The sequence below is a fragment of the Orbicella franksi genome, chromosome 1 (assembly GCF_964199315.1).
Source record: "Orbicella franksi chromosome 1, jaOrbFran1.1, whole genome shotgun sequence".
Lineage (NCBI taxonomy): Eukaryota > Metazoa > Cnidaria > Anthozoa > Scleractinia > Merulinidae > Orbicella > Orbicella franksi.
In genome coordinates this window covers 28,104,903-28,217,229 of record NC_138145.1, presented here as the reverse complement: position 1 = coordinate 28,217,229, position 112,327 = coordinate 28,104,903, and the positions used below count along the sequence as shown (strand labels likewise).

Below are 112,327 nucleotides of genomic sequence, written 5' to 3'. Positions count from 1 at the left end.
TAACAGAAAGTGCAGCAACTCAAATTTAAGGATAATGCATCTTGAAAAAATTGGCCGTTTCTCGTATGACTCTCTCTCAGTTCTTTTTAATTCGCCTCAGTCGTAGCTGTCTTTGTTTACTTATTTCAGGGTTATTATTTGTTGGTGTTTTTGTTCTTTAGAAACCTGTGTTTTAGGTTTTCTTCATAGTTATTTCCTACATCAGAAATGTGACTTAAAATATCGTGACATAGTCTTAAATAATATGCACAGGCATATTAAACGTCACGACAGTTATATTGGTGTCCCCCCAAAAAAATGAAACGGCGGCCTTGTTGGTGTCCCAAACCAGTCCTGTGGGAGTTCAACTCTTTTCCTTTTGTTCCGATAAATTTTCATGGTTGCTGTTCCGATGTGAGTGACAACGATCTATCTCCACTGAGGCAGCTTCCTCACTACGCCAGAGGAATTTGAAAACGCGGCTTTATTTCTACGGTTAGGCCTACCGTCCACACTAATCCGGCACGAAAACGGAGCTTTTCGAAAACGCTCTTCAAACCGGAGGAATTTAAAAACGCCGGCTTTTTGTTTTCGTGTGGACGGAAAACATTTTGAAAAACGGAGCTTTTCGAAAACGATGGCGTCACGATAATCATGTGATTTGCCTGACCGAGTTTTCCTCGATGACAAGTGATTGTTACGTTTTCAAATTCCTCCAGCGTAGCGTGGACGGAAAACATTTGGTGCGTTTTCAGAGTGAAAACTCCGTTTTCAAATTCCTCCGGCGCAGTGTAGAGGTGCCTTATAGAAGAATTAATGAAACGATCAGATTTTTTGTTTGACAGCTTGCGTCAATTTTCTTACCTGGTCACCTAATACGTAAACAGCCCAAATAGACCTTTTATACACATGCATTTTAAGATAGGTTTTACCCAAACCCCGATTAAAGGGTTGAAAGCTAAAGGAAGCACGATTTCCGTTTTATTATCGTTCAAGCCAATGTTGAGTGTTACAAAGCGTGACGGAAGTCACCATATTTAACAAAATTTGTCACCTTGAAGAGCCAAGTTTACATTTTTCACTCCCCTTAAACTTTGAAGACCTATAAACTGAAAAAGAACGAAGCTTTCAAATCTTCGTTCTACAACTGAAAGAGCTGTTTCTGTTTCCTGTGTTTTTGCTAACTCCGACTCCAAACTTATAAACTGAGAAAAGCGTGGCACACCTTTTGAATGTTCAACACAATGAAATATTGAATTTGCTTATGAAGTGTGGAAAACGAAAAACTATTAATACTGATATTAACTAGGTAACTATATTTACTAAAACTAGATAACGTCTGCGTGAAATTGAGTGCTAATGAAAGGAATAGTGTGTAGAAAGGAGAACTGAATACAATAAAAACGTAGGCAATCTCTCGCGTGAACAGGTCATTGAGGGCGCCCAGTGAAAGATTGAGAATATTATTTAAAATTGTTCAACTAAAAGGGGTCCTAGAGATATTAAAATGTAGTTGAAGTTTGGGTCAAGGTCCAGTGTTCACGACTACGTTTTGCCAACTCTAGAAGCCCTTCGACCTCATCAACTAGCTTTACAATTGATGCCAAAAAAAAAAAAAGTGGTTTGCAGAGCACTATTGGAGAGGATTCTTGACTTGATGCCACCACGGCTACTTCGGCTGAATAACCATATCTCCCCCTTCCCCCCTCCGCCCCCTCAAAAGGGTTATCTTTTCTACCTTGCTATCGTTATCAACTTTGATTCGCGGTGTCGACAACTATGTGGGTCAGAAAATGATTTTCAACCACCGTGGTGATCTTTCAGTGTAGAGCTATTTCACTCAGTTCCTAGCTGAAGACGACGGCTAAACAGATGTATAGCATACGCGCAAGAACGCCCGGCAGTACCACCGGTTCCATAACTCTTTTTTTCGCCGACCTTCTTCTTACCTCGAGCATTGTGAAGGGGACATGAGAAGAATAAGACGAATTTGTAAGAAAGACAGCGCCTTTCTTTTCATCGTTTTTTATTTTCTTATTATAACAACTACCTATCCAAAATTTTACATAAATGATTCGATATCTTACAGATTCACTGACTTACATTCCAGCATACCTATCCTATTTAAAGCTAGTAGTTCAATGTTCAATATCAGCGTTCACTACATAGCCGAACACTTTGTTATCAGCGTTCACAAACAATACAAGAATACAATGCAAACTTATTTAACTTCGCTGTTTAGGTATGGAGATAAAAGCGACAATTTCGAATAAAAGATTATTACATCAATTGTATCCTTGCCCCTTGAGACTAACATGACGAACATTTTCTTCAAGTAAAGTGAGACGGCGGGGAATGGGGAAATATAACAAAGCATTATTAATACAAGCTTCTTTACTAATTCAATTAGTTGCTAAGATTGTGAAAAAGAGTTTGCACTTCTTCTGGTGTTTTGGCAAAAATTGACAAGTCGGACTCACAACCTTTGTCGGCATCGGCAACAGAAAGAACAATTATGATGCCCTCGCTTTTCTTGTTGATGGCATTTGCCTTCGCAACTAGCCTTCTAGCTGAAATGTTGTGCTTGTTGTAGCAAAAAATCGCTGAATGCTTCAAGCCGAAATCTAAAGCCATATAACGAGCGAGAAGTAGATGAGTCGTGTCGTCACCAATTCGCGGGTTCATGTCCACTAGGTACTTTGCATGGTCTGTGATTACAACCTCGAACGTAACCAGGCCAAAGTAACCGCGCTTTTGGAGGTAGTTTTTAATCGGTTTAGTGAAATCTTCTAGCACGAGCTTCTCGTAGTAGTCTTGCTTGTCCCAATCCACTAATCCATCGGTCCATTTAAATCCACTGAATCCCCCAGATGTCGTTCCCACCCAGAACAATTCGCCTGATTTGTGCAGGTAGAACTGAAAGCTGGGCACTTCTTTGACCTGAGGGAAAAATTCTTGGAACACAATTTTCCCAGTCCAGCCGCACACTTCTCTAATGTGTCTCAGTGTGGCGGACAGCTCGATTTCGTTCTTTACTAGTCTGTTTCCCCGGCCTCCACTGCTCATGTCAATTTTCACCATACATGGGTAGGAAATATCACTCTCCTGCATATGTCTTGGAGAAGGTGCCTTGATGTCGAGTATGGAGCTCTTGAGATGCAGCTCGTACAAGATGTCTGGGTGGACGAAGTGCTTGTCCTCGGGAATGCTTTGAAGCGCTGCTCTGGTCACGATCGGAAGATCGTCTTGTAGGCCCTCGTCTGGCGACTTGACCTCAGCGGAAGGGAAAGCCGGAAGCCACTGTTTCCAATGCTGCTTCAGGAACGATTCTGGTTTACGCTCCATTAGAACGGGGATTTCATCGCCAGCTGCGGGCAAATGATAAAATGGCGACATGAGCCTTCGGAAAGATGACGGGGTCGCCGGGTAGTCATATATTCGGTACTTCTTATCGTTGAAGAATCTGTATCCTTTTAAACACGAGGAAGGTTTCTGTGGAAGAAAATACGCCTCCTTCAGGTCTTTTTGGATCAGACTTCCAATGGTGATAGCGTTGATCGAAGAAGCCATCATGAACGATACTCGGCTGATGTTCAACGTAGAATGAATAAAAGCAACTCACGCCTGATGTCTTCAAGCAATACAGAAATGAAAGCATGTAGAGAGCGAGAGTATATTGCTCGCCAAATGACGTGTAATTCCATACTTAATTATAAGCACGATAATTACAATTTTCCAAGTCTTTTTCTATTCATGATTGCCTTTTGGGTATGAAAAATCGTAGTAAAGAAATTGTATGCATAATTAATTGGAAGATACTGTACGTGTATTGAAATACATCATTAAGATGGACATCTTCGTCTGTGTGTAAGTTAGTCACGTCAATAACTGGATGATTTCGAAGCTGAAATAGAATGTAACTTTTGGTAAAGTTTCGCTCAGTAAGAGATCGAATATAAGTTTGTTTCAGTCGCTCAAAGATGGTGCAAAACATAAATCAGTTGATGGTACAAATTACATAGTGACTGCATGAATTTAGAATCACTTCTTTGAGAAGTGAAATTTCGCCAGGCGAAGAACAAGGACAATACACTCTCTCTTGTTTATAAGAACATCGAGGAATTTGAATATTTTAAGAATAAACCCTGGGCTAAGATTTTGAAAAGAATATAATTTTGTGCGTAGAACATATGTAAATGCAATACGATTATATGCTTTTAACTAAACCGTATAAAATTCTTCCTTTCTCTTAACGCACAAAACCTGCCAAAAAACAACAAAAACAGTACAAGCTGTAATGTTCAATGCTCATAACATTTCTGCAACTGAGACGTTATGTGCGTCATCAGGCTTTCACGCCTGCAGGCTGGCTTTAAAATTATCTTCGAAAACAGAAGTGTCACACGCTATATTCTAAGAATATTCACAAGAATATATTCAGCCTCGCCCGGAAAAACAATATTCTTATAAAATAATATTGTTACTCTTATAGAGAGTGTATGGGCGCTGTGACGTCGGCCTATGAAAAAGTTCTCAAAGAATCGAAATGTTGGCTAAAACGGATATTTAAATGTTTCTATGTTGTGTGTGTGTGTTCGCATATTGTATTTGTCTTTTAAGTCGTTAAATTTATTATTATTATTATTATTATTATTATCGTTGTTGTTGTTGTTGTTATTATTACTATTATTCGTAGATTGTTTTCTTTATACTTTTCTTTTAAGTAGAATGCCCGAAGGTCCCGTTAGGGGAGGTGACGGTTGTCTCTGTATGAATTGTAAAGCTGGTTGTGTCTCAGTTTTGGAGTACAGTCGAACCCCTATTAAACGGCCACCCCTATTAGCTAATTAGACGGCCAGTAATCAAAGTCCCAGTGGTTGTCTAACTGTTGTTTTTACCTCTATTAAGCCGCCAGCCTAAGTTAAGCAGCCACTATCCATTTCTCCGAAGGTGGCCGTTTAATGAGGGTTGAACTGTAGTAGCCCGGATGTCGAGGGTCTAACAATGGGTTCGCGGGATGCGGGATGAGCCTTTTTTCGCTGCCGGGATGCGGGATAAAGGACATTCGAAGGAGGGATGCAGAATTGCAAGGGGTCAGCGGGAGGCGGGAAGCTGGATATTTTCAGGCCGAAAAAAAAAACAAAAAAAACGGGCGATTGTAACTTAAGACGGTCGAAATCAGAATTCAAATTCACGACTGAAATCTCAGTAACACAAACTACAATTTTGGACACGAAAGTGTACAAGGGTGACAGATTGTTCCACATGGGGTCTATTCTTGATGTTGGAACGTATTACAAATCAACAGAGACCTTCCAGTACACGAGTTCCTATTCGTGCCACCCACCAGGCTTCATGAAAGGCTTTATCAAACGAAAAGTGTCAAGGCTTCCAAGAACAAATTCCTCTCAATTTATTTTTGAGAAAAACATGAGAGGTTTCAGATCACACCTTCAGAATAGAGATAACCCAGCCACAGAATTGTAGAGAAACACCTCCCTATAGACGTCCTAGAAAAAGCTAAGACGTGAAGGCTTTAGAACCAATGCATCTGCGGACTGGAGGAGTCTTGCAAGCCCGTTAACACATTCTTTTATCGTGTAGAAATTAATTTTACTAGTTAATAACACGTTAGCTTGGGAAGGTTCGGTGTCTAATCAGGTAAAAACATCGTCTTGTCACGGTTAAAATACTTTGGAACGCTGCGGGATCGGGGTGACGCGTCCGAAGTAAGCTTAAGCGGGATGGCGAGATGGAGGAAATATTAGTGGCGGGAATTAAAAGAGGGATTTGCAATCCTTATTTTAGACCTTCGATGTCTGCGGTCGAAATTTTGTCTTTTCGTTCAACAACTGACATTCGCCAACTTACTGTAGGTGCACAGAGCATGAGTCTCTTGCAAACTGGAATAAACAGGTAAAATATGACGGGTGAACGGTTCTCAACTGCCCAAAAAACTCCAGAATTTTCACTTTGCTGCAACGAAGTTAAAAGTTGATCAATTGAACTTAACTTCTCAGGTACGCAGAGCTAAGGGCTGACATATGCTTAATGTCGAGCGTAATAGTAAGTGGGTCGAGCATAATGCCGACATAATAGCACCATTTTGCCAGAACATAGTGCCATTTTGTGAAAACGTTTTTAATAGCTATTTTAGCCACTAGCGTATATTTATTTGGTAAACATGATTCAATTGCAAGGCATTTTCAAATTCTAGGCAGTTTTCGTTACTGAGCACCTTTGACTTGTTACAAGTATAAAAGACCCAACTTTACTTGAATTGCTTTTTATCTTTAATTTTGGATTAAAGTAGCTAATTACAGAGTATCACTGATTTATTTTTGAGAGTGTTTGTCTCAATGTAATTGATTACTTTATTATTTTCTTGTACTTTTGTGTTACTAATCTATTATGAAAATTACGCTTTTTTGCAGGAGGGGGGGGGGGGGGGAGGTGGGAGAATTTTTTCAGCATAACAATGAGCATAATCGTGACCATAATGAGAAGCATAGTCAGAGACGTCCTTTTTAGGGTGAAGGGCAAATCCATAAAGCTCGATTTTAGGAGCAACCTCTACAAGAAGCAAGAGTATCTTTGGGTATTGATTCAATGACTAATTTTAGAAAGTCAGTTAAAAACTGGTCATAATTGCTAATGCGATTGAAAATGGCCTGAGTAACTTAGGAAAACAAAACAGGTATTTTTCTGGCATTGATTCATTGCACAGAACGTAACAGGTATTTCAGTCTGGTATTGATTGATTCACCGATTTTTCGAAAGAAGGGTTTTTCAATTTTTAATTCATCATACAATTTTTTTTCACAATCCGATACTAATTACTTCAGGTAGTTTGCATTACAATATTTTCAATTTCACTCCTCTAGGCCTTCTAACACTACACTAGATGTTTAAGAAGGTAGTTAAAACTCAGACTAACGCCCCGCCCACACTACGCCAGAGGAATTTCAAAACGCTGGCTTTGCGGTTTAGTGTGGACAGAAAACATTTTGAAAATGGCCCGGGCTTTTCGAGAACGATGACGTCACCATAATCACGTGATTTTCCTGCCCGAGTTTTCCTCAAACACAAATCCAAAATGACCGGTGATTGTTGCGTTTTCAAATTTTTCCGGCGTAGTGTGAACGGGCAACGAGTTTTCAAAGTAAAAAACTGAACGCGGTTATCAAAAACTGAACGCGGTTATCAAAAACTGAACGCGGTTATCAAATTTCTCCGGCGTGGTGTGTACGGGGCCAAACACAAGCCAGGAGCAACAATGCGAGACGGATCGACGTCCTCAAGACACTTTCCAAAATACACTTTAATAATAGTACTTTAGTAATAGTACCCGGTGACAAATCTACTTGTATTGATAAGTCGTGTTTCAATTTTCCGAATAGCTTAGTGGCTCCAAACATTATCGAGCAAAAACAGGTTTGGAAGAAGACGATTTCTGCGAAAGATCAAGCACTTTTTTTTCAGCAATTTGGTTAATGAACAATATTTGATCTCTAGTTCGTGACGTAGTTTCATTAGTTTGCAGCCAGTGTTTCGTACAATATAAACTGACACAATAAATAAACTTTTTATAAGGGGCTCAAATATTATTGCTGTGAATTTAAAAAATAATTATATAATAAACTATATTGACCTTGAAATGTTGTATTCGATTAAAACTAGTTGTCTATTTCAATAAGCTCAGCGTTGGTGGAAAGAAATCAGAAGAAGTTGACGGAAAACCCTGGAACAAAATGTTGTTCTCTTTGTTTTCTTTCATCAACCAGCTTCCAATCGGCCATTTTCGAGTTTGATTTGCGTGAAAATAAACCTGTAGTTGGAACAAATTTTCGTATGAATGGCTTGGCACGAAGACTCGTTTTGACAAAGATCTAGAGTAAAATGGCAACTCCGGAAATGGCCAGTTTGAAAGTGCGTTTTAAATATTGATATTAACGTTTGAAATACACATGACCACGAAAGAATTAACTTATTTTCAAAACTCAAGAAAAACGCTGCCAGGGTTTATGAAAATTCAACCGTACTCTTGTTTAAAAAGTTGTAAAAAAAAATCAAGAAAACCTGTCCAGTTACAGAAAATTCGTGTATTTCTACACTTCACTTCTCTAGTAACAAATATTGATGGCAGAATTTCTTTCATTTATTGGCGTAAAACCCAAATATTTGACGCATCCCATGGCATTAGAAGTTTGTATTGCTCCCTGACTTTGCCAAAATGACCATGAATACATTTATGGCTTGAGAGCTTATCGCCGTTAAATTTATGTTTTTAATCTTCCTTCACGAGCTAAGTTTATTCTAAGGATTTGTTATTTCTCAAGAGTACTAGAATGGGGAAATATAACATCAGTGAGCGTCACAAAGCTCAGGAAAAAGTCAGGGAAAGATGTCAAGGTCAGGCAAAAGTCAGGAAATCGACGAAGCAGGGGGTTGTGGGGTGAGAGACGGAACCACCCCATGCTTCGTCGATTTTTTTGCTCTCGCTCCAATTTGCGCGCGGCCAGAAAGCGGAAACAGCTCCTCATACGGGAACGCTAGATACGCAGACTATCAATATCTATGTATTTTACAAAACAGTCCTAAGAAAATACGCGCGCTGACTGCTTGAAAAATCGTGTTTCTATTTAACATTTAAATTAGGAGTTAGAGATTTCTATCGCGAGATAGTTGACGAGGGCGCAGCCCGAGTCAACTTTCACGCATAGAAATCGAGAGCGAATAATCTAATTGCTTTAGTATAAATGTACTAGTCGTTCAAAACGTTACCTAAATCCTCCTCAAAGACACTTCGAAAGCGCCAAGAAGCAGCCGTCATCTTGTTAAAAAGGGCACACTGTTACGCTACTCGCTATCTATCACAGATTAGTAGAATTCTACTAGTATACTAATGCAAATGCTGTAATCTGATTGGCTAAGCCATTGAACACTATCAGCCATTACTGTGCAATGGCTGGAGGTTGTCTAAGCAATGGCGACGTTTTTTTCGTTTTTCCAAAGTTTTGGAGAAAAATATTGAAGCAAATGGATAATTAAATTCCTAAGGTGTCTGAACGACGGACACTTTCGGTTTCTTGACTTTAAAAAAAGTTGAAATTATTGAGAAAATTGATGCGCGCACACACACAACAATTCAATCCGAGCATTCTTTTTCAGGCGCAAAGTTTATTAAGTGACTCCCTATAGTTTTACGATCGCACGCGCGCTGAGGACGAAAGTTCAAGTAATTTGCGCTAGCTCGAAGGGAAACGTCAGTGTTTTTGGATATTTTCTGACGTCAACATGAGCACAAAAAGAAACATAGGCACGCAAGGCGTGCAAGAGTTATTTTTTCGTGTAAAGTGTCGGAGATTGGTTTTCTTGGTTGCGATGTTACATCCATCATTGTAAGATATCTAAATGGTAAGCCATAAAATGTTTGACTGAACAAACTACAGTAATCTGACATGTCTCCAGATTAATGTAGATACCATCTTATTTTCTAACAGGCAATTTGATTCATTCTTTGATACAACCCGCACTGTGATTGGTGTGACACGCGCACATACATAACTCCCTCACTTACCGATCACATAACCCCTCCAACCCCCAAGAGGAATTTTTGCTCAAAAATACTCAAGTTAATTTAGAGACTTTTTCGCATTTTATACGAGTCGTAAGTTTACCTTATTACACAACACAACACAACACAACTTCACCGAAAATAGAAAGAAAGAGAAAAAAACCTCTGACACGTTGAAAGTCTGATTTAATTAAATTGCACTTTAACATGGTGGCGCGCAGTCTTCAAAGAACATTTGAACAGTTTTCATACTTTTTACCTTTAAAAATATCGGACTGAAATGAATGTCATCAAATAAAACTATTAAACTGCTACTACAGAGACGTAAAAACCGTCCAGAAATGAAAGCTTCTTTTTTGTTTAATATCCTGGAAACAATAACCGATAACTTGTCAGCTCTAATTGAATTTACTCCTGTATAAAAAACAAAAGTGTTAAGTTACCATTTATTACTAAAGATAGCAAACATCTCGTGGGAACAAGTGGTGACGATTCGTCCGCTCTAATTGAATTTACTCCCTTGTGAAAAACAAGAGTGTCAAATTACACTTTGTAACTAAAAAACATGTCTCGTTATATTTGCATGCAACAAGAACAAAACAATCGTTACCCGCTCTTACTATTGTAAACGTTAGAACTGCTTCAAATCTTAAGTCTCGTCTCCTCTAAAACATGTCCTAAGAACTAGAAGCGACCATTCGTGACCTCTAATTGAATTTACTCCTTGTGAAAAACAAAAGTATCAAGTTACCTTTGTAACTAAAAATAAAAATATCTCGTTGCATTTGCATACTACTAACTCACGAACTGTTTCAAATCTCAAGGTTCATCTCGTTCATTTAACTAAAATCCTCAGCCTAACCCACAAAAAATGTCGAAGTAAACCCAATATATGAATACTTCCTCCTCTTTTATAGAAGAATAAATATGGCCGTTCTGAACTCTATCGGGATCAAATCGTCTCACATACCATTTACCTTTACAACAAGAAATTTGATTGGCTGTTTATAGTAGATCCAATCTGATTGGTGTGACATACATACATCTCTCCCTCACTCACTCACCCACTCACTCACTCACTCATCCACTCATCCATTGACCCGTCCATGACATACCCGACGCGCCGACTAAGAGGTATTTTTTTTACAAAAAAATAACTCAAAAACTGACAGTGAATTTTCTCCCGTTTCCTTCGGTGAAATTCCGTAAAATTTGGCAGATTGGTAGTAAATACTTTACTTTAGTCGGAGCTCATTTTTCAGGGAAATCTATAAGACCAGATTTTTTGCAGCGGTAAAAGACATCAATTTGAAAAAATCGAAAAAACTGACTTTACAAACATTTACAAATAGATTTTATGAATACATTAATATTGTCACGTGACCTATTTCCTCTCACTGGACGAATTTTATGCAAAATGCGCAGAATTTAAAACATGTTGCAAGAAGATTAAGCAATCACAAATTGGAAAATTGCTCGTTTAACTTATTATCACTTGCTTTTCTTGCTCAAACTGGGCACAAAGTCTTTAGTTAATAACTAGTAACGTGACTTACCAATGGAGCAAAAACTTTATAGATGTTGTTCAACAATGTAAAAGTATTACGGGTACAACTTTTTAGGTTGAGCGATAAAATATTTATCACTTTATTAGTGAAATAAGCATTTCTCACCGTGTTCTGGCACTCTGCGTCTTTTCCCTGTTTTTCTTGCTAATGTGTTCATAAACAAATTGTACTGTTTTCTTCTCCAAATGAAGGAACAAATGCTTGCCTACCTTAATAGACGTTAATAACTTCTAGCGCCTTTTTCGTATCTAAGACAAACATTTTTTATTGCTACTTAGTGAAATCAACGTCCAGTATTACCTTTTCCTGTAACACGAGATTATAGTTCTTTCCCTTAACTGATATACTAGAACTAACCCTGACCCTAACCCTAGCCCGAAACACTAGCCCTAACCCTATCCCTACCTCTAAACACTAGCCTAACCCTAACCCTAAAACACTAGCCCTCATCCTAAACATACCTCTAAACACTAACCCTAACCCTAACCCAATCCTTAACCTTAACCCTAATGGTTAGAGTTTGGGCTTAGGGCTAGGGTTAGGGTTAGGTTTTAGGGTAACCCTAGCGTTTGGCCTTCCCTAATTTTCAACTCTCAAAGCTAGCCTTAACCCTAAAATGTAATAATTTTTACGTTTCCACCACATACTTTTCATCAAAATGTAAAAAAAAAAAAACTGGATTACATTGTGTGTTTTATTTACCTCACAAAGTCCTTGAGGATTTCCAGCAATGATATTCCTAAAAAAGAGCTAAATTCCCTTCATTTTATGATACATAGAGGAATTTTACATCTATTACACAATAACTCAGTGGGGGTAGTGTGGCAATCACGTGATAGTCATAGATCACGAGAGAGTTTTGTTTTACCTGACAACATGTGAGGTAAATTTGGCATTGCCTCTACCATTTGTTCTCTGATAGAGACTAGTTACCCAGGGGCCCTGTATTATAAACACTGAAAATTTCCACTTAAGGGGGTACGGCTATGGTACCCTAAGATATGGCGATGTTCATGAAAAATTCAATTTTTTGGAAATACCAGACTAAAGACCCTTGAGGACTTGTCAAAAACGTTCTGAAACGATCTTGCCATGAGTGTGAAATCTAAGGAAAGTACACAATGGAATAAGATTTTCACATAGCAACGGCCATAGCAACGACTGTTTACTATAAGAACGTGACCAAAAATATAGTTTAGTTTTAACATATATGAACAAAACTATTTAGAAAAAACTTTTAAGACATGCACAACTCGATTGGTATAATTAGTTGTGAAAAGCTTTGCCTCGAATTGCCATTACAGGCTCATTCATTTCCCTTATGAAAAGGACAACTGCGGTAACTTTTTACAAAATAGACCAACCATTGCACCCCCTCCCCCGAGATCCAATTTGCACCCCCCCTCGCTATCTGTGGCTTTTTAAATGCTTAATACTTCGTGTAAGAAACTTAAATTGCATTTTTCTCAAATGCTTACTTTTGTACCGATTAACTTCACGCCAACATATTTACTTTGCAAGGTTTTTAAGTAGAATTCCTGAAACTTGTGCTCATCAAAGACCAATAGTGTCGTGATGATAAAAACCAAGAAATCGTAACATTTTAACGTCTGTTATGTCACATGGGATGATTTGTCCACCGGGTGTGGTATAAAATAAGGTTATTTCCAAATAAAGCCTGTAGAAAGCATTGAAAATAAGAGTTAACTGTCAAAACTTAGGTTCATTCCACAGAACAAAACAGACACTTACACGATATGCTTATTTGACAGTCAAATCTTGTTTTGTAGAAGAGCAGGAAGTGTTGGTGTCAATACTGTAAAACACTACCTCAAAAGGCTGTAGCTGGTTTCCATAACAACCACTTTGAGTAAAACTCTCAAAATTTAATTTCTCTTCTTGAGTGCAGTTGGACACAATTAATCTTTCTTCACCCTATTTAAACAAACTTTTTGGTCCATTTTATTAGCTTGTACCCAATAGGCAAAGACCTGCAAAAATACTGATCTTAATTGGAAGGTCATTTCTATTTGGAAAAGATTTAATATTGATGTTTTTTCGTACAATATTCATTTTTTTCCTCATAAACTAACTTAGGTGAGCAAAAACCTTCAGAAAGAAAGGACATCAAAGCTGGCTGACTGTAAATTATAGCCATCTTGCCATGTCTTTTTTCATTTAAGCCGCTATTTATTAGCTTGTACCCAATAGGCAAAGAGCTGCTAAAATACTGGTCTTAATTGGGAGATCACTTTTCATTTGGGAAAGATTTATTAATGCATTTCAAAAAAAAAAAAAAAACTGTATAACTTAACTAAAGTCCTTCATACTTTTCATAGCACATTTCCCAATGCAAGATTAGCCTGTCAATAAAAACTACATTTCATGTGCATATAGGTAGCGTTAGATATGCTACCAATTCAAGGAGTCCTCCTTTAGCCCAGTGGTTACTTTTCCGAGCTTTGGTTCGGAAGGGCGTGGCGTTTAGCCCCCCGCAAAGAGACTCCAAATTTTTTTCTCTTTGTTTTTGTGTCTTAAACATTATTTTTGTATTGTTGTAAAATGATTAAATAATGGACTTAAAAAAACTCTATAACTGATTCAAAGTCTGTCATTTTTTTATAGCACATTTCCAAATGCGAGATACGCCTGTCAATAAAAACTACATTTCATGTTCACATAGGTGACGTAAAAATTGCTACCCAATTCAAGGAGTCCCCCTGTCGCCTAGTGGTTACTTTCCCGAGCTTCGGTTCGGAAGGGCATGTTCTTCAGCACCCCGCCCCGCAGAGGGACTCCAAAGTTTTTTTTTTCTCTTTGTTTTTGTGTCTTGAACATTATTTTTGTATTGTTTTGAAACGATTAAATAATGGACTTAAAAAAACTTTATAACAGATGCAAAGTTTGTCATGTTTTCATAGTACGTTTCGCAATGCAAGATTAACCTGTCAATAAAAGCTACATTTCATGTCCATATAGGTAACGTAAAATTTGCTAGCCAGTTCAAGGAGTTCCCCTGTAGCCCAGTGGTTACATTTCCGAGCTTGGGTTCGGAAGGGCATGGCGTTCATTCCCCTACAGGGGGACTCCAATTTTTTTTTCTCCTTGTTTTCTTGTTTCTAACGTTATTTTTGTATTGGTTTGAAAAGATTAAATAATGGACTTAAAAAATCTCTAAAACTGATGCAAGGTCTGTCATTTTTTTTCATAGCACATTTGCCAATGCAAGATTAGCCTGTCAATAAAAACCACATTTCATGCGATATGAAAGCAGGCTGCATGCAGGTCGCTCAGCTCAGAGGAAACATTGTTCGTCAGACTGTATACACTCTTAAGCTCTCTTAGTTTCTTTATCATTGCCTCTGCATTATAACAGTTACGGCAAAGTGAGGATTGTTCTCCGGTCGTAGAAGATCGAATAGTGCTAGATTCTTCATAACTTCGCAAAACGTACTCCGTTCTTACTGCAAAACTGCAACTGAACGTAGTTCTAAGTTCTTTTTTCCTAATGCTCCCTTATTAGTAATAATTAAGCATTATTTCTTTGGAATGACCTTTCCACCGCCAAAATGAACAAAAAACTAGTGTGAAGTTCAATGTTGTCAACTTCTTTGTCCATTTCTTTCTTTTCAAAATTTGTCTTGTAGTCCCCTCCCCCCTGCCCCTCGGGCCTTGCAAGGCTATCGGCGGGGTGCTGCTATCTGATTGGTGGTTCTGTTCTTAAAACTGATTGGTTGAATGTTTTACATGTGACTAAATATGCAAGAGAAGCTGATTCAGGAGGACCTATCCCTATTTTCACGCGAAAAAGAAAAGAATTCTTATTGCTGCTGTTTACATAATGAGAAGTTAGGAAATACACCTATATTTTGATAGATCCGCGCACAATGCAAGGCAGAAATATCTGCAGTGTTAACGTACCAGAACCTGTACAATGATCGCTTTTCTCAACATCCTATTCCTCGTCTCACAGCTTTTTTTCTAAGGTGGTAGAAATACAACAACAATCCTTTATTTACACACGATTTAGTTAAAGCAATAGGTTTGCTTAGACATGGCACAATGTCATAGATTAACGGACATTGTTTGCTAGAGTGGGTTATGTGTTGAAAGCTAACGAAGAAAACACTGCCTAATTGAAAACTGACAAAAAATTTATCTATTTCCTTGACTCACGATGCCAGTGAAAAAGGATGAACTTACTGCGCCTTTCAATAACATGCGGACTCTAAAATTCAAAGCTCAACCGAGAAATGCGTTTTTTGCAACAGTCAATCAAATGTTCGGCGGCTCCTCCCAGCTTCCGACCACTGCCGAGCACTGTTTCGTTGTCTGAACTGTGCTCAACGATTTGATTACCGCGCGCTCGGCAGTAGTCGGAAGCTGGGAGGAGCCGCCGTACATCTGATTGACGGCAGCGAAAACGCATTTGTCGGTTGAGCTTTGAATCTCAGAGTCCGCATGTCATTGAAAGGCGCAGTAAAACTGTTCGAAGGAAAGAGGGAGTTTGACCTCAAGCATTTCGGCAAGAACTCTCTTCTTTCTTGCAAGGGAGTCAAAGCTTCGGACATATTTACAAACTGAATTTATATTCAAACCAGTCCCTATCGGGAAGGGTTAAAACACATGTACAAATAATTGTATTTTAAACTCAAAACTTGCTTGTTTATGGCTTAATTTTGTATCAGAAATATACCTAACAAACAATCAACTGACAGCAAGTTGACTAAAATCAGAAAATGTACTGCGTACCATTTCATGTCCCCTGAAGCTTTAGCTTAAAATTTTCTCCATTTATTGCAAAATATTTCTCCTTTTACTGCTCGTATTTGAAGTGTTTTTTATCACATTTGTAGTACTGATGTAGCTTACATGTGTACGATTTTCCCCAGTGTTTAAGTAGTATGCTTTTGTTCACATTAGGTTACTCAATGAGGTCTGCACTAAAACTTACCGACTGATTTTGATATTCTGATCAGCAGGACGCCGTGATGGAAATCCTGTTTTAGTGGTTAAAAGTCAAAGTTGGTGTACTTTTTGTCAGAGACAGTTTGCCTTACCGTGCCCCTCTGTACCCCCCTTGAGCGGGTCACATGATTTTTGCGACCATGTGCTCCTAGCAGTTTGGTGTGCGTTGTTTTGTGTGTAGGCGGAAAGTTTGCTTTTACCTTCGCCTTTTACTTTCTCGATGTTGACATCTTGATTAGGCCTGAAGATGCCCAAAAATATGTAAGTGGCCGCTCATTTGCACTGTTTTTTTTTTTTGTAATTCAATGTTTGTTCGAGTCGCAAGCTTTACATTTGTTTCTTTCACCAGTACCAAACCGACGGAAGGAAGAGTAGCAGAATAAACATCTTAAGTGTACAATTTGTTTGTGGATTTCTTCAGCAGTTTTAAAACTGGCCATAAATAATAGAAACCACGCCGCGTGGCCATGGCACAAAACTAATCAGAATTGTGAACAACAATGGCGAGTTAAGGGTGGAATAACCAATGATTTCTTTCCTATGTTAACTAACTCTTTACTGGTGATTGCCTCCCAATCAACCAAAACAAGAGTTGATAACAAAGACAATACACCTTTTCAGCTTGGGCGGCTTGTTGTCCCTTTTCAGACCATGTGATATTACTCTTGAGAACTCTTGCTTTCAAATTTTCAAATAAAAGTCGCGTGTATATAAATGAATAATTTTTAGATGGATAAAAGAACAATTCTCTAGAGAATACCACGTGATCTGTAATGGGAAAACAAACCACCCAAGCTAAAAAGGTCTATTCAAAAAAACTAGAAATTATGTTCTCAAACTCATTAATAATTTATCGGGTTTAAACAGAGGAAGTCATGACCGTAACGGTGTTTGGATATCTGATCTTAAGAGTGAGTTTCGGTAAGAATCAGGAAAATTTAAAAAATGTGGCCACAAGGACCAAAAAAAACTAGTAGTGTCTGATTTTAAGAGAAAGTGGCGGTAAGAATCAGGAAAATTTAAAACATGTGGCCACACGGACCAAAAAACTAGTAGTGCCTGATTTTAAGAGTAAATGGCAGTAATTAAGAATAAGGAAAATTCAAAAAATGTGGCCACAAGGACCAAAAAACTAGTAGTGTCTGATTTTAAGGGTAAATGGCAGTAAGAATCAGGAAAATTTTAAAAATGTGGCCACAAGGACCAAAAAATCGGTGGTGTCTAAATGGCAGTCAGAATTGAAGAAAGTTTAAAAAATGTGGCCACCATGACCAAAAAAACCGGTGGTGTCTCAAATCGTCTGATATTTTGACAAAAGAGACTTCGAACACCGTCAGCTGTCCCGAGTTACGTTTTCAGTTTTGTGGGATCTTGTAAATCTTTGTCTATAAACGTCGAAGAAACTTGCACAAAAATACAACCTCCGCATTTTTGAAATGCACCCCATTTTTGCCTAGCTTCTCGTCTGCAACGGAGCGCTTATTGGGGAAATTGAATTTCTACAGCAAGTGAATGGAGCATTTGCTTTTTAAAAAACAACAACCTTTTCAGTCATCAACTTCAGTTAGAAATTTTTAAGAAGGATTTTCGGACTTCGTTCAAATCAACCGATTTTATGAAACTAGATCCCAGAAACCTAAAAACCAAAGACTGAACCATTTCTGGTGAACAAAGACGCACTACTGTTGAGCTTTTTAACCTGCTTAATTGGGCGTATTTCAGACTTCTAACGCAAAATTTGGAATGTGTAACTAATTATTCCGGCCTCAATTTGTCAATGATGAACTTCAGTTAATAACATATCTCGAATCAAGAAGGACCATTGTATGCAAATAAACCTGAGAATGATTGCGTATCGAGAAACCGAAAAGTGTAAAATGTCGCGTTCTCGCGAAGTGAAAACCAAGCATCCGGTACAATGACCGTTTTCCACGGATTTATACCTTTATATAGAACATTTCCAAAATCTAACCCAATATCGTTCAGATGACAAAGTTTAAGCAAAATTTAATTTTTGACCGTGGCCACAGTTTCATTGATTTTTACTGACTTTTTACTATTTTATTTCTCCCACGTTTTATATATGTTAGCTTCGATTGGGAAGATCTATCGAACACTCAAGAGAGTGTTTATCCACATTTCCAAACACCTCGAAGTTGGCCAAAAATGCTCCGCTACGCGTCGTATTTTCAACTGTCTTCTCGGTGTTTGGAAATGCGGTCAGACACGGTCTATTACATCAAAAAAGCAACCAGAAAGCGATCTATTTAAAGATTGATACTGAAACCTAATTACAGTCAAAGCAAGTGAAGCGTACCCGCCAAGATAACATTAATGAATAGACTACTTGAATATTGAACCCGTTAGCTGTATTCAGAATACGGTTAACGGGTTCAATATTCAAATAATCAGTTAGTTATGTAATATTGAGGGGTACACTTAGTTTCACTTGGTTTGACGGTAAACCGCGCGACCATGGGTCGAGCGCGGTTCTTGCTTCGCTCGCGGTTTTTTCTTTATGTCGGTGCCCAGAACCAGGCCCCCACTCGGCCGACTTCTCGAGAAAATTGCAAACCTCCAGCATTTGGTTTTCTTCTACAATAGAGCTATCGAACGTACATGGACAAGAACCAGGTCTTTTCGTGGTGACAGCCGCGAAGATTTGCAAAGGATTCTTTCTGCATGCGTGATGTAAACGTGAGGACATTTTTTACAACATGGAAATATTTAAACGCAGAAATGTGCGCTTGCTGACAGAGTGAAAATAAATGTTTTTGGTGTGATAGAGCCGGATAGAAGCGTTTTGAGCTGGAGTCACCGCGGAAATGAGATATTTCCCATTACTCGCGGTTCCAAGCGATATTTTCCTGTGGAAGATACCTTGTTGTTATGTTGTTGACAAGAACAGTAATAGTCTTCTGTATAAAGAAAAAGTTTATTTAGAACTGCAAAAATATAAATTTGTTTGGATAGACTATTCGAAGCTCTAAGTTACATTTACAATCGCGTGGACGCTTAATTAATGTCAACAAACCAGTGCTGAAGAAGTTTAAAATTAGGAAGTGATGGGAGTTAGGTATGATCTACTGATCGCTCGGTTAAAATTTTTTAGTCAGGCACATACAGTGGAACCTCAATTTAACGAACCTCTATATGACGACGTTCTCGGGATAACGAACGATTTTCCTGGCCCTAGTAATAGTAAAGAATAACGTAAGGTAAGGTAAGGAAACTTTATTTTAAGTCGTAAACGTAAGGAGTGGTTGCCCAATCTCCCGAGCCAAGGGCTCATGACAAAGACGCACGACTATCTACAATAACATTACTACTTAGAACTACTATATTCGCTAAGATAAATTCAGAATTAAGATATAAAATATTCCTAAGAGCAACCAGTCCGAGGCCGTAATATTAAAAATTTAAGTTAGAAAATACAGTTCATACACTGGCACCTTACAAACTCCACACCATTCAAACGAGAACGAAATGGAAAAGAGCCTCGTTACAACGAAACCTCGTTATAATGAACATACATTTGGCCATGCCGCTAGCCATGCTGAGCATGAAAAAAGGGTTACCTGGTTTTCTGTTGCTATGCATGCATGTGGTTCTGTTCCTATAGTTATGGAGCTCCGCTTGCCCGCCCTTCGAGCCGCCGGAGCTCCGCTGTTAAACGCATGGGATATCATCAACGAGCCAAAATGTAAGGGGTGGAGCTGGTGTTTTCTTTCGCCCGCTGCTTTGCGCTCGTACTAAAGGAAAAATGTCTCGCGCAAAAAGATAATAAAATGTCTGTGGACAGACTAACCCGTATAACAAACTGTGATCTGTCGCCCTCTCAGCCTTTCGTCTCATGTTAAGCTGACTAGTTGACAACTGTATAATTACTTAATGACAATAAAAAGGTGACAAAGTTCCATTCTCCAGCCTACTGGGAGTTTCATTTTTTAAAATTCAATGTCACATCGTCACCCACCAGAACGAATGGTGCCCACTGACTCACTTTTGAGTACCATTTACTTTCTCTCATCCACTTCATAGTATTCTGAAGTGACTCACTGGCACTCTCACCAAGAACGAGACGTTCATAGAATTGCTTCATGAACTGCAACGTAGCTCGGTCTTCAACAGCCCAGAGTGTCACCAACACTGAGCGTGCACCAGATCCTAAGAAAGCTCGAGCAATTCCAACGACTCCCTCAGCTTTAATTTGGCCGCTTCCACTGTGACAACAGCTGAGCACCACCAGCTTAGCACGTAGTTGCACGTTTGACACATCAGACATGGTCAACATGAAGTCTTCCTTTTCAGGGACTTTATTTCCATAGCAGATTGGTGAAAGACATATTTCTCCTCTTTCCGCATCCCCATGTGCCGCAATGTGGATCACACTCACTGAGTTTATTTCCTGCAGCACGGCCTGCTTGGTGGCTTGTCTTCCCGTCAAGACTCTTGAGGATTCAATTTGCAGCAATCGCCCAATCATCTCGGCTTCTTCTTTGGCAGATGATAGTCGAGAAACATATTCCTCCCTTCCGCGTAAACGGACTATTCCAACATCAGGGTCTCCCACAATCAGAGCACCAGTCTCACTGTAGTAATTGGCTGGACTTGCTTGGATTAGCTTTAGAGTTGTCAAAGATGGAATAACTCGGACCTTATATGTTTCAGAAAGATGTTTTCCACTGCTGTCTTCTAAGGCTGCAAGTGGTACTCTGTAGAGCAAGCCCTCGGGGACTATGATGAGTTCGGAGCCATCGAGGATGTCTTCAACAGGGGCGACTATCATTTTGTACCACATCCGCATAGTTGTCTCGCTCGCACTGTCAAGCAAAACCTCCGCGTCACCATCATCATGGTCATCCTCCTCTAAAAGGCGTGTTTGCGGGTTATCTTTGCGCTCATCTGTTTGGCCCGCTTGGAACATCAACAGTGATCTGTCTTCGCAGTCAATGTCTCGTCCAAACTTGTACAGCGCGTATGTCACATCTACCATGGATTCAAAAAGGGCCTCGACATTCACACCTTTGATACGTTGAGCAACCGCTTCCAAAGTATCCCTTGGTACTTTCCTAAATGTAATGTATCCATCTGGTTTCACCACCCAGAGGAAAAGCTCGTGTACGTGGTAGGAGAGAAAAATAACACTGCAGTCATTCTTCAGCGGCAGTGTTTCAATATCGGATATCTTCAATTCTTGTCCCTGGCCACCCTCCTGGATGAGGTATTGCTTTGACATCAAATCTGCTAGGCCTCTCGCACGCCCTAGCTCCGCAGTATACAAGGCTTTGTTTAAGTCTCCTTTCGACTGACACAAAAGACAAACTAGTAGCTTGTAAGGGAAAGCGTTTCTGTCGCTGAAAGAGACTTTGAAGTGATCACTATCGCCAAGAGGGCGTCTGACGCTTTCGTACAGGTCAATACTTTCCGACAGATAGTGCAACGCTTTGGAAATATCTCCATTCCAGGCCAGACAAAGACCTAACTTCGCACAAGCCATGCCTTGACCATTCTTGTCTTCTGTTTCCTTGGTAATATGAAGAGCTTTCTCGTGATTTTCTATTGCGAGTGTATAATCGCCAACAGATTCATACACGGATCCAAGGTTTTCGTAACAATCACTTTCCCCATATTTATCTCCAATTTCCAAATGGATCTCAAGTGCTTTCTTGCTGTGTTCTATCGATTTGGTGTATTCACCTTGGAGGCGAAATAAATCAGCAAGACTTCGGTATTGGGTGCCTTCTTCCTTCCTCATGTTCAGTTCCACAGCTGACTCTAGTGCCGTCTCGATATACATCAGAGCCTTGTCATAGTCACCCAGAACCTTATATTCTGCCCCAATATTCCCGTAAAGTATTGTCTCCGACGATCTGTCTTCGATCCTGACACTGATCTCAAGAGCCTCTTCGTAGCGCTTGAAAGCTTCCTTGTGTTCACCAAGGCAATGGTAAACATTTCCAAGGTTACCGTAGCTATTGGCCAAACCGGGCTGATCTCCAATTTCTCGTCTGATTTGCAGTGCTTTCTCGTGATACTCGAGGGCCTTGGAATAATCACTCAGCGATTGATAAGCTGCACCGATGTTGGTGTAGTCACCGCATTCGTTCTGTTTGTCCCCTAGTTGTTTCCTGATCTGAAGTGCCATGTTATGGTACTCTATGGCTTTTAAATATTCGCCTTGAGAGTGGAAGATCACGCCAAGATTTCCATAATTCACACCTTCTCCTTTTTTGTCCTTGAGGTCGCGATGGATTTGAAGGGCTTTCTCCTGATGCTCTGCAGCTTTGGCATATTGGCCAATGGCGTGGTAAGCTGTACCAAGATTTCCAAGGTGCGTGGCTTCTCCTTGTTTGTCTCCAATTCTTGTTCTTATTTCAAGGGCCTTCGTAAGGCATTCAAGAGCTTTCAAGAAGTCGCCAAGACGCGCATAAGCAGATCCTAAATTACCAAGGGACACAGCTTCTTGTTTCACATCTCCGAACTCCCTTGACATTTGAAGTGCGTTCTCGTGGCATTCTTTAGCTTTCGTGTATTCTCCAAGGGAATCGTACAGGACGCCAAGGTTACTTTCGTGTCTTCGTTGTTCGGTTCTGTCTCCACTTTCCCTGCTTATTTCAAGTGCTCTCAACTGATAAGGCTCAGCCTTTTTAAATTTACCAATAGACGAGCAAAACCCTGCAAGGCTATCAGCACTATGACATTCCCCGCGTCGGTCTCCTATGCGGCCTCTCAACAGAATTGCTTTTTCATAAAATTCAATGGCTTTCTCTGACTCACCAAGACTCTTGTGCACATCACCAATGTTGTTATAGTCTTGAGCCTCCCCTCCGAAGTCTCTAAGTTCTTTGTTAATTTCGAGCGATCTTTTGTGATATTCCAGAGATCTGGGATAATCACCGAGACATTGGTAGACGCTTCCCAGGTTGCCATTGTTGATGCTCTCCTCTCGTTTGTGCCCAATGGCTTGGCTGATCTCAAGCGCTTTAGCGGAACATTTAATCGCCTTTTCGTACTCTCCAGCTTTAAGATAGGTACTTCCAAGGTTGCCGTAACTGGTGCACTCTCCTTTTTTGTTTTTCATCTCTTTAGCGAGTGTCAGAACCTTGTTATAGTAGTCGCTGGCGTTTGTGAAGTCATTGATAAAGTAATACGCTGTTCCAAGCCTACTGTAAACTATCAATGTTAGTTGCTTTCGTACATCTAAAAGCGCTTGCATTGTTTTCATCCCATCACTGTTCAAAAGCACCAAGCACTCTTTAAACAAGCCAATGGCTTTGTCATATCTATGGGTGTTCAGAAGAAATATCGCAATAGAGATACCAATGGTTAAGGCTTCAAGGTACTCTTCGACACCTTCCATTCTTTTGTAGCTATCTGTTGAGGTAATTAAAATATGCCAATAAACTGAAAACTGGTTCTTTTCTTCAAATGGTAGTTTGTTCAGTTCATAGATTTTATTATAATTATTGTAAGGGTTTGCATCTCAAAATAAAGCAATGGTGGTTAAGGATCTCGTCCAGGACGTTAGAGAGCTTTAATCACCTCGATCTATACACAGTAAAGGTTACGTAAAGGTTATAAGTCTGTGCCATTAATCAAGCTAGGTGACCCTCTATAGATGGCATACCAGACTTGCTGGCTTAACGTTGGATTCCGTTGGTTAATAAAATGTAAGTAAAAGTATTGTTACTCGCTCTAGATGGTTGCTCCGTGTCAAACAACGCATTCGACAGTACGGAACCCTTACAATTAAGATCGAGAGGATGAAGATGTACGACAGTTAATCTACCACATAGACCTTATTCCAAAAGTAATCCCTCTTGAGTATATTCTTAATCCCTTCCGGTTTGGGAAATCCCCAGGGAGTTTAGAAATGGTCAATCTTGTGACACAGGTTTTACAAGTGGACAGCCCAAGCAGCTTTATGCACATTTTCATATAACATCCACGCAGGTGGTAACAACCCGCAGTAGAACTGGGTACTACGCCTAAAAACAACTTTGGGAATAAGGCTCATACGGGGGATTAACGTCCTCTCCTTATACGACACAATTTGGGTCAGAATCCTGAGAATTCGTCGTTTGGAAACAAGGCGACTCTGCAGTTTTCGGGAGAAGGAATGTTGCAAAGAGTTATGGGGTAACCATGGTGGCAAGCTGATGTAAAAACTCGGTTTTGCGAATAAGTAAAAAACAATGTCTTACTCATAACTAATAACATAAAGCCAATGATTTAAGACGTCCTTCTTTTTGGTTATAATTAAAAGGTATCGATACCCAACGTCTTTCGTTCTCGGCGTAGTGCTGCTTGGTTCGTAATCCATTTCCATTGCCATTATTACTCAGGGGAGCCGGGAAGGATGTAAAGGAGGAGAGGGGATATTGGGAAGAAGAGAAGTTAAAGTTGAGGAATAAAGGGAAGGTAGAGAGGAGATGGGAATGGACGGAGGGGACGAGCTTATTATGAACAATCCGTGACAGACCTTCTTTCCTTACGTGACTTGCCAAGTTGTCTTGCTAGTTAAAAACATTTTAGCACTGCAATTGCCGCTATTACCGAAATTCCAATCTCTACACCGTGTGCGTGGCTTAATTATCTTTTAGTGATGTTTATTACACCAAATATGAACAGACGACAGAAACCTGCATTATTTACTAGCATGAATATTTCAGGAACGTGACAACTGTCCGTTTTCTGTTCCACTTCCGGTTAGTTCCTGCTTTATTTCAAGTACGCACTCAGTCGAGATCGGTGAGGTTATTCATCTACCATACTTTAGGACTGATTTATTGCCCTCTTTTAGATGAATTGTAAGACTTTCAAAGCTAAATTTTACCGGTTTGATTCATTCTACGGCATCACCTTCCAAAGTACGTTGGAGGAAAAAGACAGAATTTTCGCTTTCTTCATCACTAATCCTCGCTTGCTAGAAATTATATGGGATAGAAAGAAATTAAAGTTTAGGGGTCCAAGATTTAACTTTGAGATAACGTTCCCTGAGCTGCATAAAGACGCCAACTAAATTATCGAAGTGAATTAAATATCTCACAACACCATAGCTTTCACTGACCGGAACGAGGCTTAGCAATTGGCATCAAGTAAACTGGCAGGTAAGGCAATTCTAAATCGAAAAAATATAGTATGAAGAATCATTTACCAATCAAATTCCTCGATTTCTTTGTTAATTTCTGCGTTTTCCGACACACTGAAGAAGTACAGGCAGCTTTCGCTTCAAATTCACCCAAAACGTACACAGTCCCCTACATAACGTGGAAGTCTGGGGCTTGAAAAAACGTTCTCGCTCTAATCACGGATAATAGAAGAGACTGTCATAAGTGAAATTAATCTCGCAGTTTGATTGGTTCTTACTTGTGATCAATTTGACGGCAGTTGTCTAGATGAAATGTTTATTTTGTTTCTCATAATATAAAACAGATAGATTCCATAACACAAATTTGACAAGAAAAAGTTGCTTCTATTTTAGAAAATCTGATCGTGATTCATCACGTATGTCACGAGTTTGTCATGGGGCCTTTATTACGGACACAACCGCCACGAGTTTTCTAATGTTGACTGTCACGAGGTTTAGCAAATTCCGAACTACTGACCCAGTTCGTTTCCGATTTTTGCCGATAAGTACCGAAGTGAACCGAAGTGAACCGAAGTGCAACTACAGTGTACTTTAGTTCCAGTCTTCCGATTCACCGCGTTCTAATTAGGATTGGGTCAAAGTTTTCTTTGAGGATTGCATTGTCGCTCCAATTTCCTTCATTTCAAAAGTCTGAAACTACGTTTTTCTGTGGCCTTCATGGAGGATTTGTTGACGTAGTTCAGCTCAAACTAAAGAAGGCGAAATCAGGCTGCTTCATTCACTTCACCATTCATCACAAAAATACTTTATAGCGTGTCTGGACTTTACAGCGTGTGAATCAACATGGCCGCGGTTTCGAGCGCCATCACTCAGTCTCAGGAATACATTAGCTTTCGTAGTACTGTGCCATTGAGGCGGGTAGGTGTGAGAAACGCTGTAACTAATTAATGAGCCTCCTCGGTAAACAACATGTTAAAAACCAGTGAAAATCTAATGATCGAAAATACGGAAGCTGAATTGACAAAAACTACTCGCTTGCTAACACAGCTGTGCATGCATGATCGGTTCAACTTAGTCAAACTTAGACACACATGTGTTTCAGTTTAAAACGTTTGTCATATAAAAGCGAGTATCTTACTGGAACGTAGTCCCGATTTCGTTTTACTATAATCTTATTTAGATCAGTATTCTTGTTTATCACTGCTAAATACAGCTTTAAAATACTCAATGCAGTGGATTTCACAAGCTGAGCATACTTTGTCGAGGAAAAGGTTGTTGTTATTCATCGTGGTAGATGCAATAATAAAGTGTATTATCGTTTGTCTCACGATGTAGTCACTTGAGATGTAGATCGCGACGTTTCGACTGCTTACTGCTAGTCTTCTTCAGGCGATAAGGTCGACTGATTGCACGGTATCATTTATATCACAAAGGTCGGTTGTGATTGGTGCATTTCGATCCTCCTATTGTTCCATTGTTCTGGTGAGTAGCTTTTCCCTCAGTGGTCCGCTGTTGTACCGTTCTCCTGGCTGACCGCACGACACTTACACCAGTTCAAATCGCGGACCTCTTGAATTTCGTATTAAGATCTACGTACTTCCAGTACAACGGATCGATTTACGAACAACGAGACGGCACAGCCATGGGGAGCCCTGTATCCGCTGTGATTGCTAATCTCTACATGGAGATATTTGAAGAACAAGCAATAGAGTCCGCACCTTACAAGCCTAAGATCTGGAAACGCTACGTAGATGATACTTTCACCATCCTGGATCGGGATAGAGTTGACGTCTTCCTGCAACACCTGAACAGTCAACAACCATCAATCCGTTTCACCATGGAGATCGAGAACAACAACAAGATCGCCTTTCTCGACACGTCAGTTTACAGAGAACCTGGTGGCCGCCTTACCACCAGTGTCTACAGGAAACCAACACATACTGATCAGTACCTAGCGTATGATTCACACCACCCTCAGTCAGTAAAGCGCGGTATTGTGAAGTGTCTGTACGACCGGGCTAAATGTCTCGTCACCAAACCATCAGTAATCGCTGGAGAGAAGAAACATCTGTCATCTGTACTTGTTTCTAACGGATGTCCCTCCTCTTTTGTACAGAAGATCACAAAGGCACGAACAACCCCAAGAAGAGAGCCTGTCGCTGAATTTAAATCCACCACCGTTTTACCTTATGTCCAAGGAGTTTCGGAGTCTCTCCGCCGCTGCCTAGAACAACAAGGCATTTGCACCGTCTTTAAGTCCGACACGACACTTCGGTCACACTTAGTGCGACCAAAGGACACCGTCAACCGGGCTAAACAAGATGGTGTTGTCTACAGGATTCCCTGTGAGTGCGGCAAAGTCTACATCGGGGAAACAGGGAGATCTATGCAGGAGAGGATCAAAGAACACGACAGGGATATACGACTCGCCCGTACCCAGACCTCCGCCGTTTCTCAACACACCCACGAGACCGGCCACTATCCTATCTGGAATGAGGTCAAGTTTATTGATCGAGATCCTCACTGGTACACACGTAGGGTCAAGGAAGCTATTCACATAAGACTTCACCCTAACAACATCAACAGGGATAGTGGAATTGAAATTCCTGAAGCATGGATACCCACGATCAAGAAACACAACAACAGGAGAACGGTACAACAGCGGACCACTGAGGGAACAGCTACTCGCCGGAACAATGGAACAATAGGAGGATCGAAATGCACCAATCACAGCCTACCTTTGTGATATAAATGATACCGTGCAATCAGTCGACCTTATCACCTGAAGAAGACTAGCAGTAAGCAGTCGAAACGTCGCGATCTACATCTCAAGTGACTACATCGCGAGACAAACGATAATACACTTTATTATTGAGCATACTTTATACGTTAGCAATTATTATCCATGAATATCCTCCCTTTGATGCTTGCACGCATGTTGCAAAAGCAGAAAGAGGAAGATACTGATACACTTGATTTGAAGGATTGTTTTGAATACTCTACACAGCAACATGCAGGGGTGTCACAGAGTGTTCGATTACAGCCCGGGATGGGGGGGGGGGGGTTCTTTGGGAATTTCTGGGTGGAGATGTGCTGCTGGGACCCCTGAACCCTTAGCCTATACCAGAGCTAGTTCAGCTGAATTTTGCTACCCTATACTAGAGTAAACTCCCCAAATCCCCCCATCTATTGACATTATTGAGGCTGATTTGCGTAAATTTAAACTTGCCGATTTGATTTTTGTATATTTTTGAGTGGCAATTCCTCGTTTCCTTAGTCTAGATAAAATCTTCAACCAACTAGTCAGTTTTTGGAAAATGATACCCTATTCTAGACCCAAACGCTCTGATTTATATACCCTATCCTAGAGTAAACTGCTTGAAAACCATACCCTTCACAGTGGCACATACCTATATAGCCCATATATGACAGTACCCCTCCCCCCCCCCCCCCCCCCGGGGATTACAGAGCTTTCTTTGTTGGAGTAGGCAGCTGATCTGATTTTGCAATCTGAGTAGGCAGCTTAGATCATAAAGTAGATTGATTTAGATCATTAAGTGATTTTTGTTGGCAGCAGCTACTATACTTTTGACAACCCTGAACACACAGTTGTCTGTGGCACCCTATAACCAATGTACAAAATAATTTCAAGTTGAACATGTACACTGCTGGTCAAAAGTTTAGAACCATTCAGCAAATTATAATGATAATCTTTGTCTTCACCTCCCCCTCCCTGTGGAGAGCTCTTTTTTGGGGGGTGGGTAGGGGATACCCTACTTATACTTATACTTCTACTCCCTGTAAATGTCTTTGTGGTGGTATGATTTGTGTTACGTATGCTGTGGAGTTTTGCACTAGTTTTGCCCCAGTGAGTGACTGGAGTAATATAGGAGATTCCAGATTGAAAAAGTACTGGAAATGAAAACTGCACTTGGGACTCACTTTTTTTTCACTGAAAAACAAAAGTGAGCCCCTTCCCTACAATTTAATTGTTACTGAAGTACTGTGTGCAGGGAAATTTAGTTACATTTGTCTATTTTTCACCTTTTCTAGATTGTTGTTGATAGCTCAGATGAAAAGGAGTGGCTGATATACGATGCTGGACCCCGTAATGTCCGCTGTCCTCTGGTGTGTTTGCCTCCAGCCAGCGGCACTGCTGATGTGTTTTTCAAACAAATTCTCACACTTTCAAGTCTTGGATACAGAGTAATGTCGGTGAGTTTAATTTCTTGATCAGTAAATAATGTAAAACAGGAAGTAGCTTTAGTAAGAGGACTTTTTATGAGGAGGGCTAGAGATACATATTGGAAGACTACATATAGTGGTTGGTATAGCATTTGGTTGCTTGACAATTAAAATTTCTCTGCTGCAACCTTGATTCTTGCAGCTCTTTATAGTTACCAAGAAAGGTACTACCATATTGCTTTCATGTAACATAACAAACATGAAAGACTGTTTGGTTTGAGCAAAGTTCTCTTAAATTGCAGCTTTTCAAAAGTGTATTACAGCTTTGTGTTTGAACCAAAAACACTGACATTTGGTAAACATACCAACTTTTAGATCCTCTTTTAATCAATTTTAAATATTCGTACCCAGTCTCTTGCTCATTTAGAACATGGCTAATTGGGTGTTTTAATGTTACAGTCAGAGGTTCGTTACCTCAGAATATTCTGTTCCATTTTACTGGAACTTGGGCTGGACTAAAGTAAATTGTGCATTGTATACTGCACTGGGGACATTATAATTATTACCTGTCAAAAGGGTTTGCTATAATTATCTTTAGGTTCTACAGTAGCATGTTGTTTCTCTTCACCCAACACAAAGCTTTTCAACCATGTGTTTATATATTTTCCCTTACATATCAATGGTTTTAGGTGGAATATCCTGTATACTGGACATATAATGAATGGACTGAGGGTTTCATACGACTGCTGGATTATCTGAAGCTTGATGAGGTTGGTGCAACTGTATATTTGACGTAAAACATTTGGTGGAAATCTTAACCAGTACCAAGGATACATGTAAAGAGGATGCCTTAAGGAAACCGAGGAAGAAATTAATAAAACTAACAAAAACAAAATTTGCTTTGACTTGTAGCTTTCAAAAGGTGATTCACATGCTCGTGTTAGGAATAGCTCTTCCCCTAGACAGAAGTTGAACCCATGACTTTGTTCACATACTTATCAGAATGTGTTCAGAATTTTTTTTGTGACAAACTGAATATTCAGCCTAGTATTATATTATAACACTAAGCTTTAAATTTGTCATCTTTGTATTCATGACATGAAAATAGTGGCTAAGTGTTTGGTTCCTACTCTGTTTTTCTAGTTATCAGAGGCAGTTGTTGAAAACTCATTATTTGGAGAAATCAGTACAGTACTGTAGATGCACTTAAATTGTACATGTGCCCATCAACACTTCACTTCCAATTTTATTTACAGTTGATTTCTTTTTCTTTTGCAGGTCCATCTTTTTGGTGCCTCTCTTGGTGGCTTCCTTGCACAGAAGTTTGCAGAAATGACCTACAAAAGTCCTAGAGTTCACTCTTTGATATTATGTAATGCTTTTGCTGATACATCAGTCTTTCAACAAACAGCAACTGCAACCACGTAAGTTGATGGGCCATAAATACATGTACTTGTCCTGCACATCAAATACATTGTGTCCAACCAGTGAATTTATCTCTTATTTTATTTCATAAGCATAATTTGTGAGTACATGTATATCTGATCAGGGAATAGTGAGAAGTTAAATAATTTTGTGATTACAGTGCAGAGAGTACCAAGGATTTTGATCTGCATGCTACTAATCTAGAGACCTGTCTCATCCACGAAGTTTGTGTCAGTGTTATATGCGCAGTGACACAGTATTCAATTATTTGTAAATTAGAAATTAGATGGTACTGTACATAATAGACCATTTTACAGTTGTCTGCTCAGTGACCTGGCCTTTGAATGGCAGCAAGGCTGGAAGTGACCTTGCTTTGATACAGACTTCTCTGCTTTTGTCATGTAAATGAAGCTAGTTAGCATAAGAACAACTTGTTTTACACAACAAAAGCAGTGAGGTCTTTATCAAATCAAGGTCATCTCCAGCCTCGCTGCTGTTCAGAGGCCAGGTCACGGAGTAGTCAACTATAAAATGGTCTCTTACACTAGTGACTAAAACAGCTGCTTCAGTCAGGAAGAGCGTATTGTGGCACACTTTTTTGTTGAGAGCCATTCAGGAATTCGTTGATGCTCAATGTGCATCCATCAAGTCATATTTAATAATATATACATGTATGCACTGGAGTTTGGAGAGTACAAAAGAAGGATATGAGTTGTTCAAGACCTTCTTTGCTACAGCAACCCTAGTTTCTTTCGAATCAGTGCTCTTCAAGTTCCCTAGCGCATGCAAATTTTGATACATCTGTATACAGCCAAAAGCATGGATTAAATCAGTGACGATAGCAAAAGAGTTCTGGAAATCACAACCTTCACGTTCCAACAGTTCATCCCATTATCTTCTGTGGCTGTAAACCTCTTATTTGTGTTTTCTTTTTAAAACAGGTTCTGGGTGATGCCTGCCTTTGTTTTAAAGAAAATGATAATGAATAATTTCACTACTGAAGAGGTTGATGAAGACATTGCTGATTCAATTGATTTCATGGTGGAGAGAGTGAGTAAAATGCACATCACCTAATAAGCTTTCAAGTTACATTGAACTGTACAAGAGATTTGTCATGTTACTCATTTGGTGCTGGTAACACAAGCTTCTCTACTTACAATCTTATATTTAAAGTATTGCTTTAGATCACTTTGTATGGAACACTTTGCTGGTCCATGACAATAGATCAATAATTACAATAATTTGTGCATAATTTGTGCATTTCATTTCTGGTGTCATAAAAGATCATGCACTTATACAACTGTAACTTCTGTGTAGAGAATTCTGATTTTTTCCCCAAATGGGTTTCAATAAGAAATTGCAAATGGTGTATAGTTTTGGTCTCACCAGATTGTCAGAAGTTTTATTAACTACTTATCAAGTGAGAGGGAAGTCTTTACGGGAAAATTTCAAACCGAGACCTTGCTGTATTGACTGAGCCATAGTGAGGTCAATACGACAAGGCCTAGGTTTAAGATTCTCCCGTAAAGCCCGAACATTTGAGGTTACATGTAATAAGTTGTTTATTACATGGCTTTTTACTTTGGTTTTGCCGGCCCGTAATTGGCCCATGGGCATTACAGGAGAATACTGCCCTGCAATTGGCCAATCAGAGCATGCATTATATTGGCTACAAACACAAGTCATATAATAATAATAATAATCAATAATATGATTAATAATAATAATTATTAATTTGTTGGTTCATGTGGCCAAATCTGTCACGTTCTGCTTACCTGGAAATTTTATACTGTGGTTGGAGATCCATGTAAGCTTAACCTGAACTTGTTTTAATCTACATGTAACTGTACAAAATGCTTTTAACAGCTTGAAAGTTTGGGAAGAAGTGAACTGGCGTCAAGATTGACCCTAAACTGTTTGGATTCCTACGTTGAGCCCCAGAAACTGCACGGAATTCCCACAACTATTATTGATGTAAGTCATTGTAACACTAATGTTTAGTCTGTATGTGTGTACATGAACGTAACTTTGTACACTATGACAATGAAAGTGAAGCAGATTTGATCTCCCAAAATATTCATCACTTTGAGTAAACTTATTTACACTGTAGTGCTCTGTCAACCAAATTTGCTGTCCGTACAGATGACATGTAGAATGCTTTCAGTGGTGCCCTGGTACATCACTCATCAGAGAGTAATGAGGGAAACAAATTCCCCAAGAGGGCTAATTATTTTTTTTGTAAACACTGCTAACATTATAGTGAAGACATGGTGGTATCATGGTTAGTGCACCCGCCTCCTGATCGAGTGTTCTGGGTTTGATTCCTGGCCAGGAACAGTATGTTTTGTTCTTGGGCCAGACACTCACAGTACCTCTCTCCACCCAAATATATACATGGGTACTGGCAAATTTAATGCGATGGACTATATGTAGCATCTCATCCAAGGAGGAGTAGAAATACTCCGAGTCACGTCATGCTAAGACTGAAGATAAGTACTGGGCTGATGGGCCACTTGCTTTGTATGCAGACTTTAACTTTGCCAGTAACATTAATAGTTGGTGATTTGCAACAGAATGCCCACCAGGGCTCAGTAGCAGGTGCTGGCTCTCATAGAGAGCACTGCATGTTAGTGTCTGCATGTAGCCAGGGACACAACTTACTGTCAGCATACTGTCTGGAATGGTGTCCACCTTTAGGAAGTGTCTGGTAGTGAAGGTTTAACTGCAGCAATCTAATTTATCTTATAGGTCTTTGATGATTGTGCCCTCTCACAGCCTGTCAAGGATGAGCTTTACAAATGTTATCCAAATGCCAAGAGAGCTCATCTAAAGAAGGGAGGTAACTTCCCATATCTCTGTCGGAGTGCTGATGTCAATCTTTACCTGCAGGTGTGTGTTACAATGATACAGGTGTGTGTTACAATGATAGCAGTAAGCAGTCGAAACGTCGTGATCTACATCTCAGTGACTACATCGTGAGACAAACGATAATACACTTTATTATTGTATCTACCATGATGAATAACAGCAACCTTTTCCTCGACAATGATACAGTTGTATGTAGTGCATGTATTAATCCATCATTTGCATTCTTGTCAACACCTGTCAGAGAATGGTCCCCAGCTGAGTGAACTAAAATTTCTTAGATCCTTATTCAGCACGACATATACTAATAAAAATAATGTAAAGCACCCAGAGGGCTTTTTCCATTTTTAATACCCGATATATACCACAGTGTGAGATAATTTACGAAAAGTTTGTGTGAAAAAATGCATGCCAAAGGACTAAAGCTATTTGGACAATAGTTAAGAGAATTCTCAAGAGAATTCTAGTGTCCTCATTGTTTGAAATTTATGGTCAATGATAGTACTGTAGAAATCACCAACATTATTTAACTTGCTAGTCAAAGCAAGAAAACTTTCCGAGACCTTTAGTTAATATATTTTTGTGACTTTTTCAATAAACTCATCAGCTTTAAGCAGGTTTTAGCCATATGGGTGTCCAGGCGTCCCATGAACGGCCACTTTCTATAGAAAATTGTTTTATTTTTCGTATGCTGCCTTATAAATTGCTCATTTGAGCAGGCCCTATAACACATTTTGGACGGCTACTTTCAAATTCTGGCTAAAAACCTGGTTTTAAGCAGGAAAATGTCAACTTATTGCATGTGCACACACATCCAAAAGGATTCTTATACACAACCTTGTTTAAATTGAGATGCACTACTGACTGTGAGCTCATATTTACACTCCTGTAATAAGGGCCAGGAGCAAATAACATTCTGTCTAGTCAGTTATGGCCTTGTAAGTCTTAAACTTTTGGGAAAAGACTGAGAAGATGGCATGAATAACATATCTGTAGGCTACCTGCCTTAGCATGAGTGGTCAAACAGGATAAGACATTGGTGGTCAGGACAAATGTAAAAGTGTAAGAAATAATCAAGAAAAAACAGCCAAGGGATGGCAGCGTGAACATTGATCAGCACTCCAACTAGGACATTAGATACCTTTCAGAGAAGCTACAGAAGGAAGGGAAACAAAAATGATACTGGGGAGGGTATGTGAAAAATGCACCAAAAATACCAACTAGAGTGCTGAAATTATAAGATCTTAGATGTGCACTTCAGACTGTTGCATTAAATTTTTAAACACCTCAAATTTTGTCAAAACTACAATGCTGTGCAGAATTATCAGTTGAAACAAATGTCAATTTATTATGATAGATACATCTTCGACAGTTCATGGGGAAGCGGTTCAGTGCAATGGATCCCAAGTTTATGACAGAAGAAGACATGTTATCATGTGGGTTGATGTCATCTGCTGAACCACCCTCTGTGGTGTCAACAGATGATGAAGCAGATGAATAGATATTATATGTTGTTAAAATGAATACAGTGGAGCCATGTTGTGCAACTATCAGCAGGACAAGAAAACTCTGAGTCCCCCTCTTGGTCTGGTGATTTTTGCCGGTGTCATAGAATGTTCTTTGTACTTCTCAGATTCACCTTTAGTTATAAAACCAGTTAAGAAAGCCCGTCAAGAGCTTGAAAATGTGATTTCTTTGAAAACTGAAGTGAGCAACCTGCTAAAGTGAAGCTTTATTACCACATAGTTTTTTTGCCAAGTTTGAAGGAAAACAGGTACAAACCCGATTCAATAAGGCATTGGAAAATGCAACATTGGCAGGTGTTCGTATAGCTGAGTAGGAATGAAGTACCTTTACTTCCTTCACATATCATATTGATCACTGTTACGAAATACAAGTTAGTCTTGTTCCAAGATCTCTGGGGGATGAAGAATCTGGGAACAAGATTAATCACAGTTGCTAACGATCTAGCTAGATTGCATCTGTGACCCACTTTAATTGTCAATTAATCTATATATTTTCACGAAATTATGAAAGAATGTCAACATAAATAAAGTTACCTGTAGCATGAAATTGGCCAACTGAGCTTTTGGTTGAACCAATGAAAAGTGAGCAAGACAATGGATGGCCATATAAGGATTGTTGCACAGTGTGGTTTTACTGTATTACTAATAAATTATTTGCAAATGTTTTTCAATGAAAGCAGGCCATGCATGATAAGCAATATTTTGTAGTGCTGCCAGTCAAAAGTCATCTACATGTCGCCAATCCTTCATTTGAAATTTGGCAGTATCAAAAAAAAAAAAACCCAATGATTTGTTTTAGATGAATGCCTAAAAGTAAGTTAGTTTTTTCATTGGGCCTACTACAGAGACTGAGCGTAGAATTTGGAAACTTCCACATTGATAGCGATCTAGTTGTACCTGGCTGCAGAAAAGCAAAAGAAATATAATATACCAAAATAAGATTAGGAATTAGGGAAGATAGAGGTCAAGTATGCATGCCTTTTGAATGACCATTTTATTGTGTAATGTAGCATTGCTAATGCTCAAGAATTTTGAATTGTTTGTAAATTATTAGGTTATAGAAAACACCTTCAAAGTTGAAGATAGTTCGTGTGACAAAAAGAAGATATATGAAAATGGTCTCTCTTTTGCTGATAGAGAAGTCATCAACTTACATGTAAGATTTATGAAGCAGTCAATTGAGGCTCTGTTGTTTACAGTTCTGTAGCCAGTATGAGGCAAACTGAGGCACTTACTTCAGTCATTTTTTCGTTTTTGTTTTTGCTTTTGTTGAAGGGGAAAAGTAAAATACTGCTATTACTTAGGAAGAGAATTAAACCAAGGACGTTGCCTCAGTCATAATATTTTTTTGGCTATGGCCCTGCTTTCAGCCTGTGGCATTCTTTTCCAAGTTACCTGTGATGTTGACATTTTCAGCTTGTGTAGAACTATTAGTGAACAACACGACTTTAAACCTGGTTGCCTCTCAGGCTGTATTTTCATCGCGTCTTCATTGTTTAAGTTGTCCGGGGCTCATTTTATGCCATTTTTTGTAGAAATTTATGGACATACTGTAGTAATCTTCTCATTTTTTTAATTGGTAAAATATAATTTCCAGTTTGTGTCCTTCTATTAAGACTTTTCATCAGCAGTATTTGGGTAGCTGAGCGGAGAGAAAGCCAAAACGATTGTGAGGTCTAAGCTACTGGGAGTTGCCGTTACCTTTTGATGATGATTATCATCATTATATTTAGATTACTGGCAGTCTGTTTTCTCTCAGAATCAGGGAGGGGTTATGAGGCAAGACTCTTCTGACTAGAAGGGATTGGGGCGAGACATTGGTGAGACACTTCCGCGTTCACACATAAACACTCGTCCAACCCTAAGAGAAAAGACCGGCTGCCAGCGGTGTTCAGATATAACAGATCTGCCATGTGATAACGAGCAAAGCTTTATCCTGTAGTTCGATCTTGTGCTCATTTATTCAATTAACCAAAAATTAAAAAAAAAAAGAGGATTCGACAACTAGCACCAATCTTGGTATGAACCCCGTAATTCTCAGAACTGACATTAAAAGAATGTTTGGTCATCTATAAGGAGAATTCACATTATCAGCTTGGTGCTGAACACCAGTTGGTGCACAACTTTATTTTGTTTGATAGAGATATTTTTTAGAGTAATTTTCAACAGATGTTATTAAAAGTAAAGTAATCACCATGGTCATGCAGTGTGGCTGAAAGTGTCAACTAAAATATAGATTGTTTAAAAAGAGAATTGTCCCATGACTTCTTTGTGTATACTTTACATAGACACATCTTATCAACATCGGGCAAAAACCTGATCATTTGTTACTTTTCTCGTGGTGGAGAATGCGACCTTTAGTCGTCGCATTTAATGATTCAATATTTACTAGTGTGAACAGCAGGTTGCGGGTTCCCCTGGTTTCCATCACCACGTTCCCCGGATTAAACGACGCAAAGCACTCTGGTATAATTTTCATCGCAACCTGGTTTCAAAGCCACTCGCTCATAGTTCAACGAGTGTCGCCAGGTAGGACATTTTAAATCCGGAATTCTCAAGTTAACTTGTAGAAGGGGCCAAAGCAACTTTAGCATTGTCTTTGTTTTTGTTAGCTGCGAAGAAAAAGGTTATTCTCGTGTCGTTTCGGTAGGACAGCTCAGTTTTGACTGCCGCTCTACTGCGGGCGCAGCCGCCGTATGTAAGGCCATATATGGTACGGTAGCGATCGCTGGTCTCCCAACGATGGGTGTCGCAACGATCGCTAAAGAGGTGTTTCCATGTGATCGCAACCATCGCTAAAACGTTTTATCGGTGTTTCGAATACTTGGAAATCGATCTTCTTATTATTTTCAGTTATATGATTGGTGAGAATGTTTATTAGGTTCACATTTTTCGTGATTCTAGTGTAGAAATACTACGCGCAAATACGAAGAAAAATGTGAATTAAAGTATTCCTTGTCTGGTCGTTTGTGTTTTAGTCACTGTTCAGTCGCTGTCACGAGTGTGCAAGCTCAAAACGAAATACAAACTGTATGCATTGAGAATACATCAGTGTAAGTAGAGTCGATAAAATGTTGCAAGAATGACTGCCATGAAAGCATCTCTCGGGCGAATAAAATGCACATTTTCAAACTGATGTTTAGTTGTGTTTTTTTTTTAACTACCCGGAACTTGATGTAATATTTGTTTTATTTTTATAATGCTTGCTACAATTACAGATGGAAATTGAAATGTTCACCCAATGTCAGGATTCTCCGGCGACAGGATTCTGAAACGCTCGGTGGTAAAAAGCTATCTGAAGCAGGTCGATCAGATTGTTCGTTAAATATTTCGTACGTAGATTCTGGTTTCTTTATTAGAAATAAAAACCGTGAATAGCTTTTACGAAGCTCAAGTTATTGACGTCGCTGTCATTTACGAAAATACAAATCTTAAACATTCTGTCTTTGGCGACAAGACGGGACCCGCAAAAGTTTCCCGCGTCCACTGCCGCTCCCGTCCTGGGGCCCGTTTCTCGAAAGCCCCGTGAAACTTTTCGGGTCCGTGAAGCCATTTTTAATTTCTCTGTATCTAAAAAAGTGAAAGGTATACACGCCTGAAACTTCTTGTATGAAAAAACCTCTGTTTATATTTAGAATACATGAATAAAACAACTCTGTAATCATAAGGTTTGAGATTTTCTTACGGCTTTCCGGGTGCGAAAACTTTCCGAAACCTTCGAGAAATGGACCCCAGCGGGCCTTCCCGTCCTCGTAATAAGGAAATGAATACAAATCGTGACTGGCCTGCAATTATCAAATCACCCAGCTGTTAATTGACGTCACTAAGGACACCCAAACAATTCCCTTTATAAATTAAAAACCATCGGTTCTCGAGCGCAGTTTCGTTCTCGAGCGCTGTCTCGTTTCGTTTCGTTTACTTTAGCTCGAGGAGAGCCGCTTTGAGACTGTCTCCAACGTTTTATGAGTTCCAGTGTGACGAATTCGAAATGATCTGCGTACAGATTGTGAGATTGAAAGCCAACCTGAAGAATTTCTAGGAGTGATACACAAACTTTCGTTTTATTACATAAGTTTGACAGTATTTAACTCAATTTGAGATAAATACATACCTCCTGAAGGCCCGTATTCAAGGCATTGGAAGGCATTCGGGACTCTCTTTGTCCGCTATCTTGAATTTCTTGGTTTGTTCTGAAATACAACACTCCAAGCAAAACACGCATTCTCATTGGTTGAAACGCGAGTTTCGTGACATCACAGATGTCCTAATTTAATCGGGATATTCCGGACTGATATATGTGTTTCACTTGCGTTTTCGACGGAATCAACTGTAAGAGACAAGAAGTATAATTATCTATAAATCGTTTTAAAAGGAGCTTAAAGGGGTTGACGGGACAGCAAACGCACCTGTCGGCGATCTATAAACTATACACCTCGTCAGGTGAGATTACCTTGTTCAGGACGCGTCAGGTTGTGCGAGCAGTGCGACGTATAACACCAGCAGTCGGAGAATTGGTGAAGTGTTATAACATCTCCATTTTGGCAAAATAATGGCCGCTTATCTGCATACAACGGAAGAAAAGAATCAAGAATATCAAGCAGGTTTAGAATTGGAATCTGAAGTGTTGACACATGCAGACAGCAACACGCCCGAGAAAGATCATATTGAACGGCTTGTAGAGAAGGTCGAAGATGATGTAGCCTACAAGCCTTCGATCACTTCCGTGATAGAAGATGGAAAATTTCAACTGAAGCTAACGCCCTCGTCGTCAAGACCCTACGAAATAAAAATCAACGTGAACGGGGAGAAAACTGCCACCAGTAATTCCGTTGTTCGAGTGAAAGAGCGGCAGTTTGAAGTTGTTGGCGAACTGGATGTTCAAGGAGAAAAGCTTAAAGGACCCAGTGGGATAGCTGTGAACAGCAAAGGCGAAATAGCAGTCACAGACTTCGATGGCCATTTTGTCGCAATATTTGACGAGGATGGAAAGCGTTCTAAAACAGTTGGTCATTATGAAGACAACACTGGAGAATTAAGATTTCCTGTTGACGTCACTTACGTCAACGATGACGTCATCCTAGTGGCGGACGAGTGGAATCACAGGGTACAGCAGTTTCGTATCCGAACTGGTGAGGTTATCAAAAGCTTTGAAAGATTCGGTGCGAGAGATGGAGAGTTCGCCAGTCCTGTTAGTGTCTGTTTGGATGATAACGGACATGTTTTCGTAGCACAGTTAAACAACAATAGAATACAAGTTTTGACACAAAACGGTCAAGCACTGTACAAAGTGGGCGACACCTTTGATCACCCGCTGAGCTGTATCACCCACAAAAACTTGCTTATTGTGTCTGACAGTCGAAATAATTGCATCAAAGTGTTTGATGTTTCAGGAAAGTTCTTGTACAAGTTTGGAGAAGGTGGGGAGAGAGATGGGCAGTTTAAAGGCCCTTTTGGTTTGTGCGCTGACAGAGAGGGGAAGCTTCTTGTATGTGACCAGTTTAATGGGCGCTTTCAACAGTTCACTCTGGAAGGTCGCTTTCCCGGTAAGTGCGCTATTGGTGCGCTGCGAACACCTTGGGGTATAACAACTACGGAAGATGGCCGTATTCTGGTGACCGACTACATGGCGAGGAAAATACACATTTTAAAATGAGTGCTTTTAAGCTCTGTTTGACGCTCGTTTAAGTTCACTTCGCGTTCTTGCAAATATTTTGTCTGTGATTCGCGCAAAGACTAAAGCTAGATTTAACCCAGACTCTGCCAAGTTTATAAATGATCCATCAGGCAATACTGTCTGTACCAAAAATAATCGGTTGTTTTTGTGCACTACTAAAAAAACAAAAAATTAAATAACTCTGTAAGGACAATTAACATTCGGGGTTTGAGATTTACGGAGCGTAAATGTATTTAGCATAATAAATAACACGATAATAATTATTTATCAACAATATGACAATTATTTATGTCAAGTAATGAATGTTAGTAAAATGCTTGTAAATAGTGTTCATGGTAGTGTTTGTAATTACTGTAATTGACAGTGCTAGTAGCTGTTTCTATTGTTATCAATATAGTTTTTATTATTTGTGAGAAATACAGAATGTATTTAGCAAAGGAGATCCCTTCCACTGCCGGCTTTAGCAATTGAGAAAGTAAGTGACACATGAGTTGTTTTTAAATTCCGTTTATATAGATTCAATGTATTTCCTTTTTAAATGTTTATAGACTGAAATTCAGCCGCTCCCTCTGACTCGTAAAACCCCCAGCACAGATGTCTGAATTAGTGAAGGCTACTAACGTAAAATTAATGAACTATGTAGTGAGTCTCTGGAGAATTTGAACAACGGAGAAGACCAAATGCTGAATTTCGAGAAAGTTAGCAGTCAAGTTTCATTCTATTTACAAGTAAAACATCAGCATTGATGCGACAAATTGTTTAAAGTTGACTTAGTATGGTTCATCATTTAAGTACAGTAGGGTCATAGGCTCCTGGTACATGAATTGGACAGGGCTATTTAAATAACTTATACTCTTATAAGCTCTTATAAGTTTAAAATTAACGAATATCCAGCGTAATAATTTAAACAGTCATTTATATAATAAGTTAAAACGAATAGTAATATCTACAACTCGTCGACAGAAACGCACAACGCGCTACCCAGGCTATTCACTATCCCCTCCACCCACAGTAACACCATAATGGGCCTTAAGGGCATTCACAAGCTCTCTCTCGCTGTCCTCTAAAGAAGCCCCTTCTTGCATTTCACTCCTATTGAAGACCAGGCGCTTGACTGCGTCTGCAGACGTTAACAGGTTACTCTTAAGTAACCTACTCCAGTCGAAAGGAAAGGAGGCAATCTTGTCCTGGTAAAACGCACATTCACCAATCATTGCGAACTGCCGGAGTGGGTTAAACCCCCTGCTGTGCTCGCTTCCAGGAATGGAGCGAGACGGTTGAGGGGGGAGGATGTGGCCTGGGACGAGAACCAGGTTCATCAGCCAGTCCTGGGTAAGACAGCAGATCATAATTACTTGTCATACAAGCCATAACACGACTAATTATAGCAAAGTGCAAGGTATGTCTTCAAGTCTAGATGCTTAACAAGTCAGCACTTACTGAGCTTTCTGATCTCCATAGCCTCAAGCGGCTGGGAGCATTGCTACCTCCCCTTCCCTGGATGGGGTGCTGGGTCATCACAAGTACCCCCAGTAGACGAACCAAGAAATAGAAGCATTTTACTACATTTCATACCTTGTTTGCTTGAATGAAGTTATACGCGTGCCTCAGAGACGCCGCACCTAGAGACGGAATAAATATAAATTAAAAAAGTAAAGGAAGAAAACTTAACATGTATGGATTATTACGGAAAATTTAATTTTCGACCACGTAACGTAAAGTGATGGTATACCTGATAAAGGTGCATGTGCTACTAAATTGCACTTAAAGCACCATCCACACCCAACATACTCAGTGTCCAATGCAGTTTCCCGTATAATCATACGTGCATAATTATGCAAGCATAATTATATACTAACTGCTTTTCCAGTTTTCTAGTTATTCGTCTTTTCCAGAATGCGCACTTGACGCGATTCTCACCTCTTGTGTCTGAAATCAGTGCAGACGCCATATGAGTGAACTGAAGATCAGCTACTGATTCATACACTGTCTCAACTTGATATTCTTCATACGCCCTGCACAACACAAATAGCATCAAATCAATAGTGGCATATTATGAAAAACACATCTCCGTACTGAGTGCTAAGTCAGAAGCGAAACGTACTATTATAATTTTACAGAAGTTCTGTTCTCTGCTTTCAAAGGAAAACAAGGTATTTGGAGTCAACAGATACTCAGACGTGATAGTCAATTTTGTTCCGCAACACAGCAGTCAGGTAATCAACCCAGATGTCAGTTTGACACTCCAAAAAGTACACACCAGCTGCCCCATTTTTGTTCCAATTCCTCTCAGGATTGTGGCAAATGGATTCGGCACACTTGCTTTTCACCGATACGAAAGGTCTCACTAGCACAAAAATCGACAGGTTTATCCAATTTAAGGTCAGGCTAAACTTTATTGTAACACAACGTGACAAGTTGTCACGACATCCACACTACATACTTACTGGTTAGCAATGTGGGTCTTGACTTGTCCAACCTTTTGATTCAACCAGTCTCTCTTGGAAATCAGCAATGCATCGACGTCTGACGGAAGATTAGGATTCGTTACACCTCCTACGTGAACAACAACACAAGGTAAACCTTTCATTATATCAGTTATTATTTGGCAAACTTGTTTACGATGAAATGGACAATTCTGACTGATTGGTTCCCATCGTTGAGCGAAGTTGCAATAAACAACAACAATAACAATAATAAGATCGCTCACGAATTAGTCTCCACGAACGGGTTTTTGAAAATCACTATACAAAATAAAATGGTCCGTAGTTAGGTAGAAATTATCTTTCCTTCAGGTCTAACGTACAGTTTCGGTTAAACTTCCACGGAAGTGACCTTATTAACAACTTTATCGTGCGTTTACTAAGAACGGAAGCGTTAACTCATCAGGAGTTTTAAAAGAGCCACTATAATAAAACTCAGGGGCGTATCCAGGATTTTTACTTAGGAGGGGGTGCACCACTAAGAAATGGCGTAACTGACTGGTGAGGTAAACAAATTTTAAAAGCCAATATGTCATCTCTGCGCACTCCCTGCACCCTCCCCCTGGATCCGCCCTGAAACTCTCGAACTATTTTTTTCGATCCATCTTATTAGTGAATACTGGTTTTGCGTTTTAGGGACATTAGCGCCCATTATACCCGGTACGTTAACTTCACCTGCAGTTTACTCTCTTAAATGGTCGGCGACCACCTTGTTTCTTTTTTAAAAAGATTTGAACATGGGAACATTTTGTGCGCGAATGTCATTGAGGAAGTTATTTCAACAAAGCAACAACTCCCCAACGTTTTCCCAATAACGACTTCACAATAGTTCCATAGCATCTATAAAATTTAACATGTACATACTCTTCTAACTTGACTGTTCCAAATTCCGAGACCTGAAAACAGGAGCACTCTGTGATCTCACTAACCTTCAGTCCTTCCAAGATTGACCAGGACATGCCACACTATTTCAGCAAACATGGCAATGCTTCTCTGAGATTCTGAGCTTAGCTTTGCCTCACAAACGGAACACACTCTGTCGGTATCCATCAGCCATCGATAGAGCAAGCTGGCAAGAACCTGCAACGAGCAAAATCAGTTCATAAGGAAAACCTGCACTTTAGAGGCTGAAACTTCGGTGAGTAGCTAAACTTAATGCAAGGTTTTTATTAGCGTTGACAAAAAATATACGTTTTATGGAGAGACCTCCTTTAACAAAATGACCTGTTTTAGCCTCAAATTTAAAACAGGTTCTTATTTTTTACAATTACTATTAGTTTCAATTTCAAACTTAGAATTCATAAAATCAAATAAAACAAGCTCCAATGGACAATGAAAATGAGCTAAGTCCCTTGCAAGGTTTTCTATAATTGGACTGCAGTCATTTAGACGTGATAATATGCATATTTTATTTCAAAAAATAATAGACAATACCAATGATCTTCCAACAAGAGAAAGATTTGTTTTTCAACGCCAATTATGAAAGACGATTGGGGGCTGACTTGGAAAAATGCAGGTTCATTTTTGTATTTTTTTTTTACTGTACGTCACTATCAACAAAGAAACCTTCAGCTTAATAAGAATGACACTGTATACTGTCTTACCCTAATGCCAGCAGTCTCACTAGATAAATCGATCGACTTCTGATGAACCGACTCTGAAACGTAAGAAATCCAGTTGACACAAATTGCTGCCATTTCTCTTAGAGTACTAGTCTACATAAAACCACAGAATCATACATAGCCTGAAATGTCAGTCATGTCCCGTCCCCAGCGTAATGCCCAGGCAAGACTCTCTTTCACCTTTCACCCGGGATTAGGCTGAAGGCGGGAGATGACTGACATTTCAGGCTAAATCATACAGCGAATACTGTAACAAATCAATGAAGACTTGACGTGAAAATAATGATCTGTAAAAAGCGCGGGAAAAGCCACGTGAGGATAGGGTTACGGTTTGATACAACGTCTTACTTGTGATTTGTTAGACCATGTTACAGGCAGCTTTATTTAACATGTCAGCAGTTGTTTACCTGCTGTTTAAAAATATCGCTTTTCCTTCGTTTTGTTTAGACCACTATGCGTAGACCCTGACTGAGCTTTGTGATTGATTAACAGAATGTGAAACAAACTTTAGGCAAACACTTTCAAGTAATAAGAAGCAAAATCAATACCTGAATTACAATCATGCTTCAAGGTTTCACTGATAACGTAACTTACGTATATTCGTTGTGACGCGAGAGATGTAGTAACTTTAGCGAGGAAGTCAATTTAAGGACATACCTTGGAGCTTGTTCAAAAACTGACACATGATCCTAGGAATGGCACAAAAATGCTGAGTCAGCTGATTTAAGAGATTCTGAAGTGCAGTGTACAGAACCTCAGTCTGATCTACAATGAAACACAAAATTGGTTAATGTGGATGAAATCGTACCAAGGTTACACCTTCGGCCACTCCCACACAACGGGCCACAAAACTCTGGCAGTATTAACGGAGTGATCGTATTAAAGGAGTTCTTTGCGGAATAAGAACTGTCTGAGCTTTTGTTCGGGTCAGAATAAAGTGGCCGTAATAAGGAGCGGCCGTATTAACGTGGTGCCCGTAAGGTGGGGTCCCACAGATCAAACGACTTTCAGAGCGTGTTTTTTCTTTTGCGCGTAAACAAAATCAGTTTTTGCGAACTACTAAACAATGAGAGGCGCAACAACTTACTCTTGGTATCTCTTGTCTTGGGTGACTTCTTGCGCTCGCATCCACACGGGAGCGCACTCATGGACGTAAAGTTATACGACTTTGTCACCTTCTTGTCTTGCTCGCACAACAGCAACAATGATGAATACAAGAACCTGGTCAATTGAAATCACATGCACCTTTAGCAAGTGGCAGAGGTGCCTATCACTCCACGTGCGTTACGTTTAATTAAGCTTAAGATACACTTTGCTTTGATTGTTTAGTACTTCCCCTGGTTTACTCAAGCCATGCAGAACCACACCATTCAGAGATTCGTCTCATTTGTTCCTTCGCAAACGGCAAAAACTCCCACCTTTGCCCATCTGCCGTTCGTCGTTTTACATGAAAGTGAGTAGTCCCGCGTTTGCCGAGATAATTAAGAATACTTTTCTACTCTTTTTGATGCATTTATTCAATAATTGGAGGAAAAAAAATTGATTCAGTGGAAAGCTAAAAATTGCCATTTGCCATTCAACCAAGTGAATAAGCTGCTCGCCAAACATAATTAAGACGCGCTCAAGACAGATGTCGTCAACTTCTTGAAGCCTACAGCCCATAAGAAAACAAAATGGACCACTTTAAGTATGAATATCTCCTGTTTTCCCTTGACCCGGTTTCCGTTGACTCAGTGAGCGAGAAGCGTGAAAAAACGCGAAAAAAGAAAAAGATCCAAGTCCACCGGCCCCCGTCTTTTTCTCGTCTCTCGTTTGAAAGCAATGGGAACTAAACCACTCTACCAAAATGTCCCAGCAACAGCCTCACCTGACAATGTATGGGTCAAACGTTCGGTAGACACAATCAAGCCAAACAGGGCTCTACGCAAACAACAACAACAACAACAAAGTTAACGTAATCAAAATTCAAAATTCTACTGGATGAATTGCAATGAGGTATCTCAACTGAGGACACTATTTGAAAGTCACTGAAGGATGTTTTTGAGCTTTTCGAAGACACCTTGAAAAAGCAAATGCATACGGCAACGGATCAGACAATGCTCATAGCTTTGAAATCAACAGTACCTCAGAAGCATCTGAAATCTTCAATCCTGATGAGCCAGCATCAAAATGCTTCCAGCTATCCTCCCTAAAAGAAGGTCATCATTGCTTTCATTAAGGCATAAGCGTATTAGCGTAAGAACAAGTAACATACGCAGACCAAGTAAGATGATGATAATTAGCGCCGTTCTTTTGGGAACATTTCCTGGCGAAAGGGGCTTATTAATTGACCTAGAGATGATCTGCCTACACAAACAGTATCGCTTCCTACAGAGATGTTGATGCATGACTACCACCCAAGGACGTAGCTAGGGAGCTCCTGGGGTGCCCGTGACACTCCCTTTTGTAAGCCTTTTTAAGCAAACATCCTACAACAGGTGGCGAAAACGCCATGACAATCTGGTGAGTACCCTCACCTTGACACTGTGTGACCCTCCCTTTGAAACATCCTGGCTACGCCTCTGCCACCAGTTTATGACTACTCCTGTGACTATGTACAAGGTGAAAGGCGAGTATAGGAGAGAAACCCACGGCCTATATACTAACCACTCATAGCAACCCCATTTGAGAACACCTCCAGTATAGCTTCACGATTCCCCAGCGATTCCCATTAAGCAATACATAAAGCAAGAGGAAATCAAGGGACTAGACTCTTCGTCTTGGCAACACACTTCATTGTACTTACGGCTTCCTTACCCTTTCAAAATGCTCTAACTGCCTCAAAATGTTATCAGAAATATGCGATTTATCGTACCTACTGACTATTGCCATGAGGTAATTCACCAGTCCTGGTGATTCATTTGAACACTGGAAGAGGATGCGGTACAAGGAACACACCACGCCCTCATTGAACTTGTTTGCATTCTGCAATGATGATGTTGTTTCCGGTTCAAACCACGTGGACGCCACAGGCTGAGAAGGTTTTGAACTTGAAGAATTTACTGGAGTCCTAAGACTGCAAAGGTCTGCAAGGAATTTGCAATGATCACGTTTCCAACAAGACATCTGGTGAAATTTATAAGTTTAGCTAAAGAATATTATACATGTGTTAAGGTGATTAAATACAGCGGACAACAATTTGTCACTAACAGGTTGAAGCTCACTCACTTGATAACTTGATCACTCAGCGACCGATCCAACTAACCCTCCACCCACCCACCCACCCACCCACCCACTCACTCACCCACCCACCCACCCACCCACCCACCTGTTCAACCTCTCAGTTAAGGTTGGCACACACTAGGGGACATGTTGCAACGACAGTTTTCCTCGTGTGACATGTTAATCATGGTCTAAGTCATGTACAAACAGTAATAGTATATTTTTAATCTATCAAAAATAATGTCACAATATAATGATGCAAGCGGTCTTTCCAGTCAGCCTCTTCTCTTCCACCGAACCCTCTATATCACCTCCTCAAATCGATTCACCCCATGTTTAATTTATGAACCTACATGTAGTAACGTTAAGAAGAGGAAGGTAGCTATAATTACTATTATACCATCACAAGTGAAAAGTTCTTGTAGCACCATAACTAAGAATTATTCAGGGGCCAGTTGTTAAAAGGGTGAACAACGTTATGCGTTGGATAAATCTATATTCAGTGGATACGTGTTGACAAAACAAACCACACTATCTATCCGCCCTTTGAACAACTGGGTCCTGCTTGATAGAGTGGTTTTTACTTGAGTGTCAAAAGCAATTCGCAGTTGATCTGGTATTGCATTCTTAGGCTTAATGATTGGTTGAGAGACTCGCGCCACCCGATCGTCACTTGCTCACACACATTTTCCCGCGCACCCGACGGCTAAATCTATTTGCCTCGCATTTTGATTGGTTTGCTGGATTGGCTGTGTCCTTTGTGATTGATCAGAGTGATAACCTTGGTTTTGGTTTTCTGATACTCGACTGAAAACCCTTCCACTGTCTCATTTCTTTATGCTTACGATTATGTCATTACCTCCATACTTCACAATAGTAACAGGAAGTCTTGCATTTCTACTCACAAGAGCCTAGAAAATAGCGTCAAAATATTGAGCATCATTAAGGATGTACAGCTAATAGGGAAAGCTTTCAGGTCTGTAACATTAAAATATCAGCTTAAACTTACCCGTAAGAACAGTGACCACTGAGGAGATGGTTGATTGACGATAAGCTTAAAAAGCAAAAACGTTGCTTGTCGGTCCGGTATAGCAGCCAAACTAGTAAAGAGAAACAACAAACTTATTGTAAACAGACCGTACTCAGTGACATGTTCTGTGCAAGCTTGCAGGTACATCCCGAGGGTCGTATAACTACGGATTAATACCGATGTCCTGGCTCTTCAAGAGATGGGAGGTGCGGTGGCCTCATGGTTAGTGCGCTCGTCTCCGGATCAAGCGGTCCGGGTTTGAGCCCTGGCCGGGAACATTGTGTTGTGTTCTTGGGCAAGACACTTTACTCTCACAGTGCCTCTCTCCACCCAGGTGTGTAAATGGGTACCGGTGAACTTAATGCTGGGGGTAACCCTGCGATGGACTAGCATCCCATCCAAGGGGGAGTAGAAATACTCCTAGTCGCTTCATGCTACAGAAACCGGGATAAGCTCTGGCCTGATGGGCCACTTGGCTCGTATGCAGACTTTACCTTTTTTACCTACCTGGCTCTTCAAGAGGGGTCATTATATAATAAAAAGCCTGTTAATACACTCAAGTGTCATTGCTCGTGAATTATCGAGATTTACCTTAACTCGTTCACTAACAATGAACTCGAAATTTTCAATACCGCACTCGGCAAAGCCTCGTGGGGTTTTGAAATTTCTCGTTCGTTGTTAGTGAACTCGTGCAGCTAAATCCTGATAATTCACTCGCTGAGTGCGTTAACCTGTAAACAACCCTCACCTTCCTTCATGACTTTTAAAGACTTCAGGATGTAACCATGACAACCAAGCAGTTTTGGAGTTAGCTTCTTCCCAGCTGTTTGATACCTCAGCCATGACATGAGAGCACAGGGACTCCAACGGGCAGCTGACCACGGTCTGGACAAGAAGTCAAGAAGTCAACATCGGGAATGTTAGTAAGCATAAGGACAGTGCTTTCCAATGACATTGATATTGATTTATTGCAACCATACTTAGTATAGTAGGAGGTGTGATGGCCTAACGGTTAGCGCACTGTACTCTGTATCGAGCAGGTTCGAGCCCTGGCTGGTGTCACTGCATTGTGTTGTTAGGTATGACACCTTAGTTTACTCTCAGTGCTTCTCTCCCTCCAGTTGCATATTAAATGGGTACTGGTGAATATAATGCTTGGGGTAACCCTGCGACAGACTCGCATCCCATCCAGGAAGGAGTAGAGATACTCCTAGTGGCTTCATGATATTCACGCTATGGGATACTGGCCTGACCTGATGCAGAACTTCTTATACCTGAATACCTCTTTCCATGGTTAGCACAGTTGGAGAACTTAAATTGCATGACAGTACCGAGGTGATGTCACTGTTTTTTATTGGCATGATTTATAAATAAACCTTATGGAATACTCCTCTCACCAGTGTTGTCAATAAACAGCAGCACAGACTGTGAATTGTTGGAAATGGTGCCATGGATGATTGTGGATCTAACAAGCTTTGTACACATTTACAACACGACCACAAAAATGACAAAGTAGATAGCAGTATGGCTGTGATATCTGATCTGAAACAAATCATTAAAGAAACTTTGTTACTAAAACAGGGTGTCCTCAATGAAAACCACTCAGGATATACAATCATCAGGGAATGATATGTTTGTTCATTTTCACCAAAAAGAGGTGAAAACAATGTAAATCGCGAGTTAGGCTAAATTTCCAGTAACTTATGTCCGGTCTACATTCCACAGTGACTGGTAATCAGGTAATCAAGTTTATTTTATTTTGGACTCATGCTTTTACTTGTGGTTGCATTCAAAGCTCAATAAAATTATCAATCTCTGATTAACAGTAATAAAAAACAAAGCCTCATTACTCCCATGAAGTTTTTTTCCAAAGATCTCTATTTCAGTTAGATGGAGCAACCCACCTTTGTACATCTTTTAGCCACCCAAAAGAAATGAAACCTCTTAGAAAAGTTGCAAACTTCCAATAGTAGAACAAGAAAAGACTGTTAGGTTGTTATTATTGGGACTTTATAGCTTGCTATTGGCAGCACCTGAATTGTTTGACACGCTTGGTTGATGGATTCACTCGACTATATCTTGTTGCCAAGGTAACTAAAGAACTGTGAAGGACAGAAGTAAACATTTCCTGGGCTTTTTCAGGGGGGCAATTATCCCACAGGTCATGGCGTAGCCCTTGAAGATGATAGTTCCACATCTGGACAGAAAAAGAGCACCTTTCATCCTGCAAAGAAAATCCAAAAAGTTTCTAAATTATTATAGAAAGGTAATTAACTCATCATTGGCATTTATATGTGCTCTAAATTCCTCAGTTGCAGCTATGTATGTTTTCTGGATTTTTTTGTATATTTACAGACTACAGTGATTATGTCATACTTCAATTAATTAAGTACACAATGAACAAAAACTAGTGAGACAAACTGCCAGCAAAGTAAATTTATCACGGAAACGATTTCTGCAAATTTTAACCAGTCCAGCTTTACATACTGTATGTCAGATGGCAAGTTTATCTTTCTATAAAATTTTTCAGCACGGCTTAAACAGTAGTGTGATAATGATTAAAATTCCCTGGCCTTGATGTGACTACAGTACCTCCAGAAAATAAAAGGGCAAAACAAACAAAAAAAAACCAGGATTTCATTCCTGGCTTAGATGCATATAGATTCTGACACATCAACCATACATTGATCATGACCCTTCTATTTCGATACTCTATAATCAGAGGATTGATCAACTTTTTCAGCAGGAGGGCAACTGGCTTTCAGAGGTGGGCAAAACGCTTTGGAATGAACTTCCTTATAAGAAAAACATTCTTCTAGATGGTCAAATCATCCTCACAGCTGGTCAGTTTGTCCAGTCAGCAGTGCCTGGCCCTTAATGAAATCTGTAGTATTATTTTGAACAAGACACAGCACTACTATCACACCATGTACAAGTATACCTCATAGAAAGGTCTGTGATCAGCCCAGTTGTGACTGTGAGCATCTTGTAAAATGACAGTGGAAATCACATTGTCATGGTAACTGGTGATCTGATCAATTACACTGTCGACAAGATCACTGAACTGACGATGCAAAATAGGAAAGGGGCGTCTGGAATGTAGAGAGAAGAATACCTCAGATTTACTATTCACCCTTAGTTTACATCAACAAATGGTATTGTTGCAGCTACAGAATGTTAAATATTCAGTCACCTGCAGACCAACAAAATCTGGCCATATAATGTATCATTAATTTTGCTGGGGCCAGCTAATGTTATATTAATAGGACTTAAATAAGACAGTGTCAATGCATTATTTTTTGCCCAAGACAAAAGATAGTGGATGTAATATATCAAACATGAGAGACAGTGTTTCATCAGGATATCCAAACACCAAGAAGAGGGTAGAAAATACGATGTGCAGCGGAGTATTTTTGATGACATTCAAGGTGTTTGGATAGCCAATGAAACACTGTCTTGAGTGTTTTATATATATCTTCTCAATCGAAACAAAAACTAAGGAGTAAACAGAGAAGTAAAATCGTCAAAATCTATGCCAATTAAGACCGGGTATCCAAATCTCCTTCACGGTTGTGATTTTCTTTGTTTTAACTTGATGAATTATTAATGAGTTTGAGAAGCAATAATGAAAGCTGGCCATTTGAAAGACCACCAAAGTAAAAGATGAGAAATTTTCGTGACTTTCTGTCAATAGTGCACCAAAGGATCTCTATAAGAATTTATTAATAAGTTTGAGAAGCAGTAATGAAAGCTGGCCATTTGAAAGATGGCTTAAGTAAAAGATGAGAAATTTTCTTGACTTTCTGTCAATAGTGCACCAACGATCTCTATGAGAATTTGTCAGGCTACCATTTCTGTCACCTAGACTGTACACCTACCTGGGTTCAGAACCTAACACCTCTTCATAATGCACCAGCTGGTTTCTGACAAATACAGCACTGCTAAGAACAGTATAGAGACATTCCACACTGCATTGGGTGGGAAACTCAGAGAGCACCTGAAATAACACAGTCATACATGTACATGTATATGTGCTAAAGAAATAACAAAAAAAAATTTTCTGTCTCTCTCTTAAGTTAGCCTTAGAGAAATAAAAGTGGGAGTTTGGGAGAATGAGAAATGCTGTGGGTTAGGGTTAGGGTGGGGAGGGGTCATATGGGATCCTGGAGAGGTAGGACTGAGGGGGCAGGGGGGGGGGTTTGTGTGCATGTTATTCTTTTTAAGAACCCCTCAAAAGATGAAAAACAAAATAGCCTGGTTTGAAGATCAAAATGCCTACATGTTTATACATGCTAAAGGGAAGAAAATGTTCTCTCAAAATCATGTACATGTGTAACTACTAGAGCAACATAATTATGTAAAAATGGCCTGCAAGCATTTGGTTAATCTGTACCTGAGTTAATCTGGAATGGTAAGACTTCAGACAAGCTTCCAGTGAGTCAACAAATGATGACCTGACAACATGGAAGAGTTTTCCACCATGACTGCTGGCCAGTGGGAGAACATCATCAGCCTTTTCCATAATTATGGCACAGCACTGTGTTTAAACAAAAGCAAAACAAAGATTGTTAGCAGCTTGATGTTCACAGGGAACCCAATAGCAAACTTATAACTAACTTACAGACCAGTCTTACATGTAAGTACCAGTTAAAATATGTTAATTGAGAGTCTCAACTCGAAACTCAATTCTCCATCCTCAGTATTGGTGAGCATCAAGATTCAAGGCTCAAGCTTCAAGTTTCAAAACACTAAAAGAATTTTTTTTGAGAATGTTGACAAGAAAGGATTTGCCAATTTATCATGCAAAACAACCAGTGAAGAAGAATGAGGATCAGTAAATGATGAAATGTTTCACAACATTTTAACAAACATTACTCTCAACTGTTGTCAACGCTTCAATTACAAGAAGCAAAAGATGACTCAAATTCATAAGATTTATGTCAAAAATGGTCCTCATGCTTCTGATCAGCAACTTCAATTCCTCTGTCAATACCTTTGCAATTCTCCTGGGATAATCTTGCTTACCACCAACAACATCATCTGGAAGTACACGATTGTAATTAACATAGGACATTGCATTTAGTTGTGGCATTGACCAAAAAATAATATATAGATTTAGCCAAGCCTAAAAGCAGAGCTCCTGGGCCGAGTTGTTCAAAGCCTGATTAAGCTAACCCAGGATAAGTGAGAATTTTGATTTAAGTTTTGAACTTTGCAGTGATGTTTTCTGTTTATATCGTTTGGCCTTCTTTTTGGTGTTTGAATAATCTCAAACTACGCACAACAAAAACAGTAAAAAACATTTGTATACAAGAAAAATTCACACTTCAGTTAATTTTAATCCTGGTTAGCGTTAAGCGGTTTCTGAACAACCCAGCCCTGATTACAATAAGTTACCCTGACATGAGCCCACAATCCAATCAAAAACCAGACCTTAGTCAGTGGTCAACTTTAAAAAAGCATGTGATCTTGATGAGCTCTAAACTTGTGTCAACAATATGGTCAGGTGATATTGGTCAGTGGATACCTTGTTTTGACAGGTGTCTGAATTGACCATAACAAAATCAAGAAAGTACGCTATTAGCTAAGGTTGCATATCTCTGTCAACCTATTAGGCAGAGTATGGCCGCCACCTTGCACGACTCTGCTGTTGTCGTCATGGTAAGATCGCAACCCCTTGAAATGGTGTTATTTATGCATCCTGTTTTTTAGCAAGTACATTTTGTATTGTATTGTATAATGTGTTGGAATATGGTGCTAGCATCTTCGGGTAATTAATTCAAATACGTTTTGGGCAGTGTATTTTTAAGTTTTCGCAGTGTGGATCGCAGCTTAGTATATCCAAAATCCAAGCATCTAGTGCAGTTTGTCGCCGCATCTCAGCCATTTGTAAGCAGTCCCAGCATCATGTTACAAATATCTCTATTATCATCAAGTCTCTGTTATTATCATGGGTTTAAGTTTGCTCCGTTTTTGCTTTGTTTAGGTTTGCTATGTTCGTGTTGTTTCAGTTTTAACCGCATTGAATCACATACATACATACATACATACATACATACACGCATACATACACGCATACATACATACATACATACATGCATGCATGCATGCATGCATGCATGCATACATACATACATTACATTACATTACATACATACATACATAACTTATTTCCATTCAGATTTCAGTGTATTATGGGACTGATAATATCTCCAACAAAGAAACAATGAAATACAACATAAAAATACTCTATTGCTATCAATAAGTCTAGGTTAATAACTACATAACAATGAAATAAGTTGGATAAAGTGTGCGTTTTAATTGTCATTGCTCACTGGAGATGGTTTTACATCTTATTGATAGCTTCAGACGTCATCGTCATCATGCATACGCGCACCCACGAGTAATACTGCTAGCCATGATAACCATGAGAAAATCAATTCATGGATTTCCTTTTCTTTACTATATGAGTATGCATGGGGCTCCACTCGGTGGCCCAGAGCTCCTCTATGAAACAATTTGAAGGTTTCAAAATTTGTGAGACATGTACATGTAGTCAAAAAGGCAATAGCCTTTCAAACCTTTTAGCTTAACTGTAGGTATTCTCTCTGAAGACTTGTATAACTGCATCTCCTCATCAAGAGCCTTCTCACATGTCTGTTTGATACTCTCACTGAGAGCCATTGATATCTTTGATATGTGGCTCTTAAATTCATCTCTCCAAGGCCACAGTTGGGCATCCTGATTTGAAGATGATCCACTGCCGAGAGTTTGAGAATCAAGTCTACCACCACCAGAACCTGAATAAGTGAAGGTCAAATATGATCAGTAACAAGTAAAGAATGCCAAAAACTAGGTCTTGCTAGTATTTTTATTAGGATGGTGGAGATGTCAAAGCATTCAGTACCCCTTCCACTTACCAAAAGGCAAAGGCAAATTTCCTTCTGCTACATAAAATGGCATATCGGCACTCTTTTTGGAGCTTTGACGACTGGGATTCCTGTGTCCCAGGACTGGACTGGAAGGGGACCTTGCGACATTCTGCAGACCACCAACCCTACTCCCTAAGCACACAAATCAGATAGTTTAATTAGCCATGATTGAAAGTAATTATATTAAAAATTCACACCAAACAAACATTTCATGTTTCCTATAACTGCATCCTCCACCAATTCTTGGATAGTTCTTTTAGCAAATCTTGGGGTTTGAATTTACTGTCAGACAGAGTACATGTAGCTCCATGCTCTAGAGGTGCCCGGGTGCCACAGGTGACTTTTGCCTTTAGGTGACTGGAAGAACTTACTTTTTTCGTGTAAGCTTAGTGCTGGGCACCCATGATCTTATAGTTAGGAGCCTTTGGCCTTCTGGCAATTTTTCTAAAGACCACAGCCTTGAGCTCTGCACAGGATATATATTTTTTACTTTTACAGGCTGACGTTTCTGTAATATAGATGAAGATAATTTCTGGACTCTAGTTTCTCTGGGACCATATGAACTGTCTGTAGAGCACAGCCAGTGGTGACCATACTATGAAAACTGGTAGGAGGCTGACCGGTTGGCTCTTTTTTTGTGATTCAAGACCACCAAAACACAAATCCATCTAGTGACAGGATGAAGGATTAAAACCCAGGATATCTGGATTACAAATCCAGCATCCAAACCACTAGGCCATGGATCCTCCTCAATCATAAGAAAAAACCAGCTGCTGCTTACCTTTTTAGTTACCTCCACTACTTCAAAAAATATTGAACGGGCTGGATACATAATGTACATGTACATTGCAGAACCCACATTACATACATTGTACACTATACGTACCTGTTCCTTCATTTTCTGATCTATGACTTGTAACTCTGTCCACAAGCCTCTCCAAATTAACCATTGCCTCAAAGCAATGTTTATGAGCTATCAGGTTGTCTTTTGAATCAGTCTGTTTAACATGTGATACATTAGAACCTCTTCTGCTTCCTGGTGCTTGCACCATTTCACTCAAGAATCCTTGGTCATCCTTCTTGTTAACATCAAAGGTCTGACATACAGACTGTAACTCTTGTGTTATCTTCCCTAAGTACGACTCATGGATGAACTCAAAGCTTGGTACCATTGTAGGGAAAATCCCCTCTTGCAAAATCATTGCATCTTCATATATCATCACTTCAACTGCGCGACATAACTTAACAAATGACACAACATTACTTGGAACTTCAGACGAAACAGCAATATCTGTTTCTATCCTTTGTAACAAAACTCTATTAGAAATGTACTGATCCATCAATTGTCTGCGATAATTCTTGTATCCTTTCCAGATTTCATCTGGTGGGTAAAGAAAACACAAGTCATGCAACAGCTTGATTTTAGTTTGCTCATCACAAGGTTGGTCACTGTGTTGATCAGACAGAGGTAAGTTTGCAAGAAGTGTCCAGATTCCTTTACGAATCTTACTCCTGATTGCCTCCCACAACACATCAGTGGCTTGCTCATCCTCTATGACAATGGTGTTCAATGGTACCTCTGCCAGTTGTTCGCCATCCTCTCTTTTATCTGGCTGACCAAACGGCATAAGGATGCCTTGTTGAGATGCAAACTGGACCAGGTCTTCAAAGATGGACTCTTCTTTACCAGGATTTCGCTCTAGGGCCTGAATCTACACGTTACATGCACAGAAAGATTGTTTATCACCACAACCAAAGGTACATGTACATATACAAGCACGAATTAAACAACTTTGTTACATATTAAAACCATACCATGTTGTGAGCCTGAACAGCAGATACATGTGTACATTTATACATGTATATGTTTAAGGTTTTTGAAATACTCTAGTAGTCCACCACCAAAAACAGATTTGGTAATTCCATGAACAATGAGAATTCTCGAGTTTATGATACTCCGAAGAAGAGAAATTTACCTTTCATTTCCTAACACAACAAAATTCTTTGTTTCATTCAAGCTGTGAAACATTCATGAAAGTTTGGGAAGTCAACACCTCACAATGGTTGTGACTCTGTTTCTTTTTCCCCCAAACTTCCACTACAACTTGTTACTATTAATAACTCTGTAGAAACAAGACAAATGTTTTCAGCAACTTACCACATTGTTTAAGAAGCAGTTGAGTGCTATAGGTTCATAAGAGCAAGCACTGGTCTGTGTAACATTGGAAGATGTCAAAAAATCAACTGCATCTTTAGAGTTCAGCCATTCTGATGAATCCTGAGTTTTGTCTTTTGAAATGGTGTTGCAGACATCAACAAACTGTCCCCAACTTTCTTGCAAGCTGTTGAAAAGGAAGTTCATCAACACTTTCTCACTCAAATTCCTAGATATACACGTACATGAAACAGTATCAACCAGCAACTGTACACTGGTTAATAATAAATCAAATTTTCACTCTGCATGATGGTGACACAAACAAAAGAAGTTGATCAGAATATAATATGTTACTGAACTAGTGGGAGGTCCTTATTGGTGAAATATCAGTCAAGTTATATTTTGCAGGTTTATGGACTGAGCCACAGGTTACATGTATAGTACCAGTCAAAGGGACTGCAGCATTACACGCACGTAAAGCGTGTGTACTACACGCACATTACACGCAGCGTCCATGCACCTTACATGCAAATGCACGAAAATGCGCATAATTACATGCGTGTAACTACATGCAGTTCATGTGATATTGTGTGTACCAGCGGCACCAGCAACTGGCAGGCGTGCTAGGATTCACTGAGATAGTGGAACATGAACATATAATGTTGCTTTCCGTTTTAGTTAACAGCAATCAGTGTACTTAAAATCAATCCAAAGATTCATTAAAAATATTTCGTACTCCGAAAAGTTTGGAGTTTACCAGTGTTCAAAAGCTTTTCCGGACGTGTTTTTTCCTTTTCCTGAGAAACAACAAGGGTGCCAGGGACTGACAAACTGAGGCTTGATAGACATGAAATAACAGCAAAACACAATATTTCGCTTGAGATTTTCTGTTAATTTTTAAACATCAGTTATCCTTCCTTAAGTTTAAAAAGCATTTGAAGATTCGTCATTGATAGTGCTCAGAAGCGAATGTTCTCTGCCTGAAAACATATTGTTTTGATCTCATAAAAATGAAATTCGATCTGTTTCTTGAATAGCATTGCCTAGCATGTGACCAAAATCTACCCAGGCGAAAATCCTGTGCAGTGTGAAAGATGTTTGTTGTTACTACCTCATTTTATTCCATACGCGTACACATATACAGACACGCAACGATCTGTCAACCGGACTTAACCCACGGATGAAAATCTGAATGTTTTCTCGAAGCTAGCTTATCGGTATTCAAATGCATGGTAAGTTAAGCTGAATAATCAAACGCACTGGGTGTAAACATTGCGGGTTGTGGTCAGAAGGTTACATAAGAACCTGATGACTTGAAAATTAACGAATGCTTAGATTTTGATCAGAAAAAGCTTTGATTCTTCGCCGTTTAAGATTAAGAGAGAGTCCATGAGTTTCTGTTTGAATCCCTATTTCATTGTTATCGAAAGAACAGGAGTTGAAATGACACTTTGTGTGTGGGTAAACATTACGTTGCGACGTACATCGTACGTGTTCCAACGTAAATGAAAGCTCAGAGATCTTTAAGAATTTAGAAGTTTTGATGTTAAGTAGAAGTGTGGGCTGCTACGGAATAAGAAAGAGTATTTGTTTGATAGGTGCTCGAGCTAGTCCACTTATTTAGCAATGCTTGTTGGCTTTTAAATTTACCTTTTGTTGTGAACACTGAGAGGAGTGACAGTCGTGTGTATCGAATACAAGTTAGTAGTGGCTTTTTGTTTTGCAATATACACGCAAATGCGTGTATGAATAACAAAGGTTTCTTCTACCAATTAAAATACACGCATATAGGTGAAATTACACCCCAATGCGTGGAACTACCGGATCAGTAAATTTTACACGCACCTTACCCGCAGTGTCCACAAATACTACACGCAGACTACACGCATTTTACACACATGTAGGTGCTGCAATCCCTTTGACCGGTACCGTCACTCCACAAAATTGCACAAAAAGAAGGAGATCAATATTTCCCCAATAAGGCCTGAACAAGCTAGTTCAAAAAAAGCATTTAATTTAATGGCTCTTTTAAAATTCTGCTGAGTTAATGCATCAATTCTCAGTGAGTATGTACACCAAAGTTAAGTATATAATTATTTACATTTTATAGGCTGCTCTCATTATTATTTAATTTAACTGACATCAAAGAAAAATGTATTCAAAAGAAGAAACTGTTTATTTTTGTGCAATGTTCTGGAGTTAGACAATTTCCAAAAACAATTTCTGACAGATCTATCTTCAGGGGTTTCAAAATGTTTTGAGGTAGGCGTCTGGAGCTGGAAGAGTAGGCCTCTGTGACAAGTTAAGGGTCGCAAGGCCCCTGATCCTGGGAGGTCTGGTAAAATCAAAGAGAAGAGACACCATCCATAGGCATACATGATGTTCTCAATGCTCACCGGTTTGCTACACATTATAGGGGAAGTTAAACATGGTCAGCCATTTGGTAGTTTTCGACATGGACTTATTTGTCATATACAGTCAAACCTCCGGTTTCAATCACCTCTCATAAGCAACCACCTCTCCAAGCGACCAGTTTTCTAACATAATAAAATTTTCCCAGTCAAGACACTATATTTGGAACCTCTTACATGTAGAAGCGACCACCTCTTGTAAGCAACTGTGACCACTTTTAAAGCTAAATGCTTGAAATTTTCTTTTGTTCTTAACCTCCTGTAAACGACCACTCAACAAATTATAGAGTGGAAATTGGATAATAACATGCTGTCAAATTTAAAGCTAGCAATCCTATCCTTTTTAGTTCATGTTCAGTCCCCCTAACGTTAACACAACATTAAAGATTCAATTTGTAACTATCATGAGACTTGTTCCATTCGCCTTTTTAGGCAGTTTAATATCAGAAGTGAACTATGTTAAATATTCTACATAAATACTCTAGAAAGCTTTAAAAATATTTTTGTGGCTAATAAAAGTTATTACATGGGTTTAGATGGGCACTGATGCAAGGGTTAAGTCTCTGCAATACTGCATGCTAATGAAGCAAAATTTTGACCCAAAGTGGTCTTAACTCTTGCAAGCGACCACCACCTAAGGTTGACATTTTGGGTGGTCGCTTACGAGAGGTTCGACTGTAATAAGTTCTGATAATGACCACCAACATGGTGGTAATGAAGTCACATGAAAACCAAAAATGCACCACCCAACATAATTATCACACATATTTTTCTAGAATAAATCCAGCCATCATTTGTGTTAGTTTTGTCTGTTCATTTGCTGATTATCATTTACACTGTGTCTGCTATGTATGCAACTACGTTTACGTTCAAGCAATGATGCAATGCAATCCTGTCGTGACTGTCAAGCCAAGGCCACAAATTTAAGGTTACTTTTAAAAGATTCAGGCAAGCTTACATCCAGCTGAACTTAAACTTACATGTTTCTTAACTCTGTGTGAATTGCGAAAAGAGAAAATGGTTTGTGAATCATATCTGTATTACTTGAAAGTTCAGTCGCGCTTTGAGTAGTATTACATTACCTTGCTGTATTTTCTTCTAAACGAGCATCAAGTTTCCGAATGGCGTCTTTGATAGAACCGACATCCAGCGACGAAAAACTGAGCCCGTTCACCAACAACGACAGTTCCCCAACTTCATGTTTGTTCGACTTCGACCGATCGCTTCTCGACATCTTGGGTACGTCGTCAGCTCGCGCATCGAGTACAAGAAATATCCAACTTGACAAAGCAACTCGTCGTTAGCGCTCTTTGTTCAAATTCCAGCTGTTTTGATGAGTTCAACTTATATTGACTCGGTGATTTTTGCATGTTTTGTAATGTTTACACGAAGAGCTTTTCTGCCGGGCGCAGATGGCCGTAGGGGAGATTCCATATAAGGTTACCATTGCCATATTTAGCTATATGGAGTCGAGTACCTCGCGGTCGGAAATGCGCGGGAATTTCTTTCCCTTGGAAAATCATGTCAGTCATGTGTGGAAGCAACAGATTGTGTGTAGTTGGGTGTAGTTGTACATGTAGGACCTGTAATATCCAAGCTTTCGCCAACAGCCTGAATGGTGTAATGATTTCATCGCCATGCAAGCAAGATGAGGAGGTACGGTGGAAAGGCTATGAAGACCTATGAAACTCTGTAAGATATGACTTGGAAGTGTCTCGCTCAAAATATTAAGCTTATATACACAGTTGTGGCCAAAATGAAACTTATCAGGAACTCATATGTTATGCTTATAACCTCTTGCAGGTGGCCATTGCAGACAGGTCAGCACACTCCTGTCCTAATCACATAGGTCCTAAAGCAAGCTAAGGTAAAGTTTGTCTCCAAACCTAGATTCATTTGCCAGGCTGAGCTAATTTCTATTTTGACAAGGGAAGGGGGTACGTCATAGGGGTGACTCCCAGAGTCCAGGTTTATGAGGCCTGAGTTATTTCACATCCTGAAGAATAGATAAGAAAAGACCTTGAGGGAAAACTGACACATAAATAAGAAAAAGCCAAAAACAACTAACATCTATTAGAGCTAAATAAAGAAACTACTCTCTTGATTATTACAATGTAGTAATATGTAACTCCTTTTTCCCCATCTCTTAGCTGCCATAGGTATCCAAGAGGATAAGGGGTACCATATTGTTTTGAACATTGCAAATTTATATACTTTTTCTCTGATAATGGTAGAATCGGGCTAAATGTGCAGGGTTCACTGGATGTTTGAAAGGAAGTACATGTAGCTTTATTGTTAAAGACGGACAGGAGTAGGCAGCTGATTTTGTGATCTGTTTCTAATGAATTAGACAAATATCCCAGCAGAGTAGCGGGCTGACATCATGAAGTAGGTGGTTACATTTGCTGGGAGCTTTTGACTACCGTCAATGAGTGAACCTTCTTTTCTTTTGTTGGTTCAGGTTTACACTTTTTTGAAACCTTGTCATATAAGGCTGTTACATTTCAAATCAGTCAGCTAGGCCCAAGAAATCTGTCTGTAATCACGAGATCAAAATTTTCAACCTCTAGGTGAGAGACTCGTGCCTATGGACCGTGTACATGTAAGAGTTGGCAAGTATAACTTGATATAGATTGACAGATCAAAATTTAATATGAGAACTCCTTCTAGCCCAATCTAGTGACAGCTGCCTCAAAACCATCCAACACTGCTCAAAACAGACCCTGACAGTTTCCAGAGAGGTTGGACTTCGACTTGGTTTGTTTTCAAGGAAGCATTTGTTTCAGGTATAAAATAGTATAAATTGTCGATGTTTCAAAATTATTAGCTCACCATCACTTTGTTCTCTACAAATGTTTTGATTGATCATTTTTCTTCTTGGTGGTGAAACACAAATACGAACTGTCACATTGTAATATTCTTACTACAGCTTGACAATGAAAGGTACAAAAGAGAAATATTGTGTCTACAGGAAGTCATATAGACTATAGCAAAGTGTCTCTCCTTCTTTCTGGGTCAATCAATGTTAACTGAGCCATAAGCAATATTCTTCAGTTATTGCTCTTACCATTAACATGTGTAAAAAGAAATATTTAAAGCTTGGATAAATAAAATATGTACACACAAACAGTCAAACTACTCTTAAGATCACATGAAGGGGTGCATGGAAAAAGACCCTACGTAACATCTGATAGACTACAAGATTCTCCAAGCAAATTGCTTTTAGCTTCCTTCTGTGAAAGAAAGGAGAATTTGACATGAGGTCAAGAGTCACTTAAAGCTTTTTTCCATGCACCCCTTCATATGAAAACCATGACTGTTTCACACAAACAAAGATATTTGCGTATGCAATGTACGCTTTACACTAATACATCAATCTGATGAATACGCCTGTACAGCAAGCAAGAATGACAGTTGAAATGAGTCTTGAAACAAAAACTGGGTAAAGCTTCCTTCAACTCCCACCAACAATCATTTTTTATTATTATAGCACACAGTGAAACATGCCATGAGCAAGTGAGAGCAGTGATCAGTTACTCATTAAACAAACGAAAACTATCCATTGTAACTAACATAAGCAAATCAGAATGGTTGAGAGTTGGCAGTGGAATGGGTGCTGACGTGGATTCTTGCTTAGCTGGTTTTAAGGTGGCTCCCTATAGTTTTACGACTGCACGCGTGCTGAGGATGACAGCTCAAGTAATCTGCGTGCACTCAAAGGAAAATGTCAGTGTTTTTCACTATTTTACGCCATCAACATGAGCCGAAAAAGCAAAACTGACAGTGAATTTTCTCGCATTTCCTTAAGTAAAATTTCGTAAAATTTGGCAGACTGGTGGTAACTATTTTAGTTTAGTCGGAGCTCGTTTTTCAGGGAAATCTATAAGACCAGTTTTTTCGCAAACAAGGTAAAAGACATAAATGTGCAAAAATAGAAAAAAACTGCCTAAACAAACCCTATTTTTTTTGTGTTTAAAACTTGTATTCCGAAGGATGCGATGTGCTGTGAAAATTTTGGAAGATTTCACAGATGGAAATTCAAGAAAATCACAAATAAAACCATAAAAAAGTGAAAGACGCATTTCTTTGAGCACTTATAATTCAAGGCTTCAACCCAAAATTTTAACAGAGATGACAGTTAAACGCTATTTAATCATTGCTTATGACATGTAGTAAGTTTGAGAGGACTGGGTGTAAAAATGAATGCAAAAACAGAATTCAAAACGTAACACTTGCGTGCACAACGTCATGATGATTACCCTGAGCCATCTTAAATCCTTTTTATCACCTCCCACCGCAGGACTGTACTAATCAGCTGACTTGCCATTCCATATACAGTGTACATCAGCTGAAGCAGTCCCAAAATTTGACGAGAACGTCACAATTCTGAATGGGTATGTTTATGTTTTAATAAAAATAAAATATCATTTATTTGCTGTTTTTAATACCAGGAATCACTATCAAAATATTTTAATAAAACTTGCACATGCAAAAGCATATTAATCAGCAGGAATTTTCAACCATACAAAAAAACTGTAATTAGATTTATGGATTGAAAATTCATATTTTTCCAAATGTTGTAAAAATCTACTGTTTAGAGCTGGTTCCTGAATTTATTTCCTGGGAACTACTAAAATAATGCTAAAAGAAATTAAATGTAACTGAAAACTTAATTTTAAAAAAATTTAATATTAATTTAGTTTGAAAAACCAGTGGAGATCACAGTCATTAATTTAATCCAGTAGGTCAAAATATGCCATCTCAGAAAATTACTTTTTAATAGATCACTTTCAGCTTATTTCTACATCTAGGCAGAGTATGTGAATACATACAAACATAGTCACTATAAATTAAAAGGCTTTGTACAGTACACATCTAACTAAATTATTCAACCTTGTGGAATCATTAAAGTTATTCTGTAACATTCTCTCTTTGAAGAGATTAGGAATAAAAAGTGAAAATAATTTGCAAAGTTTTTGTCCAATCAATGTTCTAGTGTTAAAGATGAAAACAAAGGGATCTTGGATTGATTTTTTTGTCTATTTTATCATAAAACGACACAATTAAGCATAAGACTTACGTTCTATGTAATCTGAACTCGTGATCTAAAAATTCCCTTGGCATAACTACCAGTATATATACTGCTGAACACATCTTTGGAAGGATGAATTAAATGGTTACAACAGAAGAACCTCCTGTGTGTGTGTAGTTGCAATTTAAGATTCCATGTAAAATCAATTATACAAATAAAAAAAATTATTCAAAATTAGAGGACGTTTTGAACGGAAGCAGTCTGAATTAAGACAGTAAATCACACCAAAATGTTCGGTTTAATCTTACTCCGAGACTAGAAGATCGGCCGGTGATAAGGATTAAAACTTCGCAATATTGAAAATGCAAGTAATGAATTTTTTCAAACAATTGTGATAAAAAAGGAAAATTTATACGGCCTAGGATCTTCGTAATACCTTTCATTTATGATATATTTCAATATTTAGAAATTAAAGAAACAGCAGCCCAGAAAACGGCCATCGCCTCTTTAAAACAGTTTTCTTTTAAATGGAACGAAGAGGCATCAATATTTTCTTTATAAATAGTGATTATTTCAATCACAGACAATTTTCAGGCTGTTGAAATCTGTGAAGAAATTTAAGAAATCAAATTTATTCGACAGGAAGGTCGAGCACCTGGAATTTCGAGTAAACATTTCAGACTACGAAATGCCTGAAAATAACACAAAAATTCTCCACGAATCATTATATTCTTACGCTGTAACTTTCACTGTTTCTAAAAATTTCGACACTTAAAGGTCTAATATAAGTTACGGGTAAATAAATATCATAACAATAAAGACTGTGTATGTTTAATACACGCCTCGCATATTTTGAAAAAGATATATGCAACCACACGATGACGAATCGAAGGTCACAGTAAATGTACAGTTAGATAACCGAAAGTCCCATTGAGTTTGCCATATCCCGTACACAGGAATCCTATAGATTGCCTTCCTCCATTAGTTTGTTCAGATTGGCTACGATATTTTTGAGAATAACGCCGAAAGGTCCGTCGCGTTTCTCTTGAAATACTCTCTCTAACATATCGCCATTTGCATAGTAGTTGAAAACGTGATCAACCCGTCCATGCGATTTCGCCGTCAGGTGGCGCTCGATGATTTCATGGAGTAGGCTTCGGCAGTCCTCCAAATTCTTGGTTAAAAACTTCTTATCGAAAGAGAAATCAACCTCATAGAAACTGATAAATGTCATGGCTGCAGACCGAAAGTTTCTCCTAAACTTCTCCGCTGTTTGAATTTCCTCCCGACTCAGCTGGTCGTTGCGAAACAAAATGCTGATCTTAACCACAATTTTGACAAGGTTCTTCACGAGTTTTTCCGCTTCTTTCTTGCTGCCTGTCTCCAGCTTGGCTAGCCTGTACAGCTGATCTAGTAGATCTCCTGTAGTGTCGTCTACAAAAGCTTTCGCCATATTTTTCGAAGCCATTTTCCCCAAGATCTTCTTCTGCGCTCGAAGAGCAACACTCTTCGAGTTGAACCCGCTACCAGGCTCTGCAGCTTCGGCCATTTTGTCCCTGAATAATAGATAGTATACGTAACAAGAAGGGATTAATTTCTGCACTTACACGCAATACCCGTGGAAAAATCTTACGGCAAACAAAAAGCGAAGCGGCACGCTGCTCAAGTGAGCTCATATCCGCCGAAGCCATTTGCATGCCGAACACTTGCTCCAAAAATGTTAAATACCTGAACTTCGAAGGGTTTCGCCCCTGTTATGTTTCCATGCAACGGCCTTCGCAAGGTTTCAACACCAAATTTACTACAGTACAGTTTCCTTTACGCCTGCAGCAACGGAGCAATGCACGCTCACAATACTAAAGAAAAAGAAATGAAATCCAGCGAATTTACTAAAGCTCAAGTGATTGACAAGGCCGAGACACGTGATTCGGTTATATGTAAACTCAAGGATTAATAACTTGAATATCGCTGTAATGATGCGTCGCCTCCTGAGGGAATTAGCTGTAAAATATACCCTCTGTGCAGACGTTGCGGATAGATACTGATCGTTCTTTTATTCTGTTGCATGTACGTGTCATTTGTTGAATTTACAAACAAAAGACAGTTCTTCAATGTCGGAAGATTAGAAAACGGCTGGTGCTCTCCCTTTCTTGCGATTTGTTTACATTCGCTAATTGTTTTATGACCAAAACCGCATATATTTTCCAAACCTGTCAGTATTGTCGCGCTGTGTCAATGAAGCAGATAAAAGTGTTGTTCTTTTTTGCTTGCCAAATGAGTTCATTATGGAAGCTTTTTCTCAAGCGCCTGTCATTGAAACAATTAGCTAAGGCGGTCGGGCTGCGAGAAATTCGGCGGTAATTGATCGCGCACCTGAAACAGCTTCAATGCCACAATTTACATCTGTACATAATGAAGTAAAGATATAATCAAATGTTTTTTCAGAAGCGACAACTGAACCGGAGGTTGGTCATCTGCCTCAACAATTACGGTACTCCTGCGCTGCGGTTTGTCCGATTACATTAGAAGGGGTAAGAGGGGGTACCTCGCCACGTCCAATTATTTTCCAATGCTGTGGTCATAACGATTTTGATAAGGCATAAATTGGGTAATATCCTAATTAAACTAAGACCCCCTTATCTCGCCAGTTGGGCTACGGTCCTTTTAAAAAGAATGAGAGATTCCAAGTGTCTGCGCCCACAGATGGTGGTAGATAGTATCAGTGGAATTTGACTGTTGAAGCGTGTACTATACTGTGAGCGCAAGATATCCACGCGCCGTTGGCCATAATTTAGAAAAATCAGAAAAGGCCTCTCTTTTCAACAGATGTTAACGTGACTGTCCATAAACAGGTCTAAACATAAAAGCAATCAACTTAAAAAACATGTGTATATATGTATTTATTACACGATTACGTTAGTTCCCAGGGCCAATAACTAAATGGACCAAACAGATTCCTCCATTGCCGGTCCAATATTCTCTCGATATTGTACCGGACATTGTCCCGAATGATCCCTGATGACCTTTCTTGAAGATTTTTTGGTTGTTTTATGGCTTACGGCTCTAAAAGAACCTGATTATCTTAAACATAAAACATTCTTTTTCTTCCAACTCTCTTTCCCTTCTGTGGTTCAATTTTTAACATCACACGTGAGTATACGCCTTGTCGGCTTCCAATCAGAATACCGCGCTTTTTTCCAGTCCATGATCGTGGCATTATTCTCTAAACATCAGTCGTGTAATAATTTTTTTAATTAACCAAGCTTGCTCGGGACCGTACTGAGAGATATCGGAATTGTACGGACTTCGCTGCGCTCTATCCGTACTGTCAAGACATCGCGTTCCGGCCGATAATTTTTTCGCGCCCGATAATATCTTCATACTGGCATCCCTTCGGCTAAATTTTTCATTTTTAAGCCCTTGAAATGCTGAAGACTAAGCTTCTGGAACATTTTCTCGAGATATTTTGAAGGGCACTCACATACCTGAATGACAGTTTTCCCCCTCACTTTTGTACAGTTGAACTAGTACAATCCATGCCCCATCCTTTTGTATACCTGCATCCCGAAAGAGGTGCCCCTTTTGGCCCTTTCTGATGGGTTCAGTCCCACTCCACAGTTGAATCTGGAAGATTTCTTCAGCGATATCAGTGAATAGATGAACCTATTTCTTCGACTATCAGTAAATTCTTCAGATTTCGGATCTCAGCCAACAGTTAAAAAATTTGACACAAGTAAAGGTTCGATGCAATTCTCAGCTTTCAGTGAAACTCCGTCCAGACCGTCTTCTTGTTTCCAAAAGTGTTCAAACTTTCGTCACAGTTAAATCTATCAGTTATACAGAATGTGATGAATCGGTATTTGAACTAATTAGAACACTCTTGTTCGTTTCCTCAGTGAAATCACACAGATCCAACCATGTTTTACAACAATTGGTCACGTGACCAACTGTTAAGAAAGAATGTTCAGTGTTGACTTTTTCCTTTTCATTCTATCTCTCTATCTTTTTATCAGAGATTAAACCTATCTTTGGGCGAACTTCAAAAAAGGTCGCTAAAGCCATTAGTATCTTGTACTGCAAGGGAACTACAGGGCATGAATGTTCGCGGCCCTTCTAAAGCTGATTAACGCAAATATAATCCGGGATTTAGGTTTAAAAGAGTTTTTCACTGACTCATTGTAAGTCAACAGTTTTGAAGAAATGGTATCAACTTAAACCGAGTCAATCCGGCACAAGCCACTCACTGACTCAAATAAATTCTGGGTTCTTCCAACCATTGCCGAAGACTTGTACATCCCTTATCAGTGAAAGGGCCACAGAGAACAAGTGGTCATGCGTCATCACATGCCCGAGTGTCTGCCGAACGGGCGTGTGACCCAAACGTGAGCCTGCCTGCAGGGTTTATCTCATAAGTAGCTTTCCCCATGTTATTTGTTCTTCTTTAAGTAAACAAGCCGGCGGGGAAACGTCTGTGTTCAGGTGATGGCAGTTGATGATAATGCCAGTTTCCAAGGCAAACCGGTAACGTCGTCCTATCCATTGAGCCCGGAATTGAACTGTCACCGCTGAAGTTCCGTTACCGCTTTTTGGAGGCGCTTATTCGGGAGAGTCCCTTTTACGAGTAATAAAAGGCAAGTGCGAAGAGCCGACGAGAGAAAGTCGCGAGCGAGACGAATTCATTCACCCTACTTTATTTGTTTTTTTGGACGACTCCATAATAAGCTTCTGAGCTTTATAAAGGTTGTGTCTGTCTGTCTGTCTATCCACAGTAACTGCCATTAACAGACATGTCACGCAAGTGACGTGACTCGTAAAAACGGACCTTTCTACTGATGTCACGCAATTTCAACAATTCTTCGTATCTTTAATATAAACGTAAAACTACCTGGATAGATAAATTCATCCTGGTGAATTTAATAAATATGCGAAGTTTCATAAGATTCCGTTGCAAACTCGTGAAAATATCGGACCCAACATAACCAATTTTTACAAAGAATTGTATGCCAGGCGTGAAAGCGTGACATCTGTAAAAAGGTCCATTTTACCTGCCTTCCTTCTTTTGTCGCTTTGCATTATGGGATGACATTTCAATGAAGTTTTAATTCAGTTCCAGCCCTCTCTCTGTCATAACGTTTTTAACGTTGCTTACCAAAGAACCAAATGCCTGGTAGAGGCCAATGCATACATGTATGTTTATCGCAGTATGTCTATTGATGGCGAATACATGTAACAGGTACATTTTATTATTTTCTAGGAATATCTTACATGTGTCAGTTATTTCCTAATCTAAATAACATGGGTTATCCTGACAAGACAGCATTCGTTATACAGGAGATACATATATATGTAACTGGGCAAAGTATCAGATACAGTTGTGCTCAAAAGGCCACTGAATGATAGGTGACTTCTTGCTTAACAGAAGGGCAGATTCACGCCCCTTCAGAGGACGATTTTTGGTTTGCATCTGATCAGTAACACATACAATGCATAATAAAGAAAATATAATACACCTCTTTAGGTAGAATAAACACGACATGTATAATACATTTAAAAGAGTCTATATTCTAGAGAAAGGAAATACTTGCAAACAAAATAACCAAGCTATTAAAATGTGTTCAGATTTTAGTTTCTTGTGTGCAATTCACATTTTGTGTGTAACTGATTAGATGCAAACCAAAAACCTTTATAGCTAACTGCATTAGCTGTAATTACTGTAGATTAAATTTCTACTCATAATATCAAAACATAGATGCACAAAAAGGAAATAATCACCAAAGGAAACCTCATTTTACAATCCCCCAATATATTTCTTCATCTAAAAATATCTGAAAATTCACTATCCAATTATGCATTTCATGCTAAGTTTCACAATACATGATTTGAAAAGTAATGTTTATTTTTTAGGTGGTATTTAACATGGAATTCATGATCCTTTAATACATTGTATTTGGACATTAGTGAATTTTATCAAACAAAAATCAATGTACAATGTAATTTCATCCCTAACTGCTGTTTCACTGCTGCATGGTCTAGCAAACAGCATATAAAATTCTTCACCAAACCAGAATTGCAACAGGGCTGTCATTAAAGACTGTAAACCATGACACCTGTTACGGCTGAGTATGCTTGATTTTCCCTTGATGCTTTGGGTTAAATTGCCTGTTGTTGAAAGAATTCACCCACAAAGACACAAGTTTGCTATGGGTGTGGAGAACAAGGCTACAGGTAACTCAAAACTTAATGACAGCCCTGTGCACTGCATCAATAAATCATTAAAACTAGTACAAACTCTATTGTGAAGTTTATATGAAATAATTCATATATGAACTGCGGTTGTAGGTGAAAGTGAAGAATATTTCACTCCTCACGGGAAGATATGAACTCAACTAATTGACCTTGCTCCCAATGTGTGGCTTCATAGCTCAGTTGGTAGAGCATCGCACCGGTATCGCGGAGGTCACGGGTTCGAATCCCGTTGAAGCCCTGATTTTTTCAGGCTTCTTCTTTCCAATTGCTTAAATTGGAAAATTAACTGCGATGATCATTCTTCACCTTTAGTACAAACTCTGTTTAATTCATTTTTACATTTGCAAACAAACTTTCAGCATCAAGAGTAAGTCAGCATCTCTATGTTCTTTTTGTCATCATCAATTTCAAAACAAACCAGCAGATTCTTGTAATTCTTTGTGAATGCTAGCTGTAATGGAATGTGTTCAGTTCGGAAACAATGCAGTAGACGCCCATCTTGACTGTAAATCTGTATTGTGGAATTTCCACGGTCACTCACAGCAAGGCTTCCATTAGTATAATCAGCTGCAATACTACACGGATGCTCCAGGCGACCCTTTCCAATTTCTTCAAGAAAATCTCCACTTTTATCAAAAACCATAATGCATTCACCACCATGATCCACCACAAAGAATTTGCCATTCAGAAACACTGCCTTTTCTGGAGACGATAGTCTGTCATCTCCAAATGACAACGTTAGTTTCCCTGAGGGATTGTAGACAAGAATGTGGGGCATGGTGTCCTCTTGCGTTTCCGCATAGCATGGGCTGGATGAGATGATAAAACGTCCATGAATATCAACAGATAAAGATGTAAACTTGACATTTTCTTTAGGAGCAGTCACAAATTTTTTCCTGAAGTTTCCATTCATGTCATAATGTAAAACACGGTTGCTTTCTCGATTTAAAACGACTATCTCGTCGTCATTTGAAACTCCAATGTCCCACAGATCACCATACATGATGCGGAATTTCTTCAAGGGTTCTCCCTCCTCATTAAAGATGTGAACATGTTTCATTTCCTCATCTAGTGCCACAAAATGACCAGAACTTCTGGACACTGCCACAGAAAAGGGGGTAAAATTTGCTACACCAAGAGAAGAGCTGTCCACAGTTTGAATCAATGATCCACACATTGAGTAGTCTATGCTTTTCTGAATAATGGGTGTGCCTATACACAAACCCGAGAAAGCAGAAGCTGTAGGGATGTCTTCAGGTACTGATGCAGAGTCTGTATTTATGGTAAGGTTACCTAACAAACACTTCTCCTGAATGAACTTGTCAACAGATTCTGTGTTTGCCAGTGAAACATCAAATGGATTGGTAAATTCACAGTTTGCCCAAAAAATCCGTGATTCCAAAGACTCGGAGAATTCGTTTAACTCCTCGATCAAGGCTTCTTTGAGATCTTTAAGATCACTGACTACACCATTTTGCAGAATGTCTTCTACAGTTTGGATACAACTGGAGGCATTTTCACATAACCCTGAGGTGTTGGATTTATGCATTTCAAACGTTCCTTCGTTGCGATTCTGACTCAGTTTCTGATCTATCTCACAGAGCATCTGTGTTTCTTGTTCTCGCACCATGGTGACAACATTTTCTGCCATCGATTTTATATTCTGCTTGATCTGTTCAGCTTGGCTTCTGGAAGTCTCGTAACGATCTTCCATTTCTTTCAGAGCGGTTTCAGCGCCTTCTAATTTACCTTTACAGTTTTTCAGGGCTTCTTTGATAGCTTCTTTTTCCTTTCGTCCAGGCGTGCGCTCTATCAAACGAACCAGCAGATGATTCTTTGGGAAAGCAGCGACTCCGCCATTCGGAATCACAGACTCAATTCGACACACTGGGCACTCGATCGAACTCTGCCTCTTCTTCACCATCCCCTCAAGACAATGTTGACACACGTTATGAGCACAGTTTGGAAGACATTTAGGCTCTTCAAAATCGTCCAAACAGACGGGACAACTGATTTCATGTTCGACTGCTGCTACCACATCATTCTGTATCGAAGCCGCCATTTTCAGTTTGCTTTGTCTGATTATCCGAGAACACGCCACACGTGATCAGGATTCCAGAGGCCGCGATCCTTTTGGCCAGCACCTTGAGATTATAGAGCGCTTTTGGTAAGGGGAGAGGTGGGGAGAATTACAAGGAGACCAGGAGTTCTCGAACATTTGGAAATGGCTCCTTCGGCCTCGACGCAGGCTGCAGTCTTAAAAGAAACTTGACAAAAAAGAGGAAATGAACGTTGAAACTAACCTTGGAACATAACACGTGTTTCAAAGGAACTGTAAAAAATCGACTATTTAATCTAGATCCCCGGTTCTAGATCATCATCGTCTCATGTTCTAAGAAAGCTTACGAATTTTGCAGTGTTCCAATTGTTCACATATGAGAAAAGATTGCAGAAGCTTTATTGTGCTGTTGTAAATGCATCGATATCTCCAAAAGCGTACGTGGATCCATTCATTGAATATAGCGAATATTACCATATATTGTCGAGTGTCGAGAAGTACGGCCGAAACTTTATAGACTCTTTATAACGATGGCAAGCAAACCTAGAACTAAATAGTCTTCATGTTACTCCAGGAACAGAGAGTGGAGGAAAAGCGGGAAATCGAAAGCGAAATACGATCATGAGGAATCTGGGGCGACTAACAATTTCATTCCCCCACCCTCCCCTTGCCAAGTGTTGTACCTGGATTCCCACCCCTCCCTCACTTTTGCGCTCTCAAACCGCAAGAATTTATTACCAATGAAATCTGCTGTCTCCTTGGCTTTAGCTAGCGATGTACAGCCTGTTTCAAGTGGTTACCGAACTGAAGAAGAATGTCATGTCCGATTTCTCATTTCAGGACTGACTCATGAACTTGATATAGAGAACGACATTACGAAACAACTTCCGTCTTCGGCTTCCATTTTGGAACACAGCGCAGGTAAGAATTGTAAAATGCGTCATGGTCTGTATTAGTTATATTATCTGTTACAGTGTATTGGTATACAGCATTACTAATGAAACGCGGATACTTCAGCGAACAGTCAATCTAGGCTCGAAAAAGATTAATGCAATACTGCCTTTATATATGGTTGCCTTTAAAGCTTCCGATTTACCGTCGCAACCGTCATTAAACAAACAGAACGTGAAAGATAGTGTCTTGGTGAATTGCTTATCAGTCAAAATGTCGGTAATATATTTGTCTGTAAGCTGCCAAGCACATCTAGATATCGAAGATATCATATTCATATTTGCAAAATCAACAGACTAACGAATAGCATTTTCTACAGCAATTTTATATAGATTATTACTTTATTTGGTGTTTTCTAGTCCATCGACAGTTCCATCAGTGAAATCTGTTGTTAGTTTACATACTTTGAGTATTTCAAGACTCATTTTGACCAACCCTGTTTACCCTTATTCAGAAATGAGGGCCACAGTTACCATCAGAAATATTTCGGTCGTCACCAGCTGGCGTCACTGTAAGTGACGCCAGAGCGATAGGCTATCCATCGGACTTTTAAGCTCTGGATATATTTTTATTGGCTGCTTCAACGGTCTAATGACCCGCTGTGATCACCAAAGAAAAATCGGTCCTTGCTTTAAAACGTTGCCTTGTCTGGGTTATGGCAACGTTCTATGCACTAATGCAGTTTCGTTTGTCGTTTTGAGAATATCGGCACTAACTCGCAAAGCGGAAACGGTCTGTTAGGAAGCTTATTGATACAGTTGAGTACCTCTCGAAATATGCAAATTTGGAAAGTGCTAAGGTGTAATTGGAATTCACGCAAGAATACGTAACCGGAGATAGTTGTCTGTTTAAGAATATATGCAATTTGAAGAGTGTCTTATGTCGCTCAGTTCCGTGTGGACGAAAAGTGAGTGTAAACGAATAAGAAATATGCGTACACGGAGGTACCGTCCATGTGTGAACATACAGTCTTAGATTTGCTAGCTTAAACGTCGCCAGTGATTCTGGTCTGTGGCCTTATCCTGATTGTCCACTTTGTGCCACAGTGCACATAGGGCCGTAACATCTCTGCACGTCAGTCTGTCCCTAGCTCTGTGTTCTGCCGCAATCCATGAGTTGCAACCCTGCTTGACTTTTTCTGTTGTCGCAGTTATTCGCGACGTTTCACGAAGTCGTCCTCTTAGGCCTAATATGTCACTTGCATACTTCCTCATTTCAGAGGTAACTTGAGCTGTTTTACCAACTTGATTTAGGGTACGGACATTTCATGTTGCGATCTTGACTTGCACTTTTGGGGTAGCAAGTGACCATCTCGGATGCAAGGCTCCCTTTCGGCTTTGACCCCGTCTCGTCATGATATGACGATCTGAGTTTTCTCAACCAAAGTATGGGTCCTCATGAGCGTGTGGCTTAATAGGGTCTCATCAAATATATTGTTAATTTCTTTTTATTTATTGCTTTGTTAAGTGTATTGATTGCGTTTACTCGGGCCTCGTCAACATTACGCCGGAGGAATTTGAAAACGGTGGTTTCACTTTGAAAACGCATCAAATGTTTTCCGTCCACACTACACTGGAGGAACTTGAAAACACAACAATCACTCGTCATTTTGGATTCGTGTTTAAGGAAAACTCGGTCAGGGAAATCACACGATTAACGTGATGCCATCGTTTTTTTTTTTCTTCTTCTTTTTCTTTAAAAGTGCTTTTCGTCCACACCACAAAAACGAAACGCCGGCGTTTTTAAATTCTTCTGGTTTCAAGAGCGTTTTCGAAAAGTTCTGTTTTCATGACATAATAGTGTGGATGCCTGAATGGTAGGCCTAATTTCTCCGGCGTAATGTGGACGGGCTTCGTCAGTACTGTGCCGAAACTCGACTTCGTCACCTATGTCGGATTTCGAATCTATAGTCGATTTCAAAGAAGAATCTCACAATCGCTTTTATATCGTGTGTTTGTTTGAATTCGTACCTAGTTACCGTTATCGACGTTCATTTAGAAATGAATGAAAGGTGAAGAATACTGCGGAAATTGACGTGAAATATTTTTCTTTTCAGCGCCCTTCAATGTAATTTTGATGAATGTATTATTTATGGTTTCCTCTTCCCTCCTGCTGAGACAACATGAACTACTCAGAACAAGAAACGTTGAACTGCCATTATCCATAGCACCTTTGGAAATTGTCGCATGCCTACATGTAGTTCTCGAACAAGCTGTAGACAGGAGGACCTAGGGGGAAAGATTTGACTACTGAAACTGCTTTCATAGCGCTTTGGTAAGGGGAGGGGTGGGGAGAGTTACGAGGGTGAAGTCTTAAAAGAAACTGTTGACCAAACAGAGGAAATGAACGTTGAAACTAACCTTGGAACGTAATACATGTTTCAAAAGAATTGTAAACAATCGACTATAATCTGGATTCCCGGGTCTAGATCATCATCTTCTCATGTTCTAAATAAGCTCAAGAATTTTGCAGTGTTCCAGTTGTTCACATACGTGAAAAGATTGCAGAAGCTTTATTGTGCTGTTGTAAATTCATTGATATCTCCAAAAGCGTACGTGGATCCATTCATTGAGTATAGCGAATATTACCATATATTGTCGAGTGGCGAGAAATACGGCCGAAGCTTTATAGACTCTTTATAACGATGGCAAGCAAACCTAGAACTAAATAGTCTTCATGTTACTCCAGGAACAGAGAGTGGAGGAAAAGTGGGAAATCGAAAGCGAAATACGATCATGAGAAATCTGGGGCGACTAACAATTTCATTCCCCCATCCTCCCCTTGCCAAGTGTTGTACCTGGATTCCCACCCCTCCCTCACTTTTGCGCTCTCAAACCGCAAGAATTTATTACCAGTGAAATCTGCTGTCTCCTTGGCTTTAGCTAGCGATGTATAGCCTGTTTCAAGTGGTTACCGAACTGAAGAAGAATGTCATGTCCGATTTCTCATTTCAGGACTGACTTACATGAACTTGATGTAAAGAACGACATTACGAAACAACTTCCGTCTTCGGCTTCCATTTTGGAACACAGCGCAGGTAAGAACTGTAAAATGCGTCATGGTCTGTATTAGTTATGTTTCATGTTACAGTGTATTGGTATACAGCATTACTAATGAAACGTGGATACTTCAGCGAACAGTCAATCTAGGTTTGAAAAAGATTAATGCAATACTGCCTTTGTATATGGTTGCCTTTAAAGCTTCCGATATACTGTCGCAACCGTCATTAAACAAACAAAACGTGAAAGTTAGTGTCTTAGTGAATTGCTTATCAGTCAGAATGTCGGTAATTGTACCCATATTTATATATATTTGGTTGTAAGCTGCCAAGCACATCTAGATATCGACGATATCACATTCATATTTGCGAAATCACTGAACAGACTAACGAGTAGCGATTTTATATAGATTATTAATTTAGTTGGTTTTTTTTCATCAGTGGATCGCATTTTAGCATAATTTTGTATCTGGATTCATTTCAGGAGTTTTTTTCTCATTCAGCTCTAGAGCTGCGATTTTAAAGTTTCAATAAGCTATCTACAGTGGCGGATCCAGACTGCCCTAGATCCGCCACTGATTCTTTCTATCTAGTCCAACGACAGCTCCATCAGTGAAATCTGTTGTTAGTTTACATACTTTGAGTATTTCAAGACTCATTTTGACCAACCCTGTTTACCCTTATTCAGAAATGAGGGTCGTTAACATCAGAAATATTTCGGTTATGACCAGCTGGCGTCACTTCGTGTAAGTTCTATTAAAAGAGGCCTCTGCATGCTGCTTGTAAATCAAAATAACTTCAAAACATGCGCACTCTGATCTAGTCGCAACTAAAGCAAAGAATGCATAAATTAAACTGAATGAAAAATGTTTGTGATATTTGCTGGCATCATTTGTTCAGGAGAGAAAATGATTGGTGTGTCAGGAGTGTTGAGTTAGGCTATCCATCGGACTTTCAAGCTCTGGATTTATTTTTTATTGGCTGCTTTAACGGTCTTATAACCCGCCGAAGAAAAATCGGTCCTTGTTTTAAAACGTTGCCTTGTCTGGGTTATGGCAACGCTCTATGTCATACAGTTTCGTTTGTCGTTTTGCGTTAACTGAATTACACTGAGCAATGTCTGTTGAAAACACAATTGTATTGCGCTTGAGAATATTGACGGTGTAACTCATAAAGCGGAAACTGTCTGTAAGGTAGCTTGTGATAAGTTGAGTTACTCGAAATATGCAAATTTCCAAAGTGCTTATGTGCCGATCAATTCGAAGCTTCAACTCCACCACCCCCCCCCCCCCCCCCCGCAAGAGTAACCCACAGGCATTTGACGCAAGAGGCCTTCCCGGAGGTGGGGTATATGAACCTTGCCTGGGTAGGGTGGGCAATTTGAGCCGGAAGTGTCAAGTCTTTCCAGTGGAATACGCGTGGTTGGAAAGGAAATCATTTTTGAAGGTATGTTTAAAAGCTAGAATGTATTTGAGTTGTGTGATTTTTAGGTTTTAAAGCTTGAATCACAAATCAATTGCTGGTCAGTGTGTAGAAAGTCACGGTCGCTGATCTTGCCTTGATAAAATTATTGTTCTCCGCAGAACATGAACTGGTATTGAATAGTGAATGAACAAACGCTGTAAAATGTACGACAACCTCTCTCAAACATTATTATATATAACTCATTCGAAGGTATCGCATTCAGTTGCAAAACGCGTCTAGAATCATAAAATTTTTCACACCGTGGAATGACGTTTGCAAGTGAAAAACCCAACAGTGGCGTCAAAAACTAATACGCGGCTTTGCTAAATTTTACAGCATTCGTTGATCACACAAGGAATCCTTCAATTAAAAATTGTTCAAAAGTAAATCTGCAATCAAAATCCGGCACTTGGGTAGGGCATTTGAACGCAATCTTGGCTCATGGGGGAGGGGGGGGGGGAATTTAAACGAACCAATCTTCAAGAGTTCAAATGCCCGCGGGGTTCTCCGGGGGATGTTGAAGCTTGAAATTGATCGACGCATAAGGTATTGGAATTCACGCAAGAATACATAACCGGAGATAGTTCTCACAATAGGAATTTGTGCACTTTGAAGAGTGTCTTTTATGTCGTTTGTGTGCGGACAAAAAATGCATATAAATTTATAGAAAATATGCGAATAAAGGAAGTACCGTTTATGTGTGAAAATAGTCTTAGATTTGCTAGCTTACAGGTCACCAGTAGCCTGCAGTGCAGGCGTCTTATTGGGGCGAGTTAGCGTTACAACCTTGCGACCGCCTTTTCAGACCGCCATGTTAGACCGCCATGTTAGACGGTGGGGGATGGGGGAGGGGAAAAATGAGAAGACGCCTGCCCGAAAAGCCCGTTAAAATGCGAAACACCTCCTGATTAGTTGCGCTTCACTGCATTTCCGGAAATGAGCGGGTAACCAATCAAAATGAGGTTTTCTCGACACCGGAAGTCTCACAAGGGTACACACCACGAGAAGTTTGTGCCAAGCCGCAGGATGTCTTGCATTCTCACAGAGGTACGTGTTGCGCTAGCGACTTCAGACGTACAGAGTATTTTAGAAATACCGGCAACTGATGAGATCCACATGGAGGATCGAAACCATGTTTTTGCCTGAACTAAGCCGAACAGTGGCATATAAAACACGCAAAACAGTTAACAGGACTTGCGCGTAAACAGCTACATTTGAATCATGTGGTGCCAGAACAGCCAAAGGAGGAATAAACCTATACATCGAGCAAGAGAAACATAAGCTCGATCAGATAGCTGCAAGAAACATAAGAATGTCTCTAGACAAACGTATAGCTTTCTCAAAGTAAAGCTACAGCGTCTCCGAAGGAAATCGCACGAGAACAAATATGATATCCGTGATAAGGATCTACCTACTGTGCTTGTAAACAGTTCTAGTCACAGCCGGGCCCGGTGTCACAATATAGAATGCAAGTAAGCAACATGTTCACGGTAAATTTCATATTTTGTCCCTCAAAAGCAAATTCATGGAGACTTAAAAGCATATCTTGCAATAGAAATGAGCCTAAACAATGCATAAACACATGGCAAATTACAGAGGTGTCAAACTCAACGAGTCGACATGCAGATAACAGCGCAAACCATGCAGACCTATGACTTATAAAAATTTGCCATAGCACGATCTAACGGCTCAACTCCGCTTAAAATTCCTCCTTATTGCACAACATGAAGTGCCCTTCATGAACACGAGTGAATCGACAAGAAAGGTCGAGTGACCGAACAGAGAACGGCAAATGTGCAAATGTCACGAACCGTAGAAGTCGTGTAGGCTAGTCAACCCCATTTTACGTAAATATTAAGCTTTTCCCAAAGCCAGTGGGTAGCACTGCCAACAGATCTTTTCCGGATACCAGCGTGGAAATTGCGTCTTTTTGCTCCGTTCGTAATTCGCGAGACATTCCAAGTTCACATAAACGCTTGAGAGATTCCTCGAGAGCGGAATCGAAACTAACAATATCACTTTCGACAGAGTTTTCTTACCCGCACGAACGAAACGAAACTGACTGACAGACAATTGACAGGCAGGGTCAAGCCGCACCAATCAGAAACTCCGTTCGTGGACGAACGGAGTTTCCTAAAAGAACAATGACCTCGGGCAGGCGAGATTTTCTTCGCTCCACCCTTCCCCTATCCTTCCTCTTGCCTATCATTCACCCCCTTGGTAAAACTTTCTTTCTCTCCCCAGTCTTCCACTGCATGAAAAATTCAAGATGGCGGCTAAACTTTTTACGATGTGAGCGCTCGCTCGAAAAAATCTCGCCTGCTCTGCAGGCTAGGTCACCAGTGATTCTGGTCTGTGGCCTTATACTAACTGTCCCCTTCGTGCCACGAGACACATAGGGCCGCAACGTGTTCTCTCCACCTCAACCTTTCCCCATTCTCAGAGACCCAGGAACTGCTAGTCGGTACGATGCGATATTTTCGGTATGCGGGATTTGCTTTTTTTCGTGGAGTGGGAAGCGGGAATTTCAATTACGAGCAAGGGCGGGATTTCATGTTTTTATGGGGTTGGGATGCAAAATGAGCGGGATACGGCAATTCAGTTCTTACGTGACCTCATAAATTGACCAGCGCAAAAACCGCAAGCTGGCAGAAACGAATCTTTTGTACGTATAGCTGTGTCAGGTTTCAAGTAATGAATAGCAACGGCTCTGTACTCTGTCAGGTTCTATCAAACGTATCCATTATAGCTTGACTACGCTAGTATCATCAAACTGAATGAGGTCTTTGAGTCGTGATGATTTCTGTTGGCCTCTAACATCAATGACATCTGTCCTTTTCCCACATTTCCGACGCTTGCATCTGTAATCTTGACCCCTCGATCCTTTTTAGTTTTTCTAGTCTTTCGACCTTTTCCCGAGTGCTTGGCTTGGTTTGGCCAGTATGGCCACACCGAATGGCGATGATAGTGACTTGCCGAACGAAGTATGCAACATTATAAATCATTGAGTCGCCATATATTACGAAAAGGTTGCGTGCGGGAATGCCTTCCTTCAGAAAGAAAAGTTCCGAGGCCAGATTTCGAGGAAAGTGAAGACGTTGAAAGCTTTGAAAAAAACTGGCCTTGAATATGAGAGTGAACAATCTTTTTCTTTTAATGGTAGGTGGACAAAAAAAAAAAAAAAAACAGTAAACCGTTTACAGAAAGAAACGTTACAATCATTTGTGCTTACTAATTTTATCTGCTACCCATTGAATAAAGGTAAGCCTTTAGACCTTTTATGATCATTTGCGCCATATCTATTTTTAAAAAGTTTCTGTGTTAATTATTGACTTATTAATTAAAAAATTAATAATTATCGCAGAAACGGCTTTGAAAAGTGGGCTGGATTAACTGAGAAAATAGGCGGGAAAGCGGGATCTGAGAACCCTATTGTGGACTCTCCGTTAATACGGCCAGCCGCTTCATTCTGAAGTCCTAACCTGTATTATCCTTTATAATTTTACCCCGTTCATTCGGCCACTTAAAACAGTTATGTTCGTCTTTCGATTGTTAGTATTGTACGTACTGATCGAAGTTTCAATTTTTTAAAATTATATCTGCATTCCCGGTGCTTATTAAAGAACAGTTGTTTAGAAGTGCGATTGTGATATATCACTCAGTTTTTACCATTCATGAAATTTGACCCTACCCCGTTATTAGCTAGTACAGGGCTACCCCGTTAAAACGACCACAATTTCACGGCCCGTCGGTGACCGTATTAACGGGCATTCATTTCATTTTAAACCAGACGGGGGATTATATCCAATAGGGGAGTGGGGGCTTAGTGCTTATAATCGGAAGTAGTATTTTGTTTACCGGCAATTGGGTCTATAACCCAGGGGACTTACAAGCGGCAGTTTACGGACGGTATTCTGCTTAAAACAAGCCGGCTCTCAATAGGATTGAAGTTGTTTATCGAACGTCCCATAATGTTCACACCTGACTAAAAGGAGTTGATAATGATTAAAGATTGTTTATGAAACTAGCACTGGGAGGAAGTAGTTATTTTTATCGCTCAGAAAATTATAGCACTAATGTTTGCGATGAAGCCCGTCGCGCACGTCATCGCGAGTGTCTTAACTTGTAATGTATTCAAACTTTCACATCAAAATATTCATGAGGGACGAAAAGAACAGCTATGAAAACTTGGTCTGAGATAAAAACCGAGCCCTTCTACACGGATCAAGTGGTTGCTCTCACAAGGTCACGTGAATGACTCGATAATCTTTAAAAGAACAATAGACCTAGCAACAGAAACAATGCCCCTAGCCTCTCGTTCAAACGTCCAGACGCTGCAATTCCCCCTTTTAAAAACGAAGAACATACAGTTCACCTCCTGCTAACAAGGGGCACCAAACTTTGCAAAAAGTTAATGGTTTTAGACCTACGTTAACAATGATTTGCTTTAATGTTACATTTAAGGTTAGGCTGTCAGACTGACATTTGCAATTCTAATGGCTGACGTAGACGAGATTCTTCAAGTTCTCTTTGTCGGTATTGCGGTGGCATCGATTTTGCTTCAGACACGTCGATTCATGAAGGCCATTGAGCTGCTCAGTGAGTGTTTGGTTCTTCTAAAGAAGCATTCTTTGAAATTAAAAAAAGACAAACTGAACGAACTTTTCGCGCTGGTCTATGACCGGCAATTTAATCTTTACTGTCTTGTTGGTGACTACAAAAATGCAATCCAGAGTGGTGAGGAAGCACTTTGTCTATTTCGCGAAAATGGCGACTATGGAGGTGAAGCCGTGTTGCTCAACAAAATGGGAGATGTATACCTATCGATCGGCGAGAACGGAAAAGCCAAAGAAAGTTTCGAGAAAGCACGGACCTACTACCTTAACGAGGTGTCAAGGCTTCAGCAAGGAGAACATTTGAAAAGAACGTTTGCAACACTTCTTTGCAACCTAGGAGAGTATTCAATACCCTTATACGAATTTACCAGTGCCAAGGACTATTTTGAACAAGCTCTGGCAATCTGGGAAGAAATTGGTGATAGACAGGGAAAAGAAAGAGCACTAAGCTTTTTATCTGAGCTTAACTACCTGGTCAGCGACAGCAAAAAAGCCGCCCAAAACGAGGAACAAGCAATTCCAGTATACCAAACTGGTGGTAGCGAAAGCGGAGCTGGATTGCTGATTGGCAAAATTGACGATGTGTGTCAGTCGACTGGCGAACAGGTGGAAGTCAAAGAAAGCTACGAGGAGGCAGTCTCGTATATCTTTAATGAAATGATGAATGTTTATGAAGTTCTATTTCTTGATCAAAGAGAAAATTTTGAAAGATTACTATCGGAAGCAAACACTCAAGGGAAAGAAACGATAGCAGGATTTCTTTATCGATCAGGTACTGTATCTTTGTCACGTTTCGAATACCCAAAAGCTAAGGACTATTTAGAAAGAGCTCGTGAAGTCTTCAGAGAAACTGGAAATAGAAAGAACGAACCACAAGTACTCATCGCTCTCGGCAATCTGTACAAGGAAAATGAAGAATACGAACAGGCAAAAATACATTATGAAGAGGCGATGGTGATCGCAGAAGACGTCGGCGAGACGTTTGACAAAGGAGTGGCATACGGCAAGCTCGGGACATTATGTGACATCAGGGGTGAATATGCCAAAGCCAAAGAATTGCACATGAAGGCTCTCGAAATTAGTGTGGAACTCGGAGACAAAAAAGGGGAAATCACGGATTACCTAAATTTTGCTAAGGTCCACATTAATTTGAGTGAACGCGATCAAGCTCGGGAATGCTATCGCAAGGCACTGAAGATAAGCAAAGAAATTGGCAGCCAAGAAGCAGAGGCCTCGACATACTTCGATTTGGGAGTTTTTTCATGCAGTCTGAGTGACTATGAAAATGCAGAATTCAACTTGAAAAAGGCACTTGAAATGTACAGGAAAATTGGTGACACAGAGAATGAAGGGTCTTCAATTTGTCAACTTGGATACCTTTACATTTTTGTTGGCAGATACCACGAGGCAATTAAGTGTTACGAAAGAAAGCTTGATATTAGTAAAATCATTGGTGATAAAATAGGTGAAGGGACCGCATACTGTAACCTTGGAACTGCCTATCAAGCCCTTGGAGACTATGGCAAAGCAAAGAAGTGCCATCAACAAGCACTCGATATTACTACGAAAACAAATCACGTACGAGGGCAGGCAATAGACTACGGCAATCTTGGAACTGTCTACCAGCATCTTGGCAATTATGAGGCGGCATACAAGCACCACGAAAAGGCGCTGGAGATTAAGACTCGAATTGATCACAAGGAAGGGCTATCTGCAGAATATCTTAACCTGGGAGTTGTTTGTCAGTATTTTGGGGAATTTGTGAAAGCCAATGAATGTTGCCAAAAAGCCCTTGCCATCGCCAAAAAAATTGGCGACAGAAGAGTTGAAGCAAACATATTATGCAGATTGGGATCTATAGAGCAAACTATTGGCGAACACGAAAGAGCGACAGAGCACTACAAAGAGGCGCTCCAAATCAGCAAAGAAGTCAAAGACATCAGGCAAGAAGGGGAAATAAATTGCAATCTTGGATCTGTTTATCAATCTCTTGGTGACTTAACTACGGCCAAGAGGTATTTGGAAAAGTCATTGGCAATCACCAAGCAAATTGGAAGCAAAGATTCAGAAGGCGCTGTTCTCAATAACCTTGGTGGTTTACATCATTCACTGGGTGCACACGCTGAGGCAAGGGAATGTTACGAGATGTCACTTGCACTCTCAATAGAAACTCGTGACCAAGAGCTAGAAATGACAACGAACAACAACCTCGGGTCGTTGCACTTGTCCGAAAATGAATTCCATAAAGGGTCCGAATGTTTCAAAAGGGCAGTTCGGATCTCTGAACAGATGGGAGACGTGAAAGGGAAAATTAGAAGCTATTGCAATTTAGCAGTGGTTTATATGGTATCAGCTCAAGATATGCCAAAAGCTTTAAAATATCTCTCAGCAAGCATTAAGGCCCTTGAGGAAATGCGAGTATTAGTGGGGGAGAGTGAGTACTACAAGATAGGGCTGGCTGACGAAAATGCTGCTCCTTATCGACTTATGGTTACAGTCTTGTTGAAACTGGAATGCATTGAAATGGCTTTGAACGTATCAGAACTGGAACGTGCCAGATCACTGGCAGAGTCGATGGCAACTAAATATTCCATCGAACAGTTACCCGGTTTTAATCCCAATCGATGGGTAGAGTTCGGGAATTTCATACAAAGGAAATCCTGCACAGGCCTATCATTTTATTTTGTACATGAAAATCTTTTGTGCTGGGTTTTAAAGACTGGCAAGGTAGAAGTTGTGACAAATAAAGGGCTTACGACAGACATCAGACCCCAGGGCGAGTCCATTCAACGCTGGCTGGAGACATTGGCACATCAGACCTACAGAGACTTTTTGCTCTTGCAAGGAGAACGATGTGAAGATCGTTCCTTGTTTCTCTGGGATGACGATGCTGAGGCAAGATCTCCAACACAAGTAAAAGAAACTCCCACCACTTCTCGGGGTAAAGAGCATGAGGAAGAAGGTCAGAAGGATCCGCCAGCCCTTAAAGAGTTGTATAACATGATTATTGCTCCTGTGCGTGAATTTGTGGAGGGATCTGAGATGATCATCGTTCCAGACCGTTCTTTGCACAGAATTCCATTCGCAGCATTAAAGGACGAGAGTGGTGAATATCTCTCTGAAAAGTTTAGAATTCGTATCATTCCTTCTTTGACGACTCTCAAGCTGATCCAAGACAGTCCAGCAACCTATCACAGTCAGAAAGGTGTCCTTATCGTGGGAGATCCTGAAGTAGGCCTAGAAGAATTACCTCCTCTTCCATTTGCCAGAAAGGAAGTAGAAATGATTGGGCAGTTGTTGAATGTTCGTCCCCTGGTTGGAAAACAGGCCACCAAGCGAGCTGTCTTGCAGAAGATACACTCAGTGAGTCTTATTCATGTCGCTGCGCACGGTAATGCAGACAAAGGAGATATCGCCTTAGCCCCTGCCCAGAATATTAAAGGAATACTGAAGAAGGAAGACTTCGTGCTGACAATGTCCGATATCTCAAAAGTTCAGTTACGAGCCAAGCTGGTGGTGCTCAGCTGTTGTCACAGCGGACGCGGCCAAATCAAAGCTGAAGGCGTTGTTGGAATCGCTCGCGCTTTCTTAGGATCTGGTGCACGCTCAGTATTGGTGTCTCTGTGGGATGTGGACGACGAAGCTACGATGGAGTTCATGAAGCAATTCTATGGAAACTTGGTTCGTGGGAAGAGTGCCAGTGAATCTCTTCACGAGACAATGAAATGGATGAGAGAGCACCCACCATTCTGTGAAGTGAGAAAGTGGGCACCATTTATGCTGATTGGAGATGATGTGTCATTTGATTTTGCAGACTCAAAGTAAGTGTGTTGACTAGAGCCTGCGATGCACGGTGATCGAGTTATAGAAACAAGAGTTATATGTGGTGTTAGAGTACGTGAATATCTCTGGAACGAAAAGAGATACTTGAAAATAGTAAACAGCATTTTTCTTCTCGCACAGACTACTTGTTTATGTTTGAAAATGGCGTAGGTAGGAAAGATGCGAATTTCATCATGGTGTTACACACACTGTAATACATATAGTCCGTGTACGGAATTGATAGGATATCTGTTATGCTGTCTATCTACGTTCTAAGAGACTATTGAACAACTATGTGTAGCAGATAGGCTATATTGAAAATAAGGAAAAGATCTATTGAAATCCAATTTAGACGCATCATTAAGCTAAACAACGTAGAATCAGTTACAAAAGCGTTTTTGTGAAATGAAAATGACTAAAGGAAAATGCAAATCTCACAAGAGAGACTGATTGATCCTTTTTCTGAAGGACGGATTTCAAAGAGAAGCAAAAGTTAAGCTTATAATTGTCTTGTACATAGTCCTTGCTTTATCTGGCTTGAAAGAACTTTCCAAGGCTTAGTTACCATTTCCAAGACTGTAATTGTGGACACTCCGAGGTGTCAATACAGCTTATCGTTTTTTAGCGTTTTCGTATCCTTTGTTCTAAAACGCTAGAAAGTTCTGAAAGGATTGACAACCTAGGATTTCACATCTTGTTAAAGTACGTACCGTCACGATTGTCCATGTACTTGTCTCTTCACGTAATGAATCTCGCAGCCTGCGTAGCTCACGAGATTTCACCCAAGAGGTTTATTTTAAAACTTTATTTAAGGTTACCGTATACCTTTAGAGGTGTCTCACGTCCAAGCGATGTAGCGCGTTTGGTTTAAACTGTAGATACCTACACCACTATATGAAATTAAAGCTTATAGAGCTGGCTATCAAATTGTACCAAGAATTTTGGAAATTTTTTATGACCTTTAAATGCGAGCGTCCGATTCACCTTTTGATATCTACAGATCAAAGGGAATTTTGGTTTTCGCTTCATTTAATTTGTCCCTCAGTTTCCGGACCCAAAGCGCCAAAATAACGTGTCTGCTATTTGCCATACTCAATTTCAGTGAAAAGCTACAGAACCATTTTCGAAGTAGGATAAACAAAAATATGGAGTAATCGTAGAAAAATCACTCTCCGAGAAAAATTATTTAGAAATAAAAAAATTCGCAGACAGATTATTGTTGTTTATATGTTAACCTAGCTGCTGTCTAAATTTTTGAGGGCAGACGAACAGATTGCAGGGGAAATGGGAGACACGGTGGCCTCATGATTAGTGCGCTGGTCTCCGGATCGAGCGGTCCGGTTTCGAGCCCTGGCCGGGCACATTGCGTTGTGTTGTTGGGTAAGACACTTTATTTTTTAAAAAGACAAAAATAAATAAATGAACAAAGTGCAAGACATGCTGAAAAAAACTTTAAATTGATGCTTAGTTAAGAAGAGGCATAACATTTTCCCATTTTTTGTAGTGCTTATGGAGCCTGTCATTTCTTTTGGCAATTTTTCTATGTCATAAACTAATTTGATCTATTCAAATAAAACTCTTAACGTTGGTTTAGTTTTGTTCAATTTACATTTATAAATAAAATATTTAGCAATGAGTATTACGTGATTCAAAATAGCAAAATCTTCATTGTCATCAAATACGCCAAACAGAATATTAATTAGTGTTAACGTTTCCATGGATATGTTTTGTTTACTAATCCAAGATGAGAATGCAAGCCAAAAGTTTTTTGTTATATTACGGTGAAAGAGTAAATGCTCGAGGGATTCATCTTCTTTCTGACAAAACGTGCACAAAGGTGATTCTATCATTTTAAAACGGAACAACTTATCATTGGTGTATACGTTATCGTTCAGTATTTTATATTGGAACTCTGATGTTTGTTTCTACTGTGACGGTAAACGGTAAATAATAGATTTTTTTCCAATCAACCACAAGATGGGGATATTTGTTTTTCATCTTTTTTTTTGGCACAGGGAGGAGTTTGCTGTCGTGAAAATTTTCTACTGTTTTGTTTTTAATTCTTTTCTGTTGGATCGCACATCCGGGACAGTGTACATTTGACCATTTGATTGACATTTATCACGTGATTTTGTATATGTATGATTCATTTTTTTCGATAGACATTTCAGAGTAAGAATGAATTCGAAGGCAAACTATATTTGCGATGTTTTATTCACGATATTTACTTTTTAGTTTTAAATTTGTTACACAGTAACTTTGATGTTACTTTGGACAAATCGATTTCAGTTTCATCCAATTCAATATATATTTTATCTCCAAGGAATGATGGATAGAAATGCTGAATTGTTTGTGACTTTTTTATAATAAGTCTCCACGCAATGGGTATAGCATCCACAACGCTTATTAGCTTAAAATATTGAGTTGGGGATAAATTTGCTGCCAATACCTTCGAACTAACGATTGTTATCGGAAATTATTTTTGTCCTTTTAACAAGTTACACTGACAAAATGATTGACAAAAATTGCCTGTAATGGGTTTTTTTTTAGTCGTTTTATTTTCATAGCCTGGGTATCAAGAGATGGTCACATGATAGACATTCATAAGGAAATAGTTTATTGTACTAAAGTTTGTATTAGGTGTTGTTTGTCTTAGCTGTTGACAGTTGACATGTTTCGGGTGTAATTTCCGGAGTACATGTAGGCATCTATGCAGCCATATCTTCAATAGGGGCATTTAGCACCAGGGATTTCATGTTAACGTCAAACGGTCCGCATACGGCAGTTTTTAATAACTGAGGCGTTGGACGTTTGTGATCTCTATGGGCCTGGCTACGAAAACGTGAAAGAATTATTTCATTTTAAGAGGCCGCCATATTGAATTTCGAGACAACAGTAGTGTTTGATTTTCAAATGGCAACAAAAAGTCTTATTTTCACTCAGTGGCTAAAGATTAAATCTAAACTTGTTTTTAAAAGACTGGTTTACATAACTTCAGTTCTTATTCTTGGTTTTCATGTGACGTAGTCATATTCCAAAATTAGAAATTATCCTTCCTTCTGAGGTTTTAGTTTCATCAGATAAAAGGCCCTGTAGGAACGTGACGTTTGGCAATGTTTTAGCTCGACAGAGTTCTTCTTTTTGTAACAGAGCACTCCAAGCTTTTGCGTTGCGTGACATGAAAATGGCGGCCAGAAAAGACTGTCGCGTAGGTCAAAAGACGAGTTATCGCTTTAGTTTTTGTTAAATAAACGGTGCTTGCACTAGAAGAAGCATTTATTTCAATGTGTCGGAGCACTAGAGTAAAAATGTTCGTTTCAATAGCAAAACTCAAGGACGGATGTTTTTGTTATTTTACGGTCGCCATGTTTGTGCCCCTCCGAAGGGCACAAACATGGCGTCTCCATACAAAGCTCTATAAATTTGGATGACACGCTTCTGCGAATAACGGGCGAATGAACAACAGCAGAAACCTGATTCTTGGCGAGGTTGTTTATATAGCAATCATCTATCATATCCTAGATTCTTGAATTTATTTATTGAATGGTTACGATTTTTAGTTTTGATCACATGACTGGTGAAAACCAAGAATTGGTACGAGTAATACACAGAAATTCAGACTAAAAAACAACCAGGTAAAGCCACTTACGGACCTTACATGAAAACCTACTTTTCAGCGTTAAAAACCCGTGTTGAGAACTCCAAACGTTTCCGCAGCACTTAATCACGTGACATCTAGCGGTTTGCCGTTTGAGGTTTCCGCTGAAAACCAGTCGCCACGCGACTACACTGAACACTGAGCGATCCTCACTATTTTTCGGGTTTCTCGGAAACTCTCTCACTCTCTCTCTCTCCCTCTCTCTGTAACTGGGGACAAAGTGACCGCGATCGATAGATACGTGAAGTTCGGATTTGGATTCGGACGCTTTCTACCACAGCTACATCCCTCAAGTTTGGTCAATGCAAACCTTCGGCTGTTCATAAATTCTTCAGAATTCGATGTTTAATAACTAGCAAACTTTTTTTATTATTATTATGTTTGAAATTTACCTGGGAGACTCACAAACGGACTGGAAATCATCTTTAAGACCGTTAACCTTGAACGACAAATTATAAGAGCGACGAATGTCTGCAAATTCTGTTGGCTAAACCTACATGTCAAAATACGTTTGCATGGCAACATCAAAATATACAGACAATATTTCACATCAAAATATTCGCGGCGGATAAAAAGATCAGCTATGAAAGCTTGAGAAACCTAGATTGTTCAGTTTCAGGCCTCAATATTTCGCAGCAGCCAATACTTTCGGATCACGAGGCTTTAGCATAAAACCGAGACATTATACTCAGTAGGTCACCAAAATTAAATAACCTTGCAGACCTGGGATTAAGTTGTATAGGAAGTAGACAACATAACATAGTGAAACCTCTTTACATAGTCCTTTGAAGAATTGGCCTCTCTTCCCTCGTACACCCACACGTTTAAATTGGTGTGTGGAAAACATGGAATCCTGGAAACGGAAACGGAACTGGGACCGGAATCAGACAAATAAAAACTGGAGATGTCTTAAATAATTGCTGTAGCATTTCTGGTTCTGTTTCCGTTTCCGTTTCCGTTTCCGGATTCCATGTTTTCCACACGCTCTTTAAATTCCCCATTATGATGGAAGTTCGTGGTGTTTTCAGCGAGGTGGAAAGAGAAATTGTGAATGTGGATGCATGAACGCAGTTATGGTTCCTAGTTCCATCCTGCCGAGACACCTTGTACTACTCGGAACAAGAAACGGTGAACTACCATTACCCATCGCACCTTTGGAAATGAAATTGTCGCGTAGCTCGTGGTAGGACAGCCCTTCTATAAAACAATAAAACTTCTTACTGAAATTACAAAGCTATCGCCTGGCGGTTACCACCAATTTCATTGATACGCGACCCCCGAATCAAAACTCTCGCGAGCATTTGACGATTCGCTTCCATCAATCATACGCTCCTTAAATGGTGTAATAGGAGTGCCGCTCTTGTTTTCAAAAATATGGCGGCCAGTGTGTAGACCGTTCCTTCAATATGGTTACTTGCTATTCTTCAAGTTTACTTTGGCGAGTGGTGTTTTTGCTCGTGCAGGGGTTTAGCGTGAGCGTTATAGCAAGATTTCTGCGCGTAGGATGGACATTTGTGAAGAACATTAGGAAAATCTACAGAAATACCTCTACGGTTGATTAGCCAGCCAGGACCGGAAAAGCTAGTCAAATGGACGGTAGGTGAAAAAAAGAAAAAGGTGAAAAAGAATCACATAAATCGGCATAAATAAACGAACATGCAGGAGAGTCACTGAAAAATAACAATTCCCCAAAGTGTAAGAAGATAAAATACAGAAATGTCTTCAGTTCACAAGAAGGAAGGGCTTCCATCAATCGATGCATTATTGAAGAACATGGGCTATTATTTACGGACTATTATTCAGTTTTATTTAAGTGATCAGCGATCAGTGTCATCTTATCTACGTACCAGAGCCACGTGGATAATCGGTACAAGCGCAGTTTAATTACCACCATATTAGATCGAGCTTACCGCTTATCTTCCAACTGGTCGTACTTCTCACAAGAATGCGATCGACTTGAGACCCTATTCTTAAAGTTTAAGTACCCGAGGCACTTATTCAATTTGACTGTCAAGCAATTCGTAGATTCCAAGGTAACAGACCAGCAGCACTTTCCATCAACCGAAACGACTACACCCACCATCCGAGTTGTCATACCATTTAAAGATCAGGCCTCTTCTAATGTAGTGAAGAAACGTCTCACAGACCTCAGCTCAAAAATCAAGACCACAGTTCAGCCCGTGTTCATCGGCAGAAAACTCAACAAAGACCTTTAAGTTCGAGAAGTCAAGCCAGCCACTGTTAACCAACAATGCCTGGTTGATAAATTTCAATGTAACCTGTGTGATGCAGGATATGTTGGTTACACTCGCGGCCACCTCCACGAACTTGTTGATGGACACAAACAAAAATCGTCGTCAATTTGTAAACAGTAGTATTTGAGCGAACATAACTCGAACGTACCTCATAGTCTTTCAGAACAATTTCACGTTCTTACTAAGTGTTTTAGCAAATTTGATTGCCAAATTCAGGAGATGCTTTTTATAAGAAAACTTAAACCATCCTTGAACGTGCAAGCGGACTCGATTCGCGCAAAGGTATTCACTTGAAGAACTTGTGATCCCTTGTTATTATGCTAATTTGTAGAGACTGTATAGAAATCAAATCTTCGCATTATTTTTTCACTTTGCCTTGAGATTGATGTCAGGATGACGCCGAAACGTCGGCTTTTAACGTTAATATTCGCCTGCTTATGTTTTAAGAAATCATTATTGATCAAGAATGTGGAGATATTTGTAAATAAAATCTGTTTCTGGAAAGAAAAGTAGGGGTCACCGAACGTCCAAGATCGTTAAATCCGGGCAAAGCTATAGCAATGGCCATGATCTGCCCTATCATTGTTCATTTTTTTACTTAGCTTACGCTCTCATGCATGACGTGGCGTGTGAATTTGCGTGCGCAGTAAGGATGCGCAGAAACAAATAGCGCGAACGTCCTTAAAATACTTGCCTTTGCAATCTCATAATCTCCCGCTGACCAACGTAGGAAGAAAGGCAAATTGCCTGTTTTAATTCGTGAATGGATGTAGCCTGATTTTTTTAATTCTAATTTTCTTATCGTAATCTATGATAGGTTACCAGGCTTACAGTTTTAACGGCTATGGACACCGTCGACGAGATTCTTGAAGCCCTCTTTATTGGCATTGCAGTAGCATCGTTTCTGCTTCAAACATGTCGTTACACTAAAGCCATTGAACTGTTCAGTGAATGCTTGGTTGTTCTGCAAAAGAATTCTTCAAAGTTAAAGAAGAACAGATTGGACAACTTCAACGCTCTGATCTACCGCAATCTGTTTAAAATTTTCTTTCTAGTTGGCGACTACGAGAATGCCATCCACAACGGCGAGAAGGCATTTCCTCTATACGAACAGATTGGTGATTTTGAAGGTGCAGCCGGTTTGCTCGAGAAAATCGGTGACGTGTATAGGCTTACTGGCGAGCATGTTGAAGCCAAAGAAAGATACGAGAAAGCATTCACATTCCACTCGAGAGTGATGCTCCTCTCTAGCTTTTTTGACGTGTTGGCTATCAACCGAGGAGAACATCTAAACAAAATGCTGGTATTGACAACCAAAACTGGTAACAAGGAAATGGAAGGAGCGCTTCTTACCCAACTTGGTGATTTGTTGTTATCTCGTTTCGAATACGCTAAAGCTAAGGACTGTTTTCAAAGGGCGCTCGCAACCTGGAAAGAAAAAGGTAAAAGAAAGGAAGAAGGAAGAGCACTTTGCTGTCTCGGTAAACTCTACAAGAAAACCGAAGAATACCAACAGGCAAAACAACATTATGAAGAAGCAATGGCAATCTTTGAAGAGGCCGGTGAAATAAAAGACCTTGGAGAGGCCTGTGGCGAGCTTGGAAAAGTGTACAACAGTCTTCGTGAATTTCAAAAGGCAAAGACATTGCAACAGAGGGCACTCAAAGAAAGTGTGAGAAACGGGAACAAACGGGGAGAAAGCATAGATTACGGAAACCTCGCTGATGCTCATATTTCGCTAGGGGAATTTCGAGAGGCAAAAGAATGTTACCAAAAGGCACTCACTATTAGTAAAGAACAAGGTGATAGAAAAGGAGAAGCGTTTGTATACAGTGATCTAGGGTGTTTTTATCGCGCTCAGAACGACTTGAAACAGGCTGAAAAAGTTTGCAAAAAGGCGTGCGAAATCTACAGAGAAATAGGTGCCATAAAACACGAAGGATCCGAAAATAGCGAACTTGGTGACCTTTATTGTCTTCTTGGCAAGTACAACGAAGCGAGAAAATGTTATGAACGGGCACTTGCTATCAAAAAAGAAACTGGCGATAGACAAGGGGAAGGGGCAGCATATTGTAACCTTGGTACTTTGTATCAATCTCTCGGTGACTATGGTAAAGCAAAAGAATGTCATCAACAAGCACTTGCTATCTCCTTAGAAACAAATCACCTAAGAGGGCAAGGAGTAGATTATGGCAATCTCGGAATTGTTTTTCAACATCTTGGAGATTATGACAAGGGATTCGAGCACCACAAGAAAGCACTGGAGATTAGGATTCGAACTGGTCACAAAGAAGGATTGCCTACAGCATACAGTCACCTGGGAGTTGTTTGTGTGCATCATGGGGAATATGCGAAGGCCAATAAATTTTTCAAAAAAGCTTTCACTGTCACTAAAGAAATTGGCGACAGAAGGGTTGAAGCAAATGTCCTGGGCAATTTGGCATCTTTATAACAAACTATTGGCGAACATGAAAAAGCGATAGAGCACTACAGAGAGGCGCTCCACATCAGCAAAGAAGTCAAAGATATAAGGTTAGAAGGAGAAATGAATGGCAACCTTGGAACTGTGTATCAATCTCGTGGTGACTTGACTACGGCCAAGAAGTATTTCGAGGAGTCATTGGCAATCGCAAAGCTAATTGGGAACAAAGATGGAGAAGGCACTGCTATCGGTAACCTCGGAGCTGTGCAAACTTCACTGGGTGAAAATACTAAGGCGAGGAAATTTTACGACCAGGCGTTTGAAATCTCAAGAGAAATTTTTGACAAAAAAGGTGAAATGACCATGAATCAAAACTTAGGAATGTTGCACTTGTCCCATAATTAATTTCAGGAAGCATTAAATTGTTTCCAAAGCGCACTTGAGATCTGTGAACAAATGGGAGACGTGAGAGCGAAAAGTATGAGCTATTGTAACATAGCAGTGACATATTTTCGTTATCAAGATATACCAAAAGCTCTGTCATATCTCTCAAAAAGCATCAAGTGCCTTGAAGAGATGCGAATATCAGTTGGAGAGAGCGAATATTACAAGATAGGGTTTGCTGACGAAAATACTGGTCCTTATCGATTAATGGTTTTAGTCTTGTTGAAACTGGAATGCGTTACAATGGCTTTGAACATATCAGAACTGGCACGTGCCAGATCACTGGCAGAGTTAATGGCAAAGCAGTATTCCAGCCACGATTTACCTGGTTTTAATCCCAATGGATGGATCGACTTCGGGAATGTCATCCAAAAGAAGTCCTGCACAGGTCTATCGTTTTGTTTTGTACACGAAAATCTATTTTGCTGGGTTTTAAAGACTGGTAAGGTAGAAGTTGTACCAAATAAAGGTCTTACGACAGACATCCGATCCCAAGGTGCTTCCATTCAACACTGGCTGGAGACTTTGGCGGATCAGTCCTACAGAAACGTTTTGCTCTTGCAAGGAGAACGATGTGAAGATCGCTCGTTGTTTCTCTTTGATGACGATGCGGAGGCAAGATCCCCAACACAATTTGGAGAAACTCCCACCATTCAGGTTAACGAGCACGAGAAAGAAGGTCGCGAGGATCCACCAGCCCTTAAAGATTTGTATAACATCATTATTGTTCCTGTGCTTAAATTTTTGGAAGGATATGAGATGATCATCGTTCCAGATCGTTCTTTGTACAGAATCCCATTTGCAGCGTTAAAGGACGAGAGGGGTGAATATCTCTCTAAAAAGTTTAGAATTCGTGTCATTCCCTCTTTGACGACTCGCAAGCTTATCCAAGACAGTCCAGCAAACTATCACAGTCAGAAAGGTGTCCTTATCGTGGGAGATCCTGAAGTAGGCCTAGAAGAATTGCCTCCTTCCATTTGCCAGAAAGGAAGTAGAAATGATTGGGCAGTTGCTGAATGTTCGTCCCCTGGTTGGAAAACAAGCCACCAAGCAAACTGTGTTGCAGAAGGTACACTCAGTGAGTCTTATTCATATCGCTGCGCACGGTAATGCAGACAAAGGAGATATCGCCTTAGCCCCTGCCCAGAATATTAAAGGAATACTGAAGAAGGAAGACTTCGTGCTGACAATGGCTGATATCTCAAAAGTTCAGTTACGAGCCAAGCTGGTGGTGCTCAGCTGTTGTCACAGCGGACGCGGCCAAATCAAAGCTGAAGGCGTTGTTGGAATCGCTCGCGCTTTCTTAGGATCTGGTGCACGCTCAGTATTGGTGTCTCTGTGGGCTGTGGACGAGGAAGCTACGATGCAGTTCATGAAGCAATTCTATGGAAACTTGGTTCGTGGGAAGAGTGTCAGTGAATCTCTTCACGAGACAATGAAATGGATGAGAGAGCACCCACCATTCTGTGAAATGAGAAAGTGGGCACCATTCATGCTGATTGGAGATGATGTGTCATTTGATTTTGCAAACTCAAAGTAAGTGTGTTGACGAGAGCCTGCGATGCACAGTGATCGAGTTCTAGAAGCAAATGTTATATGTGGTGTTAGAGTACAGACTACTTGTTTATGTTTATGTTTTCAAATGGCTTAGGTAGGAAAGATGCAAATTTCATCATGGTGTTACACACGCTGTAATACATGTAGTCCGTTTACGGAATTGATAGGATATCTGGTATGCTGTCTATCTACGTTCCAAAAGACTATTGAACAACTATGTGAAGCAGATAGGCTATATTGAAAATACGGAAAAGACTATTGAAATCCAATTTAGACGCATCATTAAGCTATACAAGGTAGAATCAGTTACTAAAGCGTTTTTGTTTAATTTGTTTCCAGCATGAAAATGACCAAAGGAAAATGCAAATCTCACAAGAGAGACTAATTCATCCATTTTGTGGAGGACAGATTTCAAAGAGAAGCAAGACAGAAGCAAAAGTTAAGCTTGTAATTGTGTTGTACATATTCTAGCACTTGCAATTTTTGGCTTGATAGAACTTTTCAGGGTTTTATTTTGTTGTGGACACTCCGAGGTGCCTGTCTATACAGCTTATCGTTTTTTTCTTTTTTTGCCGTTTTCGTATCGTTTGTTCTAACACGCTAGAAAGTTCTGAAAGGATTGAAAACCTAGGATTACACATCTTGCTACATACCGTTACGATTGTCTATGCACTTGTTTCTTCACATAACGAATCTTGCAGCCTGCGTAACGCACGAGATTTCACCCCAGAGGTTTATTTTGGAACTTAATTTAAGATTACCGTATACCTTTAGAGGTGTCCCACATCCAACCGATGTAGCGCGTCCGGTTTAAACTGTAGATACCTACACTACTATATGAAATTAAAGCTTATACAACTGGCTATCAAACTATACCAAGAGGTTTGAAATAAGGTGAATTGTCAAATTTGTTATGACCAGTAAATGCGAGCGTCCGATTCACCTTTGATAGCTACAGATCAAACGGAATTTTGTTTTTCGCTTCATTTAATTTGTCCCTCAGTTTCCGGATCCAAAGCGCTAAAATAATGTGTCTGCGATTTGCCATACTCAATTTCAGTGGAAAGCAACAGAACATTTTCGAAGTAGGATTTAAAAAAAATACGGTGTAATCGTAGAAAAATCACTCTCCGAGAAAAATTGTTTGGAAATAAAAAATTCGCAGAAAGGTGTTTGTTGTTTATATGTCAAACTAGCTACTGTCCAAATTTGAGGGCAAACTAACAAATTCCAGGGGGAACGGGAGGCGGGAAATGGGAGGCGTGGTGACTTCATGCATATGGTTAGTGCGCTCGTCTCCGGATCGAGCGGTCCGGGTTCGAGGCCTGGCCGGGGACACTGCGTTGTGTTCTTGGGCAAGACACTTTACTCTCACACTGCCTCTCTCCACCCAGGTGTATAAATGGGTACCGGCGAACTTAATGCTGTGGGGTAGCCCTGTGATGGACTAGCATCCCATCCAATGGGGAGTAGAAATACTCCTAGTCGCTTCCTGCTACGGAAACCGGGATAAGCTCCGGCCTGATGGGCCACTTGGCTCCTATGCGGACTTAACCTACCTAACAAATTCCCTTTGACTTGCATCTTTCAAAGGGACCCAAAAGATGATTCGGAGGCTCTTATTTAGGGGTCGTGAAAAATTCGAGAATTCTTTTTATTTCAAAATTCTTGGTATAGTTTGATAGCCAGCTCTATTAGCTTTAATTTGATATAAGGGCTTAAGTATCTACGGTTTAAACCGGACGCGAGACATCTCTAAATTATATTAAAGGTGCTCTTAAGCTATACGGTAACCTTAACATTGAGAAATTGGGGCTTCTTGGTCCCCCAGCTTGAGGGTCGTACAGGGGTATTCTCGTGATGCGTGATTAGCTGATTTTATTTTCCGTGAAACGTGAATTTAGGAAATTATTCTTCGTGACCTGAAGGTTTTGCGTGACCCGTGAAGAACCTGAATTCGTGATTTTACCACTCTATCCTACGTGATTTTGAGACGCAAGTCCTCCGAATGGGTACAGTCGTCTATCGAGACTGACTTCGGGTATGCGATTTGTTATATGGAGCCTTGACTTAACCATTCGCGATTTTGCTTTCTTCAAACACTCTTTAGTGTAACAAAAAAAAAAGTATCAGTAAAAGAGTATCTTACTTGCTTATTTTCGTGATTTGGGAAAACGAAATTTTTATATCTGTGATCCGTGATCCTCCATTTTTTCCGTTCGTGAACCATACCCTCCCTGTAGGACCCTCTAGCTTAAACAGCTAATGCTACAAACTGTCTGTATACTAACATAGCTCAAGGAGCTCCAGAAAATTGTGCTGTTTGGTAATTCGTGCTTCTGTCTAAAGACAAGCACGGTGACTGCATTGGTCACTGGGTACGGGAAAGTTAGCGTTTTTGAAGATAACGCAATAGAACTGCAGCAACAAACTCAATTCTGATCTAAAACAGTGTGGTTTGTTGGGGGACGAAAGCTCTTTGACCACCGAAATTAGTTCTCAAATCGGTAACTTGGAGGAGTTGACATTAAAGGTGGAAGTAACTATATTTAACAATAAAATATAAATCTTTGGTATATATTACAGAGCTTTGACTGGCTGTCGGTTGGCCCTTATTGAGAAGGCTTCGTGTTGGAAGGATTGCAATTTCATGCAATCCTCACTTCTGATAATCTCCTTCAGAAGCCTGTTTTGAAAAACATCAGGACAAATGTAACTACCAAGAAACAAAAACTTCCAGTTGTAAACCACATTTATTTTCTTGATACCATTTACTTTAATTTAAATTCTGTGGTTTTAGCTTGAAATTGCTCCGATTCACTTTATTCTTGGGTTTCACACTTCGCACCGGAGTAGCCGGCTGGACACACGCAGTAGTGGTTAAATATCCCATCCTGGTCAAAATCGTTTTTCTTGCACTGTCCTCCGTTCTGACAGGCTTGTTGGGTCGCTTCCTCTGGGCTGCAATCTGTGACAGAAATGAGTGAAAGATAGATTTACAAACGAACTGATTTCGTACACAAGTTTTACGTGAATATTTTATTCATAACACAGCTAGAATACTGACTTACCATCATCTTCGAATTGACAGTGCCATCCCGAGAATCCTTTGGCACAATGGCAGAAGAAATCGTACGTTCCATCACCCCAGTCAAGTTTTTGACACGTTCCTCCGTTCATACAGTTTTGTTCGGTCGCTTCTGCATCAGTACAGTCTGCGAAATATATGAAAAAGGATTCCATAACCCTGTTAAATCAGGTCTCTTTGTTTTTCGTTCATAGCTGTTATGCCTCTTTAAACGTTTTCACACCATAGTCATTTAACTCACATCTTAGGAACAAGTTTCCCAGTTTGGCCTTATGGCATAGATGTTTTTAATTAAGATAGGCAGTCGAATCCAGGGCGGGCAATTTGTGCCGCCATCTCCCTCCCCGCTTTGGGTTGATTAAGATTACGACTGTCGTGAAACAAAGTCCAAAATAATCGGGGATTTTCCATTTTATATGTATCCATATGGGAACTAAGGTAGGAACAGTTCTTGCCGATTATAACTGAATGCTAGGTCTATAGCAAGTTTTTCCCAGGCAATCCTTAGAAAGTCCTAACTATTTGCTATTACGGCTTTCTATTCCGATTAACATAACTGCGGACTTGCAAAATCTAGCAAAACAAACCTCGCCGTTTCTTTGTTTATCCAATGAAGCCATTATCCAACAGGGATTTGGCGGCTTGGACACAGAGGCACAGTGAAAGCAAACTATTCCGTTTATTTATCTATTCATCTTTCTTTTTTACCTTTTTTACATTAGCAGAACTGAAATAATTGGTAAGGAAAAACTTGATTTCCATGATGAATTATCTTATGCAATAAATATGACAAATAATTGTGACAAAATAGTTCGTGGCAAGTCTGACGCAGCGTGTCGTCTAGTGAAAGCTAGTGAAAGTTTTTGACAAGTGAAGGGACACACTAAATGTGCGTTGCCCTACCTTGAGTGTCAAATGAAAAATCACGATGCTTCTTCATCTGTTTTGAACCTAAAAATATATAATGTTTGAGATTATAAAAAGAAGTGCTCCCTGTTTAGAATTGTGGTTATGTAAAATCGTTAGTTTTTATGTTTTGCGTTAGTTTACGAGTTTACGTTTCACGGTTTCACATTTCACGTTTCACGGAACACAGAACGAATATTCACCTTATCCGTTTTATCGAACTTTACAGAGTATGAGACATCAAAACTAGTTAACAAGCTGAGATTAACAAGCTAGATCCTCATTTATTGGATAATTACATTGGCATCTGATGTATCTCGGCCAACACGTGTTATTTCGTGACAGAGGGAAAAAAGCAATCATTACATTTAATGCTATAGCTATGCTATGGCTCAGCCCCGTCCAAAAGGTCGTTATATTTTTTTAAAGATTCTTCAATGAGATATTGTTAGTGGTCAAAAGGGGAAAATAAAACAATCGAAATCTGATAACTGAAAATGAGCTAGTCTGCTAGAATTGTAAATATGTGAATAGACATTTGCATTAAAAATCAACAGGACGACATACCAAATTTTTTGCCATCAGTAACAACACAAACCATCACCACAGCAAAGCACAAGATCACAGCAATCTTCATTCTTGAAAGTTTCTCGCTTTTGCCCCTTCTTCACGAGCTTGCGTCTCTGATGCTTGTTAAGATATTTGCAATGTTTAACGATATCTTCTGGAGAATTTATTGGAACATCTATGATTAATTATAGATATATGCCCAGTTGATGATAATGTATTTTGCTTGTGTTCTAGTCCATTGTAGCATAATATAAGCCAATTATCTTTCGTTCTGTGTCCATATCAGTTAAGCCTCTCCATTAGTGGTAATGTATGCCCCGAAGTATTTAGCTCCGTCATCTGTAATTTGAGTTATCTACTTGATAATGCCTTTTGCTTGCGTTCCATTTCATTTTCGCATAATTTGAACCAATCGCCTTCCGTTCTAGCTACTTATCTATTACTCCTGTTTGGCCCCTATTGTGTGGTAAAATAACTTATTAAGCCCCCAAGTATTAAATATGGAATCCATGTCTCGACTCTGCTTGTTACCTATAGGGCGACCTTTGTGTCCATCGGTACCCTTGGACCAGAATTCTGGATAACAGCAAAATTGTTGAATTTATCTTAAGCCTGTCAGACGTATTGATGAAATGAATCGAGATTGCCTGGCACCATATATTCTCTGTAGCTAATATGACATTTTCCGTCGAAAAACCACAATTTTTTAAACGTCTGTATGGCTGGGAGCAAGAACTGCCACCCACTGCCAGCCACCTGTTTCTCGTTCCCCAAAGCGTCCTTGCGTTTTGTCGAAAGGCGAGAAACAAGGAGCACATCACTCCAACCACTAAAGCGTATTTGTAAAGCATATTTGTTTAATTTGTTTCCAGCATGAAAAAGACCAATGGAAAATGCAAATCTCACAAGAGAGACTGATTTATCCTTTTTCTGAAGGACGGATTTCAAAGAGAAGCAAGGGAGAAGCAAAAGTTAAGCTTATATTTGTCTTGTACATGGGCTAGCACTTGCAGTTTTTGGCTTGAGGGAACTTTTCAGGGTTTAATTTTGTCGCCAATTCCAAGACTCTTTCACAACCGTTCAACTGTGGACACTCCGAGGTGTCAATACAGCTCATCGTTTTTTGCCGTTTTCGTATCGTTTGTTCTAACACGCTAGAAAGTTCTGAAAGGATTGAAAACCTAGGATTACACATCTTGTTACATGCCGTTACGATTGTCCATGCACTTTTTTCTTCACGTAACGAATCCTGCAGACTGCATAGCTCACGAGATTTCACCCAAGAGGTTTATTTTAAAACTTAATTTAGGATTACCGTATACCTTTTGAGGTGTCCAAGCGATGTAGCGCGTCCGGTTTAAACTGTAGATACCTACACCACTATATGAAATTAAAGCTTATACAGCTGGCTATCAAACTATACCAAGATTTTGAAATAAGATGAATTGTCGAATTTGTTATGACCTGTAAATGCGAGTGTTCGATTCACCTTTGATAGCTACAGATCAAGGAGAATTTTGTTTTTCGCTTCATTTAAGTTGTCCCTCAGTTTCCGGATCCAAAGCGCTAAAATAACGTGTCTGCGATTTGCCATACTCAGTTTCAGTGAAAAGCAACAGAACATTTTCGAAGTAAGATTTAAAAAACATACGGAGAAAAATTATTTGGAAATAAAAGCTTAGCAGACAGGTGTTTGTTGTTCACATGTCAAACTAGCTACTGTCCAAATTTGAGGGCAAACCAACAAATTCCAGGGGAAACGGGAGGCGGGGCCGGAAATGGAAGGCGCGGTGGCTTCATGCATATGGTTAGTGCGCTCGTCTCCGGGTCGAGCGGTCCGGATTCGAGGTCTTGCCGGGGACACTGCGTTGTGCTCTTGGGCAAGACACTTTACTTTCACATTGCCTCTCTCCACCCAGGTGTATAAATGGGTACGGTCGAACTTAATGCTGGGGTAGCCCTGTGATGGACTAGCATCCCATCCAAGGGGGAGTAGATATACTCCTAGTCGCTTCATGCTACAGAAACCGGGATAAGCTCCGGCCTGATGGGCCACTTGGCTCGTATGCAGACTTAACCTACCTAACAAATTCCCTTTGACTTGTAGCTTTCAAAAGGGACCCAAAAGATGATTCGCAGGCTCTTATTTAGAGGTCGTGAAAAATTCGAAATTCTTTTTATTTTAAAATTCTTGGTATAGTTTGATAGCCAGCTCTATTAACTTTAATTTGATATAAGGGCTTAGGTACCTACAGTTTAAACCGGACGCGCTACACTGCTTGGACGCGAGACATCTCTAAATTACATTAAAGGTGCTATTTAGCTATACGGTAACCTTAACATCGAGAAATTGGGGCTTGTTAGTCCCCCAGCTTGAGGGTCTTACAGGGGTATTCTCGTGATGCGTGATTAGCTGATTTTATTTTCCGTGAAACGTGAATTTAGGAAATTATTCATCGTGACTCGTGACCTGAAGGTTTGTGTGACCCGTGAAGAACCTGAATCATTAACCGATATTCGTGATTTTACCACTCTATTCTACGTAATTTTGAGACGCAGGTCCTCCGAATGGTTAGAGTCGTCTATCGAGAGTGACTTCGGGTATGCGACTTGCACTATGGAGCCTTGACTTAGCCATTCGTGATTTTGCTTTCTTCAAACACTCTTTCAAGTGTAACAACAGGTTATTAAAAAGAGTATCTTACTTGCTTATTTTCGCGATTTGGGAAAACGAGATTTTTATATCCGTGATCCTTGATCCTCTATTTTTTCCGTTCGTGAACCATACCAGAGGATCCCCCCGCCCGCCCCCCCCCCCCCCCTTGTAGGACCCTTTAGCTTAACCAGCTAATGCTACAAACTGTATGTATACTAACATAGCTCAAGTGGCTCCAAAAAATTGTGCTGTTTGGCAATAGACCATTTTACAGTTGTCTGCTCAGTGACCTGGCCTTTGGATGGCAGCGAGGCTGGAGTTGACCTTGTTTTGATACAGACCTCACATCTTTTGTTGTGTAAAACAAGTTGTTCTGATGCTAACTAGGTGCATTTACATGACAAAAGCAGTGAGGTCTGTATAAAAACAAGGTCAACTCCAGCCTCGCTGCCATTCAAAGGCCAGGTCACCTACAGACAACTGTAAAATGGTGTATTCGTGCTTGTATCTACGACAAGCACGGTGACTGCATTGGTCACTGGGTACGGGAAAGTTAGCGTTTTTGAAGAGAACGCAATGGAACTGCAGAAACGAACTCAATTCTAATCTAAAACAGTGTGTTTTGTTGGGGGATGAAAGCTCTTTGACCACCGAAATTAGTTCTCAAATCGGTAACTTGGAGGAGTTGACATTAAAGATGGAAGTAACTATATTTAACAATAAAATATAAATCTTTGTTATATATAACAGAACTTTGACTGACTGTCGGTTGGTCCCTATTGAGAAGGCTTCGTGTTGAAAGGATTTCTGATAATCTCCTTCAGAAGCCTTTTTTGAAAAACATCAGGACAAATGTAAGTACCAAGAAACAACAACTTCCAGTTTTAAACCACTTTTATTTTCTTGATACCATATACTTTAATTTAAATTCTGTGGTTTTAGCTTGAAATTGCTCCGATTCACTTTATTCTTGGGTTTCACACTTCGCACCGGAGTAGCCGGCTGGACACACGCAGTAGTGGTTAAATATCCCATCCTGGTCAAAATCGTTTTTCTTGCACTGTCCTCCGTTCTGACAGGCTTGTTGGGTCGCTTCCTCTGGGCTGCAATCTGTGACAGAAATGAGTGAAAGATAGATTTACAAACGAACTAGTTTCGTACACAAGTTTTACGTGAATATTTTATTTATAACACAGCTAGAATACTGACTTACCATCATCTTCGAATTGACAGTGCCATCCCGAGAATCCTTTGGCACAATGGCAGAAGAAATCGAACGTTCCATCACCCCAGTCAAGTTTTTGACACGTTCCTCCGTTCATACAGTTTTGTTCGGTCACTTCTGCATCTGCACAGTCTGCGAAATACATGAAAAGGATTCCATAACCCTGTTATAAATCAGGTCTCTTTGTTTTTCATTCATAGCTGTTATGCCTCTTTAAACGTTTTCACACCGTAGTCATTTAACTCTCACATCTTAGGAACAAGTTTCCAAGTTTGCCTTTATGGCTTAGATGTTTTTAATTAAGACAGGCAGTCGAATCCAGGGCGGGCAATTTGTGCCGCAATCTCCCTTCCCGCTTTGGGTTGATTAAGATTACGACTGTCATGAAACAAAGTCCAAAATAATCGGGGATTTTCCATTTTATATGTATCCATATGGGAACTAAGGTAGGAACAGTTCTTACCGATTATAATTGAATGCTAGGTCTATAGCAAGTTTCACCCAGGCAATTCTTAGAAAGTCCTAGCTCTTTGTTAATACGGCTTTCTATTCCGATTAAAATAACTGCGGACTTGCAAAATCTAACAAAACAAACCTCGCCGTTTCTTTGTTTATCCAATGACGCCATTATACAACAGGGATTTGGCCTTGGACACAGGTACAGTGAAAGCAAACTATTCTTTTCATTTATCTACTTACGTTTTTTTTTACCTTTTTTACATTAGCAGAACTGAAATAATTGGTAAGGGAAAATTTCATTTCTATGATGAATAATCTTATGCAATAAATATGACAAATAATTGTGACAAAATAGTTCGTGGCAAGTCTGACGCAGCGTGTCGTCTAGTGAAAGTTAGTGAAAGTTTTTGACAAGTGAAGGAACAAACTAAATGTGCGTTGCCCTACCTTGAGTGTCAAATGAAAAATCACGGTGCTTCTTCATCTGTTTTGAAACTAAAAATATATAATGTTTGAGATTATAAAAAGAAGTGCTCCCTGTTTAGAATTGTGGCTATGTAAAAGTCGTTAGTTTTTATGTTTTGCGTTAGTTTACGAGTTTACGTTTCACGGTTTCACATTTCACGTTTCACGGAACACAGAACGAATATTCACCTTATCAGTTTTATCGAACTTTACAGGGTATGAGACATCAAAACTAGTTAACAAGCTGAGATTAACAAGCTAGATCCTCATTTATTGGAAAAATACATTGGTATCTGATGTACCTCGGCCAACACATGTTATTTCGTGACAGAGGGAAAAAAGCAATCATTACATTTAATGCTATAGTTATGTTATGGCTCAGGCCCGTCCAAAAGGTCGTTATATTTTTTTAAAGATTCTTCAATGAGATATTGTTAGTGGCCAAAAGGGGAAAATAAGACAATCGAAATCTGATAACTGAAAATGAGTCTTCTAGAATTGTAAATATGTGAATAGACATTTGCATTAAAAATCAACAGGACGACATACCAAATTTTTTGCCATCAGTAACAACACAAACCATCACCACAGCAAAGTACAAGATCACAGCAATCTTCATTCTTGAAAATTTCTCGGTTTTGCCCCTTCTTCACGAGCTTGCGTCTCTTTAATGCTTGTTAAGATTTTTGCAATGTTTAACGATATCTTCTGGAGAATTTATTGGAACATCTATGATTAATTATAGATATATGCCCAGTTGATGATAATGTATTTTTACTTGTGTTCTAGTCCATTGTAGCATAATATAAGCCAATTATCTTTCGTTCTGTGTCCATATCAGTTAAGCCTCTCCATTAGTGGTAATGTATGCCCCGAAGTATTTAGCTCCGTCATCTGTAATTTGAGTTATCTACTTGATAATGCCTTTTGCTTGCGTTCCATTTCATTTTCGCATAATTTGAACCAATCGCCTTCCGTTCTAGCTACTTATCTATTACTCCTGTTTGGCCCCTATTGTGTGGTAAAATAACTTATTAAGCCCCCAAGTATTAAATATGGAATCCATGTCTCGACTCTGCTTGTTACCTATAGGGCGACCTTTCAAGTGTTTATCGGTACCCTTGGACCAGAATTCTGGTTAACAGCAAAATTGTTGAATTTACCTTAAGCCTGTCAAACGTACTGATGAAATGAATCGAGATTGCCTGGCACCATATATTCTCTGTAGCTAATATGACATTTTCCGTCGAAAAACGACAATTTTATAAACGTCTGTATGGCTGGGAGCAAGAACTGCCACCCACTGCCAGCCACCTGTTTCTCGTTCCCCAAAGCGTCCTTGCGTTTTGTCGAAAGGCGAGAAACAAGGAGCACATCACTCCAACCACTAGAGGGAAATCTGGGCACGAGTCTACCAGTCATCCAAACGTCTCCCAGTGCTTTAAAGCAATTTCTAAACCGTTTCCGTTTACAGATTTTTGAATGTTCTTTCTAGTTCTCATGGACGGAATTTCGAAATTTTCTCGATGCTGTTGCTGGGAACTTGAGGAACGTTTAAGCTTTTTCTACTGTTTCACCCAGTGGCGGATCTAGGGGAGGGGCCCGGGTCCCCCTCCCCTTTATTTGGGTTAAAAAAAAAAGAAGAAATCATAGAAGGAAGAAAAGCCGGCAGGGCAAGCAAAACAAAACCGAGCCCCCATCCCCCTTAGCTCAAGGTCTGGATCCGCCACTGTCACCCGCCTTCAAATAACTGCCTTTTGTCAAATGCGGTCGAATAGTAAGAGTGAAACAAGTATTAAATATGTTCCGTTTAGGAAGCTTGTCACCCATAGTACTGTATAAGTCGACCAAAGCTGGATACATACATGACATACGAACATAAAACTATTTTTTGCACTCGAAGTTTACGCAGCTAACACAAGGTGGCACGAGATAAAAAAAACTGAGAAACTACTATAAAAGAGCTGTAGGAGGCGCGGTGACCTCAGTTAGTGCGCTCGTCTCCGGATCGAGCGATCAGGGTTCGTGCTCTGGCCTGCCGGGAACATTGTGTTGTGTTCTTGGGCAAGACACTTTACCTTCACAGTGCCTCTCTCCACCCAGGCGTGTGAATGGGTACCGGTGACCTTAATGCTGGGGGTAACCCTGCGATAGACTAGCATCCCATCCAGGGGGGAGTTGAAATACTCCTAGTCGCTTCATGCTACAGAAACCGGAGATAAGCGCCGGCCTGATAGGCCACTTGGTTCGTATGCAGACTTAACCTTACAATAGAGTGTAAAATTGTTAAACATTTCGAGGTCATTGTCCCTATATGCCCTAAAGTATCAATTGATTTCCATTAAGTAAGCGATGTCTGTCGTGACGGGTGACGCGAAGGGGTATGTTGTGACCATGGATTATCTTTATCAGTCAACCACAGCCTGAGGGGGAGCCGTTACCTTAGTCGAAGACAATAGTGAGTAACCCTGAGGCGTTTCGAGCGAATTTTTGTAGATTTCGTTGTTAATTTTTCTCTTTACTTTAACAACATTTTTGTTTTTATCTCAAAATGAATTTCGGGTAAGACAGTTCCACTTTAACATGTAACTTAAAGTGACTGTTTGACAATTATTCCACAAGAGTGCGTCAGATATCAGATGTTATAATCCATCAAATATCTTCGCTCGCGCGCGATTGGTCTGAACGTGTCACGTGACCGAATATTCCCCAGCTGAAACTGGGGAATATCCGAGAATATACCCCAATTTTCAAAACTGCGCGCGTTGCGAAAAAGATTTGAAGAATAATAAACACAATAGCCTCCATTTGGAGCGAAAATATGGTCGGATATTTGTCCTCGGACATTATCTGTTCCTCGAAGCTCACAGTTTTCCGAGAGCGTAACTGTTCGCTTCTTGGAACAGATAATGTCCGCGGACAAATATCCTAACATATTTTCGCGCCAAATGGAGGCTATTGTTTATATATTCCCCAATTTTCAAAACTGTACGCTTTGCGAAAAAGATTTGAAGAATAATAAACACAATAGCCTCCATTTTGGGCGAAAATATGCTTGGACATATATGTCCTTGGACATTATCTGTTCCTCGAAGCTCACAGTTTTCCTCGAGTTACGCTCTCGGAAAACTGTTCACTTCTCGGAACAAATAATGTCCGCGGACAAATAACCGAGCATATTTTCGCACCAAATGGAGGTTATTGTTTATTTGTTATAATTTAAAACTGGATTATGATATTAGATAGTGCAATTCAAGAGCTTTCATTGGCCTATTAAAGCCAGTCATGATGGCATTTTTAGTAAAACAAATATTCCATTCGCGCTTGTTGGATATGAGTTGATTATAGCTAACTCATATCCAACGCGCGCTCGTGCAATAATTGTTAAATGTCTTTAATATAACATGATGGCTAACCCATTGAGAACTCTTGAATTGTATTGCCCAATGATTTAGTTTTTAATAATTCATTTTATGTGTAGTTCTTTCATATTTTCCTACTTTTGGGAAACCTTAGCCGAAATTCTTCTTGGCAAACATCGATTTGACCTTTTCCCGAGCACGCGTTTTGGCCATTCACACAGTTCAACAGCATTCATTCTGAAGTGAGCGTGTGGCACTTGAATTCAAGATTATGTAAAAAGATGAATTAACTTTTAGCATGCACACAGAGAATCACGAGAGTAAATAAACTATTAGGGACGGTTTGTTGACGACCCGCGTGGACGGCTTGCTTCTCTAACGGAAAAAATGAACTGTCCACACAATTTACCGAAAATGTCTATTTTATTTCCCTACACACTTAAAAATCGTTGTCACAGGTAGACACAAGTAAAGTTTTGAGGTGGGAGCTTGTATGCATTGAATCTTTACAGAATGCGAGACAAATATGATCAGACTGGCATCCTTCCTTCATAGGACCTCCTGCAGAGCTTGGTTTAAAAGCATATTATGTTCCTTGGCGACATCATCGATCTGAACGGAAGCAGACTTGACCTGTGGTCTACCCGTTGCTCAACTCCAGCTATTTGCCTTGGACATTTGCCAGTATGGACGTTTCGATTGCACATGTGTACAACAGAGTCCGGATCCACGTACGTCAACCTCGTTTTCAGGGTTTGTCTTCTTCCCGCCCTCTCTCGCACCAGGTGGGGGGGAAGAAGAGAGATCCTGGAACCGGGTTGCGCGTACGTATGCAAGCCTCAGAATATTTGGTGTGGCGCCTGTTTCTCAACAGTCTACGACCCAATATGAGACAAAACAACTTACATTATTTTCCTCAATCTATTTCTGACCTACAGTGGTAGTCAATGATGGCATTTTCGCAAAAGTAATTTTCTCTCTTTTCCTGTCCTATTTGTTTTACAAAAGAACACCATTCCCCGAGGGGAATATCTAACAAAAAGGGTGTAATTCATTGAACTAGGCGCAAAAAGAGGGGAACTCATCACTGACCCCTTTGCATTTGATAGACCCATTATTGATAGTCCCCCTGAAAGAAAAACTACAACAAGCAAAGCAAGTTACGAAAATAATTCAAGTCATCATGCTCATGTCTACAAAAGGATCATTTAATTGTACCATGTACCAGTCACAACATTGTCGATTCTGCCACATCTTAATTACAAGAGCTGTTTGTATGATAAATTGGTCATCCGGTAATCAAAAAGTCAAAATCAACAACACACACTATGTAGGTTGTCGTCCCTATGGACAGGAAACAAGTCTGGGGTAGTAGTG

General features: G+C 39.9%; 10 protein-coding genes and 2 pseudogenes across 16 annotated transcripts; 5 read left to right on the top strand and 7 right to left on the bottom strand.

Moving 5' to 3' along the window:
- Window positions 1-1,264: 1,264 nt before the first annotated feature.
- On the bottom strand, window positions 1,265-3,694 carry LOC145483962 (uncharacterized). The gene has a single exon (XM_081462546.1). The coding sequence runs from the start codon at window positions 3,550-3,552 to the stop codon at window positions 2,386-2,388; it is 1,167 nt and encodes a 388-aa protein (XP_081318672.1). The 5' UTR covers window positions 3,553-3,694; the 3' UTR covers window positions 1,265-2,385.
- Window positions 3,695-18,789: 15,095 nt separating this feature from the next.
- LOC145501094 (uncharacterized) lies at window positions 18,790-23,455 on the bottom strand. The gene has a single exon (XM_081480654.1). The coding sequence runs from the start codon at window positions 23,453-23,455 to the stop codon at window positions 20,033-20,035; it is 3,423 nt and encodes a 1,140-aa protein (XP_081336780.1). The 3' UTR covers window positions 18,790-20,032.
- Window positions 23,456-25,772: 2,317 nt separating this feature from the next.
- LOC145501466 (maspardin-like) lies at window positions 25,773-37,387 on the top strand. The gene is made up of 8 exons (XM_081480939.1): window positions 25,773-26,104; window positions 29,240-29,401; window positions 30,061-30,141; window positions 30,650-30,795; window positions 31,738-31,846; window positions 32,663-32,770; window positions 33,545-33,685; window positions 35,019-37,387. The coding sequence occupies exons 1-8, from the start codon at window positions 26,030-26,032 to the stop codon at window positions 35,160-35,162; spliced, it is 966 nt and encodes a 321-aa protein (XP_081337065.1). The 5' UTR covers window positions 25,773-26,029; the 3' UTR covers window positions 35,163-37,387.
- Window positions 37,388-37,486: 99 nt separating this feature from the next.
- Window positions 37,487-41,176, top strand: LOC145501403 (uncharacterized). The gene has a single exon (XM_081480889.1). The coding sequence runs from the start codon at window positions 39,737-39,739 to the stop codon at window positions 40,838-40,840; it is 1,104 nt and encodes a 367-aa protein (XP_081337015.1). The 5' UTR covers window positions 37,487-39,736; the 3' UTR covers window positions 40,841-41,176.
- A 581-nt stretch (window positions 41,177-41,757) lies between these two features.
- LOC145501175 (uncharacterized protein KIAA0825 homolog) lies at window positions 41,758-62,086 on the bottom strand. The gene is made up of 25 exons (XM_081480711.1): window positions 61,778-62,086; window positions 58,288-58,471; window positions 57,016-57,841; window positions 56,118-56,261; window positions 55,779-55,997; window positions 54,191-54,237; window positions 53,591-53,734; window positions 53,076-53,194; window positions 52,139-52,289; window positions 51,231-51,421; window positions 50,595-50,739; window positions 49,946-50,082; window positions 49,177-49,267; window positions 49,027-49,078; window positions 47,821-48,031; window positions 47,091-47,154; window positions 46,834-46,886; window positions 46,054-46,187; window positions 45,624-45,731; window positions 44,949-45,001; window positions 44,274-44,424; window positions 43,309-43,417; window positions 42,782-42,876; window positions 42,437-42,483; window positions 41,758-42,189 (listed from the first exon to the last, which is right to left on the bottom strand). Exons 1-25 carry the CDS (start codon window positions 61,927-61,929, stop codon window positions 41,848-41,850), a joined length of 3,969 nt encoding a protein of 1,322 aa, XP_081336837.1. The 5' UTR covers window positions 61,930-62,086; the 3' UTR covers window positions 41,758-41,847.
- A 146-nt stretch (window positions 62,087-62,232) lies between these two features.
- On the top strand, window positions 62,233-94,687 carry LOC145501186 (uncharacterized). 5 transcript variants are annotated; one of them, XM_081480723.1, is made up of 8 exons: window positions 62,233-62,351; window positions 62,499-62,562; window positions 63,366-63,481; window positions 65,034-65,089; window positions 74,873-74,953; window positions 77,938-78,020; window positions 83,910-87,882; window positions 94,614-94,687. In XM_081480723.1, the coding sequence occupies exons 7-8, from the start codon at window positions 83,942-83,944 to the stop codon at window positions 94,633-94,635; spliced, it is 3,963 nt and encodes a 1,320-aa protein (XP_081336849.1). In that variant the 5' UTR covers window positions 62,233-62,351; window positions 62,499-62,562; window positions 63,366-63,481; window positions 65,034-65,089; window positions 74,873-74,953; window positions 77,938-78,020; window positions 83,910-83,941; the 3' UTR covers window positions 94,636-94,687. The 5 variants fall into 5 exon arrangements, with proteins under 5 accessions (XP_081336849.1, XP_081336841.1, XP_081336842.1 ...); XM_081480715.1 differs by having other exon boundaries at window positions 62,233-62,387; XM_081480716.1 differs by lacking the exon at window positions 65,034-65,089 and having other exon boundaries at window positions 62,233-62,387; window positions 62,499-63,481.
- LOC145501514 (tumor necrosis factor alpha-induced protein 8-like) lies at window positions 65,150-67,763 on the bottom strand. The gene is made up of 2 exons (XM_081480977.1): window positions 67,456-67,763; window positions 65,150-67,283 (listed from the first exon to the last, which is right to left on the bottom strand). The coding sequence occupies exon 2, from the start codon at window positions 67,274-67,276 to the stop codon at window positions 66,689-66,691; it is 588 nt and encodes a 195-aa protein (XP_081337103.1). The 5' UTR covers window positions 67,277-67,283; window positions 67,456-67,763; the 3' UTR covers window positions 65,150-66,688.
- LOC145501338 (uncharacterized) lies at window positions 69,558-74,035 on the bottom strand. Its single transcript, XM_081480832.1, has one exon. It carries the CDS (start codon window positions 74,033-74,035, stop codon window positions 72,335-72,337), a length of 1,701 nt encoding a protein of 566 aa, XP_081336958.1. The 3' UTR covers window positions 69,558-72,334.
- LOC145461417 (uncharacterized) lies at window positions 93,359-94,597 on the top strand (annotated as a pseudogene).
- Window positions 94,688-96,245: 1,558 nt separating the features above from the next.
- Window positions 96,246-105,582, top strand: LOC145501363 (tetratricopeptide repeat protein 28-like; annotated as a pseudogene). Its single transcript, XR_014051236.1, has 2 exons — window positions 96,246-98,198; window positions 103,656-105,582. The product of XR_014051236.1 is annotated as a tetratricopeptide repeat protein 28-like (transcript).
- LOC145501542 (uncharacterized) lies at window positions 100,636-103,622 on the bottom strand. 2 transcript variants are annotated; one of them, XM_081481002.1, is made up of 4 exons: window positions 102,781-103,622; window positions 102,211-102,258; window positions 101,291-101,434; window positions 100,636-101,187 (listed from the first exon to the last, which is right to left on the bottom strand). In XM_081481002.1, exons 1-4 carry the CDS (start codon window positions 102,848-102,850, stop codon window positions 101,042-101,044), a joined length of 408 nt encoding a protein of 135 aa, XP_081337128.1. In that variant the 5' UTR covers window positions 102,851-103,622; the 3' UTR covers window positions 100,636-101,041. The 2 variants fall into 2 exon arrangements, with proteins under 2 accessions (XP_081337128.1, XP_081337132.1); XM_081481006.1 differs by lacking the exon at window positions 102,211-102,258.
- A 39-nt stretch (window positions 105,583-105,621) lies between the features above and the next one.
- LOC145483953 (uncharacterized) lies at window positions 105,622-108,250 on the bottom strand. The gene is made up of 4 exons (XM_081462536.1): window positions 108,138-108,250; window positions 107,571-107,618; window positions 106,653-106,796; window positions 105,622-106,549 (listed from the first exon to the last, which is right to left on the bottom strand). The coding sequence occupies exons 1-4, from the start codon at window positions 108,205-108,207 to the stop codon at window positions 106,404-106,406; spliced, it is 408 nt and encodes a 135-aa protein (XP_081318662.1). The 5' UTR covers window positions 108,208-108,250; the 3' UTR covers window positions 105,622-106,403.
- Between the last annotated feature and the right edge of the window lie 4,077 nt (window positions 108,251-112,327).

Coding starts and splice junctions, on each gene's coding strand:
- LOC145483962 (XM_081462546.1), bottom strand. CDS start 3,552: ATGATGGCTTCTTCGATCAACGCTATCACCATTGGAAGTCTGATCCAA.
- LOC145501094 (XM_081480654.1), bottom strand. CDS start 23,455: ATGGAAGGTGTCGAAGAGTACCTTGAAGCCTTAACCATTGGTATCTCT.
- LOC145501466 (XM_081480939.1), top strand. CDS start 26,030: ATGGCCGCGGTTTCGAGCGCCATCACTCAGTCTCAGGAATACATTAGC. Junction 30,142..30,649: donor ATTATCTGAAGCTTGATGAG/GTTGGTGCAACT, acceptor TTTCTTTTGCAG/GTCCATCTTTTTGGTGCCTC. Junction 33,686..35,018: donor ATGTCAATCTTTACCTGCAG/GTGTGTGTTACA, acceptor TTATTATGATAG/ATACATCTTCGACAGTTCAT.
- LOC145501403 (XM_081480889.1), top strand. CDS start 39,737: ATGGCCGCTTATCTGCATACAACGGAAGAAAAGAATCAAGAATATCAA.
- LOC145501175 (XM_081480711.1), bottom strand. CDS start 61,929: ATGTCGAGAAGCGATCGGTCGAAGTCGAACAAACATGAAGTTGGGGAA. Junction 55,998..56,117: donor AAATTTGCCTTTGCCTTTTG/GTAAGTGGAAGG, acceptor TCACTTATTCAG/GTTCTGGTGGTGGTAGACTT. Junction 42,877..43,308: donor AAGACCCACATTGCTAACCA/GTAAGTATGTAG, acceptor TGTGTTGTGCAG/GGCGTATGAAGAATATCAAG.
- LOC145501514 (XM_081480977.1), bottom strand. CDS start 67,276: ATGGCCGAAGCTGCAGAGCCTGGTAGCGGGTTCAACTCGAAGAGTGTT.
- LOC145501338 (XM_081480832.1), bottom strand. CDS start 74,035: ATGGCGGCTTCGATACAGAATGATGTGGTAGCAGCAGTCGAACATGAA.
- LOC145501186 (XM_081480723.1), top strand. CDS start 83,942: ATGGCTGACGTAGACGAGATTCTTCAAGTTCTCTTTGTCGGTATTGCG. Junction 87,883..94,613: donor TTTGATTTTGCAGACTCAAA/GTAAGTGTGTTG, acceptor AATCTATGATAG/GTTACCAGGCTTACAGTTTT.
- LOC145501542 (XM_081481002.1), bottom strand. CDS start 102,850: ATGAAGATTGCTGTGATCTTGTGCTTTGCTGTGGTGATGGTTTGTGTT. Junction 101,435..102,210: donor TTTTTCATTTGACACTCAAG/GTAGGGCAACGC, acceptor TATATTTCGCAG/ACTGTACTGATGCAGAAGCG. Junction 101,188..101,290: donor CTGTCAATTCGAAGATGATG/GTAAGTCAGTAT, acceptor TTTCTGTCACAG/ATTGCAGCCCAGAGGAAGCG.
- LOC145483953 (XM_081462536.1), bottom strand. CDS start 108,207: ATGAAGATTGCTGTGATCTTGTACTTTGCTGTGGTGATGGTTTGTGTT. Junction 107,619..108,137: donor TACTGATGGCAAAAAATTTG/GTATGTCGTCCT, acceptor ATATATTTTTAG/TTTCAAAACAGATGAAGAAG. Junction 106,550..106,652: donor CTGTCAATTCGAAGATGATG/GTAAGTCAGTAT, acceptor TTTCTGTCACAG/ATTGCAGCCCAGAGGAAGCG.